We start from the raw sequence: 144,179 nt of genomic DNA on the forward strand, positions 1-144,179 counted from the left end.
TAAAAAATGGGCAGAACTAAACGGACATTTTTCCAAAGAGGGCATCAAAATGGCCAACAGGTACATGAAAAGATGCTCAATATGCCTAATCTTCAGGGATATGCAAATAAAAACCACAAGATACCACCTCATACCTGTTAGAATGACTGTCATCAAGAAGAGACATAACAGGTGTTGGTGAGGATGTGGTGAAAAGGGAACCCTTATACAGTTGACACTTAACACAGGTTATAACTGTGCAGGTCCACTTGGATTTTCTTCAATAAATAGGTACTACAGTACTACACAGTCTGAGGTTGGTTGAATCCGTGGATGCAGAAATGCTGTTGCTCAAGAGGCAACTGTACACTGTTGGTGGGAATGTAAACTGGTCTAATTACTATGGAAAACAATATGGAGGCTCATCAAAAAATTAAAAAATAGATCTAACATACTTCCAGGTAAATACTCAAAGGAAATAAAAATAGGACTTCAAAGAGAATATATGCCTTCCTATATTTACTGCAGCATTATTCACAATAGCCAAGATATGGAAACAACCTAAATGTCTGTCAATGGATGAATGGATGCAAATGATGTGGTACATATACACAACAGAATAGTATTCAGCCATGAGAAAGGAGGATATCCTGCCATTTGCAACAGCATGGAGGGAACTTGAGCACATTATGCTAAGTGAGAAAAATCAAAGACAAATACCGTATGATCTCATACATGGAATCTAAAAAAGTCAAACTCATAAAAAACAGTAAAATGGTGGTTACCAGGAGATGGAGCTTAGAGGGATAAGACTGGTTAAGGGTACAAACTTGCAACAAGTAGTAAATAAGCCATAGAGATAATGTACGATATAATTAATGTAGACAATATTGTACAACTATATAATGTGATAAGTGTCGCTACAGTGGCAATCATATAACAATATATAAATGTTTCAAAGTAACACATTGTACATCTTGAATTTATAGTGTTACATATCAAATTTGTTCAGTTAAAAAAACCCTTTAAAATAAAGATGTTTCTAACAAAGCTACTTGCAGGCTGTGTTCAGCAGTTTCTTCCGTGCACACAAGTGATACCTATTCTGTAATTCATGTAATGAAGTGTTAAAAAACACTTGTAATGAAGGTATTTCTAACAAAACTAAAAAACAAACCCCCCCCCCCCCCGATAATTCACTGGGGTGTGTGGAAGCTAAGGAGGGCAGTCTTAGTCTTAGCACTTTTTGTATATTTATCTATGTGAAACTTTGAGTGGAGAGTTCTGTTTTATAACTTTATTTATGAATATTGGTTGTGTAGGTGTACCTTGTTCTTTATGATCAGGGATATAAAATTTAGAGGCCTGTGTGGTTAAGTTGAAGCTCCTGAGCCTCCTCTCACCTGTCCACTTACCCTTGTATCCTCATCAGCATACCTCAACTTTTATGTACTAGTACTGCTCAACTTGTCCCAATTCTCCCATGTAAAGTGCAGATTCCTGGCTCCCTGCTTTAGTTCATTTTATCTTGTTGACCTGGACTGGTTCTCCCTTGGAGCTATTCCTGTTCTGTAGAGTTTAGGCATCATTTCCTCCTCCAGGAAATGATCCCTGTGTCATCACTCTCTTCTCTGCCATGCCCCACCTCCCTCTGTGCCACCACAGCACTGTGCACATGCCACCACTACACTGTACCGAAATGTGTAGTTCAGATGTCTACAGCCCGCCTGCAAGTGTACTTTTCTCACTAAGGAAGAAAATTTTACATGCAAACAAAAATGTACATACAATTTCAGGAGATTCACAAATACCCCCAAATATAAGGATACTTTAATTAATTCAGTAAAAAGCCTAACAAGCTTAGTGCCGAGGCAGCTACTACAATTCATGCTGGTTGTCCAGATGAAATTCTAGAACTCCATTTCAATCCCAGTTAGGCAAAAAGGAATCTCTTTAATATCCAGTTAACATGTTCATTAGTATTCTTAGGAGTATCTTATCATATACCATGAGATAATTCATTTTGTTGGGCCTAGTTTCCATGTAAGCATGAAAAAGGCAAGTAAATTATGTATTAAATAGCATATTCTTATTGTTTCTCATACTATGTTAATGTCCTATTTAAAAATATTATTTTGAGAGACTGCAACAAATAAAGCCTTTATTAATAGGCTGTTAAGGAAAATTTCAGTGTTTCCTTAAAAAAGCTGCTTTATTGATTTCAGTGCCAAATTTGTAAAAAGTTAACATCTTGATCTACTCAAAATTATGATTTACATTATTAACACAATGACAACTGCATGTGTAGAGTTAATACTGCACACCAATTAAATAGCCAAGGGGTTCTTCTAAGTTTTAAGATTAAAAACCATAATGCCTTGAAATGAATAGCATGATTACAAACAGGTATTATCTAAAAATACAAATTATATACTTTACAACACCTCCCATTCTTTCTTCATCTCAAAACCTAATTTACTTTCATTTACAATTTGTTTATAGTTTTAAAAATGCTTTTGTAATTTTCACAGTTAACTGATTTAAAATGAATGCTTCGGTCTTTAAAAAAATTTTAATGGTGGATTAACATCGATACAGGTGTAACTGATCAATGTTTGAAATGTCAAAAAGCAAAAGAAAACAATCCTCTTAAATATGTATAAATATTTAAATACAGAAAACCTCCATCAAGAGTCAAAGTGTATTTAATGGCTGTATTGAAAAGGAGAAGTGGGCGATTCACGCCAGGGAAGATTTAAAAATGAGACTTTTCAAACAAACGCTGCCTAAGGGACAGCCTCATACTTTGATAATTTAAACCTGATTTTACTTATATAGAACTATTTTAAAAAACCACACCCACAAGTAAAAAACTGGTAATTTGTTTACAAAGTGCAATATCTCAGTACAGCAAATTCATGTCAAACAAAGAAACAGAGTATGTGTAGCTTCTTGGCCTTTAAAACTCCCCTGGTTTCCATTTAGATGGTTTAACATTTAGTTGTGATACACAAAATACCCAAGAAGCCTGTGTAGTGAAGATTGGGCTCCTTAACACCTGCTATTAATTCCAACATAAGAGTATGAGACCTGGAAAATAAACTGTCCACATCTGATTGATGAGGTATGGATTATGTGAATAAAATTTATGACCTGGTACCAGTCAGTAATCCCAACACAAGCTATTGCTTTGTAATGAATTCTGTATGGTCTGCATGTCCTTCAATAACTGAAGATTTTTCCTGCTTTTTTCTCCAGGTCTCGGTTTGGCAAAGTCCTTCTTATTTGTGGTCCCTGTGGTTGCAGAAGAACGGCTGCTGCTGTTTCCTTCTTCATCAAGAGTCTTTTTGGTGGTTCTTAATTCCCTTTTCTGCTTCTCCATCTTCTGTTTCTCCAGCTATACCAAAAAACCAAGGCAGGGAAAAAAGGAAAAATTAATGAAAACATATTTTTCTGAAAATTGGTGTTTCTACCTCTCATACTAACTAAAATGCATATAATATATTCTGGGTTTATGTTTTTAACGCCTTCAAAAATCTATTGTACTAGTCATTTAACAGTGTTTAAAACATATAGTGACATAAAAACATGGAAACAAGTAAACACATCAATTCTGGTGCTGTATCAGAAGTTGAGACAGGGTTGCCAAAGTGCAGAACACGGTGAGTGAGAGACAAGGAGGTTTGGGGAAAGGTCTCGAGGAGGCAAAAAAATCTGACACAGGAAATGGAAGACAGGAAGGATTTTAATAAATGAAGGAGAAAGGCATTCTAGAAACTAGTCTGAGCTGACAAAGAAGCACATTCCAGATGGATGAAGGGATATAATGGTAACGTATTGATACTATGAAAAGGATTTTTAATTTTATTATTTCACTTTTTAGAATAACTTCATTAAATTTATTTATTTATTATTATTTATGTATTGGCTGTGTGGGTGCTGTTGCTGCACATGGCTTTCTCTAGTTGCAGAGAGCGGGGGCTACTCTTCATTGTGGTCCGTGGGCTTCTCATTGCAGTGTATTCTTTTGTTGTGGAGCACAGGCTCTAGGCATGTGGGCTTCAGTAGTTGTGGTACGTGGGCTCAGTAGCTGTGGCTCGTGAGCTCTAGAGCGCAGGTTCAGTAGTTGTGGCACATGGGCTTAGCTGCTCTGCAGCATGTGGGATCTTCCTGGACCAGGGCTCGAATCCATGTCCCCTGCACTGGCAGGCGGATTCTTAACCACTAGCGCCACCAGGGAAGTCCCTCGAATAATTTCAAATAGGGAGCTTTAATTTTGCTTTAGCTGCTGGCTAAAATGAAGTCAATGCTGGCAGATTGGTGTTCCATTAGATGAAGCTAAATCTCATGTACAGGAAACAAATTAGATCATTACTCCTATAGGAATCGTTTGCTTGTATTTATTCTTTTATTTTTAACGTGAAATTTAGGAAAAAAATGCTTTTAAAAAGTTCAGGCTTTGGAGTTGAAAGGACCCAAGTCTGCATCATACTTCTGCCATTTACCAGTGAGCCAGTATGTCCTTGGACAAGTTACATAATTTCATTTTAAGGTAAGCCTACCTCCCATGGACCTTGGCTCCAGTTTCCTCATCTATAAAAGGATATATAACTCACTTCACAATCCTTCCATGAAAATTAAATAAGACACACAGCACTAAGCCTGTCTATTATATAGTAACCAATTAATAAACCTCAGCCAAACCTATTCTGCTACCAGTCTTCTCCGTTTCAGTCAGCAGTACCACCGTCCTCTTCCTCCCCATGATATCCAGCAGCAAGTAGCCCTGATATTTCCAAGACTCACCTCAAATCTGTCTCCTTCTCCCCAAAGGTAGTCACCAATGACCTCTGATCAAGATAAGCTTAAATGGCTGAGTTGGTCTCTCAGCCTCTGTCCCGTCTCCATCCCCCTCCCAGCAGTCACAGTAATCTCTTAAATACATCAATCATTACATTTCTCTTTGGATGGAAACCCTGGAGTATGTAACATAAATGTAACTAAAGATTTTTTCACATATTTGCATCTGATTTATTCCTTTATAAATTAAGAATTTCTAGGTGCTCTTAAAAAGACTTGGGTACACTTAGAACCATTTAAACTCATCACAGAGGTAGTTTGTTCATGTAAGAATATTAAATATACTCAGTACTTGGAAGGTGTATTTTAGATGATAAAATCTACTCTAAGACTACAAGACAGTGTCTTCTTTCTTAGCCTGCTTTAACACCAATTCTTAATAACTAATGAACTGAACTAATAAGCATCTACAGTAAAAAATACTTCCTGTAGCTTTCTATCTGTGATACACTTACTAGGGCATCAATTAATATATCTGAAGAAAAGGGTTTTTTTTGGTTCTGTTTTTCTCTTGTTTTTTAATCATTAGAAAGGATTGAAGGAAAACAATTACCTGGGCTTGATATTTTTGAACTTTAGTTATTTGATTGGCTTTTGCCTCCATCCTTTCCACTAATGCCTCCAATTCGCACTCTAGGTTGTCCTTCAGTTCAACAGTTGGTGATTCTTGGATAAGTTTTGCAAGCTGCTGGTGATCACTACATACAAAACAGAAGGAGGGCTTGGTTAAGTTTCCTATGTTACCTGGTTAAGTCCACTACATCTCATTCACCATGGGACCACTGCTTTGCGCAATAAAAAATGACTCAATTTTGGGACTTCCATGGTGGTCCAGTGGTTAACACTTTGCCTTCCAGTGCAGGGGGTTGTGGGTTTGATCCCTGGTCGGGGAGCTAAGATCCCACATGCCTTGCCTTGTGGCCAAAAACCCAAAACATAAAAAAACAGAAGCAGTATTGTAACAAATTCAATAAAGAGTTTAAAATTGGTCAACATTAAAAAAATCTTAAAAAAATGCCAGAAACAAAAAACCTCAAGTTTTTAAATAGAGCAAAATTTTCCATATTATTAGTGATAGTGTAAAAGTTTAAAAAAGGCACTGGATGCAAATGCAAAAAGTTAATTTTAAAGATTTCAAAGTGCTAATTATATACCTATCTCCCCCACAAGATCATTACATATGTAGAAAAGGAAAGTCTCCAGAAGGATCCTGTTCTTCTTCAAACACTCACTTCCTAACTTAGCAGTTAAGTTTAGCCGAACTCAATGTATATCTAGCTCCCAAACAAGGAAATACAACTTAAATGTAAACCTTGGTCTCCAAAACATTTAACAGTAATAGAAAAAGGAGAGATTTCACTCAGAACAGTTGTATTTGTTAAAGTCCTAGTAACCTGTTCAGTGGTTGGTGCAAGGATTGTGTTCAATAAATATTTCTTGAAATACTGAAATATGAAAGATAAATTTAATAGTCACCAAGAAGTTAAAATGAAGTTTTAGAACTAAATGTAATTAAAAAAACCAAAAAACTGAAACTCACAAGCTCATTTGCCCAAATTCATCTTGTAAAGTCTGTAAGACTTCTGCCAGCTCTTCATTAATGCTGCTAGAGGGCGGCGTTGCTGACTTCTTGCTTTTCCCACTTCGTGAAGACACTTGCTTTGCCAAAGGAACACTGCTGACTACTCGATCATTGCACAAGACTTTACTGTGTTGCTTCATTAGATGCAAGACATGCTGAACATTGGCTACCACAGCATGGCTGGGGCTGGTGGACTGAAGAAAAATGAAGAGAAGTAATTGAAGCCACATCCTCTACAAAAATGTTTTCTTTTACCCCCTAACCTAGGTAAAAAGACCCTCTCTGCAGCCACAGAAAAGCCTATGATCAGACCTCCTAGTCTACAGTATATCTCTAATCTACCTCTTACTCTCCACCCTACTGCCATCCACTTGGCTTACACGTCCATCTCTATTAGCCATGGAAGAACATCCCAATTGTCCCCTGCTCCCAGCCTCTTCCATCTCTAACTCTATAGCGCTACCACTTATCCTCCTAAAATGTTATTATGATCATGTTCTTCTTCTATTTGACACCCTTTAATGTTAGTAACCCCGCTGACTCCAATGTCCAAACTCCTCAGCACAGAAATCAAGGCCCTGTAACACTAAGCTGCAACTTCTACACCTTGGCCTCATGTCCTACTATCTCCTACCTGCTCTCCATTATTTGAATAAACTGTATTTGCACATGCCATTTCTTTTGTGTGCCAATTTTTATACTATTTTTAAAAACCCAGTTAAAACATATAATTTGTAAAGACTTTCTTAAAATGTCCAGGTAATTAATTGGTCCATTCTCAGATTACCTATGGCATTTATCTCTATCACGACATTTATCACAATATACTGTAATTGTGTTTGCATGCCTATTTCACCTGTTAAATAGTGTAACTACTTCCAGGTGGTAGGGACTATTGCTATATTCATTTCTCTGTCCTCTAGTAGGAAGCACTAAGTTCATGTTTGTCACATAAACAGGAAAAACCTGGTAGCCCTCTCAAAATTTCTGTTTTTGTTTTGAACACTGAACAAGTCTCAATGTGCAATTTCAATTTATAAACAGATAGTTGGGCCAACTTGGCTCCATAAGCAAGTTTAAAATGCAGACTCCTAAGCAGCATGCCAGACTCAATCAGTGTGGGGTCAAGGCTTAGAAATGTATATTTAAAAGTGTGCCAGTTGATTCTAATCAGCCAGGTTTGCAAACCACTCTGCTAAGCTAAACAGATGCTCTTTTTAATTCTAATTTTTGTTGTAAGGTAGCAAACTGAATTTAGTAATATATACAAAGATGTATATACCACATCCAAATTTATTCCAGGAATGCAAGGCTAGTTCAATATTTGAAAATGGATCAATGTAATCCAGCGTATCGACAAGGTAAAGAAGAAAAATCACATAACCATACATATCATTTGAAGAAAAGCAATGAAAAAATCCAATACCCATTAAGGTTATAAACTTTCAGCCAAGTAGGAACAGAGACATTTCCTCAAGTTGACAAAGAGCACAGACAAAGAACCTACAGCTAATATCATACTTATTGGTGAAAAACTGAAGGCTTTCCCCTGAAGATCAGAAAAAAAGGCAAGGATGTCCACTCTCATCACTCTTACTTACAACATGATACAGGAAATCCTAGCCAAGAAAGGAAATAAAAGGCACACAAATTAAGAAGGAAGAAATAAACTATCCTTATTTACAGATGACATATTCTTTACATAGAAAAGCTTATGTAAATCCAAAAAATAATTCCTAGGACTAATATGTGAATTCAGCCAGGTCACAGAATATAAGATTAATATACAAAATCCAAATATACTAACAATGATCATGTAGAAACAGAAAGTAAAACAACACAATTTACAATTGCTCAAAAATTTGAATATAAATCTAATAAAATAGGTATGGACTAATATGAAAATCCTGATGAAAGAAATCAAAGATCCAAGTAAGTAAGACATATACCATTCTTATTCTCTTGGGCTGAAAGACTCAGCAAGGATGTCAATTCTCCCAACTTAATACAGTTCCTATCAAAAGAATTTTCACATGGAAAAGCAAAGCAACTAGAAGAGCTAAAAGAATTTTGAAATTTTTTCCTGTTATTTTTCTGACTTAAGGAAATTTTATGTCTTGAATCTCATAATTAAAAAAACTGGAAACTTTTGTCTTTTAAATTTTCATTTTTTCTAGTAATTCACCTTTATTGCATTTTACAAATGTATTGGTTTATGGGAATGTAAAAAATAAAAACTGGTCCTCCACAATAGATAGTTTAGGAAATACTCAGATGACAGTGCATTCTTAGCTGTTTGAATAATATTTCAAAAAAGGTACAAATTACAACTTTCAAAGAAGACCACAGGTTGAAAAGCCCTGTCTTTGAACCTGTTGTGTTCAATCTCTTTATTAATGACTTCAATGCAAATTACCAGAGACAGGCAAATTAAGTTTGGGGATAACACAAATATAATGGAAGACTGCACTAGATTCTAATCTAGTGTGGGATATAGGGTGAGTCAATTCCTATAGTGCTTCATTTGATTTAAGAAGTCTGTACAAAAGAATCAACTCCACTACAGGGGCTGATGCTAAGACTAAGTAGAAGACCTGTTACTTCAGTTGACTGTAGAATTAATGACTGAAAGGGATGCTGTGGCTTCCTCGTAACATTAATGTGATGCTAGGCTGAGTTAACAGACTATACAGAACATGACAAAGACTATTCTGTGCTAATCACGCCACAATCAGAGGGTTATATTCAATTTAGGAAGGGAATGCTGAGGTGGTTAAGGAACTCACAAAGCACATCTTATGATGAATAACTGAAGAAAAAGAATTATTTGTAACCTAGAATAAGGAGATAAGAATAAAGATAAAGCTATCGTCAAAAGTTTTAAAATTTTCCTATAGTTAAGGGTTCATTTGGTCTATGTGCATCCCTGAGAGATGAAAATATACCAGTGAGTAGGATTTATACTGACAGATTTTGTCTCCCTTAAGAACTTTCAAGCTGTCTAGAACTGTGAAGGGCTGTTTGATGTATAATGAGGTCTCATCAGTAGATATATTTGGACTGAGTACACGACCATTATTCTGGATATTTACATAATGAAAACATTGGACAGGGAATTGTACTAAGTGGGTTCCAAGTCTAAATGAACATTAAACTGAGACTGGGGAACAATTAAATATACTTTCTAGGCCCCACACCCAGAAAATTCTGACTTTGTAGAATTGTGGTGGGACTTTGTAATCTGCTTTTTCAAACGCATAGTCAGTGATCCTGATGCAGCTCGTCATCCACTGAAAAACTTTCCAACCCAACTCAATGATTCTATGGCAAAGTAGAAGAACCTTGGATAGGAGCACAGATAGAAGAAATAATGTAGGTCAAAAGATGGTCTGCAATCCAAGAAGAGGTTAAATTTAGGGTAAAGGACAGCCAATGGCAAACGTTTTAAAAGTGATTTGGCTACAAACATCTACAAATGGCAAGTGGAAAAGCTAGGAAATAGTTCATTTCCCAAGCTTTTACTGAGGATTTATTGTGAGGTTAAAATAAATAAACACATAAAATTAAAATTTACTCCTCAAGCCTCTCAAAATCACAATCTAGTTGGGTATTCAAGGCATCTATACATGAAACAACCAGCAACACAAACATTAATGAAAAAGTGGCATAAACTAACACAGTGTTAAGCACTTCTTATAAATCACCCAATGCTTGCTGGTATTTGACAAAATTATCATCTCCACATTTTCAAGCACTAAAGGAACTTAAGATTCAAGTCCACGTATGACTGCTTCTTGGAGAATCAATCTGTAAGTACTAAGCCTATGAGGACAAACAGGATGTGACTTCTTTTCATTTAAATATCTATCTATATCTAAATACAAATCAACAGGGCTGATACTAAAAATCCAGTGCTACAAATATACTGTTTGCTATTCCTTTCGTATCTGCAACCACACCTTCTCCAGACCAGGGTCTCTGCTTCTGTTCATAACTTCCTTCCGCATATAACTTTACCTGCTTTAAAGTGTCCCCCCAGTCTCCTCCCAGCCTCTCCAGTCCCATAAAACTTTCCGCTATCTCATTGTCCTATCCCCTTTTTTCCAATTGGTAAAAAAGCAGAAAAGTATTTCCACTATTTATAGGTATACAGGCAGATAAGTGGATTTAATTGAAAGATCTAAGTTGCACAAAAAAAAGCCAGAGTTTGACCAACTCACCTTTCCAGCTACAAATGGCATATCACCCAAACATAATCTATAATGTGGTTGTGCAGCAAGATAGTTCCTGGAACCTTTCTGCATGGAAAAGAAAACAGAAAAGCAATTTTACTCATGTGACGATACAAGCTGGCTATATAGGACCAACCGGAAACTTCAGCTTAACTGCTGAGCTACTACTTGTTTTATCTCTACTGGCATTATGGTCTGGCGCTCCTAATACTACTTGTCAACACGCATCCTAGCCTAGGCAATGCTAGGAAAGAAAAAATAGTACCTGACAAAACAGCAGTTACAGTCTCAGTAGAGAAACTGTGTGTGTGTGTATACATGTACGTGTGCACATGTGTGCATGTACATATGTATAGACACACAAACTTTTAAGAGTGAAAGGTAATTAATGCAATGCTGAATAATAACTAAAATTTGTGCAGTGCTATGTAGTTATAACACTTTCATGTATATTATCTCACTGTCAGGGTGAAAATTTAGAAGTAGGTATTACTTATCCCCATTTTCCCAATGAAGAAACTGAGAATGAAAGAGATTTACTCATCCAAGGTTGAAGTACCACATGGTTTATGAGTGTTTTCACGTAAACTGTGCCAAATAATAACAAGCACTTTGAATTCATGGTTCTTTTTTCATACCTTTTCTGGTGGTTTTGACTTCTTTTTTTTAATTCTTTTCGCATTGGGAACACATGAAGTTGCCTTATCTTCAAAGATAAGCCTATTTGTTTCTAGACCAGTCTGCAACTAGGAAAAATATGAGAGCCTAAAGTTAATACTGTAGAAATAAAACCTATGATTCAAACTTGAGATGTGCCATGTAAAGGCCTGTAAAAAACCTACAGCAGTATCGTATAGCATAGAGTGAAAAACACATCACAGCTGTACAGATATGTTTTGAATCAATCCGTCAACATTTGTCCAATATTTAAAATCAATACCACTCTCTCATTTTAATTACCTTTTGCCACTCTATAATTTGTCCTTTCACTTAGCCTGGAACCTTTTAGCTCCTTATTTGAGGTTGGTCCTTAAATTATATCTAATGAGTTAAAAGCAGTATTTCTAACTCCAAACCGACGTTTCAGTATTTTCTTCTTTTCACACACAGCATATGCAATAGTGCCAGACACACTTTGTTCACAGCTGGAGAACAAAGTACATTTCTTCCTCTTTTAAGAACTCATATACTTGAGGACTTCCTTGGTGGCACAGTGGTTAAGAATCTGCCCTCCAATGCAGGGGACATGGGTTTGATCCCTGGGCTTAGAAGATCCCACATGCTGTGGAGCAACTAAGCCTGCGAGCTGCAACTACTGAGCCTGCACTCTAGAGCCTGCGAGCCACAACTACTGAAGCCCCTGTGCCTAGAGCCTGTGCTCTGCAACAAGAGAAGCCACCGAAGTGAGAAACCCATGTGCCACAATGAATAGCCCGTGCTCTCCACAACTAGAGAAAGCCCATGTGCAGTAATGAAGACCCAACAGAGCCAAAAAATAAATAAATAAATAAATAAATAAATAATAAATTAAAAAAACCAAAAACTCATACACTTAATAATACAAGAAAAAGCAACTGGAAATCTATGTCCAAAAGAACTGGAAGGTATGTCAGAGAATGTTATCACGCCCCCTTCCCTAGAAGCTTAGTAACTACATTAATTTAACACGGTAGAAATTCCACAAGCAATTACTAAGGATTTCAAACAAGGACTGCTGTTTTCAGCTTTCCTTTAAAAATATAATTATATACATATAGATATGTATGTTTGTGTGGGTGTCTCTGTTCATGTGTATTTGTCTACAATAGTAGTTTTTAAACCTGCCTATATATCAAAATTGTCTAGAGTTTATGAGAAAAATTCAGATTGTCAGGTGCATCCCCAGATGTCATGATTTTAAACATTCCAGGTTGGGGAAATTTATATTTTAAAAAGTATTTTAAAGTTCTTCAGGAAACTATGATGTAGCTCAGTGAGAACCAATGGATTAGTTAAAAGAAATACTGGAAAAATGGGCAGAAGACCTAAATAGGCATTTCTCCAAAGATGACATATGGGTGGCCAAGAGACACATGAAAAGCTGCTCAACATCACTAATTATTAGAGAAATGCAAATCAAAACGACAATGAGGTATCACCTCACACCGGTAAGAATGGGCATCATCAGAAAATCTACAAACAGTAAATGCTGGAGAGGGTGTGGAGAAAAGGGAACGCTCTTGCACTGTTGGTGGGAATGCAAATTGATACAGCCACTATGGAGAACAGTATGGAGGTTCCCTGCAAAACTAAAAATAGAACTACCATATGACCCAGCAATCCCACTACTGGGCATACACCCAGAGAACACCATAATTCAAAAAGACACATGCACTCCAATGTTCACTGCAGCACTATTTACAATATCCAGGACATGGAAGCAACCTAAATGTCCATCAACAGATGAATGGATAAAGAAGATGTGGTACATATACACAATGGAATATTACTCAGCTGTAAAAAGCAATGAAACTGGGACATTTGTAGAGACATGGATGGACCTAGAGACTCATAGAGTAAAGTGAGTCAGAAAGAAAAAAACAAATATCGTATGTTAACACATGTATGTGGACTACAGAAAAATGGTACAAATCAACCGGTTTGCAAGGCAGAAATAGAGACACAGATGTAGAGAACAAACATATGGACACCAAGTGGGGAAAGCAGGGAGGGTTGAGGGGGGGGAAGAATTGGGAGATCAGGATACCAAATTGTACACTCTAAATATATGCAGTTTATTGTAAACAATAAACAATAAAAAAAAAATACTGAGATCATTACTAATGCTTCCCACAGTGACTGCATTCTTTGGGGACAGAATCTATTCAGTGACAAAGGAACACAGGGATTCCTACTCTCAGGAGCATCTACATTCCCACATATCTAACGATGTTTTATATGTAGTAAACTGAATGGATATAATTCCATGAACATGAAATTACTACTCTGGAAGACCTATGAAGTCAATGAGTTTGAGCAGTATACAAAACAAAAAAAATCTGAACTATTTTAACTTCCTAAGTTCTTCCCAGTAGTTGTCATATATTTGTGTGGCAGAGTTTTAACATTTTAAAGTGCTTTCATCTTCTTTTTTCTCTTTTGATCTCTCCAACATTTAGAAGATGTAAAATAAAGACAACTTTATCAATGGTAAAACCCAAGCTCTGAATGGTTAGCTATCTTGCCCAGGACAACACAAATTATGGTTATACTTGGAACCACATATCAACCCCGGCCCCTGTTCTACCACGACAACAGTGTTCACTATCAGAACTCAAGATCTTTACTGATACATTATCAGTAATAACTAATTTGGTCCCAACTTTTTGCCTGCTAAATACAAAACTACCATAAAATGATTTTTAAATTCATAAAATAATGTAATTATTGTTAATTCTGTATTTCATGTCTAACAGAACTCACCACCACAATGTACGAGGGAGAGTCAAAAACTACCTGCACTCTGGCTGTAGAATTTAATTAACTTTTAGAAAAGACAAATACATAAGTTTTTGACATAATCTCCTTGTTTTTCAATAGACTTTGTCCATCTATCAACAAGCTTTTGTATTCCCTCATTAAAAAATGTTTTAGGCTGAGCTGTGAGCCGCGAATGCACTGCTGTCTTCACTTCTTCATCAGAAGTGAATCTTTGTCCTTGTAGGGCTGCTTTCAGGGGGCCAAACAGGTGAAGGTCCAATGGAGAAAGATCAGGACTATACGGAGTATGCTTTAACACCTCAAAACAAAGTTTTTGCAGAGTGCCGACAGTGAGGGCAGAAGTGTGAGGACCTGCATTATTATGCAAGATCACAACACCCTTGGATAGCAGTCCTCTGCCTTTAATTCGAAGTGTAGCTTCAGCACAAACTTTTTGAAACCTAAGTCTGTCATGGATTATTTCATAGGCAGAGCCATGGCTGACTTGCAAATGATTTGCCACATAATCCGCTGTCACTCGTCTATTCAACAGAATCATTTCACGTGTATGCTCAATGTTGTCATCAGCCATGGACAGGCATCCCACGCCTTCTTGATGGAATATGTTAATATTCTCCTTTTCTGAGAATATGTTAAGTCAGTGAATTCTTGTGTGACCTTCCCTGAACTTCTCTATCCAGTCATACACACTTCTTCGTAACAAAACATTCTCTATACTGTGCATAAAGTCTTCGATCAATAACGGCACCAGGTACACCCTCAGACCACAAAAAACGAATCACTACATGCTGCTCTTCTTTCATGCAAATCATAAGTGGGGCATCCATTTTTGCTTGCACTGCAGTTACAAATGAACTGATGTAACACGTTCACACCTGCACAGCAGTGACTGGGGAGACAGTAGCCTTGAACAGGAAGCGCTAAGACAGTGCAGCAAAAAGAAGCTTTAGTATAACCAGAATGTAGATAATTTCTGACTCACTCTCGTATATAAAGCATAACCTTAAAGTTTGTATGTTATGAGTAAATGCAGATGCAGTATTACCTACCCTAAAGTGGAATGGGGAGAGAAACCAAGTAATTTCAAAATCTGTTGGTGGTCAAAAATAAAGCCACATTAACTATGTAACTCAGAAAGAGAGAGAGGTAAAAAATACATACAAATTACAAGGTAAATATTTAAGAAAGAAAATATATCGGGTTTAATAGAAAGAGAATATGTTAAGTTAGTGAATTCTGGGAGGCACTGGAAGAAACAGACAAGATAACAAGGATGAGACAATAGATGTTTATAGTCCTGCGAGCACATTTATGAGGTGAGCCCAGGACACTGTTGGCATCTGGCCATAGCCCGAACTGCAGAGCCTCCTCTCCTAATTGTTTTGGAATCAAGACCTGCTTCTTGTGTTAATATTTTGAGAAAAGACACATGTAAATGTTATAAAACTTAAAGACTTTGGAAGTGGTAGGGCAATAGATGAGAAGTACTTGAATTAATAAGCTCTTAGGGGGAGTTTTCAGTTATAAACAGAAGTATTTTATTTAGCCTGTAAGATGTGCTAGGAATAGAAATGTTGCTATATCTTCTAGAAATGCAGTTCTAGTTAGTATATATAAACTCAACGTTCCTGTGAATTCACACTGCCTCACCTATTCTATCTGGTGGCCACTGCATGGGATAAAAATCCAAGGCTAGGAGTGAGCAGAGCTCACTTTCCTTATACGGTGGCTTTTGTGAATTAGTTTCGGTCACTACCTGTCAGGCACCCCACTACCTCAAGTACTGTCCTGTTGTCTCGAGGCCACCAAAAAAAGGGAAGCACTTACAAGTAGGATATAGAATGAGGCTTTCAAACATTTCCAATAGTGACTAATGTGAAAAGTTTTACATGATTATATATTATATTATGTATACAGTCTCTGATATTTTTTAGTCCATTATTTAGAAAAAAAAAGAAAAGCTGATTGAAAGCCCATAATTTGAAAAACCCTAAAGAATTGCTCAGCTTTTACTTTCTGCCTATAAAAATGTGTTTATAATTTTCCATATTAAGCTAAGCCTGCAAATTTATATACTGGACCATTCCAAAATATAAATAATCAAAGCAGCCCACATCTACATCTATTTATATATAAAGTGAAGCATGAAGTATGAGGAGCCTACCTGCTCACATTTCAACTTACCTGGGCTGCCTTAGCTTGCATACGTTTCCTTTCCTGCTCTTCTTGATGGAGTTTTGCTTCTAACTCTTGCATTTTTTTCTAGTGATAAAAACATTAAAAGTGATAATACTGAAGAGTTTCAGTGTCTGTAAAACTTTTATCCATGACTCTTTATGATTTCACAGAATTATGGGTAAAATCCATGGCCGAAGAACACAGCCTCTGTATGAAGGCATATAGGCTACATGGAAGCTGAATCTGAAACGTTATAGTCTCAGTAGTATTAAACACCTCCCAAATGAATCAGTTAAAACTAAAATTAGTTCATAGAACAAAAACAAAGTGACACGAGCCTTAAGGATACTCAAAAACATTTCAGTTGTCAACATTTTCAAAAAGACCTCCTTCCTTATGTACACTAAGACTGTAAAATGTGAACTTTCTCTCCAAATTTACATTTCTTCCTTTAAAAAAATTCCTCCAAGTTTCTTTGCTACAAGGTCACTTTTCCCCCTAATATCCAGTATTATAAAGTGACTAACTTTACACAAGAACCAATATTACGCATTGATGAGTAAAAGAGATTTTCACTGACTTCTGCAAGGGCCTGCATTGTGGTAAGCTTGTTATATTCCTGTTCAAGAAGATCCAATTTTTCAAGTTGATTTTGAACATGCGTTTGATCATGTTGTCGTTCTCTTTCTAGGGAAACCTGGGAAACAATATTAAACACAGCATGATAATTTGACAAAAAACCAAAAAACTAACACTGAGAGTAATGTGCTGTATGCTACTTGTCTGGCTTTTCATAGAACTACTTAGATACTACAGAGAATTCCAGGAAAACAACATTAAGATGAAAGCACAGGAACATTAATAAATAAAACAAGTGAAATCTTATTCTTACTATATACTATTATAAGATTTGGTTCTATATAGTGACACTCGTTAATACTCTCTGAATGCAGGTATTTACTAGACATATAAGGCTACACACAAATACTTGTACTTAGTCTGGTTCTCTTAAATTAATCTCTTAATTAAGGTAATAATCATGGTTTTGGTATCATTTATAGATAGATACCTGAATCTATGCAAAATAGATTCCTCTGAATTCTATGCAAAATATCCACCATTTTTTTTTTTTTTAGGCTTAGGGTCAAGGACTTGAAAAGACTGTCAGATTTGAAGACTGACAGCCACAGGATAAACCACTGAATTAGGATAAGAAGTGGAAATATGCTAAACTGAGGTCTACTGGTAAAAAGCCAAAACACTAAGCATGTGAACTTGTAAACAGTGTATCTTCATATACAAGTTTGTAGCAACAGGTATCATACTAACAGAAATGTGAACATGACAAAAGTAATATAACGCAATAAATTTCTCAGGAATTTGTGTAGACTACTAATTCCCTCCTACCCACCTTAGTGGATAGTTACTGCCCTTAAAAGAATACATTAAATTAAAAATTGGCACAAATCACATTTTACTTCCAGTACTGGAACCATTCTTATTAAATAGGCCATTCAAAATTTAGTGATGAAGAGGGCTGGGGTGGGATGAATTGGGATTGCCATATATACATTCTTAATAAGAAAAAAAATATCAAATTGTACACTTGAAATACATGCAGTTTATTGTATGTCAATTACATCTCAATAAAAGTTCTTAAAAATTTTACTGATGAAAACATGGCTTAATTCAAAGACATATATGTATAAAATACATGTTACATATATATAATATATATATCTATATACTGACATAGATATATCATTAGTCAAGACATCTCACTATTGTCTTATAGATGGCTTTATAACCCAAGAACTGAACTACTCCAATGAAGAGAACTGCTATATTACTGCACATAATGTTTTGCCATTTCCAATCATGTGGCAGACTGAACTGACCATCCCCTTCCTGATCTCATCTATCACATAAAAGTGTTAGACAAAACAAAGAAATAATAATACTTGCATAGCCAAGTTTGAAGACAAGAAAAGGAATTCTCCAGATGCAAAAAAGATAAATCAAAAGCAGGTGAAGGAATACTGAAGCCAAATATTACATGAGGCAAGACTGTAGCCTTGCTGTATGAGATACACCAGGAACGTGACATAAATCTCAGGCAATGTACCATCTACACAATCCAAGAACCCAAAGCCAACAAACTATCATAACAGAACAGAACCAGGGAAACCCATGAAGCCCCAGCAAAGGCAAATCCACAACCACTTTATAAGGCTGCCTATACAACTCAGAAGTATGGAATTCCCAAGATAAACAACTCCAAAGAATGTGAGTTTGCCATTAAAAAAAAATACATACACATATACAGTTCTCGTAAGAAAAAAAAAATAGATGCTTTGAAAAAAACTGGGAATTTTTATAGTGTTCAAAGACACAAAATGAAGGAATAAACACCAAAGTTATGGTACATTAAAATAACAAAAATAGGTAGGTTGAAGAGAACCCAACTGGAAACAAAAATTATGGTCACAAATAAACTCAATGGCATAGTAAAGAGACCTATAAATACACATGAAAATTGCTGAAACAGCCTCTTAAATATTGTTGTGCAATCAAATATTTCTTTTAGATCTAATATCTCCAACTATGACCGAAAGCTGACTGAGGTGGAAAGCATTTAATTTCTTTCACACTGCAGAGTATCCAGCAAAATGTTAAGCATATAAACATTCAACTTTTGCATAATAAAGTTAAGATGCCCAGATACTGTGGTATTCATGATGAATTCAAATTCTAGATTCATAAAAGGTAAAGGACATACGTTTTAAAAATATATTTGAGACTAATGCTGCAGATGTCCTCACAGATGTATAGGTTACTTAAATAAAAATACCTCTGGTGTGACACAGTAACAAATTTTGTTAAAATAACAACTGTAAAGAGTTTTTCAAACCATAAAGAACCCTGAAATGTGCTACCTGACTTGAGTCTTTAAACAAAATTCAGGAGGTAGAGGTACATAATATGCTTACTTATACTTTTTATAATGTACACTCAAAGAAGTTAACATGACTTCTTTGAAAAGAAGACACAATTAAATGTATAGTATTTTTCTAATTTAAGTAAAATGCTACCAAATACAGCAATAACAATGAAGACCAATCAAATCTTCAGACACCATAACTGATCCCGAGTAATTTCAGTTCTGCGCTGTTATACTGCTCCAAAGCAGAAGCTATCAAAGCTGTGTGCGGCAGATACAGCAGTGTGTGTGAGGGCTGTCCAAAAAGGAAACTCCCTTTTATAGCTTTGCTGACAAAACAAACCACATTTTTCTCAAGGCTGCCACTAGCGGTTTTTCAAAATGAACTATTGATACTATTACCTTTTAAGATGGGAGGAGAATTCATTATTTGTAACAGCACCAATAGTCCTCACTGAGAAAAAAGGTCATCAACCTAATTTTCTCTACAACTTTTATTGAGAATGACTCTGTGAAGTAACATACCTGTTTCTCTAATACAGATGTCCTCTCCATTTCTGCATGCTTTATCATGTTACGCATGTATTCCAATTGTTTTTCTAAAAGATTACATTTATTTTCTGCAGCTAACAATTGAGATGTCAGTTCTAAAAAGAATACATAAGAAAAGCAGAAATTAGCTCACTCAAAAACAGTTTTAGTTTTAACAAGCTGTTTAACAGGCATCTACAGTATATATAATAAACATTTTCCAGTAGCTCTAGAAGCCTACTCAGATGACCTAAGTCATTCTCTTTCTCTCTGTTAGTCTAATCTGCCTTGAATTCAGATAGTAAATATAATATAGGACATCAGCACTTGTTTCTCAAAATGCACCCAAATATAATGTAATGTTGTAGTGCTTGAAGACACTAAGCAATAGAAAACAAAAATGTGGAATTCTTTTAGAGTAATTTTATAATACTTATTTTGATAGTTTCATTTCTTTCATAATTAAACAAACCTTGATTATGCTTTGATTCCTCATTTTTTGAATTCTCCCTTTCCTGTATCTGTTCATCCAATACTTTCTTATATTCAACTGTTTCTTTAGACAAGGTTTTCACACTTTCTTCTGCCTGAATCCTTTCAAGTTCTAAACGTCGAATTTTATCTTGAAGATTCTTCAGAGCAGAAAATATAGCTGCCAAATACAAACATGGATACTATAAGATAATATACAAGGAAAAAGTTCACTGAAAAAGAACAAACTCATCTAAATAAAAAATAAAATTGATGGAGGATCACTCTTTGGGAATTAATTATTACCACATGATAATTGTTCAAAAAATTCCTTAAAGAAATCTTTTGAGTCTCTGAAATGTGCTAGGTACTCAAGTAAAAAGCATACTGCCATGGTAAAAACATTTCAAAGATTTTATAAAATGGTAAAAATATTTAGCTAATTATACAGAATTCATAAACTGTCCCAAGGCACATTATTAACTATCAGTCTTTCCTGTTTTACTAATAGGACCACACGCAGAATTCAATTATAGAGCTAAAAATAGTTAAGCATAAAGAAGACTACTTTTTTGGCTCTCTAAAAAACCTAAGCACTCTGCGCCTCAAAAAACTTTTGATTCTAAGTAATACGTATTCATTGTAGAACGCACAGGAAAATACAGCAGAGAGAACAACTAATACCAAGGGACAATGATTATCAATTTTGGTTATTTCTTTCAATCTTTTCCTATATGTATAACATAAACTGAGATCAAAATTGATCTGTTTTGTTTTTCACTTAGCATTATAAAACCATGAGTATTCCCTCATGCAATCAGATAGACTTAAAAGATTATTTCCTTGTGACCAATTAGTAACTGAAAAACTAAGTTACTGGATCAAAGAATATTCATATTTTAAAGGCTCTTGAGCAGAGTAAAGTATCTTCAAAAAGGGTTTTATCAATTTATACTTTCATCAGAAGTACACGCCTTTGCCAAAACAGACCATTATTAATTACAATATCTCTGCCATTTTGATTAAGAAACCCTTGCTACTCTGGTTATTTTATTTTGCATTTCTATTAAAAGTTTAAATATTTTGGTATATATTGTTGGCCATCTTTTATGAATTTATGTGCCCATTTTTCAATAAGAAAAAGTATCCCCCTCCCATTTTATTGTCTTTAATTCCAGTTTTGATACAAAGATGTTTTGACTTTTCATAGCTATATCTAACAACCTTTCCCATCAAGTTCTTTAAGAAGTTCTGTCACCTGAAGATTAGAAAAACTGTACTTTCCTTTATTATAGTTTCATACACTTTTACATTTAATTCTTTAAGTCAAATAAAGGGTATTTTTGTATTGAAGAACTTTTTTTTTTCAGATTAACCTAATCACATTTTTATTTTTTTAAGTTCTTTATTGGAGTATAATTGCTTTACACTCTTGTACCAGTTTTTGAGGTACACCAAAGTGAATCAGCTGTATTTATACGTATATCCCCATATCCCCTCCCTCCCGTGACTCCCTCCCACCTTCCCTGTCCTGGCCCTCTAAGGCATCACCCATCATTGAGTTGATCTCCCTTTGTTATACAGCAACTTCCCACTAGCTAGCTATTTTACAGTTGGCAGTGTATATATGTCTATGCTACTCTCTCACTTCATCCCAGCTTCCCCTTCGCCTCCCTGCCGCCCCCAACCCTGTGTCCTCAAGTCCGTTCTCTACATCTGCATCTTTATTCTTGCCCTGTCACTGGGTACCATTGTTTTAGATTCCATATATATGAGTTAGCATACGGTATTTGTTTTTCTCTTTCTGGCTTACTTCGCTCTGTATGACAGTCTCTAGGTCTACCCACCTCATTACATATAGCTCCATTTCATTCCTTTTTATGGCTGAGTAATATTCCATTGTATATAAGTGCCACATCTTCTTTATCCATTCATCTGTTGATGGGCATTTAGGTTGCTTCCATGTCCTGGCTATTGTAAATAGTGCTGCAATGAACATTATGGTACATGTTTCTTTTTGGATTACGGTTTTCTCTGGGTATCTGCCCAGGAGTTGGATTACTGGGTCATACGGTAGTTCCATTTTTAGTTTTTTAAGGAACCTCCAAACTGTTTTCCATAGTGCCTGTACCAACTTACATTCCCACCAACAGTGCAGGAGAGTTCCCTTTTCTCCACACCCTCCCCAACATTTACTGTTTCTAGATCTTTTGATGATGGCCATTCTGACTGGTATGAGGTGATACTTCATTGTGGTTTTGACTTGCATTTCTCTAATGATTAGTGATATTGAGCACCTTGTATTTATTGAAAAACTTTAAATGACAACTTTATCACATACCAAGTTCACACATAAACCTATACATACAGATATAATTATTACTCACACATACCCAAGACAGTTTCAGGACTTTCTTTTACTCTGGTTTCATGACTGCTCTGCCAGTACTTTAATTATTAAAACTTTATCATATAAACATCAATACTGACAGTCTGCCACAGTGTGTAAATCTTTAAAACACTTCAGTATTATTCTTACCAATACTCAGAATCATTTTGTCTAAACAAAGATTTAAATAAAACTTCATGTAGAGTAGACAATAGGTAGAAAGTATTGCCATCTTTTAAAAATTGAGCCTTCTCACTCAAAACAAGGCACACATTCTCATTTATTAACATAATTCATTAATTCACCAAGTTTTCAGTGCCTATCAAATAGGAGAATGATACATTTCATAGTATAGCCAGCTTATTCTTGCTGGTATGCAGTAAGACTGCAATCTAATTAGAAAGAACACAGGTATGAAAACACAAATACACACACTCAGAAACCTGAAAAATCAACTGAAAAGACTATGAGAATAGGAAAAGAGCCCAGACATAAGATTGGTATTTAAGGGAACAATAATTCTTTGATATACCTGTAATAATCAGATAAAAAATGTAACAAAAAGAAAATTAATACATGCCATTTGAGTTTTGGTCTCTTTTGAACAACTGGGTATTTATTAAAACTTTGTAATAGTAAACATTTTCAATCCTTCATTAAACTGTATCTAATAGTAAATGATTTTTGCTAGTATTTTATTTTTGCATTTACAGTTATTATTGCAATTGGCTGGAACACTCTATTTTTGTTCCATATGTCAGCAAGTGTGATATTGCAGGGATATGCTGGATTAACAAAAAGACCCAAAAAATATATGCTTTCCTTCACTGCACTCTGGAATGGCTAACTTATCATGGAGATTGTTTAGACATTTCTCAAAACTTATCCCCTAAAACTACTTGGAGCTAGAATCTTACCGAGACTTTGACAACTTAAAACATTTTTTTCTAGTCATCCCCTCCCCCCTGATTTCTATGTTTAAAAATATTTTATTAAGACACTCAAATTTATAGAGAACTGAACTTAATGGTCCTACAGTCATCTACCATATTCTCATTACTTCTAACTCTGTGAGTAACAGATTTATGCTCTTTCCTTAAAATTTTAGCATTTCTTTAGAATCTTTCTTAGAAGTTCCTTGGAATCGTGGGCATTTTTATTTCAAAACAAAACAGAACAAAACACAAGTCAAACATTAATTCTTTCTCCCACTTTTCTTAGCCCTATTGGTTCTTTAATGAACTTGAATTAATGCTTAGTTATTTTTTTCGAGTTTCATTGACAAATACTTGACATACATCAATGGATAAATTTAAGGTGTACACCATGATGGGTTGATTTATATACACTGTGAAATTAACACAGTAGGTTTAGTTAACTTCTATATCTCATATACATACAATAAAAATAAAAAGAAATTTCTCCTTGTGATGAGAACTCTTAGGATCTACTGTCTTAACTTTCCTATATAATATCACACAGCAGTGTTAACTATAGCTACTTATTTTCATTCTTTTCTTACTCAATAATGAAAGTATTTAAGATTATATGAATTTCCTTCCAAGTACTGCAATCCATAAGTGTAAGTATGTCATGTTTCACCATTTTCTTTTGGAAAAAAAAAAAAAAATCCACTGAATAAATGCATGTTAAACAGGATTTAGGAAAAAACAGGAATGAAAAGGAAAAACATGACATTCATAACCTATCATCTCAGTATAATAATTATAAACATTTTCTTGAAATCCTTTTGAATTTTTCTATGCTTTTATAAGTTAGTGAAGTTATCTCTTTACTAGCTGATATCACACTTATTCAAATATGAGTATTTCTCCATGTGAATCTATAGATACATTTCTAGAATTCCATCCTTATACATACTTGTCTATGAGCTTTCTATTCTACTAATGTCTAGTTCCACACTTCCTATTTTTATATAGCTCTATAATCTGTTATTAGTTGACATGCTGAGGCCATCCTTTATAGGAGTGAAGCCTTCTATTAAAAGAAAAAATTCAGTTCTCAGACACTATTCTTTAAGTGATATTCACAATATTAAGAGTTGCCACTGAGGAACACTGCACAGCTCTATTTATTCAAGTCTTCAAGTATTCTCCCGGCAGAGCACACAGAACAGGCCTAGGCTGATTTCCCACAGGTGACTTTTCTACCACAGCCTCTTTCCCAGGCCAGAGGCCTGAGCTATTCCAGTTCCTTTTCTCCAATTAGACTTCCAAAGGAATCCACCTCACATGGGCCTAGAGCTTTCGTCTCCAGTTGCTACCTAGATTTAAAATCCCAACTTCTCCCCTACTGTACCCCAATAGCTAAGGCTTATATCTAATACCAAGACTCCTAACAGTGTCCCTGAGGCTTTCAGCCTATAACTTCATTTTACTTCTGGCACCTAGGTATTTTCCCTTCTTGATTCAAAGTGAGGTTTTAGTTATTGTTGTTTACTGCTATGTGAGACTGCTGACATCTGGCTATGGCATCACTGGGACAGGACATGCTGTCATCTGTTTTATGCGTTATGTTCCTAACGTGTCTTTGCCAACTTTTCACTTTTAATCTATGTCATTTTGTTTGGCTTAAAAAGCATATATTGACTCTTGAATTTTTCTTTTCTTTTAAACATATTTACGTTTATCTTCATATCTGATGTCACCCTATTTTTTTCATTGTATTTTATGCTTTCTAATTTTTTCCTTGATTTTTTAAATTATTATATTTTACTATATGAAATGTAATGTACATCTTTGGAACTGTTTGTCTGGCTTATATACCTCTTTTCCTGGTACTCTCCTCTTACCTCAACATGGCTATAACTACAACTGATGTGTTCCTTTAGTACCCTTTCACAAATCTGGCCACAGCTGACTGACGCACAGGGACACCCAACTGAAGCCCAGACAACGGCTTTGGGATTTTTGGACTCTAGCCCCAAAAGTTGAAGCCAGAATTAGTTCAACTTAAAACTCAAGCTGTTAGTAGTCATGTTTCCTGATATGTGGGAAAAGCTGCTCTGTGGCTACACAGAATGAAGCTAGCTAGAAGAACAATTTAAAAAATAGATGAGAGATAGTGTTGGTCATGTCTGAGTCCCTGGTTTCTAATATGCTTAAAGTCCACCTGTATATCTGCCTTTCTGTTCTTGGTTGTTCAATCCTCCCTTGCAAGTTTGTAAACCAAAAAGATTCCTCTTTGTCAAAGTTATTTCAGATTGGGAATTTCTATCACATAGCTAAGTCTTTAACCGCTCTTTGTTTTCTAAGTTTTTATTAAATAAATCTAGTACTATAAAGATACATAATGACTTTATTCTACCACTGGCAAATATATATATAAAAATATATAAACACATAAATACATATGCACACATCCTTAAATACATTTTCTATGTTAAAAATGAGATTTTGTATGAAAGGAAGTTCATGTAAGAAATATGGCAAACTTTTACTTCAACCACTTACTTTCTAGTTTTTCAGTTGGAGAGTTTTTTGATCCAGATGATTAAATAATTTACATTATATCTTCATTTTAAGAGTTACATTTGGCATAGTTTCCAATTTTATATTCAGTTTTCATACAAACATGCCTGCTTTGAGTTAAAAAACATTCTAGGTGACGAAATGATGGATCTTAATTTTCTTTCCCTTAGAAAAGTATGTGAGTGAGCTCTTGCTTTCTCCTCCCTTCTATTGCCTTCACATCTATGAGGTCATGCACCACTGCATTTATGTTCAAATAGCCACATTACCTTAGAAATTCCCTTGAGTGAAAGATATTCTATGTAAAAATGAACGATGAAAGATTCAGAGATTTTTTAACTTCATGTATTGGGAAGGAATACAGTGGGAAATATATTTCTAGAACAAGTAGCAAATTCAAATACTGAAAGATGGAAAAAAAGTGACATACTGAAACATAATACCATACATATTTGTTTTATTTTCACAAACAGAACTTTCATAGCAAACACTAGATTTAAAATTTTTATCCTTCGTACCCATAGTATCTCTGAACATCAACTACATTTTGGTTAGTTGAATAATGAAAGTGTAAAATGCCTCTGGAAAACTTAGCATCAAAGGCAGATACACAGTTTTCCTTAAACTTTAATCATTTCTGAAACATGAACTCTGTCGGGGGAAGAGACAACCTATTATTCATAATCGAAGCGCCAATGCTATGTACAAGGTGTGGCACATAGTTTGGTATGCAGATATTTCAATAAACACATCTAGGAAAGTCTCCATGATTATTAGTTTAAAATATCAATTAGAGGACAAATGGCAGCAATCTCTAATTCTTTACCTAACAAAATTAAAGCTCATCTTAGTAATTTATAATTTATAACTCATTTTTTCCCTAAGACAGTCAGTGATTCCCTACCTTTACTGCATTTTCCGTACTACTTGGTGAGCTTTAAAAAATCCTAATGCCCAGAACATACCTCATACAAACAAACAAAAACAAAACCCCCCAAAAAACCCACAAAAAAGCAAAAACCACCAAAGAATATTTGGAATGAAAGGCATGAATCCAAGAAGATCCTCAGGTGATTCTAATGTACAAAGTTTGAACTTTCTAGTAACATCTAGAAGCATTAAGAGAATGAAAGAAAGACTTTCTCCTCTTCTCAATTCCAGTTTGTCATTCATTCAGAATTTGGGGTACATTAAACCTAGCAGATCTCAGCATTACCTCATTAACAACAAGTTGAATCTATCTGTTATCTGGAATATTTCTATCACTAATTTATCAGCAAAAGTTAGCTGCAGATTAAGGGGGTGGTGTGTGGAGGGGACCCAACTCACTAGTACACATCTTCAACTTCCCCAGTATTTTTCTGCCTTGGTAGTTCTTTACCCTTCTGACTATTCCCACTTTTTTGCTAACTATTTAGATAGTGCTATTTTCCAAAACGCTTTCCCCCCTACTTTCTTTCCAGAGAAACCCCTCCACACACATATGGCTTCACTTACTACTATATCCCTGCTCATGCCATAGTTCATTAGTGCAGAGTTCTCTTTTACACTTCACTTTGATTTTCATTTGCTTACTGTCCATCTCCACCTAACTCACGGAGCCTCAGATTTGATACAGCCAAAATTACATTCATTATCTTCCCTTGAGATGTTCTAGTTTTCCTGAAATCTGTCTTAATCAAATCACCATTCATCCACAATAGAAACCTAGGACTCAAAGATTTCTCCACCGTGTTCACTGTCCACATCAAAATATGCATAAATCTCTCCTTAATCAGTCTCCTGTTCTCTATCCCAACTGGCACTGCTTCAGTTTAGACTAGTTTCTGAGCTAAATTTCAGTTCAACAAACATTTATAGAGCACATGTGATGTGTAAGGTGCTCTGCAAGATGAAGGAGAGAATATAAAAATAATTAAGACAGTCCTTGCTTTCAAGGAGCTATTGTCTAGTTTCTGGAAAGAGAAGCTACTACCTACTCTTCCTACACCTGGTGAAAAATATTTATGTAAACAAAACATTACCCTGTATGTACTCAGTCTTTATTACGTTGGTTCTCAAAGCATGGGGCATGGCCCCATGGGGAGGTGGGGCTCATCATCAGGGTCTGTGAGATCAACACTATTTTCATTATACTACTAAGATTTTATCTACTCTTTTCACTGTGTTGATATTTGCAAAGATGATGCAAAAGCAATGTTGGGTAAAACTGCTAACTTTAGCACAAATCAAAGCACTGGCACTAACCTATAATTTTGGTATTGTTTTCTTCACTGCCACATACTCCCAGTAAGAAAAAACAAAGCTACTTGTTTGTTGTCCTTGATGACGCAATAAAAATCATTAAATCTCAAGCCTTGAGTACACATCTACTTAATATTGTGCGACAAAATGGGAAGCACGCATCTGTAAAGTACGGAACAAAGGACAACGGTCTTGACATACAAATGTTTGACTTGTGAACTGAACAAAAACCATTTCCTTCGAAGGAACACCAATTTTATTTGAAAGAACTTTTGTTAGACTATGACTATTCAGACTTAAGGTATTTAAGTAGTTATTTCCTAATGAATTTGTCCTGAATTTCTTGAATGACATGGGCCTTCAAAGATCTGACAGTAATTGTTGCCAATGATAAAATTCAAGTGAAAGTTAAAATTCTAAAAAAAAGAAAAAGTTCTGTTCAGTGATATTAACAAATGTAATTTTTTGATATTGTATAATGAAATGTCAAGTTTTACAAGTGTGTAAGTCAGTACAATTAAAAAATCATCCATGGGTAAAAAAGCCAAAATTCAAAACAAACCAATGGATTTCAGTGGAATAGCACACACAAAAAAACCCCAAAACAAAAAAATGAAACAAAAAACGCACAGGGCTGAACCTTGACTAACTTCTGGGAATTGGCTTTTGGAATGTTCTCTATGTTACTAATTGATATGGTTGTTTTGTATGACTAGGGCACTGAATCCTGCTGCACAAGTCTGCTTAGACTGTCTAAACAATGTGTTTTATGGTGAATATCTTGACTGGCTGAGCAAGCACAAAGTGTTTGTGTGACCAACTCCAAATAAAAGCCCTTGTCTCTGAGCCTAGTGGTACAGTTTATTACTGGAGGAAGAAGTGTATTTTGTGTGATCACGAGAAAAAAACTCTGGAAGCCTGAATCTGGATTTCTCCAGATTCCAATGCAGTAAACCACAGTTGTAATTACAACCACTTCTGAATCTTAAATCCTTCTAGTTAATCTGCAACCATGTAGGTGGTCCTGAGGTCCCAGAGTATGAAAAACTCAGTAATGTTTTCATAATCCACACTGCAACTAGATTTTAAGAAACTATATTTGCCAAGTTGTGATGTAGTATCAAAGAAGAATAGCCACAATTTGCTGGAAAGGCTATTAAAAATTACTCCTTTTCCAACTGCATATCTGTGTAGGGCCATATTTTCTTTCCCACATACTTCAATCCAAACAATTTACTATCTCAAGTGGAATGCAAAAGTAGATATGGAGTTCAGCTGTCTTCTATTAAGCCAGAAATAAGAGATTTACACAGTAAAGTAAAACAATACTCTTTGTAGTATTTTTTTGAATTTGGAAAAATATTCATCAAAACACTTATGTACACACGTAATGCATTTCTTGGACCAAAAAAACTTGAGAACCAATGCTTTAGAAGAACAGATGGGCAGTAAACCATTATCCATACCTAACACAATAGCTATAACTTGACTCCTCTGCTCACTGGTCCCAATAACACTGAGTTTTCCAACACAAACTTGTAATAGATACAACAAGATGTTTTTTCCCTCAGCTCTCAGGGGGATCAAGAGTAGCTTGGGACAGTAAAAGACCCAAGATTAATTGCCATCAACCCCATCAGTTGATCTCAGTGTGCTGTACACATATTACCATTTTATCGTCCATATGTACTATGGTATGTGAAAGGCTGGAAAGCACTGGCCTAGTACAACTGCCTTGTAGCTACTTATCTTGCTTCAAACATTGAAGCCATTCTTCACATTACTATCATTTGAAATGAACTGGACAAATGACATGAGCTGCTGGTTATACTGAAAGTCTTTGTAATGATGTTACCATTTTTTTTAAAGGACTCTCAATAGTTGATACTCAATTTAATAATTAGAAACATTTCTGATACTGTATCTCAAAGTTGATGATTATAAAGAAAGTGCTAATTAATTTAATGGTTAATAAAACAATTGATAAAGTGCTACTCATTAGAATGCAGCAGTTAAAGACTGGCAATTTAGAAAAATAAAAGTTGTGGAACTTTCAAACAACATAGGTTAAAAAAGCAAACACAAATAACAGGCCCACAGTGGAGCAAAAAAAAAGTTAAATTTTAGTAGTAATTTCTTTAAAAAAAATAAGCACACAAAAATATGCAAGATTTCTAGCAGGAACATAGGTCAAGAATTAGATATTAATCCTGTCACGATATTACATCTAGTTCTGATGTTTACATCTATCTAAAGAAACTTTTTTAAGTTCAGAGAGAAGCAAATTACTAAAGAATCTAAGAATAAGAAAAACTAAATGGGGCAGATTTATTCACAGAGCAAAAGAGTTAGTAAGTATTTAACCTAGTGTGTTAACAATAAAGCTAAATTCTGCCTGTGAGTAATTAGTGGTTTTTCAGGAAAATGAGAGAAAGGGCAGAGAAAAGGAGAGGAAGAAAAGCAGTAAGAGAAAAAATAATGTGGAAGACAGTAAATAAGCTTCCTTTATTCCTTCAAAACATGGTGTTATGAAGCGTTCAGCAATGCCTCAAGATAATCATTATGATCCATTACACTTTTACAGTGTTTTTGGTATTAATCCAATGATACCTACTTTCAATACAGGATGGATAGACAAAGAGCTCCCCCTGCCCCACCCCCCAGACAAAAAAGTGAAGGCTATGAGGTATGACCAAAGGACCAAAAGAGTCCAGAAGAAACATCTGAGGACAGCAGAGAGAGGTATGTGTTGAAGAAGCTGGTAGAGAAGAAGACTTCTAAGAAGAAATAATATATAATACAGGCTTTGGAGAAAGTATAATTCTACAACAGAAAAATTTCATTAACAAACATGAGAAACACTTGTAAACTTGGCATGGCTGGTGTGGTAGGCAAAACAGACACCCAAAGATGTTTATGTCCTAATCTTAGAATCCCTGAATACCTGTTATATGGCAAAAAGGACTTTGTGGGATGTAATTAAAGATATGGACCTTACAAATAGGGAAATTATTTCTGATTATTTGCCTGGGCTCAACCTAACTAAAACACATGAGTCCTTAAAAGCTGACAATTTTCTCTGGCTGTAATTAGAAAGAAGCAGCAGGCAAAGTCAGAGAAATTTGAAGCCTGAGAGAGACTTGACCCACCATTTCTATAGAGGAACATCACAAAAGCACAAGAATGCAGACAGTTTCTAGGAGCAAAGACAGGTCTTGACTGAGTCAGCAAGACAATGCAACCTCAGTTCTATAACCACAGTGAACTGAATTTGGCCAAGAATCTGAAGGAGCTAGCAGCAGGTTCTTCCCTAGACTCTCCAGTAAGGAACACAGCCCAGTTAAGACTGGTATTTCAGAACCCTAAATAGAGTACCCTGCTGAGTCCTACATAAACTGTCAGGTAATACATTTTGGTTATTTAAAACTGATAAGTTTGTGCTAATTTGTTAAGGCAGCAAGAAAACTAATATAGATAGCAACTTTCAGGAACAAATATATTTCAAAGCAGCCAGAGCAAAGGATGTGTGGGGTAAGGAAGAACGGAAAAGCGGTCAGGGATGAAGCTGGTAAAGTACGTAGAGCCTGGGTTATAAAAAATGTAAGACATTGCTATTTAAGCCATGGAGAGATGCTGAAAGTGAGTGGGAGATGCTGAAAGAGAGTGGGAGATGCTGAAAGAGAGTGGGAGAGATGATGAGTTACAGCAAATGGCAGCAATGCTGTTAACTGGGGATGAGAGAGAGACCAAGGACAGGGAAATTGGTTAAGAGTGGATTACAATTATCTATGCAATAGATGATGAGAGCCTGAATCAAACCAACGAGAATGAAGAGACAGAACCAATAAGTTTTGGGGATATTTCCAAAGCAAAACATAAGTCACGGCTCCTGAGTGATGCTGGAAATTACAGAGCAATCCTAGATGACTCAAAGTAATTTAGCCTTGATGGTCAGGTGGGTGATGATGACTAATAACCAAGGAATAAAAGAAAGGCATTGTATTTTCATAAAGTTAAAAACAGGAAGGGGCAAGTATACTCTCCTCCGCTAATTTTAAGATAAACAGAAGACACAATTAAGAATTTTTAAGCAGTGAGTGAACACAAGAAATATCTATTTTGTTAGGCTCTATTACCTCTGCTGTTGCTTTCCGGATAGGCATATGTAGGCTTATTTGGGGAGCGTCGTAGATCACTATTAAGGAAAGGCTTATCAGGTGGATATACTACATATGGAGATGAGGAACGGTGAACCATACTTCCAACAGACTTTGATGGTTCTGCTAAGATGTTCTGAAAAATAAAAACACAGAAATTATCTTTCAAAAATTTAAACCACAAATAGCATACACACACACTCCACTGATAGAGATAAAAGAAAAAATAAAGTCCATTGACCACACACAACAGAATTCAATCATTACTTGAAAATAATAAAACTTTTAAAGCGTTTCATATATCTAAATGTAGCCATATGCCAAATATGATAAAAAGGAAATAACGTTCACACAACTTGAATACAAATGCTGCAGATATTTAAATATAGTACTCACAATGAACTTAATATAGTTTCACTTTTAAAATATGTACTGTAAGATATATATTCAGAAAAGTAAATACTGTCTTTCTATAGTATCACGAACTGCTACAAAATGACTAATCTATCCCCAACCAACTACGTAATTCCTGAGAATCTATCAGATGTCCAAAACTCTGGGGTACACAGAAAGAAAATAAGGCACAGTTTTGTCTCAAAAATTTTACATATAGTTAGGGGAAAAAAAGGGAGAAGCCATTAGAAAACATTAAAGCTTATCAAACACCTAAATATAAAACTTTATTTCCACACATACACACACCACTCTGTCATCTGTCATACCATTCAATTTGGGATTACGTTCCACATGATAATTTTCAGTGCAAGGGATGCTAACTGTTGAGTTTTGCTTTTTGTAGGTGAGTTCCTATTGGTAGAAAGACCTAGAATGAGAAAAGCTCAGGTGGAAGATATGACTGCTAGCTGCTCAAAACTCTCAGACATCCATTTTTCTTATTCAAATAGCCGCAGTAAAGTAGGTTTTCAACTCTTACCTTTGGGGAACTATGACTATAAAGTACCAGAATAACCTATGTCCAGAAAAGTAAAAAGGAACAATGAATATTTATTACATAGTAAACTGTCTCCTGGAATAAACAAAGGCCATCAAAATAACCATATTGTATCTAAATCTTATTAAAAATTGAAGACTGTATTTCCATTTTAAAAACCATGCAATTTTCCAGTTGATTTAAGAAAGCAAATACAAAACACACACTAGGGCTGTGAAAACTAAGAGAGGGCAAAGAGCTTGGAAAGGGTAGTAGGAGGTAAGTCTCAAAAGTGGTACTTAAATCAATGCTACTCTACTGTGAAAAGTGTGTTCACATGCAACAAGGACTAATATTGGGTTGGCCAAAAAGTTCCTTCGGTTTTTAAGTAAAAATAAGACACATTTTCACCAAGAATTACTGAACAACGTATTCATCGTTTTGTTCTACTACCTTCTGCCATTTTTTAGGCAACTTCATAATTCCATCTTCCCAAAACTTATCTTTTTGAGCAAAGAAGTGTTCCAGGTGCCATTTATAGTCTTCCAGGGAATTAAATTTTTTTCCATTAAGAGAGTTTTGTAAAGACCGAAATAAATGGAAATCAAAGGTGCAATGTCTGGTGAATATGCCAGATGAATCACAACTTCCCAGCCAAGCTGTAACAGTTTTTGCCTGGTCATCAAAGAAACGTGTGGTCTTGCATTATCCTGATGGAAGACTGTGTGTTTTCTATTGACTAATTCCGGCCACTTTTCACTGAGTGCTGCTTTCAGTTGGTCTAACTGGGAGCAGTACCTGTTGGAATTAATAGTTTGGTTTTCCAGAAGAAGCTCATAATAGAGGACTCCCTTCCAATCCTACCATATACACAACATCACCTTCTTTGGATGAAGATCTGCCTTTGGTGTGGTTGGTGGTGGTTTATTTTGCTTGCACCAGGATATCTTCCATTCCACATTATTGTACAGTATCCACTTTTCATCACTCGTCACAATTTGTTTTAAAAACAGAACGTTTTTGTTACATTTAAGTAGCGAACTGCATGCAGAAATACAGTCAAGGCTTTTTTCGCTTACCTTATGTGGAACCCAAATATCAAAACTATTAACATAACCAAGCTCGTGCAAATGATTTTCAACACTTGATTTGGATATTTTGAGTATGTCTGCTGTCTCTCGAGTGGTATAACGTTGATTATTCTCAATTAATGTCTCGATTTGATCGCTATCAACTTCAACTGGTCTACCCAACCCTGGAGCATCGTCCAGCGAGAAATCTCCAGCACGAAACTTCGCAAACCACTTTTGACACGTTCAGTCAGTCACAAAACCTTCTCCATACACTGCACAAATTTTTGATAAGTTTTTTTAAAAAAATGCATGCTGACATGACAGCTGTCACAATACAATCTAACAAAACTGTTTCGAATGAAGTGAAAGACAACTAAGCACTACTATGGAAAAACACTGAACGAACTTTTTTCAAACTTTTGGGCAAACTGATATCAAGTTTTGGAGGTGGCTGGAAAATAGGGTGCTTTTCAATTCTTAAAATATATAATGCTGCCAAAGCTCTTGCAAAACACCATGAATAATCACGTAGCTTAACTTTATTATTCTTCACAGAGAACCTCATGTCTCCACACAACTTACTAGAATCCTATCATTTAACAACTACCATTCAAAGAACAACGGTTAGGAAGTACCTAACATATCTATGAACATAAACCATGAGCAAACTCACTTATGATGTTCAAAACAAACTGTATTAGTATTACTAAACAGGGCACAGATATTAACAGAGGACTATGCATAAATAATTTACCAAACCCAAAACAAAACAAAAATACTCAAATCAAAAAAATGAGAACAAACTATTTTTGCTAAATTCACTGACTGCTAGCTCTTGTAAAATGAACAGTTCAAGATTTGTCTTTCAACAGAATCTGTTACATATATATCATCAAAATACTTCTTGAGTTGGGTTAGTTGACAAGTTAGGAAAGTCTTTTAATATAAAAATACAAGTTATAATGAGGTTTCTTTTTTAATAGTAATTCTAAATACATTCCATTTTCTAAGTCAGTCACGTTTTGAATGTCAGGGTTTAAGCAATCATTGTTAACTATGAAAGTTTCAGATCAGTGTCCTCATTTGCAGCCAGAAGTCTGAAGCAAAGAATAGGAAGAATACATAAATCAACACAAAGCAAAAGGAAGACAGAAAACAAAACGGCTTTATAAAAATTATTTATGAGAACTATTTTGAATAAAATTAAACCAAGAAGTAAGAAACTGATAACTCAATTACACAAAATGCCTATTAAAAATTGTAAGGGATAAAATGTAGTACCTACATATGACATTATTCAGCCTTTAAAAAGGAGGGAAATCTCATCACGTGCTACATAATGGATGAACCTTGAGGATATTATGCCAAGTGAAATAAGCCTGACACAAAAAGACAAATATTTTATGACTCCACTTACATGAGGAAAGTAGTTAAATTCACAGCAACAAAGTAGAAATGGTGGTTACCAGGGGCTATGGGGAGGTTGCAAAGGGGAGTTTAATAGATAGTTTCCGTTTTGCAAGATAAAAAAGTTCTGGGGATCAGTTTAACAACAATGTGAATATATTTAATACTACTGTTCGAACTATACATTTAAAAATGACTAAGATGATAAAGTATCAGGTAAACACCTAAAGATAATAAGAAAATCGTGGGTTGTCACCCCAACCTGACCTCCAGTAGAATCAGGGCAATCACATTCTATGAGATTAACTGAAAACTTTACCAGTTTTCAAAAGAGAACCCACAAACCTACCTGCCTCTGTTCTCACACATCCTGAAACAGGGAATGAGCTTTGTATAACAGACCTATCTCCACTTACTTACTCCAAGTCTTGGTTCCCCTTTCCCTCCAGATGCCCTGCACACTGCCATTAGGAAGAAAAGGAAGGGAGGAAATGAAAGAAAGGGAGAGAAAGAGGGAGGAAGGAAGGGAGAAAGGAAGAAGGAAAGGAGGAAGGGAAGGAAGAGATGGAAGGGAGTGGAGGGAGGGGAGGAAAGAAGTAGAGACAGAATTTCCTGAACTTTAGGACTCCTCCCCAGCTCCTGTCTCATTTCTGAGCTTTTATAACAAAGTCCCTCAAAATACTTGTTTGTAATTGCTGCCACCTCTTAATCACCTTCCCTTTTAATCCCCTCCAATCAGACTTGAGTCCTCACCAATTTAAAGAAACAGCTCTTCAAGCTCACCAGTGGCTTTTACAGTGCTGACCTCAATGACCTCCCAGACGCTGTGATATAGCAGATCGATTCATCTCAACACTTTCTTCAGTGGATGGAACACCACAATCTGGTTTTCCTTCTAACACACAGATGTCTCCCTCAGAATCTCCTGGGCTCTCTCTCCTTCCTCTTTCTAAATGCTGGAGTTCCTGAAAGCTTAGTCTTTAATCTACACGGATACCTTTGATGATCTCATCAAGTCTCAGGGCTTTCAAAAAGCCTGTTGATAACTTTCAAGTTTAAATATGGAATACATAGCTCTCCCTCTTGAAAATCTACATTCAAATAAAACTTCCTACTCGCTATCTCCACTTGGATGTCAATATCAGTATCCCAAACTTAATATGTCTATAACCAAATTCTTAAGTCTACTTCCCAAACCAACTGCTCTCCTAAGCATACCACAATAATTGGTACCACCGCCTACTCAGCTGCTCAGGCCAAAACCCCTGAATGAGTCATTTCTCATACACATCTCACATCCAATCTTTCAGTAAATCTTATTGGGTCTCTGTCTCCACAATACATTCAGAAACTCTTCAACTTCTTATCAATCCCACTAATTACCTGGTTGACACTGTGATCTTTTTGTCTGGACTACCATAATAGCCCCCTAACCACTCTTGTCCACTGTCCCCCAACTCTGTTCTTCAAATAGCAGTCATTATGATTCTCTAAGAAAATAACTCAAGTAATACCCCTAACCAAACCACCCTCCCAATGGCTTTCCATCCCAGAATAAAATCCAAAATTCTTACCATGGCCCCACATTAACTGACCCCAGACTAACCCTGACCTCATTTCTTACCATTTTCTGTCTGTACCACCTACACACCCCCCTCCCATATTTTCCAGGCATACTGACCAACTTTTGGGTTTCCAAAATGCACAGTATACTCCGTATTCATTTGCTACATTTATTCTGCCGGGAAAGCTCCATTCCTCACACTACTCAGTTATCTACTCAAAAGTCTGTCAGTGAGGTTTTCCCTGACTACCCTATCTAAAATAGCACCTTTTGTCACTCTATCTTCTTACCCTTAAAACAACAACAAAAACCACTTATTCCCACCCAATAGATTTATTATCTCTATGCCTTGTGGAAAAATTAAAAAAAAAACTTTTTGTCCCAAAAGGAGATTTAAAAACTCAGAATTTTTAAGTGATATGAGTGTTTTTGTTATGGTAATAGTGGGGCCCCTGGATAGCTTTAGGATGAGGGCAGATAGCCAGAAAAACTACCTGGTGATTAGAGGGTTAGAAATTTCAGCCCCACCCCCTGCCCTCAAGAGAAGGAAGAGGGGCCAGAGATTGAGTTCAATCACCAATGGCTAAGGATTTGATCAATCATACCCACGTAATGAAACCTCCATAAAAAACTTGAACAATGAGGTCCCAGGAATGTCCAGAATGGTCATGGAAGTCCCTTTACATCTTACCCTATGGGTCTCTTCCATTTGGCTGTTCCGGAGTTGTATCCTTTATAAACAAAAGTTTTAATTGTAAGTGTAGTGTTTTCCTGAGTTCTGTGAATCATTCTAGCAAATTATTGAACGTAATGGGGGAAGAGTCAGGAGAACTCCTTAATCTGCAGTTGGCTGGGCAGAAGTACAGGTTCCGTGGGGACATCTGGGACTTGCAGGAGGCAACTGAAATGGGGGCAGTCTTGTGGGACCTAGTGTCTTAACCTGTGGTGTGTGCACTATCTCCAGGTAGTGTCAGAACTGAATTGAAGGACATCCAGTTGGCACAGAAAAATTGGATGCTGGAAAAATATAGTCACACCATTAAGAGTTTAATTAAGAGTGTCCAAAAAGACAATAAATGTTTAATAAATCTGTTGAATTAATTATATAAATATTCTGCAAAACAGGAAAACTGCATAATGTTTACAAAACAGAATTATCCTGTTCAATAAAGTTACTATAATCCCTTGGAAGACAATCAAAAGCTTTTTTTGGTTTTCTTTACATCAAATAATAGCACAAATGTCATAGGCTGTGTAGAAAGAGTTAACATAGCAGCAGACTCGAGGTCAGCCTGCAAGGTTAGCTCTTGGCTGGTATTTCAGAACTTGAATTTTGGGAAGGTTCCAAATACTGTCACCATTAGAGTCAAGGGTCCCTAAGACCCGCCCCAGGTTCAACGATTTACTTGAAGAACTGATAGAACTCAGCATGGAGTTATACTTATGGCTACGATTTATTACAACAAAAGGATACAAAGCAAAATCAGAAAAGGGAAAAGCTATAAGAGATCAGGCGTAAGCTTTCAAAATTCCTCTGCAGGTGGAGTCATACAGGATGTGCTTAATTCCTCAAGCAACTAATAGTGACAGATGTGTCAAGTGGTGTCTACTAAGGAAGCGCATTAGACTCGGTGGCCAAGGTTTTTATTGGAGGCTGGTCATATTTCTCACTCTCAGAAGGAAAATAGGTGTTCAACATTGTATAAACAGTTTAAGCACAGTAAGCACTCTTTTTTCATTTAGGTTAAAGTTCTATATCAGTGTAGGAAACTGTTTACCACTCAAGTTCACAGGTGCCAATCAAAAGCTAACCTTGCCAACAGCCCTTTCTAAAAATAACAAGTCATCTGGAATTATGGAAGATTTCAAGAGAACTCTTCTTTTTGCCTTCAATGCCATATACCATCCAATCATTGCACCTGAGAACTATGGAAGGGCTAAGGATCCTTTAGGCATACTGTTAATGCTATCTTCTCTCATATTAATACTAAAAACAACAACCCATAAACCTCAAACTCACCTTGTGCTTTACAATCTACACTTCCACTATCTGGGTTGATTCTCACAACAATCCTGACAAGTAAGAAAGTATCTCCACTCTATAGTTCAGGAAAATATACTTGGATTTATTTCCAGAACAATGAACATGGTATCTTAGATTTGTTAGCATATTGTTTTTTCAAAGCACACTCATATTCTCCTTTAATGATCACAAGAACCCTATGAAGCAAGCACAGCAAATATTATTGTCCCCATTTTGTAGGTTAAAAAAAGAGGCTAAGAAAACATAAACCATTTGCTTAAGGTTTCATAGCTTACTAAGGAGCCCAAGTCAAGCTCCTAATCCAGTTCTCTTTTCATGATCCCAAGCATTTAATAAATATTTTTCCAACTAAAACGGTATGATTCTACGAGATATTTTCAGGATTAAAAGCAAAATGTTTAACCTGACCACTTTCTTTCTTAGTAGCTTTAGTTGTTAGGGCAAACATCCTACTTTGGAACACTTAGGACTCAAATATTTATTAACATCTCTGTGTATGACACTGTGTTAAGTGTGAAGGATGAGAATAAATGTATTATTATTTGCCTTCTTTTCAAATGTTATGTACAACATGCTGAGAAGAAATAAAAATCAGGTACATAAAAATTTAAATACCATTTAGCAGACCATACACAACTATATAGAAAAGATAAGGCAGTATGATCAAGGTGGGATTATTCTAGGAACCTAAAATGGGGTGAACATTAGTACATCTTTTGATACAATCCATCCCATTAAAGTGAAAATCCATATGATCGACAAAGGCAAAAGAGCATTTAATAAAATTTAATATCTAGACATTATTAAATAACTTTTTCTTATGGTAATTAAAAAAATTACCCAAAAAATAGCAACATATTTAATTGTGCAAAATTTAAAACATCTCTTTTAAATTCAGGAACATGGCAAAGATTATCTACAAGACAACTTCTAGTTAATGTCGTGTTACGTTTCCTAGCCTGCACATTCAGATAATGAAAGGAGGGACTTCCCTGGTGGCGCAGTGGCTGGGAGTCCGCCTGCCTGTGCAGGGGATACAGGTTCGAGCCATGGTTCAGGAAGGTCCCACATGCCAACTAACTCTGAGTGCCACAATTACTGAAGCCTGTGCACCTAGAACCTGTGCTCTGCGACAAGAGAAGCCACTGCAAAGAGAAGCCTGCACACCGCAACAAAGAGTAGCCCCCATTTGCTGTTAACTAGAGAAAGCTTGTGAGCACCAATGAAGACCCGACGCAGCCAAAAATAAATTTTAAAAAAAGGATAATGAAAAGAAATAACAGGATGTTAAAACTGTAAATGAAGGACCTAAACTTCACTGATTATGACTGTCTCAATAAAAAATACCAAAGAATCCTCAATTATTAGAACTGGAGTTTTGGAAAGTTGCTGAGTAAAATTAATAAGCAATAATCAATAATTGTATATACTAGTTAAAAAATGCAACTTACGAAAACATATAAAAAATAAAGTAACTAGAAATAAAAAATATATTTATAAAACCTGAAACTACAAAAATTTACTGCAAAATGTTAAAGTTCCAAAACACTGGAGTAGTAAAGTTCCAAAAAACTGGTAACTGATAGCCTAAAGACATCAGTTATTCCCAAAATGAACTAGAAATTCAATGCAATTTCAATTAAAATTCCAATAGCAGATTCTAGAATTTCTTCTGAAGAATAGCAAAGGACCAAGAATAGCTAACATTTCTCTTGAGGAATAAGAATGATAGTTGCCCTCTCAGACAAAACCAAGAAAACAAACCGAAAAAACCAAAAAAAAGGAAAATCATCAAGACAGTGAGTACAGACATAGGGAGAGACAAATACAACAAGGGAACGAAGAGCCCAGTAACACATCCCTACACATATGGAAATTAATATACTGACAGCTGGAACTGTAAACCACTGGGGAAAGGATGAGTTTCAACAAGCAATGCTGAAATAATTGCCTATCTTAAATAAAACATGAAACTGGATCCCTACCTCATAGCACACAAATTAAGCAAATAAAAGACAATAGGCCCCAACTTTAAAATTTACAGAGAAAAAATATAGAAGAATATCATTAAGGCCTTGGCTATAATATAAGAAGAATTTAACAAAAAAGCGATAATCATAAAAGAATTTTATTACATTAAAATAAAGAACTTATGTTAATCAAAACATATCATAAAAAGACAAGCCAAAGAACATTAGAATACTCCTAATAGTTGATTAACATCCAGAATAAAGAATGACTATAAATCAGTAAAAAGAAGACAAACCAATCAAAAACAGGCAAAAAGTACTAAGAGGCATTTCACAGAACAACAGCAAAACCCACAAAAGACTGGAAAAATTATGAAAAAAAATGTGTATCTTCATCCATGATCTGGGAACACAACTAAAATTAATAACAGGATACCACTTCACACTCATCTCTCAGGGGAAAAAAAAAATTGACATAACATCACCTGTCAAAGAGGATATAGATTAAAGGGGACTGGTGATGGGAATGTACACTGGTACAATCATTTTGGGAAAGAATTCAGCATTACCATATAAAGCCAAAGATGCACATACTCTATGACCAAGCATTTCACTGAACTATTTTCTCTCTTAAAAAAAAAAAAAAAAGTGTCCTAAGTTTCTAAACATACGCTACAACCCATTACTGAGTTATAACCCACAGCCCAAACCTGCATTTGAAAAATTGCTGCTCCTCAAACTTTTTGGTCTTGGGATGCCCTTACACTCTTAAAAGTTACTGAAGACCCCATAAAGCTTTTGCTTATGTGGGTTATGTCAATTGCTATTTATCACATGAAAAATTAAAACTGAGGAAATGTAAAGATATTTACTAATTTAAAAATAATAAACCCATGATGTTATAAACACAACTTTTGAATGAAAAACAATTAACCTCTAAAAAATTTAATGCAAAGAGTGGCACTTTTACATTTTTGCAAATGTCTTTAATTCTTAAAAGAAGGCTGCTAGTAGAGGAGTGGGACAGGGAGGGTGGGGGGGACTCAAGGGAGGGTGGGGGGGAGTCAAGGGAGGGAATGAATACGGGGATATGTGTATAAAAACAGATGATTGAACTTGGTGTACCCCCCAAAAAATAATAAATAAAAAAAAAAAAGAAGGCTGCTAGATTTTGCTTCTGTATTCACTGTTTTCGGTTGATGTATGTGACGAACATGGTCTCCCACAGTGGTTGGGTAAGGAAGGACATCGTATACCTGCAAAGGTCTTCAGACCACTCTGAGAACTGCCACTTTAGAGAAAATTTTGTACATGTGGAACATGTAATGATGATCACAAAGGGGCTATTTATAACAGCTGGCAAACAAATGAACAAACCCTAAAAACCCCAAAGCCCATCAAGATACTACAGTCTACAGAAATATAAGAGGCTCTGCCATTTACTTACCAGTTGTGTAACCTTGACTTAACCTCTCTGTGCCTCATTTTGCTCATTTGAAAATGGAAAATACTAATGCCAATCTCATAAGATTACTGTGATGACTAAATCAATTAATATGTGAAATGTATTTCAAATGCCTGCCGGATAGTACTATACAAGCATTATATATTATCATAATCTCAAAACGTGTGTGTGTGAAAGTGACATAAAGGAGAGAAGCAGAAAGATACACACAGGGGCATGACGGTATTCATTTTATTATTCTCAAAAACAAATCTTTTATATATTTAATGTTATGAAATCTACGATATATTCATAAATCACTTTGAAGAGAAACACAGAGCAGGTTTGTTAATGGGCCTGGCTAAAAATCCAGGGAGATGAATTAGGAGATTAGTTTATTAAATCCAAAGTGACATAAGAGTGTTGACCATGGTTATTGGGAAAATTTAAAACAAAAACAGGAACGATATTCTGTTTCAACACTATGCTGCCTGTCCTTTCATACCATTATTCCTGATATCACACTTATTTTCCTGAGGCTCTCCACCAGTGAATTGATACATAGCAATCATTCAATAAATGTTAGCTGCTAGTTGTTACTCTTCCAGCTGTTGCTGCAGTAAAAGAATGATTAGAAGAACAATTCAAATCTATCACCTACTGCCATGTTATTCACATGGGAGATTTACATTGTAGCTGCTTCCTACAGACTATCTGTGAATCTACCTGATAAAAAACCCTTGCCTGCTAAAATCATTTCCATTTACTATATCCATGCTGGGTTTATAGATGTTAAATACATAGAAATTGTTACTGTTCACAACCTTGAAATCTCATTATGAGTAGCCTTCTGAGTTCATGTTGTAGTTTTTCTTTTGTTGCCTATTTTATGATCAGCTATCTGTCAAGCTAAAGTGCTTTTTAAACTCTGCTGGAAATGTCAGCCTTATTTCTGACAGGACAGTTAAAGTCTCTAAGCAGAACCATTTCTTATTCACTGATAAATTTAGTCATTTTTGTTTTGAGACATACTGATTTCCAAACCAGACATTTTGATTTAGCTGGTCAAGTTAAGAAAGTGATACTTTGATTTGTAAAGGGTCCTTAATATATTCTCAGTGTACTCTGGATATTCAGTATCCACTTAAAGCTGAACTTAGTATATAAAAATACACATGCTCTCCTATTAAATACTCTATAGGCTTTTTGTCCAGGTTACCTTAAACACTAAGGGTTGGCCACACCCCAGTAACCACTCTCAGCTAGGTGGCCTTGGCAGAGTTCAGCTCAAGTCAGCATTTACAGTTTTCCTTGCTCAGTCTCCAAGTGCTGTTTTGAGAGTGGTGAAAAGCCCTCCTCTCCCAATTATGTTTAATTATTTATTTTTCTCCCAATTAAATTTAATCACAATTCCTATATAATCTCATCCATCTACTTACTGACACTTCTCAATAGTCTAATAGCTTGTCTTATGTCTTCTCTTTTACTGATCTAATTTCTGGATAACTCCAATTGTTTCCTTCCTTGCTTCCTCTTAATCTTCCCCGACCTCTCCACAAACTTGCTACCCTCCTTGTGCTGAAATCCTGAAGATCACTTCTGGCCTCATCAACACAAATTTTAACAACAGTCACCAAAAGCTGAAACTGAGGAAAAGTGTTTTCGCCAAGGTGACTCTGCTTTTAATGTCCCCCTAAACTTTTCCCTGTTAACTTCTATGGTAACATTACCCTGATATTCTCCTGTTTTCTCCCCTCACTATCCCTCTTTTTTCATATTTCAAACTATTTTTACAATTCATCTAACCTAACTCTACCTTCACACTACCTCTGCTCATTTCAAATTATTTCAAGTTTTCTGAAAGCACTTGTCTTCGCATATCGTCCAAAATGCCTGTGGTGCCTTTTTATCCTTTCTTCTCTGTTCCTGGGGCAAGAATTTCCGATTCCTTCATCACCCAGCTAGCTCCATCTTCTCTACCCAAGCACCACTACCCACTCTCACCTAGGTTATTCTAGCAGGGTAGCATTTATTGAACTGTATTGTGTAATAACCTAATTACATGTAGTTTCTATTCAGCGCTTTGCTCCTTCAGAGCAGGGGTTCTCCCCTATTCATCTGTGTAATCCTAGAACCTAAGAGCCAGACACTCAGCATTTGCTAGATGAAGAGATAATGGCTTCCACTTGAGCTTCTTCACAGTCACATTTATAGTCTATCTATTCCCAAGACGACAGGTCCCACTCCAATTCAACAAAATACTAGTGACTGAACAGGTTGGTGGCTCCCGTACAGGCCAATACAATACTGAAGATCAGCTCCCCTTATCGCTTCTCTAAAAGGGCATTTGCACACTGAAGCCTTCCTAATGTGGTGGGAGGTGGAAAGCGCGCGATCGGGGTAGGATGAGCACCGATCTAAGTCACCGCGAGAATGGAACGGGCCACTGCCGGCAAAGGAATCAGGAGAAGCACTCGAAACTGCGTACAACGCAACAGCTGCCAATTAAGCCGACTGGAGCGCCCACCTGGTCTCGGGGAGTTTCCCAGAGGGGCCGTGACACCCCCGTGACCCAGGAGCACTGTTCCCGCAGGCCAGGGTGTAGGCAGTCACCCCAGGCAACATTCTGCACCCTGGGCGGCTAGGTCGAAAGAAGAGAGACGCAAACAGGAGAGACTGGCCCGGCCTGTCTCCACGGAAGGGGGCAGCCTCTGCAGAAGAGCTGTGGGCGCCGAGGTAGCAAGGGGGCGATCTAGGCGACCCCAGCCGCGTCCCAAGATGGGGCGAGAACCGCGGGACCGAGAGCGCTCTGAAGAGTGAGAAAAAGCAGAGGGGCGCCAGGACCGACCCAGGGCCCATTTGAACGTCAGCCGCTTCTTACCGAGAACTGAGAAGCCGAAGTCTCAGAGACCGACGCTGCCGCCATCTTCCCGCCTGCCCAGCAGACCTCCGCAGCCCCGGGACGGTCCGGGTTCGCGTGCTGTTCAAGATTCGCGAGCCGCCCGCCAGGGGCGACCCTAAGCCGAACCCCTGATGGAAGGGGCTGGGGTGCTGGTGCCGGGTCTGGAAACCCCTGCCACACACCCCCCAACAGGGACGCCCACCCTCGGAGTGCACACCGAAAGGGCCACACGTCCTAACGGACGTCCTGACTAGCCAATCAACAAAGCGGACGTCTTCCGGTGGTAGGAGAAGCCGCCTCTTCCCGCGGCGACGTCACAAGGTAGCGCGTCGCGGGGACGGAGCGGGTCGATAACGCCGGGGGCTACCGGGTGGCTCTTGAGGGGTTGCTGCACAGGGGCGGGGCTTCTCGAGGGGGAAGCGTGGGTGAGGGGTTGTACGGTCTCCAGTGGCGATTGAATCGAATGATTGAAATAAAAGGGAATGCGAAGCTCAAAGCACTCCATGACTTCCGTCGGGTTAAACGCCGGAGAGAGCGTGAGTTTGACTCGGGGACGCCTCTCCAGGTGAGGTACTTACCTTTCGGCCAATAACAAATAGAATGAGGAGGGTCTTAAAGATTTGGTCCAATGGCAGCCAAAGGGAAAAAAGAGCAGGGAGAGAGAGTAAACCTTCGTAAACAACTGCCCAATTGGATCGGGAAGCTCCCACCCAAACCTGGGACTGGCTACTAGAAACAGCCGCGACCGGGACCTTTGGGCGGGGTGAGTTTAAAGCAGATTTCGCGCGCTGACAGCGTCGAGCTGTTATTGGCCAGCGACTTCCTCCCTTTGTGGGAGCGCCCTGCATAGCGGGGGTTAAGGGTTGGGCGGAGCGACCAAGTGACGCAGTAGCCTCCCCAGCCAATCAGGGTGGGGAAGGCAGGCCGAGGAGGAAGCGGATCCGCTGCCGCGCAGCTAAACCGCAGCGAACTATCCGCTTCGTCTCCCTCCGCCGCTCTCGGGGCCTAAGCGGGAGCGGCTGGGACGGCGTCACTGGGTGGGCTGGGGCGGAAGTAGAGGCGGAGGGAGACGGCTGCGGCCGCAGGGCCTTGGGCTCTCGCGGCGAGGCTCGGGTGGGCGCGAGGCAGGGGGAGGGGGAGGAGGAGGAGCCCGCGGCCCGGGCGGCGGCGGCGGCGGCGGCGGCATCCGAGTTCCCCGTAGGGCCCCGCCTCGGAGCGGGCGGCAGCGGAGGAGGAGACTGAGGAGCAGGATGGCGGCCTCGGCCCTGTACGCCTGCACCAAGTGCACCCAGCGCTATCCCTTCGAGGAGCTCTCCCAGGGCCAGCAGCTCTGCAAGGTCCGTGGGCGCTGGGTGGCGGGCGGGCGGGGTTTCCTCGGCCGTAGCCCGAGGGAGCTGGGTGCCCGCTGCACTGCAGCCCCTCTCACTTCGCTGGCGCCTTGGGGGTTTGGAGCCCGCGCCTCCTCACCCAAAGACCCCCTTATCCGAAGACCTGGTCATCAGCTGGGAAAGCCCCTGAGAGGAGGACAGAATCCTGCCCTCTTCCAGGCAGCCCAGGAGGGGGCCGGGCCCCAGCAACGTTGAAGGGTCTCAGGGGTGGGGCTGCGTGAGGCAGCCACCTGTCTATGCCGCAGAGACCCCGGGATGGAGATGTTTTCATCTCGGTTTTCTGTCTGGTCTGTCCTCTCCTTCCACCGGGAGGCAGAGGACGGTGTTTGCACTTTCTTGCTAGGAACCTGAAGCCGCAAAGCTGATGGCATCCTTCTTCCCTGTCCAGGAAAGCGAAGCGTCTGGCTTGGGAACAGAATGCTCTGATTTGGAGCTCCTCCCATACCATTAAAGCCGGGATGCTGTCTGTGAGCAACGGTGCAAAATAATAAGTAGTTTCACATTTAACCAATCCTTGGAATCGGCCCTGACAGCTATTTTTAATTTATCTCTTGCGTACCCCCCACATCTAATAAAGACAAAGACACCTAAACCTTCCCTAAGGAATTATGCTGTAATTTGCCACTTGTTTGGTAAATCACTCAATTGTCTACATTGGGGGACAGATTTTATTAATGTTTTAGGCATTCGAATAGGTTGGGTAATAATTTTCCACCAGAAAAGTGAAATTTGGAATTTGAGATGGATACTGACTAATATATTGTCTTATTACAGGAATGTCGGATTGCGCATCCTATTGTAAAATGTACTTACTGCAGATCAGAATTTCAGCAAGAGAGGTTTGTATATTGAACAGTTTTTGATTGTTAAAGACAAAGTATTGTCTGTAAGAAATACTTGAGGGTTGTAATCCCATGTTTATATTGAAGGCTTTTTTAATAAAATGGTTTGGTTTCTCAAATTTTAAGTTGTAAGCCCTTTCTACATGGTAGGAGAGAGAATGTTGACCAAAAATTAATGGGTGTTTTACAGCTAGACTTTATACATGAGGAAGTAAGAAATTATTGCATGGAAAATGTACAGCCTTGCTAACGAAAAGTGCAAATATAAACTGTTACTGTTAAGCTATTAAAAAAAATGGCAGAACATTAGTGCTGACATGGACCTGAGGAGAGGTCTGTAGTGTTAGCAACTATCTTCCAAGGGTGAAATCTAGTAACCTGTTCCCAGTGGAAGAACACCTATTTTTTAATGGAGTGGTTCCTGTTAGAGCCTCAGTACAGGCACAAAAGCTTGAGAGAAGAGCAAATAATTTCTTCACAAGTAGGTGTGAGCCTCATGCTAGTGGACAGCAGCCAGTGGAAGGTGAGATAGGCACTGATGCTGTGCGTAAATAGTGGCAAGTGTGAGGATTTTGGAACTAGATAGGAAATAATAGGATTTTTAAATTTTGTTTCCATTTAACATACACAGCAAAAATGTGTGAAAACATTTAAGTTAATTAAGAGGAGTAAATTTGGATAGTATAGAACCCTAAAAAGATTCTTATGTTTGTATTTTTAAAAAATTTTTGCTCTGTGTTAGAGTAAGCTTTAAGTACCACTAAAGCAAATGGTACACTTTTACTGATAGTGCATTTTGACTACTTGCTTTAGTTCAGCATTGTGCTGCATAAGTTTCATCATCTATATACGATTTCTTTTTCAGCAAAACTAATACAATTTGTAAGAAGTGTGCTCAAAATGTGAAGCAGTTTGGCACTGTAAGTATACCTTATGTTTTCATCTCATTTTGCTACTGGTCAGTTAATGTTTTCACAAAGATGAACCTTTTAAAAAATATGCATTGCTCTGTTCTTAAATATTTCAAAGTACCAAAATATTTCAGGAAAGAAACTTTCTGTAGAGAGTCTAATGGGAAGATAACATTTTAAAAGTCATATTATGTGCATGTTTACATATATTGAATTTCAGTGTGAAATTTATGATTTTATTATTTAAAGAGTCAAATATAGCAAACTCCTGGTTATAGAGAACCTACTTATTTATAAAGTTTACATAATTGTACTTTCCCCCTTCCCCAGAACCTCTGACAGTTTTTGTATAGCGGCACAGTTAAGGTATTTAGTCAGAAAAGTCAAGAAGTTATCCTAGTACAAACTCTTGTATGTGTATTACAGTCATTATTGGTATATTGCAGTCATGATTAGTCAAATTGCTGGCCTTAGGGCTTTCTAAAATCTTGAATTGTCTTCTGAATATCAAAGAAAATCAAGGTATGTTTGTTATAGTTATGTTGAATATGCTTGTGCCAATTTATTTTTAGTGAAAACTTACCTGTTCCTTGCATCATCTGAACCTATATATGACGAAAAGTTGTTAAATGTGTTTTGAATAAATGGGATAGTAATTAAGCTAACAGGGTATTGTTAGTAGAAGTGCATTCCCCCAAATGTTGGATACATGAAACTTTTCTATCAGTGTGTACCTTTGTTTTCATTCTTTGAAACTTTTTTTACATGTAGCTTTTGTATTGTATATGTACTATGCAAATCATAAATACATTTCTCATGATTTTATTTAAGTATTCACTAGAGTAGCAAAAAGTTTAGTGAGTCTAGCAATAAATGTTAGTAAATGCATAGAGACATAGTAAACGTCTTTGACTATGATAGGGTAACATACTTGACAGAAAATTTTTTGCCTATTAGTTTCCTTAATTAGTTCCCAAAATATGTCCTGTACACTGGGTATATTTTGTGCAGCAAAATTTTAATATTTTAAAATGTCTCAATTGAAGAAAATATATATCTGTTTTTCAGCCTAAGCCTTGTCAGTACTGTAACATAATTGCAGCATTTATTGGTACAAAGTGTCAGCGTTGCACAAATTCAGAAAAAAAATATGGACCACCTCAGACTTGTGAACAGTGCAAACAACAATGTGCTTTTGATCGGAAGGAGGAAGGAAGAAGAAAGGTATGTTTTATTTATGTTATGACATCTTCTGGAAATTAAGTAAGACGTAAACAAGTTGGAATTTATTATGGTTAATACATTACTGAAGCTTGATGTATTCTTTAGGTCCCTGAAAGCAGGTGGTTAGATGAAAGTGCAGGAACAGTATGTTTTCTCCTTGTTGGCATCACATGTGGATTCACGTTGGTCAGTTGAGATTACTGTACTTTAAAAAATATTGGTGGTGGCTATTCTGTACTATTTGGTTATCCAACATTTGGTGTGGGAGAATTACTACCTTTAAATCTTTTCAGCTCCTTACCCTTTTGCTGGTTACTTGAAGTCGCTGATGTGAAAAAATACCTGATGGCACTTTTACACGTAGAATTCAAAGTTAGTCATGTGCCTTTTGATTTGGGGCTCCTAGTTTATACCACTGTTTGTTTTTCTCTACCTACAGTGACTTGAAATTATGTGTATGTGTGTGACATTCCTCTGCTGAGCATTCACACAGGCCTCGTGCTGTCAGTTTCAATTGATTTGGAGGATGACTGTCTCTTTGAGGGGCTCCGCCAGGTTCCCCCACAGCAATATATGTACCCTAGCACTTCTCATGTGATCAAATAGAAGATAGAAACTCAGTTTTAGGCTTAATAATTTTGGGAAGAAGTCTCTTTTGCTCCCCGTTGACACGCAAACACTGGCCTCCTCTTGTTTGTGATAGTTATGTTCTGTAAAGTTGCTGTGGTAACAGTTAGTGAACACTGAACTGCTGGTCCTACGGGCAGTACAGGATTAGGTTCCTGCCTCTGATCACAACCTGGTAAATCAGTCGATCAGTACCTAATCTTGTTTTGTGTATGTTTCTGTTTAAAGACACCTTACTTAATATATATTGTTGATAGAGTAAATTGAACTCATAGCAAACAGCACTATATGCCTGAATGAATCTTACCTAGCAGGTGTTTTCCACATAAAGAACATCACAGCCCCCTTATGCTTAGGAACCCTGTACATCACTTTAGCACTACACTTGGGGACCATTTTAACAGTGAAGTCACGAATAATAAGCACAAATGTGAAAAGCATGGTACTAAGTAGACTGTGGCGAGGATACTTGTTTACAGTATGAGAGCTGAAGAAAGGCAGTGGAGCATCACCTTGTTCAACCTCAGCTGGGAACATTTGCGGTCCCTACACAAATTTTTTTGCTATTCTGTGCATGTGGGTGAGTGATCGCAAAAATACTACAAGTTGATTTAGGGGCGGCAGGTAAATTTTAGCTGGTAGGTGGTGAATTTGCAAATACGAAGTCTGCAAATGAGAATCGATTCTGTATGTCATTCAGTCTCTCATTTTTTCTATAAATTAATAGTTTTGCTGTCATGGGAAGTACTTTGTCATTTTAGTAATTACACAGTAATTTAAGAACTTAAGGCTAGTGCTTAGATAACGTTTCTTTGAAGTATACCATCAATTTATGCTTATTTTCTAGTAATAAGAAAACAGGTTTCTCTCTCCAAATTTAAAAATGCCTCAAAACTAATAGAAGTCCATGTATCATCCTTTCTAATTTTATGATCCTCTAAATAAGCATTTTCCCAAGTTTCAGAAAGATCTACTTTTACTTCCATTTTGCAACAGTCTGTGTGTGTGTGGGAGAGAGAGAGTGCGTGCATGCACACCAGCAGTTGAGCAGTTTATCTTACCTGGTTTCACTTATAGCCAGTTACAGATACATTTAATCTAATGTAAATATTTCCTTTTAAAAGGTTGATGGGAAGTTATTATGCTGGCTCTGTACTTTATCATACAAGAGAGTTTTACAGAAGACAAAAGAACAAAGGAAGAGCTTAGGATCCTCACATTCAAATTCATCTTCTTCATCTCTTACTGAGAAAGACCAGCATCATTCAAAACATCATCACCACCATCATCACCATCACCATCGTCACAGCAGTAGCCATCACAAGTAAGTACTTTGAAATCATGTTTTCCAAAGTCCTCCCTGGCATTTTAATGCCAGATTTTGGTGTTTAACTTTTTAAATGCTAGCTATGTGCTTGTCCGGTTTCCATGGTACACGGTAAGCTTCTTGAGTGTCTAGGGCTGCTTCCCCACTTTATTCAGTGTGCAGAATTACATGAGTGTGTTTAACTGTTTACCATAAAGATAGGACATTTAGGGAACTACAATATAAAGTTGTGACCATATAATGAAGTCAGAATACAAGTACATCAGAGTTAATTAATACTTCATTGATTCATGTTATCAAAAGCCTCAATATTCTCTTTTTGTTCAAAGAATTGTTGGGATTTTACTTGTAAAAATTTATTTACCTCAGTTACTATTAACTTGTTGTAGTTAAAACAAATTTAAACCAGTGACTAGGAAATGTATTTTCTATTTTTTGGAGAAAAGATTGTTACACCATCATTTGTGACCATGATGGAAGCATTCTAAACCTTGAAGCTTCCCAAAGTGAAAGAAATCTTTTTGACCAGCAGGACTTAGCTTTTTTAAAAAACAGACAGGAATTCTATTCAAAAATAAACAACTACTTGATTTTTAAATTGCTTTAGGGAGAAAAGTTATATACTAGTAATATCAACCCTTTATGTGTGTAAATTTTTTTTTTTTAAAGTGTGGTTTTAGTCTTCATGGACAAATCAAGAATATTGAAATGCAAATTAGACACAAAAATTAAAAGGAGAAGAAAGGGACATACACACTGATTTTCAGGAGAATTTATTATTATTTCCCAGAGATTTTTTAAAGTTCTAGATAGTTAGAAAATAGTTTCATTTACGGAAAACTGATATCTGCCACAGTTAGGAACACATCATGATATTTGTGGGGTATAATGTAGTTCTGTCTAATTAACAACATTTGATTCTAAATTATAGGCAAGCACATATTAGATTAGATCATGGGCTGTTATTGAGGCACTGAGATTGTTTGCGTCTTTAGCAGTTTTTCCATTTGCCTCACTGTGTTGTGGTGCTTTCTGGATATAGCAGTGGTAGACTGCATAATGACTTCTAATTTGGCTACTCTGAAGAAATCTTGTGGTCTCTATATCACTGTATCCCAAGGATCAAAGGAACATAAATCTTCCTTGTTTTTGCTTCTCGCTTTAGGAAAAAATATGAAAAAGTAACTACCATAATGATAACTGTCAGACCTACTCCTAAGATTCAACTGAAATGTCCCTTTCCCTTGTCCTCTGCAGATAAATTTGTTTTAGCATGATGTGAAAGGACACACTCAGATTATGTTTATAAGGGTCAAGTTTTGTGACAGTAACTTAATCTTTAGAAAGAATGAGAGGTTTCAAAAGTAAAGGGAAAGAGAATGGATTGATTTTTATTTTCCTTTTGGTTATTTAAGAAATACAAATACTATTTTGTATTTGGTGATTAGGCCACCAGTTTGTAGAGGTCTATCTTAAGTTCAGTGGATGAGGATGATTATGAAGAGCTCACATGTGATATATAGTGGTGGGGTGGGAGAGAAAGAAACTCAGGTTAATATGGATGTGAGAATAGCCACCTGAGAAAGCTGAGATTCCAGGTGTTTCTCTTAAGCCATTATTAATGTGATTTTTCTCATTTTGAGGTCTGAATAGTGCTATTAATTCATGTATGATTGTATGCCTTGCTAAGGCTTTTAATGAAATTTGTAAAAGAAACAAAATGGCAACTGAATTCCTCAATAGGGTTGCTGTTCATTGCCACAAGTAGAGAATAACTAAGATTGATAGAATTTATAGCTGCTGTTTCCCCGGCCTGTTATTTATTTATAGCTGATTCTTAAGAACATGGTTAAAAAACTTCTACAGCTAAAACAATAGTAAATTTTATACACACAGGCACACAAACGTACACGTTTCTGTTGTATGTATGCTAGCATGGTACTAAGTGTTTTTACATACATAACTCATTTAATCCTAATATTCCCTATAAGGTATGTGTTATACCCATTTTACAGATGAGGTAACTGAAGCTCAGGGATTTTAAGAACTTGCAAAAGGTCACACAGCCCAGGTTTTAACATCTCTTATATTGTATATACAGTAGACCCTTGAACAACAACAGGTTTGAACTGCATAGGTCCACTTATATACTCAGATTTTTTTTTTCTTACTAAATATTTACCACACTTCTACATGATCTATGGTTCATTGAATCTGTGGATGTGGCACCTCCTATATGGAGGGCTGACTGTAAAATTATGTGCAGATTTTCAACTGCATGGAGGATCAGTGCCCCCAAACCCCCATGTTGTTCAAAGGTCAGCAGTTTGCTTTGTGTCTGGTACACAGGATATACTCCTGCACATGTTGAATGAATAAGCTAGAGGTAAATGAAGGCCAGTGCAAAAGTATAGGAGAAAAGTATGGACAATTCATAGTGAATTATAAAGTGGTTATTAGTATTGTGGCATAATGAAAAAAAAGTAGTACTGTAGTAGTAATTACAACTAAAAGTAAAATCAGTTGTTACTATGAGATTTCCCAGTATTTTCAGCATGACTGCTCTAGAGTACAGCCTTATGAAAGACTGGAGACTTTGGAGAGGATTCTTGGGAAAACTAGGAAAGAAAGAAATTCAGATATTTCCTGGTTCAACTTGACACACTGTTCTGAGCAACTTGAGTTACTGCAAAGGAATCTCCATGTAGGATTATTAGGAAGGCCTTCACTTTAAGATAAAACATCTTCTGTCTAAAATAGTAAGGGTAGCCTAAGAATGATGATTTTCAGACTTTATCATTATAGAACCCTGTTGTGGTTTTCGTGCTCATATACCCTAACCCTTAGTATGATATTAAATTGAATTATGAAAGCCCTGATTAAAAAGAAAATTCAGTACCTGTCATCGTACTTTTCTTAAGATGGTTAGTAGTCATTTGATTAGAATTTAACTTATTAGAATGTGATTTATTCAGCATATGTTAGTTAATTGTGAAAACTTAGTTGATTATGCCTTTCTCAGAACAAAAGAATATAAACATAGATCATTTGATTCCATTGGGGAGAATGCTGTTAAAATGTTGATGTGTTAAATAAATGTTGTTATTAGATGTCATTTGTGTATTTTTCAGAATCAGCAATCTGAGTCCAGAACAAGAGCAGGGACTGTGGAAACAGAGGTAAATATGTTAACATATTTTCTGAACTATTTTGACATGTATTTTTAAAAATGTGATATTCATTTAACTTTGTTACTTTAGGCTTTAAAAAAATTGATGTTCAGTAAAACTTTAGGGGAAGAAGAGTAACTTCATTTGATACCTCTGCCCTTTTTACTCTAATTATTTTTATTAATGTTTGGTTTCAGCCATAAATCCTCTGCAGCAATTCAGAATGAAACTCCAAAGAAAAAGCCCAAATTGGAATCTAAGCCATCTAATGGAGATAGGTAAAAATGAATTCCTTTAGTGCTGTGAAAATTCAACCTAGTTGAGCAGTTATGGCTGATTGCCAGTTATTACTAGGTAAAAGAATAGAAACATGTATCTTCTACATTGACTTCTTTGAGTCACCTAGAAGAGTAAACATAATCAGTTAAAATTTTTAACTTAATTTTGGCAATAAGAAAGTGGCACTGAACGATGTTCTAATTGGGGCATAAATTTGGGTTTCAAAAAAAAATCTGATAGAGAGCATTCTCTTTATCTTAATTGTTCTTCAGTGAAACACAAAACTAATTGTGATAATTGAAATTGACCTGCTTGGAAAATGTTTTTAGATTTTAAAGTATTATGAGAGTGACTTTGTTTTAGTTCATTAGCCAAAAGTTTGCTGATGTTACTGTACAAATTGGCTGCCTATTGCTTTACACTAGAAGTATTGACCCCCTAAAAGCTAATACTGAATTATATTTCTGCAGGTGTATGTAATGTGTGCCATTAGTAAGGTAATTTGCCAGTTGCATCCATTTCTGTCAGGTACATATTTTTTTGCATTAGCCTTAAGGATGTTTGTGGAATTGTCTAATTTATGCAATTTGAACACCTGCTAATTTTCTTTCTACTTCATTTAACTGTGTTTTACTTTTTTCTTTTTAGTAGCTCTATAAATCAGTCAGCAGATAGTGGGGGAACAGACAATTTTGTCCTTATAAGTCAACTGAAAGAAGAAGTGATGTCACTTAAACGTCTCTTACAACAGAGAGACCAGACCATTTTAGAAAAAGATAAAAAGGTATGTGCATGGTTCACTGAAGCCTGTTAAGATTTACATCTTGACTCTTGCTTGATAATTGCAAGTTTTGTTAGACTTTCTTTAGTAACTTGTTAATGTGTGTGGTTCATGATTCTTTTAAGACACAGAAGCCCAAATTGGAACCTAAGCCATCTAATGCTGATATGAAAAAATATTTCACAATTTTAATTCTAAGAATTGAGAGCTAATTAGAATTCTAATAATATCTGAACATCAGTGTTCAGTAAGTCTGTAATCTAAAATTAGGTCTGATGTCTTAACTTGAAAATGAGATGTAAATGGAATGTCAGTTCTTTTGATATAAGAAAGTAATTGAATGTAGTCTTTGATATACCAATTATGTATTTATTTCAATCAAGATCAAATAAATGGTGAAAATTAATGCCGTGGAAATTTCCTATGTGCTAGTGATTAACAAAAGGTATCTAAAATAGGAAGTAAGTGTACTTATTGGGACTTTATCAGTTAGATAAAGAGGTATATCAAATATGTTATCTGTTTAGTGAAAAGTTCTAATGCTTTCTGTGTGTACTTGAGCAGAATTTTACCTCTTTGGGCCTCAATTTTCTCATTTTAAAAATGAGAGTATTAATACCATCTCATGGGATGATGGTTATGATTAAATGAAAATGTAAAGTGCTTTCTTATAGCTTCTGGCACATGTAAGTGCTCATAGCTGCTGTTGCTGGGGTTTGGTCATCTTTGAGGGTAGAACCTGCTTCTGTACTTGTCTTATGGTCCTAGACTCTCTGGTTTGACCTATTTCAAACATATCATTGCAATAGGAGAACATTTAAAACATTCTTTTTAAAGTTATAAACATGACGTGATTATGAATATGTAGTATGTACCTATCTCTGAGTATCCATAGTAGTGCTTGATTCTGAGTTGGCTTTTACTTCTGGCATTCATATAAAAAAATGTAAATTTTACGTTACATTTCCCCACCTTGATGGTTAATGGATTTAAATTTATCTTAATACATTTGTACCTTATCTTTAGCAAATTCAAGATATGAAATTTAGGATTGACATAAGATAAAAATAGGATAGTTATGAGTGCCTTATTTTTTTATGATTCTTTTTGCTTAACAACAGAATATTTAAATTAGCTTTAACGGACATTTATTTTACACACAAAATTTTAGAAACGTTTCTATTACACAAAGAGAGGTCTATCTATACTAACCTAGATAAAAGTTGAATAAAATGGTAGGTTTACTATAAAATAGCAATGATTCCAAAACCAAGTGGTAATGAATTGTGGATTTCACAAAATAGAAATTCTAGATAAGTTACAAAACTCAGGAAACTATTGTTAACATTCTCCACTTTTATAATGAATTGTAAGTTTATTGTGAAAAATATTTAAAATGATGTGTATTTGTGTATATATACATATATACACACATATATACATATCTGTGTATATTTTTTAATCTTTCAGTTAACTGAACTTAAGGCAGACTTTCAGTACCAAGAGTCAAACTTGAGAACAAAGATGAACAGTATGGAAAAAGCTCACAAAGAAACCGTGGAGCAACTCCAGGTAAATGAGATTATGTAAACTGTTAGGCAAGGAGGCTAAACTTGGTTAATAGTATTCTTTCTCTTAGACTGGTATTGGTATCCCTACTTTATGCATATCTAGAGCATTTTCAGCTTTGATTTTGACTTTTTAATACCTTTTAATCCTGCTCCCATTAAAAGTTACTGCTTGAAATCACTTGATAGGGGATTCAGTAGATTAATTCTGAAAACTTTTGCCTAAAATTCAAATGGGGTTTTCAGAAGAGGATATCACTGAAATATGTTCAATTGATTGTCAGGTGAAAAGCAAAAAATTAAAAATAAGATTCATGAAACTAAGGTGAAACTAACATCTTCAGTATGTTGTGCAATTATTGTTCCTGTTTCCTCCCAGACAGTGGGAGGGGAGGTGGGAGTACAAAACCAATTTACAGGACCTTGAGTGGAGGAAATTAATGCTATGTGCAGAGATGCAAGGCCAAAGAGTGCACTTTAACCTTTGTGCTATGATTTTTAAAGTGCCACATAGGGTTCTGCTGTATCCACAGCAGGGAGCCTCTAAGGACGTAGGGGAGCCTCTAAGGACGTAGGTCAGCCTCAGAGTTCTGCAGAGTATACTCAGTAGGGTTTCCGTATGCAGAACAACTGAATGGTGATGCCAAGAGTCACCGCAATGACCAAGAGGGTGGTTTGTGAGGTTTGGCACGCAGAGATGGGAAGCGTCCAACAGAGATACAGGTCATTCCCTTATTAAAGCTTTTTTTCACCTAGGTTTCATAAATTTAGAAATCAGACCATACTAAGTTAATTACGTTCTATTGATTTATACATTCTGACATTTGTAGAATTAAGTCTTAAAAGCATAGAAGATGGCAGCACACAGACTTCAGGTTCTTGATGGAAGAGTGCAGCTTGGGAAGGGAGGAATTAATATTGCCTCCCCCCCCCCCTTTTTTTCACATTGTAACATTGTAACATCAAGGGATATTTGTTATTCCTGTCTCTTGGTTTTGTGTTCTTCATACTTTGAAAATAGCTTAAATTGAGTAAGATTGTAAAGTGGATTTAGGGACCTGTTGAAATTCTAGGTCCAAGTTGCCTACTCCTAATGTTGATCTTACTGTTACAAAGAGAAACTTTCATAGAACCTGACACATAGTAGGCATTCAAATAATTTGTTGAATGAGTGATGATTTATGGAACTGTTCTGAGAGATTGCCCATTTTATATACTCGGCTTCTTGTACATTATTTTTTCTCATCCACCAGCGAGTAGTAGTTCCCATTTTACTCATTCAGTTATTAGTGCTGAATGATTACTGAAAACAAAATCTTCTGCATGATGATCTCTGGTTTAATGTAATGTAGTCAAAACATGAATAAATCTAGAATGACATGACAGAAAACCTGTGAGCAGTACTTAAATATGATAAAACTTAGTACTTCTCACTGTTCAAAAGAGCAATTTGTTGTTTCATTTTGTAGTAGTAAGCACAGGGGAACCTCTCTTTGACATCTCAGCCTGATTGCTATCTTAAGCCCACCTCTTCTTGGTTGGTAGCTGAGGTTTCATATAATAGAATAGTAACTAATAATTATGTAGAAGTATGCATTTTCAACATAATTTTACATAGGCTGTCTTATGTGCTCCTTCAGTAACTTTGAGTTATGTGGTATCCTCATTTTACAGATGAAACTGTGGTCACGTAGTCAGTCAGAAGTGACATAGAAACTGTATCTTCTGACTCAGGTTTAACTATACTTTCTTCTGTTCTACACTGGCTCCCACCTCAGGTTCCTCAGGTTTTGTACTTCATCCTCCGTGTCAGACCACTTCCCTTTATCATTTGTATTATTACTGGTGACATTCTGTCACAGTTAACTTTTAACCCTGCTCCCTTTTGCAACCATGTACTAGTAAGGTTCTCTACCTAAGTGCGTAAACATAGTGAACTGTTTTTCTTATCTTTTTGTGATAAGAAAGTGAACACTGACGCAGAAAATTTACCTTGTTCTGATTGCTCTCAAAACATTTGAAACTACCAATCCTGAAAAATAAGCAGTAAGCATCACAAGAAAAACATTGTCCAAAAGACCAAAAAACAACAACGACAACAACAAAAAAACCCACAACAAAACCCAGCCAACCAAACAAAAAAACCAAATTGTCTAAAATATCAAGAATACCAAAAAAATATATACCTTCGTTTAGGAGATAAATTGAAAAGAGGGAAAGGGAACTAACATTTTAGTGCCTGCTATATACCAGCCACTGTATTAGGCTAAGTGTTTTGTATATTTGATTAGTTCTTTCAACTCCTGTTGAGGTAGACAGTGAAGTTTCTGTTTTACATATGAGAAAATAGACTCTGAGTTACATAAAGAGAAGTGGCAGAGCCAGAATTCAAAGCATGATCTGTGATTCTTAATATACATATTCTTTTCTTTAGGCCAGCATTTCTTTCCCTTCCTTCCTTCCTTCCTTCCTTCCTTCCTTCCTTCCTTCCTTCCTTTCTCTTTCCTCTCTTTCTTTCTTCTCTCTCTTTCTTTCTTTCTTTCTTTCTTTCTTTCTTTCTTTCTTTCTTTCTTTCTTTCTTTCTTTCTCTCTCTCTCTCTCTCTCTCTCTCTCTCTATTTCTTTTTCTTCCTCTCTTTCTAATATTTATTTACCTATTTTTTGGCTGCATCAGGTCTTAGTTGTGGTATGTGGGATCTTTTGTTGCAGTGCACAGGCTTTTCATTGCGGTGCGCTGGCTTCTCTCTAGCTGTGACTCGTGGGCTCCAGAGTGCACGGGCTCATTAGTTGCAGCTCAGGCTCTCTAGTTGTGGTGTGTGGGCTCAGTAGTTGCAGTGCATGGGCTTAATTGCCTCACAGCATGTGTCATCTTAGTTTCCCAACCAGGGATCGAATGGGTGTTCCCTGCATTGTAAGATGGATTCTTAACCACTGGACCACCAGAGAAGTCCCTAGGCCAGCATTTCCAAACATTTTTAACTTAACTTGCTTAAGAGTTCTTAAATAATTGATTTTTGCATGATGCATAATAAAGAAGTAATATTGGGATAAAAATTTTTAATGCATATATATTAAATATTACTATAAAATATATTTTAAAGGTACTGAAATAAGAATGAGACAGATTTGGACTTGTCTCCATTTAACAACTGATTTACTGTTTATTTTTCTTAAAGGCTTTTTTCTTACATAAATTATCAGCACATAAATTTACTAGTGACCTGATTAGGAGACTGAATATATACATGCAGATTGAAAATTAGCTGCTAAAGAATTAAAAGGAAAAACTTCTTTCAATACCTAAGGTTTGAGTTCTTGTATTTCATACTTAGAATATGAAAATTATAAACTTGTTAATTTTTTTGTTTACTTCTTGATGAATGAGGAAAGATAGTTTGAAAATTAACTTTTTAATGATTTGCTATGTCAGTGTAAACACTTGTATAACTTACAGATCTGACAGAGATCACTTTGAGGCAAGTTTGCAGACATTTCCCTTTTTTCCCTTCATTAATTTGTATTTTAAAATTTCTGTTTCCCAAGATTCCTTTTTTTAAGCTAGTGAGTCTATAATAGTTATAAATTAAATAATATATACAAACAGTGAAAAGAAAACAACTTATAACTACCGTGTTTACGAGGACTGGTCAGCTGAGTGATACACCAGTTGACAATGAGTGTGCGCACTGACTGCCATTAGCTGCCAGGCATTCTCATTGATTTGTCCGCTGAGTTTCTCAAACTATTTAGTTTTAAAGGGAAAATAAAAATCCTTTTAAATTCTTGATGGTTTTCCAAATTTGAAATAGAATTTGAAATTAAAGCTTTTAATTACCACCTTAATTATTTAATAATCGTGGAATGGAGAAATGCTATTAATCATGCAGTTGAACATTAAAAAATGATTTGACTTGCAAATGTAAGATAACTAGGATATTTGCATTTTGGAGGTCATGGGTATTAATTAGAGAGCATTTGGTTGGAGAAAGGTGGGGGAGTGGAAATACAAAGGCTGGGAAAAGTTTATATGCCATGAAACTGCTTTAAGATGGTGCACTGAGAAGGCAGAGTGCCATAAAAAGGCTAAAATTAGAGTAGAAGATAAAGTACTGAGATTAAAAAAGTCTAAATAATAAAAAAATCTTGAGACCTGTGAAGGAAAATGGTTTTCAAGCATAAACCAGAGGATATCTTCTGAAATTTTATTTTTAGGGCAGTGCTCAAGTTCCAAAGTGTTGTCAACATTCTCCCTATTTGGGATCAAAAACTCGAAAAGCATTTGTGCATTAATGTATTTGTGTATATGGAGGGTCCTTTATTATTAACATTTCCACAGTTAAGAGATTACATAGGGAGATAGATGTAATCAAAATTTTGAAAATATTCACTGAATGCCCCCATTTATACCTTCCACCTCACTAAACACTACCGTCATAGCACATTGGCTTGAGGACAGTGTCTTTGTCAGTGGTGGATGGAACATTTGAATGATGTGCAAATTCAGTTCAGATTGATGGCAAAATGAAATCTTGAATCTTTGAATTTTCAGCCTTTCGTGAAACTGAAAACAGTGATGATGTGTAACTGCTCAAGTTACATCAAAGCCAATACCAAATAACTGTGTGCCAATTACAGGAACAACAACAAAAAAAGTTCAGAAAGGGTGGTTCTGATGGGTGCTTCAAAAAAAGTTTTTTTAATATCGTTAAGAGAGTAGTCCCTTTAACACCAAGTGGAGAAAGTGGGTTGGAGGAGAGGGATGAATTGGGAGATTAGGATTGCCATATATACATTACTAATAAGAAAAAAAAATCAAATTGTACACTTTAAATATATGTAGTTTATTGTATGTCAGTTGCATCTCAATAAAAGTTCTTAAAGAAAAGAAAAAAGAATAAAAAAAGAGAGTAGTCCCTTTGGCAAAGTGATAAAGTCTGAATACTTTTTCAAAAAGGATCTCTTATGCTTTTTCTATAAATAGGTAGACATCAAAATGAAAGACTTTGTACAGTTTGTCTGGAAACAGTCCTCTCAAATTATCGCTTGAGTTAAAAAACAATGCTTATATTCATAGTTTTTGGGTTTTTTTTTTTCTTTTTAAAGGATTCTAAGCTGAACATTTTTCAGCTTTTTTAAAAAAAATTAATTCATTTATTGGCTGTGTTGGGTCTTCGTTGCTGCACACGGGCTTTCTCTAATTGTGGTGAGTGGGGGCTGTGCTTCGTTGTGGTGTTCAGGCTCTTCATTGCCATGGCTTCTCTTGTTGTGGAGCACAGGCTCCAGGTACACAGACTTCAGTAGTTGCAGCACACAGGCTCAATGATTGTGGCTCATGGGCTCTAGAGCACAGGCTCAGTAGTTGTGGCGCATGGGCTTAGTTGCTCCGAGGCCTGTGGGATCTTCCTGGAGCAGGGATCAAACCAATGTCCCCTGCATTGGCAGGTGGATTCTTAACCACTGTGCCCCCTAGGAAGTCCCTCTATGGTTTTTGTTTTATGTAAAAAGTATTTTTCCCTATTTAAAATTTTGACCCTCTTTTAAATGGATTCACTTTAAGTTGCCTTTTTTGTAACCAGTTATATCTTTGGACAACAATTACATTAACATTGACATTCACAAAGGGGTCTAATAAACCAATCTAGAATTTTTCTTCTACATATCCAACATTAAAGAGATGAATGTAAATATATTACCTCTTTCATTTATTCTGTTAGTGTTTCAATGAAAAATTTTAAGTAGTAATCTTCAGCATGACTTAATATTTGAAACATTTTTAATCATAAATGTTTTTGTCTCCCACAGGCCAAAAACAGAGAACTACTCAAACAGGTTGCAGCATTGTCAAAGGGTAAAAAGTTTGACAAAAGTGGAAGCATATTAACATCCCCTTGAGAAAGTGGTTATTCATTAGTTTCTGCTGAAAATGTAAAATTTGAAAAAAAATTCTGTGAAGCCCTTAAATTCTGTGTAGTGGAAAAATATTTTTGCACACCAAATGAATTGGCGTGTTTCCTATTCACTTTTGTAACTGATATACAGCATTTTTTTAAGTTGTAAAACATTCAAATTAAACTTCAACTGGTTTGAAGTAACTTTTTAATTGTTTGATATCCAGGAGATTTTTTGCCAGCAATAGTATTAAACAGTTGTAAAGGAGTGCATGAGTAGTGCTCTTTATAAAATGCAACATGCAATAATAGAGTAGGTATGGTTTTCAGAAGTCAGAGCAGCAGGGCTTTTTGTTTTGTTTTTTTGTTTTACACTATGCTGATTTCATATAAACAGTTTTCAATTTAGAAATACAAAAACTTTTAAACAAGAAAAATTGTGAACACTGGTTTTTTGGTAATTGTGTTTTTACTTTTCATCAACATGAATTTAGGAGCGAATCATGGTGCTTTTATTAAATGGACTTCAGAGTATATGTAAATATGTTTTTAAAAGTTACATTGTTAACATTAGTTAGTAAACTAGTATTTTCATTATTGGTATAGGAATTAATGTTTATTGTACAGTATCCAAGGTAAATGTGTTTGTTTTGTAAAAACTACTGTAGATTTTTACTTACAAGTGCCTTTTTGCCACCTAATGTTTTTATTTATAGGAATGCTGATGTTTTGTACATAGTTTGTTTTAAAATCATGTTTAATAAATGTTTGTATATGAATGCATATGTACAGAAGCCTATTTCAAAAGGAAATCAAAGTTGCTAGTAAAATGTTTGAGGTTGCATTAAGAACTGATAATCCACCTAGACTTTAGATGATTTTATGATTTCTGTGTGATATGGGAAACTGTTGGTCATTGAATTCACTGAATTATTATGTCAAAATACTTCTCAAAAGATTTAATTTTAAATTACTTCTGTTAGAATAATTTTATTTTTTATGTCATATGGCTTCATGTTCATATTATGTGTTACATGTTTTATTTTTCTTTTATTAAAATTTTTAAAAATTAATAATTTTTCTGCAGTGGTCCATATATTTGCTTTCCCTATATTATGTGGTTATCTAAGTTAATATTTATATACACCATACTTAATTTGTAAGTTTAAAGCAAATCTGGAAAAAATTAAGTATCTTTTAAATCAATCTGTGATTATCTGAATAAATTGGAATCTACTGTAAGATTCAGGCACTATTTATAAGAAAATTATATCAGAGTCTTTAAAATTGTCTATGAAAGGTTAAGGTAGGGTGGGATAGATTAGGAGAAGTTATTGACTTATTATGTTCTCATCCAGTGGTTTTCAGCCTGTAATAGAATTGATCTTCTACTTAGTAAATGCCAGTTCAGACTTTCAGTTCAGTTTTAAAGCATCAAGCATTGCTAGATACATACTGTATAGAGTAGAAGACTTCTCTTAGGAATTTATGGGCAAGGGTAAATTTGTTTCAACTAAACTTTTAAAATTTTATCAGTTTTGAAGATTTGTTGTTAAACAAGCATTGATTATGAATGTCCTATCAAAGATCCTCTTTCCTTGGAACACAGGATGATTGTAATAATTTTTAGCATTATTCATGTTTCAGTAGATTATTCCTGTAGTGATTCATTATAAACAGATATCAAATAATTCTTTGTCCAGTTCAAAAACATAATGTAGGATAATTTTCAAGCGATAGTAAAATACTGAATCAGCCAGACTTGGAAAAGTTAAACCAGTGTATTTTTATGAAATCTTCATATAATAATCTTCCTAAATTTAGTATTCTCAACAAGAACAGTTAATGCCTTCTTAACACAGATTTTAGTGTTTTCAGGATTTGCTAAATTCATAATACAGTCATTACCTTTCTTTGAAATTTATAATGTTTGTATTCTGATTTCATAGCCATTTATCAATCCACAGTGGTCATTATGGTTTTAAACTGTGTAATAGTTCTTATACCTTGTTGGAGCTGCTACAAAAGAAAGGTGCCCCTTCCCCGTTTTTTTAGGTAAAAGATTAAAAATTGAAATCAGTCTAAGTAATTAAGCTTTGTAAATTCGGAGGCTAAAACCTTTTAGGGGCTTCACAGTATTTAGTCCTAATTAAATGCCCTCTCTTTATTCCATGACCTGGTTTTATAACTTATATTGCAATTGTATAAACTAGTAATTGAGTCCCAGTCCTGAATCTGTAGTGTATTGACATAATGACCTGATACCCTCTCAACGTGGACCTGTAAGGAGATACTATGGTGTGCTGTATTGTGCTTCTTAGCCTGTTTTCAGCTATTGATTAGCATTTACCAGTGAGGATCATTTTGGCTCCAGTTATTTATGTATTAATAGCCTGTGAATATTGCAGTCCTTTTTAGATTGTATTGGTCTAAATATGCATTCTGCAGTGAACCTGTTAAGCCGTTCACATGTATAGACTATTGAAATACTGTACCTGTACACATTTGACTGTTGACATTTTGTACTTTTTTCTAAATCCAATATTTCACAATAAAAACTTGTCAAAAGTTTTGTATTGGTTTCCTATTGCTGCTGTAACAACTTACCATAAATTTAGTGGCTTAAAACAGCACAGATCAGTTCTCTTACAGTACTGGAGGCCAGAAGTCCAGAATCAGTGTCACTGGGCTCAAGTCAAGGTGCTGGAAAGTCTGGTTCCTTCTGGAGGCTCTAAGGGAGTAACTGTCTTCTTGCCTTTTCCACCTTCTGGAGCTGCATTCCTTGCATTCTGTGGTTCTTTGCCCCTTGCTCCATCTTCAGAGCCAAAAGTATAGCATCTTCCAGTGTCTGCCTCTGTCGTCATATGGTCTCTCTGGTCATAGTGTCTCCCTCTGTTCCCGTTTATAGGGACATTGTCGGGAGCACCGGGATAATCAGGATAGTCTCCCTGTCTCAAGTCCTTGATTACATCTACATACCCCCTTTTGTCACATAAGGTAACATAGCATTTATATGTTTATATGTTCCAGGGATTAGGACTTAGACATCTCGGGGGACTATTACAGAGCCTACCATAAGCTTCACCTTCATTTTCCCAGTACAAGACTCTAAAACAATAGATTTGAAAGAATTGACTCAGGACAAACAAATATAATTTTCCTATCTGTTAAGACTGCCTTCAAAAAGTAGTTATTTTCCTGAAAAAAAATTATATAAATTTTCATTGTACTATTTCAAAGCAACAATAGGTAAATCAAGCTATATGTAGTTAAGACGTTTTTGCAAATGTTTGAGCCATTCTAGACTGATAGGATAAGAGTTGAAGACATGACTTTAATTTATAGCCTCGGGAAGACAATATACATGAAAAAATATCTGGAACTTAACTCTAGTATTATTAAATGCAATGAAAGCTTATAGCTCTTAGCAAGGGCATTCCCAGAATTGTGGGAAATGTTAGTCTGTATCATTGTTTTCTCAAACTTGAGCCTGAGTCAGTGAGGGGCAGGGTGGGGAGGCTTGTTAAGCATGTGTTGCTGGGCCTCAGCCCCAGTTTCTTGAGTCCATAGCTCTGGGGTGGGGCCCTAAAATATGCATTTAAAACTCACAGGTAATGCTGATACTTCTGGCTCAAGTAGTAAATCAAGCTATATGTAGTTAAGAAATTAAAGAAAAAGAAAAGCATGAGGTTTGAGGGACAATGAGTGGAAGACATTAGGAGAAGAATGGGAGAATAAACTTGGAAAAGTTTTTGGAGATGCATTTTAAAAGCACTTTTGGTAGTCTCCGCTAGAGTTTTGAAAAGGAAGTGATGTAAGACCAGATTTTCACACTTTAAGAATAACTGTAGGAATCATTTTCTCCAACTGCTTTATTTCATAGCCAAAGAAATGGAGTAGGAGAGGGCAAACGACTTAAGTATTGACTTTTATTAACGTTCTGACATTTCCTAAAAATAATTTATGGTAGCTTGATTTAAGTGACTTGTACCTAGCCAGTTTGCCACACAAATGAAGGTTTAAGGAGGAATGTGTGTGGTCATATCAGACATAGCTAAGAAGTTGAGGATAGTGAGAAAAGTCAGTTGGGTGCAACAAGCTTATGCCTTGACATATATGGCACAGAATTAGTTTTTTTAATTGACAAGGACATGGTAGATGTTTCAAGCCCAGTGCTTTCTCTCTCATCTTTAATGTGATATGATTGCCTTTGACATATGTAGTGCTACTCACTACTTTTCAAGCAACACATAGTCTGAAAAGTTGTATGATCTGAGGGTTGAAAACTGTATCTTGACTAAAATGACTTATTTCCAAAATAGAGAAGAAAAGACCAACAATCCTATAGAAAACTAGGTCAGAGAAATGAGTAGACCATTCATAGGAAAAATGCACATGGTTCTTAACCATGTGAAAAGATGCTCAACCTCACTCGTAATAAAAAAATGAAAATTAAAAGTATATGGAGTTACAATTTCTCACCTATAGGTTTGCAATATTCCAAATCTGACAACATACTTTGTTGACAAAGTTGTGGGGAAACACTCTCCTACATTCCTGTTGGTCATTGCAAAACAGTCTCTATGGAGGTAAAGTTTAATAACTAGCAAAATTACATGTGCAGTTATGCTTTGACCTAGCAGTCCAATTTCAAAAATCTACCCCCAAAACACACAAAAATGAACATGTGTGTGTGTGTGTGTGTGTGTGTATTTTTTTTTTTTGCCCCCAAAGGATTGGTTAAAAAGCTGCTATGTCCATATAATGGATATACTGTAGCTATAAAAATAACTCTGTTACTTCTCTAGGATTCATTGTTAATTGAGAGAAGCAAATTAGAGGAAAGTGTTATAGCATATTACTATTTAAGAAGCATAGGGCTGTACAGCACCCCTCCCACACACACAAGTATCTGCTTATATTTTTAAAAAATCAAAGGTTTAACCACAATTTTAAAAAAATGGTTACCAATAAGGGACAGGGGAAAGAATACATTGGAAGGGACAATGTTGGAAGCTAGAATTCTTTGAATAGTCCATGTTTTGTTGATATAACTTTGGAGTCATTTATATATTTTTACAAAGTTATAAAATAAAACAATAAAAGAGAAAAAACTGAAATTAAATGTACCTAAATATATAGCCAGTTGGTACCACAACCACATAGATAACTATGCTAGTTGCTATAAAATGCAATAATTTGTACCTCCCTGGTGGGATATATGCTAAAGTAAAAAAAGAACTGCAAAATCATCCTACACTGCTGACAATCATATTGTTGGTGACTGTCAGCATTCTGAGATTACTGTGTGGGACAAAACATTGTGGAATAAGGCAAGTGAATAATAATGTGATTTTCTAATTCTGTCATTCCATTCATTGTTTAGGACTAGGATTCTTGGCTAACGAGAAAGGAGGTATAAATATAAGCTTAGTGAAATCTGTATAGCCCTGTTTTTAATTAGAATTATCAGCATAAACTCAAGTTACTTTAAGAAGAAATAGACATATTTAGTAGGAAAAGTATATAATGAGCCTGCAAATCTTGTCAGGTCAGGTAGCAAGGAAGATATAGTATGCTCTCAAAAGACTCATGGACCAGTTGGAAGATAGCACAATTTGAATCATCAATATAGAAAATAATATCTATAGTGGGTGGAAACATTGAATGTGTTTAAATACATGAGTTCAAAATGATCCTAAATAAAGAGACAAACACACTATACAAAAACCAAAGCACTAATTGCTCATCATTGGAGGATGCTAGCGAGCTGACTCATTATTCTGAAAACTGGTAAACAGAATTCAATATTTCCTACAGTTCCCATGCAAATTCTGGGTAGGCAATTAGTAAATAAGGGACACTTTTTCTTAAAAAAAAAAAAAAAAAGAAAGAAATTCCATTTAATGAGTGAAAAGGAATGATGGAATTACAATATCATCATTTTGAAACTTCCAATGAATTAATGGAGATAATAAGCATTAGTCATGCTATTGGTCAGCTGCAAAAAATACACAAAGAGACTCATTCTTAGCATCACATCGTTTCTGAGGGAGAAGCACACTACTACCCATAGGGTAGTTTTGCCAAAAAGAATCAAACCTAAATCTGATAAAGCATCTACCAATTTACTGGAACGAGAACATCATATTATGTTGAATGACACCGAAGGGATGCAATTGACACAATTGTTTCTTAAATAATTTGCAAGGAGAAAAATGTAAGGGAGTTGGAGGGAAATACACAAGGTGAGAGGTACTTAGAAGATGTCAACCAATCACAGTATGTGGACCTGATTTGGATCTTGAATCAAATAAACTTAAAAACTGAAAAAATTTTTTTTAACATTTATGACACAACTGGAAATTTGAATACTGACTAGTTATTTAATAATAGTAAGGAAATACTGTTAACTTTTTAGGTGTGATTAATGGCTTTATTGCAGCTATGTTTAAGACATCTACTAAAATACTTACTATGAAATGACATGCTGTTTGGTATTTGATTCAGAATAATAGAGGGAGGGAGGTGAGTGGAAATATAAATGAAACAGGATTGAATGTAGCTGTTAATTATTGGAACTGAGTAATTGGTATATGGCAGTTTATTATACTCTTCAGGTCAACTTTAGTGTAAGTTGTTTTCTTTTCATAATAAACAATACCACCACCACTACCACCACTATAAACCCCACTGAATTATGGCTCACCTTAAACAATACATCTTCATTGAAAAAATTAGGCACAATTACCAAAAAAGAGTAGAAATAAGGAAAAAAAGACCACCCACAATTCTACCACCTGGGACATTCATGTTTCTGTTTTGTACATTTTCTTCTAGCATTATCTGTGTGTAAGGGCTATGATCATGTTACAATGTAATTTTGATTCCTGTTTTCATCCTTCTTTTCTCCCCTTACCTCCATGACAAAAGTAACTCCTATATTATAAAAAACCATTTGTAGTAATCTCATAGCCATACATGTAAGGCAGTAGAGACTAGTATTTAAGACCACTATTTTTGGAGTTAAATCTGGTTTCAAAGGCAGCTCTGCCATTTATTAACTGGAAGTTTTGGGGGTATATTTATGAACATCCCTGAGTCTCAGTTTCCTCATTTGTCATTAACAATTTATAGGGTTGTTACTGACAGTTAAGTAAGATAAAGTATTAATATACAAAGCACATTACATAATCTCTGGCACACAGTCAACATACCATGTGACTAGGCAATTGTTTACTTACTCAACTAAAGTTTTTTAAAGATAACAGGCTAACTGTGCCTTTTCAGTTTTCCAGCATGTCTTTTGATGTATCTGATGACAACAGACTATTAGGGTTGATTAATGGTTTCATAGTTTTTAACCATGGAACTAATTTTCTTTTATCAAGTAAAATCTTATCAGGAGTCCCAATATGTAAAACAAATAAAAGCTAAGACACTTTGGTTGAAGTCAAGGCAAGGATGGAGCCCCTTTCATTGTAGGATCCAGTACAGCAGATGTTGATGGCTGCACATCCTAGATGATGCCACACAATCTAAATATCTTAGTCATTTGCATTATGTCTGAGTTACTGCTGATTTCGAATTAACTGAAAATCTCAATGACTGTCACCTTATTGTACAGGTATTTTCACTTCAGAGGAGTGAATTTCTTATTAACTTATAAACATCTATTATGTACTATTGAAACAGAGCAGGACACTATGGTCCTTGCCCCCCAAGCCCCCTGTCCTCAGCCAGCCTTTCGTCTGTGGAAAAGTTTTAGCCAAAGAGTAAGTTTAATCAGAGAAGTGAGAAAATGCAGAAGCAAAGGAAAACAGTCAAGGGAGACCAAATAATAATAGTTTAGTCATGAAGCATAGTCAAGGACCTTTGGTTCCTTCTCAAGCGCTATAGACAATATTCTGAGCCATATCCTTTGAGCTGTTTTATAGACACTGAAACTTCCACCAGGTGGAAGAAGTTAACTACATGGTGACCAGGCTGTAGCCATGATGTAAGCTGCTACAATTCCGAGAATTGGCCTCAAAGAAATGGAAACAAATCTACCCTGGAACTGCAGATTAACTGTACCTAAAACAATCAAGATGACGCTGGTCAGACCACCAATGACAAATTTCAAGATGACTGTCAGAACTGACTGTATTGTTTCTGATGTAGCCCCCTCCCTCTGTCTGTAAAAGCTCTTGCCCCCTGATTGTTGAGGGGGGGGCTTTGGACAGACATCCGCCCCCCCCCCTCCCCCGCCCTGGGGGTTGCCAGCATCCAAAATAAAGCAAACTTTCACTTCCACCAACCTGGCCTCTTTATCGGCTTTTGAGCAGCAATCAGTCGGACCCCACTTTCGGTTACACTATGTGCCAGTGACCGTGCCAGTTGCTACAAAGATGCAAAGCTAGATCTACATTCTCAGGAGCTCACAATCTAGAAGAAACAGCCAGGTAATTAAGTTCTTGCAGAAAGTATGATATATATTACAGATATTCATGAATGATAACATTAAGAAGGGGAGTTACTAAGATAAAACCATTTTCTTAAAGAAAAAACTACATGCAAAACACATGACTTCCAGAACATCACACTTGCCTGTTTAACCTTTCTTGCTGCTTCTCAGTTTCTTTTGCTGGTTCCTTCTTCCTTTCTTCTTCTTCCTCTTTTTTTTGTTATTATTATTTATTTGGTTGCACCTGGTCTTATTTGCAGTAGGCAGGCTCCTTAGTTGTAGCTCACTAACTCCTTAGTTGTAGTATGTGAACTCTCAGTTGCAGCATGCATGTGGGATCTAGTTCCCTGACCAGGAATTGAACCCCGGGCCCACTGCACTGGGAGTATGGAGTCTTAGTTACTGCACCACTAGGGAAGTCCCTGCTAGTTCCATCATATACCCTTACATCGAATGGTTAGAGTTGCTCAGGGCCCAGTCCTTGTATCCTTCTATGTATATACTTTTTCATAAATATATTACTTATACTTTTTTCATTTCTTAAATAAGCTCATTAAATATCATATATAATATTATCTGTAAGCTGATGACTTCCAAACTTATAGCAACAGTCTGGACCTCTCTCCTAACTTCCAGACAGTCTGTCATCTCCTTTTGGGTGTCTAAAATGCCTCTCAGACCTAACATCCACAGTGATGTGCTCCTGATCTGGACCCTCAAGTCCAAACAACTCCAGGGCTAGCTCCTCTTGCTGTTTTCCCATCTCAGTTAATGGCAACTCAATTCTAGTTGTTCAGGCCAAAATTTTTGGTGTCAGCCTTGACTCTTTTTCCCCCTCACTCTATATCTGTCCTTTCAAAATTTCTGTCAGCTTTAACTTCAAAATACATCCAGGATTTGACCACTTTTCACCATCAACCCTCCTAATGGGTCTCTCTGTTGCTTGCTGGCTATTCTCAACAAGAATCAGAGAGTGATCTTATTAAATGATATCATATCATGTCATCCCTCTACTCCAGTGGTTCTCAGCTGGGGGGGCACTTATAGCACCTCCGGGGATTTGGGGCAATGTGCGTGTGTGTGCACGCGTGCAGGTGCACGCATGCCCAAGTGTTCGTGTGGCGTAGCGCTACTCACAGCAACTTGTTAGAGGCCAGGGATGCTGCTGAACATCCTACACTGCACAGTACAGCCCTGCACAGTAAAAGAACTGTCAAGCCCTAAATGTCAGTAGTGCCAAAACTGAGAGACCCTGCCCCAACCCCTAAAATGGCTTTACACCTCAACCCTTACGATGGCCTAAAAGCCTTGACTTTAACATAAGTATTAAACCATACCACATCTTTTATGACTCGCCAGTGAAGCAGCTGTCCCCTTTTCATTTTTAAGTCTATGATTTAAACATTAAAGAGGAACGAAAGGTATTTGAAAGTTTCGACTGATTTTAAATTCCTACTTATGTCCACCAGGGGGTGGGCTTCACTGCTAAATAATACTGCATGCGCTTCATTTGCTGTGCAGCTGTAGGAGTCACCTTGGTAAGAGCAAGCATTCTCACAGCTACTCTTTGTAACAAAGTTTTGTCATATATATTAGGATATATATTGTTATAAGTGGGATAACCCATTTGCAGAAGCAAATTTCAGAAGAATTGGTTTTACACATTTCCAGAATATAACTTTTCAATTCACTCAACCAATTAGCTCACAAAAATGAGTTGTAAAATGTTCGTCTTGGACAAATTGTTTTTGAATTCAGACGTGCTATTTTAAAAAGAGTTGCTTTAAAGATTTCTGTCATGACATTTTGTGCACATGTCTTTCTCTAAAGCCAGTCCTGCTGATGCACTAGGGACATTTGTTTGGCCTTTCTCCTCCTGCCTGTGAGGGAGCCCCTGCAATCAAGACACTTAGGGGTGACATAAGTCAGGGAATCAGCAGTCCTAAGTCAGAGGCCCTCCATCCCCAACTAAACTTGTGTCTCCCAGAAAGAGCTGACACGGTCACTGCATTGTTGAGCTGGTCTATGTCAAAAGTACCCCTGGAGGACTTCCCTGGTGGCTCAGTGGTTAAGAATCCGCCTGCCAATTCAGGGGACATGGGTTCAAGCCCTAGTCTGGGAAGATCCCATGTGCCTCAGAGCAACTAAGCCCCCGAGCACCACAACTGCTGAGCCTGCACTCTAGAGCCCATAAGCCACAACTACTGAAGCCCATACACCTAGAGCCCGTGCTCCACAATAAGAGAAGCCACCACAATGAAGAGTAGCCCCTGCTTGCCACAACTAGAGAAAGCCCGTGCACAGCAATGAAGACCCAATGCAGTCAATAAATAAATAAATAAATTAATCAAAAAAAAAAAAGTACCCCTGGAATCCTGGGTTGTATGACACACAGCCTGTGTAGCTATGAACAGTGGCCTGCAACTGGGCATACTGGGGGGCTGGAACGCTATGCTTTGAGTCAAGCTATGAATGTATTGGACAGCTCTTAAATAACATTTCTTTGTAGAGTTTTGCTCATTTTTGCACATTTCATGTGACATGGATTTTTCTCTGAGAGGGTTATTAGGACTCCCTCATTCCTTAGCAATGGGATAGGTCTGCCTTAGCAATGGGATATGGACCGGGCCATTCAGCTTCTATTGAAAGCCTCTGTTTTTAATAATCTTAATTGTCAATGCAGCTAGAAAAATCGTTTCTCCCTTGCCCGTATAACAACCAACCATACAGCTTCCAACAAGGGCTTGCAAATTTTCTTAGTGGGATAAAAATCACTTTTTCTTTTTTGAGGCTGTAGGCCAATATATTACATACATTAGCATTCTGAATAATAACCCTGGCATGTGGCCAGTTATTTCAGGCTACAGTTTTAGAGATTCCCTGAAAATGAGTGGACCTGGAAATAATGATGGGCTAGAACAGGTGTGTGGGGGTAATCTGAGAAGCCTAGAGTGTAGCTGGAAGGAAAGTGGAGCATTAGGAAAAGCAGAGTTCAGGTAGAAATCAACAAACACCATAGGCCAGCATAATTATTGCATCAAATTTGTTTATGTTAAAATGACTTTATACGAATCTGACTTAGTCTGAGGTTATGGCGTAACCATCCTAACAGCTGGGTGTCTTTATTGTCAAACTAAAAGTCAAAACTAACAATTGGTTTAAGAGGAATGTATATAAATATTTTTTTTGTATAAAATAAAAAATAGATTTATTTGAATCTGAATTATCACTTTACATCATTTTCAAATTGTCAAGTTCTTTTCTACTATACATTTTATTAATGCAAGTTGAAGGTTTAAAAATGGCTGCAGGGATTCAGATACTTCTTTTACAAATCATTCCCAAGTGCCTCTCAAAAGGAATTAAAGGCTTTTTATATAATGTTTTCCTTACATCACCTTGTGATTTCCTTCAACATAGAAGCACTAAGCAAACAGAAGCCACGATGCAGGCTTCTGACATCATTGGCTGCCTGCTCCTATGGTTACCAAGATGGGCCAATTCCTGATCATCTATGTCACTGAAGTGGCCTAGTTCCCAGATTATGAGTATCTGTGTAGTTGTACACGTAGACGGAGAAAAGGGAGTTTGTCAGTATTTAGTCTCTCCTTTGGGTAAAGAAATTTGAGGATGTTGTGATATAAATTATTTTTGAAATATAAAGCACTACAGATTCTCTGTGTTCTCTAAATAACTGTTCTCAATCCACTTGTCTCAAGGTACTACTGAAGGAAGAAAAGCTTTTGGGAACATTTGAAAGGAAGTGCAAAATGAACACTTGAATTAGGAATCAGGCTATGAATTCAGCTTGAGCATACAGATCATTTGCATTAGGATGTGAGATTAAAAGTCACGACTGAGATGCCAAGAAACAATTGATAGTAGATACCAAAGTGAGATGGGCCACCCTTGGGAACTCGGGAAAAGGAGGGAACTGAAAACCCGGACACGATTTTTTTTTTAATTGAAGTATAGTTGATTTACAATGTTGTGTTAATTTCTGCTGTACAGCAAATTGATTCAGTTATACATATATATACATTCTTTTCCATGTTCTTTTCCATTATGGCTTTTCATAGGATATTAAATATTGTTCCCTGTGTTATACAGTAGGACCTTGTTGTTTATTCATTCTATATTTAATAGTTTGCACCTGCTGCTCCTAAACTCCCAATCCATCCCTCCTCTACCCACTGCCCCCATGGCAACCACAAGTCTGTTCTCTATGCAGGACACAATTTTTAAACCCCTCTGACACTGAGGGTCTAAAAGGTTGAGAGCATCACTTAGAGAAGATTCATTTGCAGAGAGCAGAGCTAATAAGCCCTTCTCTACACACAAGGAGGTAGGGTTGGTGTGTGAACTCCATGAAAAGAGAGGGTCTTCAGTGAATTTACTTGAAGGGCTTGAAATGTTCCCTGCCACTGAGGAGATAAAATGGACTTATCCCTGGAAAACCTAAAGTCTGGGAGAGCTGGCTGGCTTGGTTAGCCAGCTCCTCTGATGGAGCCAACTAAGGACACATTCCTGCATCGAGACAGATTTCCATTCTCAGAAATTATTGCGTCAAAGGTATGTGAGTAGTGTTTCCAATTGTGGAAATGTAATTTAGTCAACTTGGAGTTGGTCTGAGTTTTGCCCAAGAGGACTGCTTTGGGTAAGTAGGAGATGGGCAAAGAAGGGATCCCAGCAAAGGGTCTTCATTGAAGAGCTTTAACGGGCCCAGTGAGCCACAGGAAAGTATCTTGTCCGCTGTGGAAAGCACGATACAAAGTTTCCCATGGCCTGGAGGGAGATCTCAGAAGAACTCATGAAACACCAACTCTGCCACAGCCACCATCCCGTCGCAAGAGAAGAGATCAGTTGTAAACATTTGCCAAATTCAAAGAGCAAAGCCATCTTAAAAAAACATCATTAAAGGAAAAACACCCACTCCGTTTACTGTTCTTGTATCTCCTTGCTTTGATACAGGCTGGGTCAGAGACGCGGGCAAGCTGGCGGGAGAGAACGAACGCTAGGTGGTGTGGAGAAGGCTTGGGACCTCTCTCCCCACTGAAATGGCTGGTCTACAGCAGTCCTCAGCTGGAGAGGAGAAGACATCTGAAGCTTATAATTTTAAAGTTTTAATTAAAACATGAATGTGGTTGCTGTTTCCCAAAATTAGCCCCATGAATCACACCTTCCAATATTCACACCCTGGTGCAGTCCCCTCCTCCAATGATTCTGGCATGGCCCTGTGTCTCCCTTTAACCAACATAATGCAAAGGAAGTGATGTTGTGCCACTTCTGGACCTCAGCCTTTAAGAAGGTCTGGCAACTTCCAGTTTCATGCTTTTGGGGTCATTCATCTAAGAAAGCCAGCTCTCCTGCTAAAGAGACCACATGGAAAGGCCATGGAGAGGAAAAGTCCAAGACTAGAGAGAGAGGAAAAAAGCCGTCCCACTCTCCCCTGATCCTCCCAAAGCAAATTCTAATCATCGCATAATTTCACCCATAAATATTTTAATGTGTATCTCTTGCTGAAAAAGATTCTTTCTAAAAACCTAACCTTTAATTCTATTATCTCATTTGAAAGTTATTGTTTCTTAAAATTATCAATGGTCAGTGTCCACATTTTCCTAATATCAATAGATCAAAATAGGATCTGTATAGGATTAAAATTAAGATCTATGTAAGGTCCTTACATTGCACTGATTATGTCTCTTACATCTCTCTTCATTTCGAACTTCTGTTTCCCCTCCCACACTCCACACCTCAGGGATGAGAATCTTTTTTTTCTTATTTTTAACTATTTTATATTGGAGTATAGGTGATTAACAATGTTGTGTTAGTTTCAGGTGTACAACAAAGTGACTCAGTTATACATATACATGTATCTATTCTTTTTCAAATTCTTTTCTCAATTGGGTTGTTGCATAATATTGAGCAGAGTTCCCTCTGCTATACAATAGGTCCGTGTTGCTTATCCATTTTACATACAGCAGTGTGTACATGTCAATCCCAAACTCCCTAACTCTCCCTGCCCCCCACCCTTCTCTTGGGGATGAGAATCTTAAACCAGTGGATTCTGAGAGGATTCAGTGATCCAGCCGCTGCTTAGGGGTCCCCAACAACACAACTGAGCTCCTGGGAGCTAAAAGAGGCCTTGCTCTCAGTGAGCGGGGCCCAGCATTTATACAGGGAAGATCAGCCAGAACAAATAACACGTCACAATGAACTAGTGCTGCACATGGGGACAGACAAACGTTTGAACAGAAAAATAATGAAATGCACTTGAAGAACAGCCAGCATGTGGAGGGAAAGAGACTTCCTCCACCTACAAAAGAGGATTTCCCAACCAAACGTTTGCTAAGATTGGACCAGTGCCCTGGAAGAATAATGACAAGAAATATATCCAAAATGCACAATAGAAATGGTGAGAAAAGATCATTTTTTGGTTAGATAGATTTAGGAGTCCTGACATGCTAAGTAGTAATAATTTTAAAAGGAGTTATAGAAGAAAAAACTTACAAGAAACAGAAGCAGTAGAACATTTATTAAGTTATAGTAGAAAACACCCCGGAACTATGAAAGACTTGAGTCTGCATATTGGAAGGAATCAATGAGTTTCTGGTAGTATTGATTTTTTTTCAAAGACATGTCTTGGTAAAATTTCTGAATTCTAAAGCTAAAGAGAAAAATCTTACAAACTTCCAGACAGAAAAAAAAAAAACAAAACAAAATAAGTTCCCTGCAAAGGAGAAGGAATCAGACTTCTCATCTGTAACGCTAGAAGCAACAGTGAACTAACAACCCACAAATTACTTACAAAAAAAAAAAAAAAGCCTGAAACCTAGGAATCCTACACTAACCAAGGATCATTCTGTCAAGATGAAAGAAATTTAACTGTGGTTGTGCTAGTAATCAGAGACTCTATCATCTGTGTTCTCCATATGAGGAGACTATTCTAGAAAAGACACCAAAGGAACGAAAAAAAAATTCAGTATGGAGACGTCAAGGAGAGGAAACAGTGGGGAACAACAAAGCTTGCAAGATATATTTATTTTAAATCTAAATAGGTAATATTATCCTAGGATGTTTTAATATTAGGGAGTGATAAATATGAACTCTTGCAAAGAAAAGACTGCCAATGATTTTAACTATCTCAGCAAACTCTAAAATTTGGAGACAGGAAAAAGGACTAAATAATTCCATTCCCAGAGTTCCGTGGTGAGCAAGGCAGGCAGTTGAGGACAGCAAGAGAAGGCCCAATGAGCATATTTTAAAGGTTTGATTTCATTAGGGTCAGGAGAAAATGGAAAACTAGAACTCCTGGGGTAGAAGAGAAACCGATGGTATCTTTTCTTCAAATAAAATAAGAAAACATGAGCTTGATTGTGAGCACAGGAAAGGGAAGGCAGCCATTAATGAAATGAAAGGGAGGCAGAACTTGCAACACATCAGGGGAAAACTAGACTGCAAACAGCATGATCACACCAGTAAAAACAACGAAAAGGCAAAAAGGAAACATCATTAAAAACATAACCACAGGGAGGCAGAATTGACAAGAAACGTGGAGTGATTCGAAAGAAGAGGAAGCCACAAAGACAAGGACTGTGCCATGAGAATCTGGCGTGAATATAATCACATTTATCCATTTATTCATATATAAACGATGAGGTGGGTGTGTATTTTTTAAAGTGAACTGCTGCTCATGAGATGTTTTATTTTTAGAAAAAAATCCTTCTGCTTTATGTAAATAAAGATAATAGTGCCATCAAAGTAATAATAATAAAGATAAACTTTAGCAAGGATATACAAAGTAAAAGTGGAATAACAACTCATGTGTCCTGAACTGCAAGGCAAAATGTAATTCAGGAAAGTAATTTCTCCTGACCACTAAAGTTTAATTCAGTCAAAAAGTATAAACTAGATTTCGATCTTTCCCCGCATGCCTCCCCCACTCCCCCAGGCCAATATACATATATATGTATATGTATATAAAACACTTCCTGGCATTCTTAGGTGGTGTTTGCTGGAAAGAATTTACCTTTTCCTTAACTCAAGACAAGACACCTCATGTGAGACTTATCAACACACAGGCCACAAGCTATGATGGTTAAGAACCGAGGCTTTGCCACTATGGAGGACAGTATGGAGGTTCCTTAAAAAATTAAAAATACAACTACCATATGACCCAGCAATCTCACTGCTAGGCATATATCTTGAGAAAACTATAATTCAAAAAGATACATGTACCACAGTGTTCATTGCAGCATTTTTTACAATAGCCAGGACATGGAAGCAACCTAAATGCCCATCAACAGATGAATGGATAAAGAAGATGTGGCACATACATAAAATGGAATATTACTCAGCCATAAAAAGGAATGAAATTGAGTTATTTGTAGTGAGGTGAATGGACCTAGCATCTGTCATACAGAGTGAAGTAAGCCAGAAAGAGAAAAACAAATACTATATGCTAACACATATACAGATAATCTAAACAAACAAACAAACAAACAAACAAACAAACAAAACAAAAACGGTACTGATGAACCTAGTGGCAGGACTAGGATAAAGATGCAGACATAGAAGATGGTCTTGAGAACACAGAAGGGAAAGCTGGGACTAAGTGAAAGAATAGCATTGCCGTATATACACTACCAAATGTAAAATAGATAGCTAGTGGGAAGCTGATGTATAACACAGGGAGATCAATTCAATGCTTGGTAATGACCTAGAGGGGTAGAATAGGGAGAGGGGAGGGAGTTTTAAGAGGGAGGGGACATGGAGATATATGTGTAAATACAGCTGATTCACTTTGTTGTACATCAGAAACTGTACAACATTGTAAAGCAATTATACTCCAATAAAAATACGAGGAAAAAAAATAAAGTTGTCAGTTTAAAAGAAAAAGAATTTCCTAATTTAGTAGAGTATATAGCTGAGCAAATAGTAATACCACTGCATGACTGCAGGATAAGGGCTCTGCTACAGGGTGTGCTAGGTACTGAGATTCAGGGGTAACAGGACAGAATAACACATTTAGCATGGAGGGGCTGAGAGAATGCTTCCTGGAGGAGCTACCCATTTTTTTAAGTTGAGCTGTGATGCGAGGGACATTTTCTAGTAGGAAACAGGTAGAAAGACAAAGCAGGCAGAAGGAACAAGATGTGCAAAAATGGAAAAATGTGTGAAATGGATACAGCATGTACACAGAACAAAAATGTGGAGCATAGCTGAAGAGCAAAGCCTACTGGTTCTGGGACTTCCCTGGCAGTCCAGTGGTTAGGACTCCTCGCTTCCACTGTAGGGGGCATGGGTTTGAGCCCTGGTTGGGGAACTAAGATCCTGCATAACACGCAATGTGGCAAAAAAAAAAAAAAAAAACCAACCAACCAACCAAATAAACCTCTACTGTATAGCACAGGGATCTGTACTCTCAATACTCTAATGGCCTATATGGGAAAAGAATCTAAACTAAGAGTGGATATAGGTATATGTATAACTGATTCACCTTGCTGTACACCTGAAACTAACACAACATTGTAAGTCAACTATAACAAAAATTTTTTTTAAAAAAGTTGAAAAAAAAAAAAAGGACCAAGGCTTTAGAGTTAGACCCTGGTTCAAACTCAGACTCTGTCATTGTCTGGCTGTGAAATACTGGGTGAGTTACTTAACCTCTCCGAGCCGCAGTTTTGTCATTAAAATGAAGGTCAATCACATGGTTGTTGTCAAGTTTAAATAAAGCGTCTAAGATGCTGATTCCATTAAGTGATCAGTAAATGGGCTGTTATTATTCCTTACAAAAGCAAATGTAGGACTGAATAGGATAAGACACTGGAATTTGCTCACTTGAAAAAGTCTTTGATAGCCACATGCTTTTTAATTATTTGTCTCTTCCGAATAAAGAGAAGTGACATGTCTGCCACAGCATAACTTCCAGAGCTGAGTTTCTATTCAATTACTTGTTGAATCAAAGTCTGTTGTGATGTATAGAAAGAAATGTGAGATGGGGAGTCAGAAGACCTTGAGAAAATAACCTTTTCTTTTTTTCCATATTAGTTTCCTCACTTCTAAAGTGTTGCAATAATACTGCTGTACCTGTCAATTCCCAGGGCCATGAGCATCAAATAAGATCATGATTATGAAAATTCCTATAAATTCCATAAACTGCCATAAATGTTGTTATTATTATAGATCAAGTAGGAAATGCTCCTCTGGTAGCTGAACTGAGCTGAGCCCACTGGAGTACCTTACATTTGGCCCAGGCTGAATTCTGCTGTGCTCTATGGAGCTGTAGAGGTTGACAAGTTAGATGCCCTTTCACTGAATGTCCCTCTAGACCACAATTTCTCAGTAAGGTCCAGAGATATCTGTTTTCTGTGCTCGCCATTTTTTGCTACTCTCTGACTCATCTTTGGTCTTTCGATTTTCTCCCTCTTTTCTTTCTCCCTAGTATGTTCTGTTTTGTTATTTTTGCTTGCTTACTGTTTTGTTTTGTTTTAATTTTGCTACTGTAGTGAGTTGCCTGACTTTCCTGGCCATCAAAGACCAAGGAAAGTGCTTTTTGCACTTTTAATATCCCACCCAGCCAGCCAACAGATCCAACTTAATAAATGGAGGGTTGCGACAAGATGATCAAGAGTATGACTGAAAATCTCAGATTTAGGAAGATCCACTGTGTACTAAATTATTTTGTTGAGGCCACAAATGGCACGACACCCTGTGGTGAGGAAAGCATTTCCCCTGAAGGGAGTGGACATTCCCACTGTTTGGGACCCAGGGTAAGCGAAGACCACAAGTATGGGAGGGAGGGCTTTGACTCCTCTCTGGGGCTCCGTGTCAGTTTGTTACTGAAAGTAAGGTCCAGCTGCTCAAAAGCCAATACTCGAGAGGCAAGTTTGGTGGAAAGGAAAGTTTGCTTTATTTTGGAGGCCGGCAACCAAAGGCCTATTCCCCACTGACAATCAGTGGGCAAGAGCTTCGAAGGGAGAGTTCCAGGGGTGTATAGGCAGAAGGAGGGGGCCCCACGCAGAGCAGCACTGTCAGCCCTAACAGTCATCTCGAAATTGGTCATTGGTGGTCTGACCAGCGTCATCTTGATTGTTTTAAGTACAGTTAATCTTCAGTTCCAAGGTCAGTTTGTTCCCATTTCTTTGAGGCCAGTTCTCGGAATTGTGGCAGCTTATGTCCTGGCTTCAGTCTAGTCATCCTGTAGTTAACTTCTTCATCCTGGTGGGGGTTTCAGTATCTACAAAACAGCTCAGAGGATACGGCTCAGAATATTATCTACAGCCCTTGAGGAGGAACTAAAGGTCCTTTATTTAATGACTAAACTATTATACTTTGGTCTTGTTTGATTGCTTCCTTTTCTGCCTTTTCTCACTGCTCTGATTAAACTTATCCTGTGGCTGAAGTTTTTCTACAGACAAAAGGCAGGCAGAGGACATGGGATGGGGTCTGTCCTAGAACGGCCCCATAGGGTCTTGCTCTGTTTCAAGTTGGGCCTGGTCTCTGAGGAGTGGGGGACCTGGAGCAGAATGAGCTGTACCAGCATCAAGAACAACAGGTAAGGAGAGACCAGCACAAACAGATAACTGCTTTCCCACGGCAGAGGCAGGAAGAGCAGCAACAATAAAAGCAGAGGCCACAGCCTCAGGGCAGCAGGGAGGGCCTTTGAATCTCCAGGGCTCCTGTTTGAGTTCCACTGGGCCCAAAGCAACAAGAGATAGCCCAATAGATACAAGAATGCATCTTCAACAAGACTAGATTTATTACTAACCTGATTGAGAGACAGCTTGGTTTTTAACATCTTGCCAATGGTGTGATGTTTGCACTTCCAACTGGCCAAACTCTTCATTCCGGCTGCAGATTGTTCAGCAGCTTTAGACGAGAGGTTTCCATGCTGTGCAGGCCATGGAAGTTGCAGGAGTTGCAAACATAGGAAAAGTTCATTTAAGACATTTTGAATACTTCAAAAACATAAAAAGTAAAAAGCACACTCATGGGCTGATGCTAAATTTTAACCATGATACTAAGTTTTAATCCTATAAATTAGGATTATGATTTAAAATAATAGAAACCAACCCTAACTAGCTCAAGCCACAATGGAGTATTTTATTTGAAGGACTCCGAACTTTGTCATAGACCAAGGTCTGGAAGGCAGCCACTTCTCAGGAAGGAATCTAAACCAGGTACCAAAGGTCAACAGGGCTCTATTTCTCATCTCTGTGTGTTTCTTCATTCTTTTGTCTCAAGACCTGCCTCTTGTGCTCCTCAGGCCTTGTGGCCAAAAATATCACCACTACACACCCTCTGTGTCTGTGTGTCTGCAGACAGTGACTCAACTTTCAGTACCAATTCCAAATGCTTAGGAGGATCCAGCGGGCTAACTTGACGCAGGTATCAACTGCAGAGCCAATCAACCGTGGCCAAGGGCACAGAATCACGCAGTATACATACAGCTGCCTCTTCCTGTGTGTGCAGGCCCTAGGACACCTCTGTGATGTCTACCACAGGGGCCACAAATGAGACGTTGCTACCTAGTTTAACTTGCTTTTCTGCAAACTTTGGAATAAGATTTTTTCGGCAGGTTTTGTACCTGTACTTTAAAATATGTGTTCTATAGGAAATCTGTCATCCTGCCCACTCTTTTTCTGAATTCAGCTTGCTATATGTGCCCCCTCACAAAGTTGTATAGGAAAGTACATAATAACGACCCATGTATGCTGTGCTCCGTTAAATCTTAGGCAACGCTTAAATGCTTCCATTGGATGCATGGCACTTTCATGGAGAAATAGCCAGTTTTAAAAGATATGCGAATGGGTAACGTGATCCAATTATATGACAGTTTTAGCATTTGTGAGTTTGTGTTTTGCAAAGTGAATCAGTTATACATATACATATATCCAATCTTTTTTTTTTTTAGATTCTTTTCCCACGTAGGACATTACAGAGTATTGAGTAGAGTTCCCTGTGTTATACAGCAGGTTCTTGTTGTATCTATTTTATATATAGTAGTGTGTATATGTCAATCCCAATCACCCAATTTATCCCTCTCCCTCTCATCCCCTGGTAAACATAAGCTTTGACTCTACTTCTGTTTTGTAAATAAGTTCATTTGTACCTTCCTTCTTTTTTTTAAGATTACGCATATAAACAATATCATATGACATTTGTCTTTCTGTGTCTAACTTACTTCACTCATTGTGACAATCTCTAGGTCCACCCATGTTGCTGCAAATGGCATTATTTTATTCTTTTTTTATGGCCGAGTAATATTCCATTGTGCATATGTACCACATCTTCTTTATCCATTCCTCTGTTGATGGACATTCAGGTTGCTTCCACGTCCTGGCTATTGTAAATAGTGCTGCAGTGAATATTGGGGTGCAGGTATCTTTTTGAATTATGGTTTTCTTCAGATATATTCCCAGGAGTGGGATTGGTGGGTCATATGATAGTTTCACTTTTAGTTTTTTAAGGAACCTATATACTGTTCTCCATAGTGGTTGTACCAATTTACATTCCCGCCAACAGAGTAAGAGGGTTCCCTTTTCTCCACACCCTCTCCAGCATTTATTATTTGCATATAAAAGATATCTTGCAGCTCCTCTTTCAAGCTTTTGGTTCAGTTGTATTGAGTATCAGGAGACTTCTGGGCAATCTGTTACAAACATTATTGTTTGCAACTAGTTTTCTCTATGGAATAGAAGTTTCTCAATATTCTACAACCCAATAAAAAGAAAGAAGTACATTAGACAGTGAGGATGATATAAAATAGTAACTACTATATGATTTCTGATTTTTATTTTAGCAAACCTTGATTTATTCATTGGTGACTTTCTAAGTAAATATTGACAATTTTCAATTTATTAAACTTAGTATATTGACCACATAGGTCTATATTCTCTTCCTTCTAAGACCTAAAGAAATTTAAAAGCTATAGACCCAGGAAGAAAATGGTACTTCAGGGGGGATTGATACATTTTTGAGAGACAAAAAGTGGACAAAGAAGTGATGTGTGACATAGTCACATCTGAAAAAGGGGAAACTTACCAGTGGTGAGCTTGTCCACTCCACAGAGACCATACAAGGCTCAGAACTTGAAGGAGTCAGGTACAGTGGAAATTGGGAAAGAGGCACAGGGCTGAGAATAAGAAGATTGAGAGTCTGCAACACACAGAAGAAAGCTTGAGCTTAGAACTCAGTAATATCAGGCATTGTGTTTGGATAGGGTGAAAGGCAGACTGGAAAGCAGGGACTGAGTGAGAGTCCACATCCAAAAACAAGGCCAGCCCTCCAGCCCCTTTCCCTCATCTGCTTCCAGGAGATCAGAAGCTGAGGATGAATAAAACAAGGTACAAGTCCACAAGGAAAGAGAAAAGGGAGTGGGAAACCACAGCAGATATGATATGCCAGCAAGTACTGTAGAAGAGAGGAAGCTGGGCGAGTGAAAACAGCTGAAATGTAAGTGCCTCCACAGAAGATGCCATCAGTGAAGCTTGACTCTGCAGGAAAGACTGAGAGATTGGAGGCAGGGTGAAGATGGGCTTAATGCAGGGAAATTGATTGAAATTCAGACTAAACCCTTCTCACACTCCCCAAAGCCAGGCATCTGGATATTTATTCTTCAGAAAAATGGGACCAAGACACTCTGGACTTAGTGATGACAGATACAGCCTGGAGTCAGAGTGAGTCACTTCACTGTAAATGGGGATTACATTAAATTCTGCAGAGTGAATGTAAGATCTCTCAGTCCATTTCTTTAGCTGGTCTCCCAAATTATGGCCGTTCAGTGGATTGAACTGAGGTAGAAGTTTGGGGGAATTTAGTGCTCAAAAGGAAATAGGCATGCAAGAACTAGAGTGGTTATTAGCGTTGTATGTAACAAATTACCACAAAATTTAGTGGCAAAAAACATAAGCCATTTTATTATACTGAATCCATTATTCTGTGGGTAAGGATTTCAGACGGAGCACTCTCTAATAAAAATAAAGTGGCAATGGCTTGTCTCTGCTTTATAATACCTCTAGCCTCAGCTGGAAAGACTCAGACATCTGGAATGACTCAAATGATAATGGACCGGAATCAGTTAGAAACTTCTTCAACCATAGGTATGGTGCCTGGTGGGGTGGTGTAAAGACTGGATTCAATTGGGATTCTCGACTGGAAGGCCCACATATGATCTTTCCACGTGGCTTGTGGTTCCTCACAGTGTGGCGGACGGGTGCAGCAAAAGAGACAGGAGCTCCCTGGCCATTTATGACCCAGCCTTGTAAGTCACATCATTTCACTTCTGCTGTACTCTGTTGATCAAAGCAGTCAAAACTCATCCCAATTCAACGGGGGCATAGACATCATTTCTCAATAGAAGGGTGTAAAAGAATTTGTAACCAGATTTTAAAACCATGAGTGCAGTAGTCAAATGGTCAGAAACTTATCAGGGAAATAAAGCAGAAGCACAAAGGAAAACCAGGCTTAACTATAGTTGACAAGGGCTATGGCAAGAAAAATACTTTCCCCATCCACCTGCTGGTGGTTAACACTGCTGCTATAAACCTAGCCCGATCACCTTGGGCTCAGGAGCTGCAAGGGAAGGGCATTGAGGGCCCTGGCTAGGAGGGTTTGGACAGATCAGTATGGAGTGAACTTCTGGAGGCCTCTCAACCCAAAGGCTCAAGGTGGACTCTGGACTCTTACTCAGGGAAATTTGTACACTGATGACACAGAGGATTTGCTATAATTTTGGGGGTATAATAATGACATTGTTGTCATGTTAAAAATGGTAATATCATTTTGTTTTTTTAAAAAGAATCCTTGTTTTTAAAGAAACTTGTTAAAGTGCATACAGATAAAATATGATATATTGTATTTACCTTAAAATAGTCCAGGGCAAGGAGGGGCTATAGATGAAACAAGATTGACTATATGTTGATAATTCTGGAAACTAGTACATGGGCAGTTGCTATACTATTTTCTCTCCTTTTGTGTTACTTTCCCTTGTATCCCTTAAAATGTATCCAGTTCAAAACTGTCTCAATTCTGAGACATTCAGATATATTGACCTGAAATGGTCAAATGACTACTGAAATGGTACCCCCCCTAGGTAGTTCTTCCTAGGCGTGGAGAATTAATTATTCCTTCTTCTGTGCTCCTGTAGCTCTCTGAGCATGTCTCCATAAGATGACTTCACTATCTTATAATGATCCAGTTACACATCTTGCTCCTTTAGGAGACTGTGAAAATCTTGGGAACAGCCACCAGCTCCAGCCACCACTAGGGAATGGCTAGGACAAGGCATGACACAGTAAAAGTGAAATAAATGTTTCTGTATTAATAAATAAATAAAAATACCATTTAAAAATTACTTAAAATAGTAAAAACAAAGTAACAACAAAAGTCCAGACTGTAAATACTTGCCAGGTTTAACCGTATCATCCCTTGGAGGTCAATTAAGTAGGAATTGTTTTGAATGCTTCCTTCTACTGCTTTTCTGGAGACTGGAAGGAGAGAAATAAATTTTTGTTAAAAGTCATGGAAAGTTCTCTTGTTTTATTAACTGTGTACCTGGAGACCTTTACATACCTGATCTAATTAAAATGTTTACTTCCAATGACTGGCCAAGAGGCCCTTGTTCTTCCTAGATTGATTAGATGTACTCTTTTGGGTTAAACAACAAAGGCAGAACTGTTCCTCTAGAAGGTGACTGCTGATAATAACAGATGTTACCTTGGTCAAAGGCAATAAAATGTGAGTTAGTCTCCCACCAACACTGAAGTGTGGCCCACGTATATGGTCCCTGTATGGGGAGTTGGACTCTGAACAGATGGATCATTAGGCAGGGAATTCTGCTGAGAGACATTTTAAAAAATGTGGGGAGCATGGGGTACTACATGGGTAATGCAGAACTGAGAGTCCAGATGAAGAAAAGTGGGGAGGCTGAGGCTTGCTGCTAAATGAAGAGGGTACAAATTTTCCTCATGGAAATCCTGACAACATAACCATTTCAGGATTTCTTTGACCATTTGTTCTTTGCTGTTCCTCAAATCTTTTCGATGATGAAAAGGGATTACTGAGATCTTTGAAGGGGAAGGTTAAGCCTTTTGTAGATTAATGTGAATTTTACTTAAATCAGAAAACCATTTCGCCTAAAGTATAACAGCAATCAAAACAGAGCATTTGACTTCTACTTTCAGATAAGATGACGTGACTGAGACTGGACTTGCTCTCCCACCAATAACACTAGAAAATTAGACAAAAATACATTAAATGACTGTCTTCAGACTTTGGATAAAGGCAGTGCAGGGCTGTGATCCTGAAGAGATGGTAAAAAAAAAAAAGCAATGTGGAGTCATTGAAAGAATGAGGGAGAGGGGTCACTGAAAGCTCAGAGAGGAAGAACCTAAGCGGAATGCAGGTCCTATTGCATTGAGGACAGAGAAACCGGTGGCTGAGAAGGCTGACGTAGCTGCAGTTTGTAGGTCAGGGAATTGGACAGTTGGGGACCATATGAGCACCAGAAACCTGCATAGAGGTCCACTTGAGTCTGTTGATGAATTGTAAGATATGCATGCAGAGGATGAAAACTCCTCAAAGCCAATCAAGGAACCACTAAGGGAGGTGTAAAATAAGCAATTTCCAGACATCATACTTGACTGGAAGCTACTTGAGTTCCAACTAGCCAAAGTTAGAGTTCCAACTAACCATTAAATATGGACCTCAGAAGGTTCACACTTCAGTAATAGGTCTAGAGTAAACCTAGAGTAAAGGCTACTCTAGACATTCCTAAAAACTTGAAAGGAAATCTCAAAAAAGATCAAGCTAATCCCAAAATAATTTAATTACCTGTCAAAACAAACAAACACACTTTAATGGAAAACAACAAAATCTAGGCATTCGAAGTGTAAAAATCACAAGTCCAAGCATCCAATAAAAATTACTCGTTGTGTAAAGAAGCAGGAAAACGTGACCCAAAACCAGGAAAAAGACAGTAAGCCTAGAAATGACAAAGAAGATGGAATTAACATATAACAGCTTTAAAATTGCTGCGACAAATATGTTCAAGGATATAAAGAGAAACATAAAGTTAGTGAGGAGAGAAGTAAAACATATTTTAAAAGAAGCAAATGGAACTTCTAGGAATAAAAAAAATCGATATCTAACATAAACATGTTATAGGATGAACCTAATAGAAGATTAGATTGTGAAGAACACATCAGTGAAGTCAAAGATGTAGGAATAGAAACTATCCAAATGGAAGTAGAGAAAGAAAAAAGACTAAGATAAATGAATAGCACCTCAGCAATCTTTGCAAGAATTTCAAGTACTCTACTTACATATAATTGGAATCCAAGGAGAAAGGAAAGGGGTAGGAAAAGTGTTTGGTGAAATAAAGAAAAAAAAAATCCAAATTTGATATAAACTATAAAATTTTACACTCAAGAAACTCAACAAACCCCAACCAAAATGAACAATCACATAAACAAACAAACAAACAAACAAAAAGCCCATCAAGGCATATCTTAAATTGCTGAAAATCAATGATAAAGAGAAGATCTTAAAACATCCAGAGGATATGAGAATATCATATTATATAAAAGAGAACAAAGATAAGAATAATGTCAGACTTCTTGTCAGGAAAAATACAAGCCAATACATAATGGAAAAACAGATTTAAAGTGCTAAAAAAGTTTGAAAAAAAAACCTTTTTAACCTAGAATTCTAAATTAAGCAAAGATATCCTTCAGAAATAAAGGTGAGAAAAAGATTTATTCAGACAAACAAACAGCACATGGCAAGATTATGGATTTAAACCCAACTATATCAATAATTCATGAAATGTAAATGGACTAAAGGCCCTAAATAAAAGACCAAGATTGCCAATTTGGACAAAAAAAAGCGATACTCAACTCTATGGTACTTGCAAGAAACCTATTTTTAAATATCAAAACCTAGGTTAAAAATAAAAGAAGGAAAAAATACTAAGGAAAAACTAATCAAAAGAAAAGAGTGGCTGTATTAATGGTACATAAAGTAGACTCAGAAGAAGCAATATTATTAGTATAAAGAAGGACATTATGATCTAGGCTTCCACCTAAGAAGATGCATATTGTACACTATAGAGGAAATGAAATCCAAAATAAGCAGAAGGAAGGAAATAATAAAGATAAGAACAAAAGTAATTAAATAGAAAGTGGGATAACCGAGAAAATAAATAAAACCAAATGCTGATTCTTTGAAAAAAATCAATAAAATAGATTTCTTTAGCCAGGCTGATCAGGAAAAAACAAACAAAACTACAACTTACAAATATCAAGAATAAAAAGATTTATCACTATAGATCCTGCAGCATTAAAAGGAAAATAAGCAAATATTATGAACATCTTTAATGCCAAAAAATTGACAACTTAGATGAAGTAAACATTTCTTGAAAAGCACAAATTATCAAAACCATTATTGGTATTAATAAAAATAGAATATCTATATAGCCCTATATCTATAGATGATATTGCATTCAAAATGAGTAGATTTCCTACAAAGAAAACTACAGATTTGCTAGATTTGCTAGATGGCTTCATTGGTGAATGCCATCAATCATTTATGGAAGAAATAACAAATTCTACACAAATTTTTTGAAAAACAGTGGAAGAAGAAATACATCTTAACTTGTTTTATGAGGTCAGCCTTACTCTGAAACAAAACCAGACTGAGACGTTACAATAAAACTGTCGACTCATGTCCCTCATGAATATTGAAACAAAATTACCCTACAAATTATCAGCAAATAGAATCCAGCAATATGTGAAAGAAATAATACAAAATTAACAAACAAGATTCATCTCCGGAATGCAAAGTTGGTTTATATTTAAAAAAAATCAGTATCAATCACCATGTCAATAAAGAAGAAAAACAAAATAAACATCAATAGATGCAGAAAAAGCAGTGGACAAAATTCAACACATATTCATGGTAAAATATCTCAGCAAATGAGGAATAGAAGGAAACTTTCCAATCTGATAAAGAACATCTACAAAAAACAAAAAAATTGCAGCTAACATCATACTTAATGGTGAAACACTCAGTGTAAAATTGGGAGGATAACAAGGAGGTCTGTTTTTATCATTTCTATTCAACAATGCATTGGTCCTAGTACATGATCCCAGTCTCTGCAATAAAGCCAGAAAACTTAAAAAGCAAACAATTTAGAATGGAAGAAATAAAGCTGCCTTTATTCCATATGGCATGATCCTATATGTACAAAAGCCCTAAGGAATCTACAAGAAAGCTACTAGAATTAACGAGTTGATTTAGGATAAAATGTAGCATGCAAGAAACAATTGTATTTTTATATACTAGCAATGAACCACTGGAGCAGTCAACAGAAAAGTGATTCCATTTAGAATAGCATAAAATGCATAAAATAATAAAGGGTAAATTTACAAGAGATATTAAAACTGTACACTATGAGAGCTGAAAACTACAAAACCTTGCTGAGAGAAATGAAAGAACACTTAAATAAATGGTAAGATATAGCATGTTCATGAATTGGGAGAGTCCACATTGTTACGATATCAATTCTCCTTGACATAGAATTTTACCTCAATCATAACATGACTTTTTTTGGGGGGTGGGGGGGAGAAATTATCAAGTTGATTCTACAATTTATATGGAAATATAAGGAACCAAGAAGGTCAAAATAATTTTGAAGAACAAGAGTGGAGAACTTATACTACCTGCTTTCAAGATTAGCAAAAGCTACAATAATCAAGATAGCATGGTACTGATGTAAGGATAGACACACTGATCAGTAGAACAGAAGTCTCTGTGTGTGTGTGTGTGTGTGTGTGTGTGTGTGTGTGTGTACTGAGTTGACTTTGCAGCAAGTCTTTTCACAAATGATGCTGGAACAACTGGGTGTCTAAGAAAAAAATGAATATTGTATTTTACTTCATATCATTCTCATGTAATACTTTGAAATGGTTCATAGACCTAAATGTAAACGCCCAAACCGTGAAATTTTTAAGGGAAAAATATAAGAAAATCTTTGCGAACTTGTGTTGGCATAGATTTCTTAGGCACACAAAAGGCGTAAAATATGAAGAAAAAATGGAAAAATTTAACTTTATCACAATCAAAATTTTCTGCTCTTCATGAGACACTGTTAAGAAAGTGAAAAGGCAAGCATAGGAAAAAGTATTTTCAAAATACATATCTGGCAAAACACTTGTATCCTGAACTTATTTTTTTTTGACAGGTAATAAACTGCATATATTTAAAGTGTACAATTTGATATTTTTTTTCTTATTAGTAATGTATATATGACAATCCCAATCTCCCAATTCATTCCCCCCCAACCCTCCCCCCAGGTTTCCCCACTCAGTGTCCATGTATTTGTTCTCTACATCTGTGTCTCTATTTCTGCCTTGCAAACTGGTTGATTTGTACCATTTTTCTATAGTCTGCATATGTGTTAATATATGATATTTGTTTCTTTCTGATTCATTTCACTCTGTATGACAGTCTCTAGGTCCATCCGTGTCTCTACAAAAGTCCCAATTTCATTCCTTCTTACAGCTGAGTAATATTCCATTGTATATATGTACCACATCTTTTTTATCCAGTCATCTGTTGATGGACATTTAGGTTGCTTCCATGTCCTGGCTATTGTAAATAGTGCTGCAATGAACATTGAGGTGCATGTGTCTTTTTGAATTATGGTGTTCTCTGGGTATATGCCCAGCAGTGGGATTGCTGGGTCATATGGTAACTATATCTTTAGTTTCGCAAGGAACATCCATACTGTTCTCCATAGTGGCTGTATCAATTTACCTTCCCACCAACAGTGCAAGAGCGTTCCCTTTTCTCCACATCCTCTCCAGCGTTTCCTGTTTGTAGATTTTCTGATGATGCCCATTCTAACCAGTGTGAGGTGATATCTCATTGTCGTTTTGATTTGCATTTCTCTAATAATTAGTGATGCTGAGCTGCTTTTCACGTGCCTCTTGGCCACCCGTATGTCTTCTTTGGAGAAATGCCTATTTAGGTCTTCTGCCCACTTTTTGATTGGGTTGTTTGGTTTTTTGATATTGGGCTGTGTAAACTGTTTATATATTTTGGAGATTAATCCTTTGTCTGTTGATTCGTTTGCAAATATTTTCTCCCATTCTGAGGGTTGTCTTTCCATCTTGCTTATAGTTTCCTTTGCTGTGCAGAAGCTTTGAAGTTTCATTAGGTCCCACTTATTTATTTTTATTTCCATTACTCTAGGAGGTGGATCAAAAAAGATCTTGCTGTGATTTATGTCAAAGAGTGTTCTTCCTATGTTTTCCTCCAGGAGTTTTATAGTGTCTGGCTTTACATTTAGGCCTTTCATCCATTTCGAGTTTATTTTTGTGTATGGTATTAGGGAGTGTTCTAATTTCATTCTTTTACATGTAGCTGTCCAGTTTTCCCAGCACCACTTACTGAAGAGGCTGCCTTTTCTCCATTGTATATCCTTGCCTCCTTTGTCATAGATTAGTTGACCATAGTTTATCTCTGGGCTTTCTATCCTGTTCCATTGATCTATATTTCTGGTTTTGTGCCAGTACCATATTGTCTTGATTACTGTAGCTTTGTAGTATAGCAGGGAAGTCAGGGAAATCAGGGAGTCTGATTCCTCCAGCTCCATTTTTTCCCCTCAAGATTGCTTTGGCTATTCAGGGTCTTTTGTGTCTCCATACAAATTTTAGGATTTTTTTGTTCTAATTCTGTAAAATATGCTGTTGGTAATTTGATAGGGATTGCATTGAATCCGTAGATTGTTTTGGGTAGTATAGTCATTTTCACAACGTTGATTCTTCCAATCCAAGAACATGGTATATCTCTCCATCTGTTTGTGTCATCTTTGATTTCTTTCATCAGTGTCTTATAGTTTTCTGAGTACAGGTCTTTTGCCTCCTTAGTTAGGTTTATTCCTAGGTATTTTATTCTTTTTGTTGCAATGGTGAATGGGATTGTTTCCTTAATTTCTCTTTCTGATCTTGCATTGTTAGTGTATAGAAATGCAAGAGATTTCTGTGTGTTCATTTTGTATCCTGCAACCTTACCAAATTAATTGATTAGTTGAAGTAGTTTTCTGGTGGCATCTTTAGGATTTTCTATGCAGAGTATCATGTCATCTGCGAACAGTGACAGTTTTACTTCTTCTTTTCCAATTTGGATTCCTTTGATTTCTTTTTCTTCTCTGATTGCTGTGGCAAGGACTTCCAAAACTATGTTGAATGGTAGTGGCGAGAGTGGACATCCTTGTCTTGTTTCTGATCTTAGAGGGAATGCTTTCAGTTTTTCACCATTGAGAATGATGTTTGCTGTGGATTTGTCATATATGACCTTTATTATGTTGAGGTAGGTTCCCTCTATGTCCACCTTCTGAAGGGTTTTTTATCATAAATGGGTGTTGAGGTTTGTCAAAAGCTTTTTCTGCATGTATTGAGATGATCATGTGGTTTTTATCCTTCAGTTTGTTAATATGGTGTATCACATTGATTGATTTGCATACATTGAAGAATCCTTGCATTCCAGGGATAAACCCCACTTGATCATGGTGTATGATCCTTTTAATGTGCTGTTGGATTCTGTTTGCTAGGATTTTGTTGAGGATTTTTGCATTCAAATTTATCAGTGATATTGGTCTGTAATTTTGTTTTTTTGTAAAGTTTTTGTCTGGTTTTGATATCACGGTGATGGTGGCCTCATAGAATGAGTTTTGTATCCTGAACTTATAAAGGACTCTTAGGGCCTCCTAGGTGGTGCAGTGGTTGAGAACCCGCCTGTCAATGCAGGGGACACGGGTTCCATCCCTGCTCCAGAAAGATCCCACATGCCGCAGAGCAACTAAGCCCGTGCACCACAACTATTGATCCCATGTGCTGCAACCACTGAAGCACACACACCTAGAGCCCATGCTCCGCAACAAGAGAACCCATGACAATGAGGAGCCCTCTCACCACAACGAAGAGTAGCCCCCACTCACCACAACTAAAAGAAAGCCCGCGCACAGCAAAAAAGACCCAACACAGCCAATAAAATAAATAAATAAATAAATAAATAAATAAATAAATAAATAAATAAATAAATTTAAAAAAAGGACTCTTAGAATTCAATTATAAGAAGACAAAAGAAACCCAAGTAGAAAATGTGCAAAAGAGCTGAACAGATACTCTACCAAACAAGTTATGCAAATGGCCAGTAAGCACATGCAAAGATGCTCAACATCACTAGTCATTAGGGAATGAAAATTAAAACACAGTAAGATACAATCACATGTCTACTGGAATGACTAAAATTAAAAGGTTGATAATATCAAGAATTGACAAGAATGTGGAATAACTGAAACTCTCGTAAATTACTTATGGGAACATAAAATGGTAAAAGACTTTGAAAAACAATCTGGCAGATTCTTATAAAGTTAAACACGCAATTACCATAGGACCAGCAATCACGCAATCATGCCTAGGAATCTACCCAAGAGAAATAAAAGCATATGTCACACCAAAAATTTTACATAAATGTTCATAAAAGCTTTATTCATAACAGCCAAAAACTGTAAATAATTCAAATGTCCATCAATAGGTGAATAAAACAAATTATAATATATCCATACACTGGAAAAATAAAAAGAAGCAAACTACTGAAATACGTACCAACGTGAATAACTCTCAAAAACATGTTGAATGAAAGAAAATACACAAAAGTGAATTTATATGAAATTCTAGGAAAGGCAAAACTGATCAGTAGTGGTAAATGAGTGATTGCTTGAGAATTGGTGTGGGGATAATTGACTACCAAGGGGCACAAGGGAAATTTGGGGGAGGAGAAGAAATGTATTGATGATGGTAGTAATTACACAGGTGTATACATTTGTCAAATCTCATTAAGCTCAACACTTAAAATGGGAGCATTTTATTACATATAATTTATATATCAATTAAGTTGATTTTTAAAAAATCACTTTTCATTGAGGAAAAGGAAGGTCACTATGAAGCATGAGTCCCTGAGATGACCACTGTTCAGCCAGCAACAGTCATGCTACTGGCTGTATAAATTCATATTACACTGACTCAATATCCAAGCTAGGATGTGAATATTGCTTTCCTGGTGAGGCTGTGGGGGTTTCAGATTGCTAGAATTTATCATGGTCTCCAGGGGTAAATGAGAGACCCCCAGGATAGAGAAAAAAGAAGGCCACAGGGCACCAGTTTACCACGTGGTAAATAGTGTCCTTCATTAGATGCCACTTCTACTAGGTCTCAGAGAGATCTGAGTAGAAGGCAAGGCCAGACAAATATATATATGCTGTTCCTTGCTAGGCTCTTGGCCCCTGATGCTACCTCCACATTGTGAGAAGTGAATTCTTCTTAAATTTTTTTTAATTTTTAAATTTTTTAAAATTTATTTTATCTTTATTGGAGTATAATTGCTTTACAGTATTGTGTTAGTTTCTACTGTACAACAAAGCGAATCAGCTATATGTATACATATATTCCCATATCTCCTCCCTCTTGAGCCTCCCTCCCAACCTCCCTATCCTACCCCTTTAGGTCTTCACAAAGCATCAATCTGATCTCCCTGTGCTCTGTAGCAGCTTCCCACTAGCCATCTATTTTACATTTGGTAGTGTGTATATGTCAATGCTCCTCTCTCACTATGTCCCAGCTTCCTCTCCCCACCTCCCCCTGGAGTCCTCAAGTCCATTCTCTACATCTGCATCTCTATTTCTGCCCTACTGCTAGGTTCATCAGTACCATTTTTCTAGATTCCATATGTATGTGTTAGCATATGGTATTTGTTTTTCTCTTTCTGATTTACTTCACTCTGTATGACAGACTCTAGGTCCATCCACCTCACTACAAATAACTCAATTTCATTCCTTTTTATGGCTGAGTAATATTCCATTGTATGTATGTGCCACATCTTTATCCATTCATCTGTTGATGGGCATTTGGGTTGCTTCCATGACCTGGCTATTGTAAATAGTGCTGCAGTGACAATTGTGGTACATATATCTTTTTGAATTATGGTTTTCTCAGGGTATGTGCCCAGTAGTGGGATTGCGGGGTCATAAGGTAGTTCTATTTTTAGTTTTTTAAGGAACCTCCATACTGTTTTCCATACTGGCTGTATCAATTAAGAGATGCAGAAAAGAGAACAGCACATTAAGAAAGAGCGATTGACATGGGAACAAGGGTTCATAAACTCATTATTGCTCTACTCCTAGTCCTTCAGGCTTACATAGTGTTTACCATGTACTAGACATTCTACATATATAGATAGATAGATATAGATATACAGATTAATAGATATAAACATTGTATAAACTATGTTTCTTCCTCATGCTAACCCTCATTATCATCCCTATCTGAGAGTTTAGAAACTAAGACACAGAGAGGCTAAATAACTCGCCTAAGGTCACACAGCTACTAAGAGACATCCCCAAATTTTAACCCGTGTAGTACGGTGCAGAGTCCATTTCAATTGTTACATTATTCCACCAGTTTTACTCTGAAGTTGTTAGCACTTCATAATTTCAGATTCACGGGTAGAATCAAGCAAAGAGAGACTTCACCTCTGCCTTCAGACTGAGAAGTGTATATAAAACAATGTCATTCTCTCTTCCCCTACTTTCTTTTCCCTTCCTTCCTTCCTTCCTTCCTTCCTTCCTTCCTTCCTTCCCTCCCTCCCTCCCTCCCTCCCTCCCTCCCTCTTTCTTTCTTTCTTTCTTTCTTTCTTTCTTTCTTTCTTTCTTTCTTTCTTTCTTTCTTTCTTTCTCTCTCTCTCTCTCTCTCTCTCTCTCTCTCTCTCTCTCTCTTTCTTTCTTTCTCTTTCTTTCTTTCTTTCTTTCTTTCTTTCTTTCTTTCTTTCTTTCTTTCTTTCTTTCTTTCTTTCTTTCTTTCTTTCTTTCTTTCTTTCTTTTTCTTTCGCCTTCCTGCCTGCCTTCCTGCCTTCTTTTCTCTCTTTCTTTCTTTAAAAAAAAAATTCTTTATTTGTCTGCATTGGGTCTTAGTTGTGGCACATGGGATCTTTGTTGCAGCATGTGGGATCTTTTGTTGTGGTGCGTGGGCTCTCCCTTGCAGTGTGAGAGCTCTCTAGTTGTGGTGCCTGGGCTTAGTTGCCCTGTAGCATGTGGGATCTTAGTTCCCCAACCAGGGATCGAACCCATATCCCCTGCATTGGAAGGTGAATTCTTAACCACTGGACCACCAGGGAAGTCCCTTCCCTTCCTTCCTTCCTTCCTTCCTTCCTTCCTTCCTTCCTTCCTTCCTTCCCTTTCTTCTTTCTCTCCCCTCCTCTTTCCTAAGGGTAAATGCCTGTCACTTATTTGATTTTTCATTTAACAAATGTGTTTCGTCTGACCTCTATGTACCTGATATTATGCCCACCACTTGGGATTTCAGAAATAAATAAGATGTAATCCTTGCTTTCAAAGGACTGGACATTCCTCCAAGATGACTTGGTGAACGACATATAGTGCAAATGAGAGTTTGGAACACCTGCCACCCTAGTGTAAACCAGGTATCAAGGCAGCACAACTTGCATCCATGTTATCAGGAGGCTGTCTGCACTTAACTAACTGAAGGTCACACCTGGGCCTCCCTGGGGGGTCCTCTCAGCTTTACCATTAAGCAATCTGAAGTCATAAAATGATTAGGGTTGGCATGCTTTTAGAGGATTAATGTTCTAACAAATTGGGTGATTTTGCTCAGCGTGGCTATTGAGGATAACATATTGTGACTTTACTGAGCTCATCTGTGACCAGATTCCTCTGCAGGGTAATTGAAAGTGAATGGAAATGGCTATTTATGTATGCTCAGCCATTAGATGTTGCTTTCATCTCTGATTTCATCGGATGATGAGTCAAAATAGACACTGAGATTGTTGCCTGCGGGCGGCACTTTGTGTGTTCAATTAATGAAGGCCTGTGCATAGCACGGGTCATGAAAAGGCAGATGGTGGGGGAAGCTGCACTGTTAGACTTCAGAGATGCCTCACTAGCCCAATGGGGGTGTGTATCTGAATTTTTCTAGGATTTGATGGCCACTAGGGGTGTTGGTGGCCCTTAGCTATAGTCACAATCCTATGGCAGTGTTGTGTAACGTTTTTCATGGATGTGAAGAAAAAAAATTTAAACCCACAAGATAAGAGTTCATGATGCAATACACTTAGTAAGTCAATGCGTATTTCAGGGTATTTCAGAACCTGAGTATACTTCCGCTTATTGTGAATCTCTAAGAGAGGGAGGTAATAAAGTTATCAAATGTATACAAGGAAGTCAGCATTTGCTGAGCACCTATGTGCCATTTACCACGTTGAATGCTTTACATAGGTTACCTAATTTAATCCATATAACTATTTTATGACGTAGCTTTGTTTTTTGGAATGATGGTCTTGAGGCCTGGAATGCTTCAACAGCTTTGCCAAGGGCATTATGAGCAACTGGCTTTGCTGGGATATGAACCCAAACAGTTTGGCGGCAGAACTCATGCTCTTGACCACAACACTATTTTCTTCCTTTTTTAATTTTTCCAGAGAGTGTCTTGCTCGAGCAGAATCCCACAGAACACACTTTTAGAAGGGCATCCCCAGGATAAAGACATCAGGTATTCCTGGGACCTGCCCCAGCTCAGGCTCAAGACATTAATGATATAATGATACAATAACAAGGAAACACAGAGCCAAGGTTAGACATTTTTCACCTCACCCTAGCCTGCTCCTTTTCCTCTCCGTACCAAATAAATGAATGAGTCCTGGACGTTGGAATCAGAGCTGACCCCCCATTTTCCTGAGCATTGGAGTTTGCCTTGTGCTTATCTAGCTCATTCTTCACGTTTCTAGTCAAGCATCACAAAGACTCTTACAATAGTATTTCATTAAACTCTCTCATTTTTGAGTGCATATGATGAGTCAGGCCCGGTGTCAGCTGTGGCATTCAGAGGGTTCAGGCACAGTTGCAGGAATTTAACAGGGATAAAAAACTGACTTTGTTGGTCAGGCTGATTAGAGACCGTGGCTTAGAAATGGCATTCCTAATGGGCCACCGAAGACTTAACTCCAGGATTAGACCGACTTACTCACCCAGGCCTGGAAGAACCGTACAACCCTGTCACTCTCCAGCCTACTCCGTGTACTTACCACACAGATGTGAGCAGCCTGGACAGGAGTAAGGGAGGGCTGGGAGAGACATTAGAAGTTCCTCCTGTGCTTTTCTCTTCGGAGAAGGAAGATAGACGTTCCTGCTCCCCTCTGGCTAAAAACAAGTAGTGGGGAAAGCTGTTGCTGGATGGAGATAAAACAGCTAAACACAGAGTCTCTCAAGGAGCTCAGAGTCCGGTGGAAGAGACAGGCAGACAGACAAATGAAACATTATGAAATAAAAGTATGCAGGAGTAGGGGATAAGGCAGATTACAGGAGAGGTGGTTCGCATTTCAACCACTTAAACAAAATTTCCATTGTTTCCTTCCCTCTGACAGGATTACATTTTCATGTATTAGTGTTACTCATTCATTCATTCATCCATCAAGCATACACTGAGTACTAACATGAATTGAGCCCTGGAGATACAAGGCTGAATAAGATGAGGCCTGAAACCCCTCCCCCCTTTAAAACATTTTTATTTTACTTGGATTAAGTAACCGTGAGTTAACTGATCACCAACCGCTGGTATACAGGTTACATGGAAAGTCCTCAAGGAAGCGCCACACAGGGTTGGTAAGCTTGGGAAGGGAGGAGACATGTAGTACAGGGTGGGGCCACCATCAGAGTATTATGGTTTGGCAGGGATGGGGAGAAGGAAAGTACAGTAATAAATGGGAGAAGAGCCTCCGAAGTGAGCTGTGGAGGATCTCCCTTCCAGTTTTCACTTGCTCCACAATTTTGGAACGTAATAAAAGCGCATCTCTTATGAAGATGGGCTTGTACCCATGGAAGTTCAAATGAGGTCCCGGGAAAGTCTTCGAATTGGTTCGGTAAAACACTGACTGATTGGAGTATTCTGACGTCAAAGGACGTGAACTGGTAATTATTCTATTTGTGAAGGGAAGATGGAAAGATTGAGGACCTGGAGATGGAGAAGCTAAATTAGCCCTAATGAAATATAATGGATGTAGAAACTAGGGTATCCTAATACGTCGTTCCATAAAATCAGATCTGGAAATTAAAAGAGTGCAGACGACGATGTAAAATTTCCATTACTTGCTTGAACTTAAAGGGAACAAAGCCATTACTTGCCAGTATGAAAAGTTGTTCCAGAGGAAAGGCTGTGTTTTTGCAGAACCTTCACTCTTTAAATGCTCACAGTTGAGAGGACAGGGGAGAACTTTCTGCCCCTCCCCCCACACCCAGCTCAGCAGTTTTGATCCTGCTGACTGCTCTACTGTTTATAACACTTATCACCTAACACATTGTATAGCTTACTTCTTTATTATATTTCTGATTTATTGTCTGTCTCCACCACTAGAATATAGGCTCCACAAGGGCATGGATGGACCTTTGTATATTTCTTAACGTATCCCAAGAGCCTAGATGAGCTCATGGCAACTATAGGTTTTTAACTGTTGCATGATGAATTCTTTGCCAAATTCCTCCAAAGGACTAAACTGGAAGTCATTTTATGAAAAAAAGAAAAATTACTTTTAAGAGAAAAAAAGGATCCTTTGAAAAGAAGAGTGAGTGGGTTGTAACAGATCATTCTCAGGGTCTGAGTTAGAGAGGAAGACAAAGCAATGAAGTGGAAACTGATTTGGTGATTTGGTTAGACAAACTGCTTCCCAGGAGGTATTTAAATAAGAAAACTGCTGCAAGAAACTTGGACTTACAAAACAAAAATTTTCCTACCCCTGTCAATTGTTTTAAGACAAGGATGTCCAGGTGACCTTCATTGCTTCTGCTTATTTAGTCCACAGTTTCGTGGGAAATCATTGGTTAACTTGTTTCATTGCTTACCAGACCCAGGTGAGCCCTACGCATCTGGACTATTTAGGGCTGTAAAGATTCAGTAAAATAGATAGGGGCCATCAGTGAGCTTGAAGGTCTTCATTCAGCTGCTGCAGTGGAGAAGGCATAGAAAATTGTCTGTTTTTCCTTCTCTAATCCTGTAATTGTTTTCTCTTCTGGAGACTGGGTTAATTATATAGTGGCTATTTTAGGTTGCTTCTGACTACATAATGTTTGTGTTCCGTGTTTTTTTCATGTGAAAAAAGGAAGGCTCATTCTTGGGTCCCTGAAATAAAAAGGAAAACAACAATAGCCAAGATTTGTGCAATAATGGTCAGCAGCTTTATTTCTTTAAAACATCACCATGACCCTAAGTAGTGCCATGACTGTACTATTACTTGCAATGACCTGAGGCTCAGAGTTGTCAAGTTTTTTGTCTAAAAATACACAGCTAGGAAGGTACTCCAGGTGACACTTGGACCCATCTGTTGGAACTCAAATCCCTGGGTACTCTCTACTGCTCTGAAGTTATCATAGTCTTTATGCAGTAATGGCCTGATTGTTAGTCTTGTCTTAACGTTCTGCCTGGCAAATTATGGACTATGAATCCTTGAACTTTACAGCACAATCTTTTCTCAGACTAATTTTTCTTAATCGTTGAAATAACTTTACAATATCAAGAAGAAAAAAAGAAACTTTATCCTCCAATTTTATTTACTAGTTTCACTTCTCTAAAAGTATACAAACCTTTGAGGTTAATATCAAGATAAGATCCGAACCATTACTGGCTTTTTTTTTTTTTTCCTATGCTGCAACTGGAGTAGCCAGAAATAACATGGAAACTTCTAACTTTTTTCACCTCACTACTACCAATCTCTTATGCTATAAAGACCAAGAGGATAGAATTATTGTGTGATGAAATCCAACAAGAACCCCCCTTTTTAAGTTTTGCTTGAGTATTTATCTATTCTAATAATGTTTTACCATTAGGTAGTTTTTCTTTCTTTCCTTTCTTTCTTTTCTCTTTTCCTTCTTTCCTTCCTTCCTTTCTTCTTTTTTCTTTTCTTCCTTCCTTCCTTCCTTTCTTTCTTTCTTTCTTTCTTTCTTTCTTTCTTTCTTTCTTTCTTTCTTTCTTTCTTTCTTTCTTTCTCTCTCTCTCTCTCTCTCTCTCTCTCTCTCCCTCTCTCTCTCAGGGAGCATAAGCCATTTACTCTTCCTTATGTTAAAACATGCATTTTGAAATGTTCTGAAATACCATCTACTCTGTTAGAAATACTGCACATTTTTCAAATGCTGCTGTATGTGTTTATTCTAGCTTTGGTGCAGTGCTGACTGCTGCCCTCAGATCTAATCCTTGTCCTGCCCCAGCTTGAGTGGGCTGATCCCTGCAGGCTCTTTCCCAGGTTCATGTGTCAGCTGGCTTTTGGCTCAGTGTGCTAGATGAGAAGCCCTACAGGAGATGGGAAGGTGAGAGAAGTGGAGATGTCAGAGTGTAATAGGGAAGAACAAATCTGACTCCACATTAGATGTGTTCCTTTCACTTTTATCTTCGTGCTCTGTTGCCTGTGCATAGTCATACTGGCTCTGTACCATTTTGTAAAAGATATATATATATATCTTTTATATATATATACAGGATAGCCCATTCTCAAGGCTCTGACCTTTAAGAATCCATTTACAAAGGGATAAAAAGTTGCAGAACTGAGAATAACACTTGTTTTGTTGGAGGTCTACAGGAACATCATGACCTGTCCTTGGCGGACAGCTGCAAGAACGAAGGATTCTGATACCAAGAAGTTTGTAACAACCAACCTTGCCCCTCCCTCACCTTGCCTTTAAAGGTGCTTTGCTGAGACCCTTCCAGGTCTTTTGGGCATGAGCTAGTATTCTTGCATGGACCTGCAATAAACCTTTCTCTGCTCCAAACGCCAACATTTCTTTTTGGCCTCTTTGTTCGTGTGTCAGGCATGTGAACTTGCATTTGGTAACAACTGTATTTCTTTTTATTTCGTTTTTTTTAAAGATTTGTTTAGGCTGTGCCGGGTCTTAGTTGTGGCACACGGGATCTTTGTTGAAGCATGTGGGATCTTTAGCTGCGGCATTCGGACTTCTTAGTTGGAGCATGTGGACTTCTTAGTTGCAGCATGCATGCGGGATCTAGTTCCCTGACCAGGGATTAAACCCAGGCCCCCTGCACTGGGAGCTTGGAGTCTTATCCACTGGACCACCAGGGAAGTCCCAAGATTTCATTTTGTTCCTCTCTTTCTGGTGTCTCAGGCAGGGCTATACATTTTTCATGGTACTAGCTCCTGTCTGCCAGTCTTGCCGTGAAAGCAGCCTCTGCTGAGTGACCCTGGCACCTGGGCTCTGGTAACTTTACTTCCTCCCTTTATCTTTCCAGCCTAGGGAGAACAGTGTTTGCCTGATGTTGCTAATATCTGGATTCCCTCTCACCGTTTCATTTGGCTTCTAGGTTTTTTCATTATCTGTGTAACCAACTTTCAACATTATGTACCCTCTGTTGTAAATACTTTAAGTGAATTGTGTTTTTCGGAACAAAATAGGCATTGATAATCACATTAAGTTACTGAGACAAGCAACTTTGTTATATTGTAATATTAATAAATAATAAAAATAAATAAAATAAAAGCAATTAATGAATAGTAATATTAATAAACATTGAGGGAATTTGCTTAAGTTCTGAATGAGTTCACATTCACTTTTCTGGACTAATAGGAAAATGAACGGGCAAATGATTTTTACATAAATCCACTGTTATTTGTAAGGCAGAGCTATCATTTCTTTTTTTTAAATTAATAAAAGTTTTTTGAGAAGTTTTAGGTTCACAGCCAAGTTGGGCAGAGAGTACAGTGAGTTCCCGTAACCTTCATCCCCACCCATGCCCATAACTTCATTTTTATTGTCTCAAATGAAGATGATGTAATAAATGATTAGCAATACTAGTCCTGTTGTTCTGTTTGCGAGGGCTGATATTGAGAAGGCGAAACAAATGTAGCTTTCTAGAATTTTCCACCAGGTAATGTAGCAAATAATATCTCCTTGTATGTATGAATGTTCTGAAGAGAAATACAAGCCAGGAGTCCCTTCAGCTGAAAGAATTCTGGACGTGGAGTGTATGAGTGCCTTCTGGCTTGGGGGAAATGGAGGAGGGGGTGGGGCTGAGCTTGGGTGCCGCTTATGGGAGAGGGGAAGGAAGTCGGAGATGCCCCTCACAATCAGGTGGTGTATTCTGGGGATGGGGGTTGAGGAGGGAGACTGTAGAGACACATCAGGACACACTAAAGGGGAAGCCAAGCAGGTTAACTATGGATGAGTGAAACATTTTAGCAACTCCATCTCAAGATGTAGAGGCTTTTTGCATAAGAGAACATCTGGCAGGTGCTGAAGAGAAAGATTGGGAAGTCCATGAATAGTGCAGATGGGACAGAGTCCCAAGACTGAAATTCCCTGGGAACAATGGGGCACTGCATCAACAGCTTGAGAGACCTGGGAAGTCACATAGAATAGGGATGACTTGGTATTTTGAGAGACACCTTAGACGTTGTCCTCTTGTTTCTGACATCTCCCTCTCTCCCTCCCTTCCTCCCCTCCTTCCTTCCTTCCTTCCATTTCACAATTATTTATGAGTGTCTACTTAAGTGTTAGGCATTGTTTGAGGCCGTGGTGATACATTAATAATTAAAATAGACAACACCCCCACGCCCCACCTTCAAAAGAAAACAGTCAATAAATATAACAAATAAGTCATTTAAAAAAATTCATTCAACATTTACAATGTGCAATTCAGAAGCATACTTCTATGTTATTATTTTTTATGGAGGTAAAATTGGTCTATGACATGATATAAGTTTCAGGTGTACAACATTATAATTTGGCATCTGTGTACACTACAAAGTTACCACCACCAAAAGTCTAGTTACCATCAGTCACCATAAAAGTGATCCCTTTACACATTTTGCTCACCTCATCCCCTCCCCCTCTGGTAACCACGTATCTGTTCTTGGTATCTATGAGTTTGTTTGTTTTATTTTATTTGTTCATTTACTTTGTCTATTTTTTATTATTATTACTTTTTAAAAAGATTCCACATATGAGTGAAATCATATGGTATTGTCCTTCTCTGTGTGACTTATTTCAGTTAGCATAACACCCTCAAGGTCCATCCATGTTGTCACAAGTGGCAAGATTGCATTCTTATATAGCGCTGAGTAGTCTTCCATTGCGTATATATCTATACCATATCTTTTTTCTTTTAATTGAAGTATAGTTGATTTACAATATTGTGTTAGTTTCAGGTGTACAGCAAAGTGATTCAGATATATATATTCTCAATCAGATTATTCTGATTTTATAATTTCAGATTATTTTCCATTATAGTCATTAGAAGATATTTGAATACAGTTCCCTGTGCTATATGGTAAATGCTTGTTGCTTATCTGTTTTATGTATAGTAATTTGTATCTATTAATCCCATACTCCTAATTTATCCTTCCCTTCCTTCCTTTTTCTTTTGCAACCACAAGTTTATTTCTATGTCTGTGAGTCTGTTTCTGTTTTGTATATAGATTCATTTATATCATTTTTTAGATTCCACATGTAAGTGATACCATATAATATTTGTCTTTGTCTGACTTACCTCACTTAGTGTGATGTTCTTTATGCCCATCCATGCTGCTGCAGATGGCAATATCTTATTTTTTTATGGCTGAGTAATAATCCATTGTATATGTATACAACATATTCTTTATCCATTCATCTGTTGATCAGTACTTGGGATGATTCCATGTCCTGGATATTGTAAACAGTGCTGCTATGAACACTGGGGTGCATGTATCTTTGCGAATTAGAGTTTTCATCTTTTCCAGATACCATATCTTCTTTATTCATTCATCCATTTTGTTAAAAAAAGAAAATGGTGCCTGAAGTGTTTGTTGGGGACAAACAGGTATGGAGTGAATGAGGAGGAGTGTGGTTGCATGTGAGTCCAAAGGTATAATAGGGGATGAAGTGAATCATGTAAGGCCTGGTAGGCTTTTATACTGGGTCATGTAAGGCCTCTGGCTTTTATGCTGGATGAAATAAGAACTGTTTGCAAGATTTTGAGCATAGGTGTGAAATGATATATGTTTTAAAAAAAAATTTATTGACGTATAGTTGATTTATAGTGTGTTTATTTCTGCTATACAGCAAAGTGACTCAGTTATATATATATGTAATGTATTATATTATATATATATTCTTTTTCATATTCTTTTCCTTTATGGTTTATCAGAGGATATTAAATATAGTTCCCTGTGCTATACAGTAGGACCTTGTTGTTTATCCATCTTATATATATATATATCCATCCTATATAGTCTGCATCTGCTAATCCCAAACTCCCAATCCTTCCCTCCCCACCCGCCTCCCCCTTGGCAACCACAAATCTGTTCTCTATGTCTGTGAGTCTGTTTTTGTTTCATAGATGTGTTCATTTGTGTCATATTTCAGATTCCACATATAAGTGATATGATCCAATATATGGTTTAAATGGATCACTCTGGTTGCTGTGTAAGAAAGACTGTGGAAAGCAATGCACATCTATTAGAATTCAGTTGCAATAATTGGGTGAGAGCTAATGATGATTGGGATGAGGATGGCTGCAGGGGAAGTGGTAAGAAGAGTTTGGATTCTGGATGTAATTTTAAAGGAGAGATAATGGAATTTGTGGAAAGATTGAATGTGGCATAACAGAAAAAGAAAGGAATAAAAGTGACTCCAAAGTTTGGCTTGAGCAACTGGAAAGATGGAGTTGCTGTGAGCTGAGATGAGGAGATGGCAGGTGGAGCAGGATCTGTGGGCATGCCCAATTTGAGATGCCAAGTAGAACATTCAAGTAGAGACAAGGATCAGGCAGCTAGATGTTGGGAGTTTTTAGTGTATAGCAGCTATTAAAAGCTACCAAACTGGGTGAGATCACCAATGAAGCAATTGTGAATAGATAAAAGAAGTCCAAGGGTATTTGAACGTCAGCCATACCGAATGGATTGCTGACTGCCCATGTAAGGCAGGAAAGGAGAAACCACCAACAGGAAGAAGGTAGAAACCTCATGATGAGCAGGATCAGAATAGGAGCCTTGGTGTCTTGTCCCTTTCCTCCCTCCCTGCCTCAGCATCAGAGGAGGACAGGCAACAGGAAGAGGAGGGTCGAAAAGGGAGGAAGTCAACCAATGTGCTCCTCACCCTCCTCCAAGTTTCTAGAGTCGTGAGTTTAGTCTGTGCCAGGGCAGAGAGAAAGAGGACCTAGGATCAAATTTGAGACTGAAGTCAAATGAGCAGCACTGTCAGTTGTAAAGATCCAAAATGTGACAGTTTTAGTAACTGAAAGTGGCTACAAAGATATGGAGCCAGAATGAGATACCTGAAGGGAGCCTGCTTCCCAGGCTGGAAAACAGTGTGGGATTATGACCAAACCAAACTGGTGTCTGCTTGCCTGCCCGCATTAAAGCTGATCTACTGACACTGGGTTGTGGTGAAGGAAAGTGCAGCATTTATTGCAGAGCACAAAGCAAGGAGTCCAGGTAGCTAGTGCTTAAAAGGCCTGAACCCTCTGAAGGCTTTCAGGGAAAGGTTTTTAAAGACAGGGTGAGGGAGGGGGGTTGTGGGGTGTGTGATCGTCTCATGGACAGTCTTCTGATTGGTTGGTGGTGAGCTAATTGGGAATCAACATCACCAACCTTCTGGTTCCAACCAGTCTGGGGTCCATATACTTGTGGGCAACATGCAATTAACTTCTTCCACCTGGTGGGGGTTTCAGGATCTGCAAAATAGCTTGAAGGACATGGCTCAGAATATAATCTATAGCCCTTGAGGAGGAACTAAAGGTACTTGACTTTGTTTAATGGCTAAACTATTATAATATTGTCTTGCTCGACAGTTTTCCTTTCTTTCTGCATTTTCTCTCTTCTCTGGTTAAATTTACTCTTTGGAACTCAGGGAAGGCCTAGGAGGGTAAAATTTTCCACAGACAAGAGGCAGTTGGAGGACATTGGGAGGGGGTCTTTTTCAGGAAGGCCGCATGGGGTCCTGCTCAGTTACAGGGTGAGAACAGAGCTAGTGTACACTTATTAGGGAAAAAACCTTTTAATGTTCACAACCTGTGAAGGACTACTCACAAAACTGGGGCATGTCAGTGTCTGATGCTAAGAGATCTACAAGAGAGACGGTGATGGGCTTTAATTCACTCACCTATAAAAGAGGTAGGTTGGACAATGAGATAATCTCCAAGGTCATTTCCAAATCTCAAATTCTATCATTTTATTTGAAGCACCTGAGATCAGTGGTAGCACAGTGGCTGGTGTGAAACCAATATTTTGTTAAACAGTGATTTTTTTTTTCTTTGAAATTACACTGTGATAACATGATTTTACCACTAGAGTAAGAATGAAACTAAAGAGCTTTTTAAATCCAGTTACTAAAATACTTTTAAGATTCTGCTTTTACGGCAAGCATTACCAATAATAAGGAGCAATGTAATTTCTTCCAATATGCATAGCAAGCACGTCAATGAAATTTCAGTTTATGCAGACACCTGCTTTATTGGTTTAATGAGAATCTAAAAATAAGAACTAATGTCCTATGTGGAGATGAACACACTGACAGATTTGTTTGACACAGAGTTCCCAAAATTGAGGAACATATTCTTCCAACTCATGTTTTGGCCTCTTTAAGCCCACAAACAGCTATCTTCTAGCATACTTAATGACAGATGTGCTCCAGAAATGATTCCTGTAATTCTTCCACATTAGTGTAGGAATCAGCTAAGGTCACAGAATGCAAATCAGTGATTTTACCACACAAAATTTATTCTAATTTTCCTCTTGGGAAAAACTTGTAATTGAAACACATTGGTTTTGGGGAATATTTGAGGCCCATTTTGCAACTGCAAATATACAAATATTGAAACTTAAACAGCAACTAATGGTCATGGTATGTGAGTGACTATGTTATAAAACATATCAAACATGGCATCCGGGTGACTATGTTATAAAAGAAAAGCCATCTGAAATTGACTCGAAATTCATTGCTTTTTTGAGCAGACTTTTTCCTAAAATTTAGAGGATATATGAAATTACCAAAAGTAAGATTTTGGGAAAGTGTATCATTTCAGAGGAAAAAAATGTGCTTAAGTAATATCTGATCTGATATGCTCAGTACAGTCCTGTGTCCTTCGCAGGTATGGACTGATCACTTGATTGGGATTTTCATAGAGATGGAGGGATCCAACATAGGAAAAGTGCATCTCAATCATTTATAGTTTTCATTTCATAGGAATTGAGGTGAAATTTTCAACTTTATCTAAGTAGTAATAAAATAGTAGGCTAAGATGTTAATTTCAGTAAAATTAGAAATGGTCAAAAAGTATACATTTAATAGTTTCTATCCAGAATATTGAGGCTTTGTGATGGTTTGCCTGTCTTGCACAGTTTTTAAACTTTTATTTTTGTATATATACTTTAAAAATTCTAGAAATGCTATTTTCTTTTGAAACAAAAGGGTGGATATTATATATGTATAGATATATTATATATGTATATATATTATGTATATAAATCTATCATCTATCTATCTATCTATCTATCTATCTATCTATCTATCTATCTATCATCTATCTATCTACCAATCATCTGTCTATCTATCTATCTAGCTAGCTAGCTAGCTACAGAAATATAAAACACACCACATATAACTAGATGAGCATCTACTATGTACGAGTTCCTTACATGGTTCCTCACAGTAAGTTCTGAGATTAGTAATAGCTTTACTTACAGGTGAGAAAACCGATGCTCAATAAATCTTAAAAACTTGTTTAAGGTCATGCAGCTAGTTAACGGCAGATAAAGACTGATTTTCAGTCTATTTGATTTTAATCCCACGCTCTTTTCACTCTCCTGTGCCTTTCTGCAAACCTACTAAGGAGGCAAGACAGATCTACAAAAGAAATGAATGTGAGATGATTATTTCCTTTACAAATAAATTCACTCTAGATTTTTTTTCAGTGATTGGTGTTTAAAATACCATTTGCTTTTATATGCAATTCATTGCATAGAGTTTTCAGGAATGTAAGTATTACATAACATGAGACATGTCCTTTAAAATGAATGTAATAGATATGGTCTGGGTTTCAAAAGATCTTTGTTGTTATGTTCCATATGTATTACTTCCTGGCATCTTGACTAATGTCATGGTAGAATCCTTTTCAGAGAGTAGAAATGACACTGAAAGGAGCCCGTATACGTGAGGCATCAGGATTGTCACAAACTGCAAAGGTTTATTAAGTCTCTATAGTGTGTCAGATAGTGTTCAGGCAAGACAAACGTACAAAACAACTTTTCTACCATCAAGTCCCATGACAGAGTATGGTTCCAAGGTAATAATCAAAGATTTCTATAGACACAGGGCAACATAGTCACATATTTCTAGTGACATATTAAACACCATGTTTCCCAAGCCACGCTAGGTAAGAGGTGAAAATAAGCGCAGAATAACAGTACATTATTTCTTTGGCTCTGCTTCATTCATTCGACAACTATAAAACTGTTACTGATTGCTTTTGAGTTGTCCTTAGTGTTTCACCATAAAGGACAAGCTCAAACACCATCATTTTACTTTTTACCAGCCACAGCTTTGCTGCCAAGTTTCCCAGTGCCAAAGAGCAGATGCTACTGCCCAGGGCGCTTGCCTTGGCTCCCTCCTACTTCCTGCCCCTAGCTTTTCTCAGTACTAAAACTATTTCATTGTGCCAAAGCCACTGCTGGGGACAGCTTTGGTGCAGAAATCTCATGTTGTGTTCTCCACTGGTCTGTGAAGAATCCCCCTCTCCCTCTTTTGTATCACATTCCTAGTATATGTGCAACTCATGTCTTCAGGCTTCTCCTCTGTGGATAGAAATAAAGCTACATTAGCATAATGTCCAGAATGTGTTCACTCTTTTGCTCTCATTTGTTAAACTTCAGTAACTTACGAGTCCACACCCTTGCCTGAGTCTCTTCACTCAAGTGTGGGAATCCGAGAGCGTCTCTGTTCATGAAGAAACGAGTCTGTTCAGGTTTTTCTACCCACTGAGTCCACTGTAGACTTGCTCTTCTCTACTCCAGTTTCTTCCCTCCATGCAGAGAATGCTTAAAAATAGAGCCTTTGGAGTCATGAGCCCCAGACACATGATCTTGGATTCTGAGGCAGCACTGTGTCCTTATAGTAAAAATGTCTGTGTTTTGCTTAAGCAGAACTAAGTTAGTGTCTCTTACTTTCAACAAGAAGAGTCTCGACAGAAACAAGTGTGGAAGGAAGGAGTGGTCTGTTTGTCTCTGGACATGGTTACTTTTTCTGTTCTGAATCCTTCCAGGTCTTCAGAACTCCCAAGATTGTCCCCAGACTCTCCATTGCTAGTTATTTTCTACAAAGTGAGGCTCTCTCAAATTAATGTTGAGGGCTTAACTCATTTTTTCTGATGTGATTTGTTGTCAGCATCAATCAATAGGACAGATTGTTAGGTAATTTTATTTTCCTCTGATATTACAAAGTTTAACATTCTCCATTTCATTAATATATTTGTGTTTGACAAAGAGTTACATTGAAAAATGTTCTTTTGATAAACAACTCTCAGTGCAGCTGTATTGCAAATAGTATAGACTTATGAAGGTATTGTAAAGTCCTGGCTTTAAGCTGGGAGAACTGTAATTTGGTCCTGGGTCCATCATGCATTTGCTGTATGCCTTTAATTCAGGCATTTAGTATTCCTGAAATTATTTCATCACCTTTAAAACAGACAGATAACAGATGTTATGAAAAGGGCACTGTTACGAAAAGGCAAAGCGTAGGGTTTTAATAATAGAATTAGTAAACAAAAGACATTGAGAGTAGTATCCCAGTTTCTCTGTAGAAGATGTGTACACTTTTTCTTGCTTGAATGTTTTTCATAATACTTTTGGAAGTGCTATAAGAAAAATATTTCAAATAGTATTCAAGCTAAAATCGGTAGAGAAATAATGATGGTGTATTTGAATGAATAAATATTTTGGTAGTATACAATGTATATTTATGAATTTATTGGAATGAGGTAAAAATATGTATCTCTGTCAGAATCTTCTTTGTAGTCTTTTTAGTGTTTGATACGGGTGATGTCTCCTTCTCTAGGTTTATAATAATCAACCTACCTAAACAGATCCTAACTCAATCAGATTTGAGGATGGAGAGAGAGGAGGTAGGGATAAAGTTTAACCCTGTGTTTGCTTCAGGGCTGATGAAGATATTAATACACCCACTTCTTCAGTAGGTGCTGGACATCATCCCCTGAATTAGATGAAAAGTTAAGCTTCACCAGGCAATGGATTTGGGACTTCTGATGATTGTTCACCCAAGAGCATTCTCTTATTTGAAGTTCCAACTATTGCTTTCTCCTTTCACTCCCATCCTAACAACACCCTTTTCAGCATTATTTGACACACGGCTATTGTATTTGTTGAGCCCTTAAGTTCAGTTTCAGCATCCTTGGAATTACTAACACAATACAACATCACATGTCCGGAATGATTGTGACTAAATTATCTAATACATTAAAAATGACTAAAAAAGTATGCTCCTTTAATATAATTTAACATGGGTTTGTTTATATCAAGCCAATTAATTAAATAGAATATACTACGAGACATATTGCACTGTAGCTGCTAGCCTTTATTTTTATTCAGTAGAAACACATGGATTCTTCTAATTATTAATAATTCTGAATTAGTGGCATACAAATGAATAACTTCACCTAGATTTTAAGTGCAATTGTATTCTCTAGTTTTTTCTCTTTCTCTGTCACATATTCCTTGCTTCTAGAAATAAATTGGATGAAGCTTCCTTTCACCCTCTGCAAGATAAATTGAATTTTCTTGTGTGAAAGCAAAGCAACTAGAAAAATAATTTTTTTTTTTCCATTTTGGGCAGCTCTGTTGAGTTATAGTGTCATTGCACAGCAGGCTTTTATAGATAAAGAAATCAAGTGTGGAGAAACAAGAGTTCCCAAGGAGAAAGAGGCATATTTGGGGAGAAAGGGAAAAACATACCTAGCAAGCCTGTGGTTTGTGATCTACTTGAGAAAAGGGAAGATAGCACGTTGGGACAGGACTTGGTCTGGACTAAGGGAACAGACCTGTGTGAGGTTTTAGCTGACCCACTGAAGGTAGACATTAATTGTGCTTGGTAGCTTATACAATCACATTTAATCTTCATACCAACTGTGAAGAGTCGGTATTATTATCTAAATTGTACTGGTGAAGAAATTGTAGCTCAGGGAATTGAAATGACTAGTAAGGGACAAGATGAGGAATTTGATTCCAGGTCTTCTGATTCTAATAGATCCCTTCCTATCCTGCCTACCCCCACTTTCCATAGAGTCTTCTTTGTCATCAACAGAATGTTCTTGATGGCTGGGTTAAAAGTCAGCTTGTGGTTGTGAGGCCGGAGTAAAGGATGTGATGCTTCTACTTCGGGGTCAGTCTCAGAACATCTTTATAGACTTGTAGTTGTTAGATTTTATAAAATCCTTGCAGCATAGTCTCTCTCTCTCTCTCACTTTGAGTTTTTGCTGAACATCATTGCTTCAAATTAGACCATAACTTCTTGAGGGCAAGGAGCAAGGTTGTTTTGCTCACTGCTTTATAGGCAGTGTAGCCCAGTACAATGCAGGAGCATAGCAACATTTGGATAACTTTAAAATGATCCAATTATGGATAATTTTTAAAATAAACTTTCTTTTTAGAACAGTTTTAGATGTACAGAATTATTGTGAAGACAGTACAGTCTTCCCATGTACCCCCATTCAGTTTTCCCTATTATTAATGTCTTACATTATTGTAGAATATTTGTCACAATTGGTGAACCAATACCGATACCTTATTATTCACTAAACTCCATACTTACACAGATATCCTGTGACCTCTTTAGTTTTTTATCTAATGTCCTTTTTCATTTCCAGAATCCCATCTAGGATACAACATTACACTTAGTAGTTATGTCTCTTTTTGGCTGTGACAGTTTCTCAGATGTCTCGATTTTCAGGACTTGAGAGTTTTGTGAAGCACTCGCCATATGTTTTGTAGAATGTCTGTCAGTTGCGACGTCTGATTTTTTCCTCATGATTGGATTGGGTAACGTGTTTTGGGGAGGATGACCACAGAGGTAGAGTGTCATTCTCACTACATCATATCATACTATCCATGTGACTTATCACTTTTGATGTTAACTTTGATCACCTGGCTTGAGGTAGTGTTTGTCAGCTTTCTCCACTATGAAGTTACTCTTTTCTTCTCCCCCTCCATTGTACTCTTTGGAAGAAAGTCACTGTGTGCAGCCCACACTTAAGTAGTGGGGATTATGCTCCATCTTTTTCAGGGTGGAGGATCTACATGAATTATTTGGAATTTTTCTGCACAGGAAATTTGTTTCTTTTTCTCCATTTATTTATTTATTCAGTCATTTACATCAGTGTGAACTTATGGATATTTACTTTATGCTTTGGGTTAGAATCCAATGCTATATTATTTTGTTTTATATAATTATTTCAAATTTTGCCATTGGGAGCTCTTTCAGTTGGTTCGTGATGCCTCCCCCATCAGTGTAAGCGTTTTGTTTTGAGCACTTTCTTATTTTCTGGCACTGCAAGATGCTCCAAGCTCATTTGGTATATTTTATGTCCAAGTCCTAGAATCAGCTATTTCTCCAAGGAGTTCTAGTTCCTTTTATTGGAGAATGGTATTAGAAACCAAGATCTTGGCACTAGATGTGCTCATTGCTACTGGGGTGTCATTGCTTCCAAGTCCTCTCAGATGACAAAGCAAGGAGATATATGTGTATTTATACACATATCTATAAACATTTCTATATACAACCATCTGTATCTATATTAAGCTAAACATTAGTTTATACTGATGCTTCCAACTCTAACTCATTACCACATGGATCATTCTAGACTCTTCCCATTGCTTATCTGTAACCTCCCACTCCAGTAGTGAGAAACCTGGCTTCCACCATCTGCTGTCTATTTACTTACTAGTTGAATTCCAACATGCATTAGTAGTTTTTGAATTGTTAACCCATACTTCATGGGAAACAACTTTATCAGCTAAAGAACATGTAGAGTCCCTTTTGCCTTTAGACTTACAGACTCCACTGATTTCCAGTTATTATGGTTAGCACTGTAATTCCCTACCCCATTCATTGAGACTTTTCATACATCTGTAATATACTTAGATTCCTTTGTCACATTCTGAATTTAATCCTGGGATCCTCTGACTTCCAAAATGATTTTCTAAATATTTGCATACATATAAGGTTGCACTTTGTGTCGTAATGTTCTGTGGGCTTTGACAAACGTGTAGTGTCATGTATCTGCTATTACAGTATCACACAGAATAGTTTCATCACCCTAAAATTTCCTGCACTTCACCTATTCCACCCTACCCACTCACCTCCCACCTGAACATCTGATAACCACCGATCTGTTTACCATCTCCATAGTTTTGCCTTTTCCAGAATGTCACATAATTGGAAGTATAGAGTAATTTTTTAAAACCACTGAATGATATTTCCTTGTGTGAATGTAGCAAGGTTTGTTTATACATTGGCCTATTGAAGTGCATTTTGTTTGCTTCCAGTTTTTGCCAGTTATGAATAGAGCTGCTATAAACATTTGTGTGCAGGTTTTTGTGTGAACATGTTATCATATCAGTTGGGTAAACACCTAGGAGCACAACTGCTGGTAAGACTATTAGTTTTCTAAGCAACTGTCTTCCAAAGTGGATATACCATTTTGCATTCCCACCAACAATGAATGAGAGCTCCTGTTGCTTCACATAGTTATCTGCACTTAGTATTGTCAGTGTGTTGGATTTTAGCCATTTGAATAGTTGTGTAGTGGTATCTCTTTGTTGTTAAATTGATGACTTTTTCACAGGAAAAGGTACCATTCACTCATGTTTCCTGTAAATGTACAATTTAAAGATTATCTTTTGGACCAAACTCTTGTTTTACAACTCAGCAAATTGAGGACCAATTACTTAGCAAGGTCCCAGTGGCATTTGGTAGAACAGAAATCACACCAAGGCCATTAGTGAGACCATTTTCAAAAACAAACATTCCCCCCCCCCAAAAAAAAAACCCCACAAAGAAACAAACAAAAAAAAAACCCAAAAAACACCTTTGCTCTTTTTTATTTATTTTTTGGTAGTTAGACTTCATCAGGCATATTTATTTCTTTTGTCTGCTTGAATACTCCCTGTTACCTTACATAAATAAACATTCTATACATAAAATCCCTTTCTATGACAATTCAATAGGTAAAGTGAAACCTGAAGAGAAAGAAAAATAAACATTCAATAAAAATATGCTGTAAGGGTAGCTCAGTCCCAAAGGTGCTTAAAGTAAAAACAAACAAACTAGCAAACAAAAATCACCTAAATTTACAACTATAGTAACTCAGTTTAAAATATATGTTTTTGTAGTAGCAAACATCATAGAAGAAGGTTGCTTTTCTTAATTTCTTAATACTAAGCAAAGGAATTTTAGATGAAAAAATGTAGAGATATGGATTGAACTTCTGAAGGAGTCTCTTAGTAGTTAGTCAAAAATGATTTATGAACTTATGACTTTACATGTGCCTTCAATTTTTTTAATTTCTAAGATTTAGGTATAAATCCAGCAACCTTGAGAATGTGTTGACCCATTTGCACAGAACTAAAAAAGCACACACACACACTGTGAAAATATCAAGTGTAAATCTACTGTTTAAAAAGAGCCCCAAATAAACTGAATTAACCCTGAACTCCTCTTTATTACTGATGGTCACTTGGCATGAATATTGTATTACTCTACAGCTGTAACTAACGCAATATATCTCTGTTCTTTGATGAGAAAGCAGGGGATCCTTAAACACAAACACATTACACACATACCTTGAATTAAGAATCAGAAGACACTAGTTTTAGTCCTATTTCTGTCATTTACCTAGTCTGAGACCTTTGTCAAAGGAAAAATCAACAAAAACAAAAAAACCTAAGAAACAAACGAAACAATCTGGATCTTAATTGTCTCATTTGTATAGAGTTACGAGGTCAAGTTAATAGCGTACTAAGATCTTTTTTTAAAAAATTCGTTTCTGATTCAAAATCTATGATCATAATAGAGATATAACAAATATTCACTTAATATATTCCATGGTCAATTATTGTAATCCCCTCTTTGAATAAACCTTATAGCACTTTAGTTTGTCATGTGAAGTACTAGTGTACTGACAGAAACAGACTCCCACTCATATGGTTCAAGATTTTCCATGGAGGGAATATTTACAGAGGTGTCAGCAGTAATAAGGGGACCAGCTGTGGAGGTGATAAGGCAGGAGATAGATGGGCTCCAGGTTAGACATTTACAACTAGCCTCCTATTTACATTTCAAAAACACCATTGCTCTTTTGTAATAACAGAGCTAGGTTGTTGGGTAGAATTTGAAGGAGTCACAATGGCAAGAGATATTTTTAAGGAAGCTATGAGACTTCAGAAACAGAGACAGGAATTGTGAGCGTGAGGAGATGCTGGTGCCAGGCATTATGGGAGCTCAGATGAGATGGGGCCATGTTTCTGAGGCTGAGGTGGAAAGTCATTAAATGTGTAATCCTGTTAGCTTTGTACTAAGAACAATTCTACTTCCTGATTCTGAGACTGCATCTTTTTAAAAACCTACACGGATTAGAGCAAATCTATGGGACACTGGAAGGGGAAACATACCCTGCTATCCCTTATATTTGCTGTTTGTGAAATAAAAAGATGGAATAGGAACATCTGCTGCTTACCTAGAATTTTTGTCTGGATATGGGAATCTTGACTGCAAAATTCAGTGAAGTTTCATTCCAGTCCAGAAATATTGATATAACAATATTTGAATAAATTCTTTATCTTAATTTTATCAAGAAAATAAAAGAATTAATGTATGATTAGTGTGTCTATATTATGAAATGAAAATTATATGAACTTTACTATACAGTTAATATGAGCAAAATAATAGTATATAATAAACTAAAAATCCTGATCTGGTAGTAATTCTGATTCCTTCATCCCAAGGAACTGGTGAAACCCTCTGCCAGACATGACCAAAGAAAATATTTCTGTTTTAGTTCTTCATCCAGGGCCTACTTTGCCGTTCTGCTGTGCCTCACACTCTTATATCCCAGACACTATGTGCAGATAGATTACTTTCTTAATGGGTTTTACATCTAATTGCATAGAATTTTCTGTGTTTCTATTTGCAGTTGCCCAAAGTTCAGATGCAGTGTTTTGAGTGCAAAGGTTTTTATTATCTCTAGCCATCTTTTTCATGTAATTGCTTAGCTACAATTGAAGCTCTGCAACACACTGGATGCAGCTCTCCGAATTGCTCTGCACGTGCATGTTTGGATCTATGCTGTCGGGATGACCAGGGTACGGATTTTTGCTTTGTGGAGGGAAAGAGAGCTGCTGCTTAAGTAGGGATGACCTGAAAATGTTTCCCAAAGTCAGAGAATTTGTGGATTCTTTAGATTGACCAAGTGGACATTAGTAATTTCCTGGTGTGGCAGTTAGAATGGGGGCTCCCAGTGTCATTTCTCCCTACCCAGAACTGGCTGGGGGTGGCCCTGTGTGCCAGCCTCCTCCTAAGGGCAACACTTCATAGAGGCAAAGTATGCCAACTCTGTTGAATCACTTTGGGGTATGTAATTTCTGTGTACTTGTCTGACCTGAAGACATGAGATGGATCTCAGAAGCTTGGCTACAAGATTTTCTGATTTTATTTTATTCTTTTCCTATGGATGGAGGGTTGGAGGGGTAGCAGCCTTAAGAGGCTTTCCTCCAAAGACCTCACTCTGCTTCAAGATTCTCAGGTCCTTTTTCTTCAGCTTCCTTTTCTCTTTTCTCTTCCTAAAGATCTTCAGACCCAGGCAATTTAGAATCACATTGATATTGCTACACACCAGCAGTGGTGTGAGAGCTGAAGTAGTAGGATTGGTAGAGAGTGCCAAGAAGAAAGTTCCTGAAGGAGGAGGAAGTGCTTACTTATAAGGTGTGGTTTAAGAGGCTCTAAAAACCCTTTGTGACTCCTTTACTCAAGCATTTCCCTTTCTGATTCTGCCAAAGTCCTTGGAATTTCCCCAAATCATCTAATCCCCTGGGTTTGGGTGCTAGAGTCTTTTGTAAAGTACAGGTGCCGTACTGGTGCAGGAACCATGAAAAATTTAACTCAATTTCACTTATCAGTTAAGCCATAGTAATTTAGCAAGGGAACAGGATATTCCTGAGGGAAGAGGATGTGAGACAGGTGAGATTTGATGGGAAGGGCAGTGATTCTCACTGCTAATAGGTTTGTTTGTGGTTGAAGATTAAAAATCATTAGCTGCAAGTCCAGGTTCTAAAGCCAGAATAGAGGTTAAATTTGGACAAAACGAGGCTCTACTGCGCACACAAAGCTAACTCCTGATTTGGAGCATTTGTTGTTTCAGGTGGTTGAGGAAAGCAGAGCAGCTGGGAAGGGAATGGGAACGGAAGGGGATGAGAACAAGGCAGAGAGAGAGCTGGAGAGGACTGTGTTAAAGCCCTTCTGCTGACCTTCGATTTTTCTTTGGACCAGTCCCAGCTGGAGACATTTCTCCTTTGTAAAATTCCCTTTGCTCCCTCCTCTCTTTGCTCCTCCCCCGTCTCCTCTCTTTCTCCATATGCCCAGCATTCTCCCCTGGCCTCTTAGCACTCAGCAAGTGAGGCTCAAAGGAAGTTCCCAGTTGAATAAAGGAAAAGCATCAAGCAGCCTTATCACTACTTCCCTGATTCCTCTGGGTTTTGTTATTAATTTTCTTATGCAGTGTTTCTGTGAGACAGCTGTGTTTTCAGCTGGAGAAAGAAAACTTGTGACCTTAAGGACAGAAAAAAAAGTCATTAAGAAAGGGAGTAGAGAATTTTAAAAGTCAGGATTTCTTTAAATAGCATCAACTGTAGCCAGTTTCCATCTTTTCTACAAAATCTTGCCTGGCTGAATAGAAAGTAGATGGCCATTCTCTTTGGTCTGATGATTTCCAATTTCTTTTCCGGCACAGGGTCATGAACAACAAACTTTCTTAGTAACTGGTGAGACCATTCATTTATTCACTCTTTAAGCAAGTCCATAAATCTGTTAGTTGGGAAGTTAATAAGTGATTTAGGAGCCCTGGCCATTGCAAAAGCTATAATCTCTCTATTGACATGTAAAGGCACAGGTCTACTTCTGACCCTATTTCCTCATTTGATAGGAGATAAAAGGATCCCATACAATTTAATTTATTGCTTGTTTATTGTCCAGATTAGATGAGACATGAAATGTCAGTCATAACTTAGCACCTGCAAACAGCTTGGTACGTGTTAGTTTCACCTTCCTTCTCTGGATGAATATTCCCACACTCCACAAATTTCTATTCCCATTAGAACCTAGAGCCCATTACTCAGAACCCTGATAGATGGCAGGAAACAATAGGACACGTGTATTCTTGCTAAAGCCACTTCTAATGTTATACACGAAAGGGCGGCCATGGCTGGCTTTGATATCCATTATGATAGATTTCTACACCTTTAAATTATATTTCTCAATTTAGAATTCTACTGGTTTTATGGAGATATATCCCCATTTGATCAAGATAGAAAATTTATGAGATCCTTTGCCATGTATGTAATCAGCAAACTAAAGGATTTTGTAGTTAAATGGCTGGTTTTTAACATTTCTTTCTCAAATGTAATTATGCTGACAGGCGAGTTCCATGAGGACAAGGTTTTTGTTTCTTTTCTTCTTTTCATTGTAGGATCCCACTCACTCAGTTCAGTGCCTGACACATAGTATGAACTCGGAATATTTGTTGAGAAAATGAATGAATGAATGATCTTGTGTAAGCGGCCTAATGAAAGAGTCAATCCAGGCTCTGCCTCTCTGGAATTTCTGCGGTTATCTGAAGATATTCTCAGGAGCGCCGAGAAAAAATGGTTTCGAGCATCTACTGTGTGTCCGGCATTGTGTTGGGTCCTTGGGATTTTATGGTTAATAAGGCAGTCATGCCCCCTGCCATAAAATGAGCATATAGTGTAGCAGAGAAGAGATATTGTATTAAAAAGTGAATACTAGCGGGCTGTTTTTTGTAAAAAGGAAGGTACAGAGTGTTATGGAAGCACTGCAGGGGGTCACAGAACGTGAACAAAGGCTAAGTTTCTAAAGCAAGTGTTAGAGCACATGAAAACATCTTGAAAACTTAAAAAAGTATTTCAAATGAAAGGTACTATTATCCAAGTCCTTGTGATTAACTAGCTGGCTCTTTCCGGGTGCTCTGACTCCTTCTTGGGATACAGAGGGAGGAGCATAATTGTTCCGATATATATATATATATATATATATGTGACCCTGAGATGCAGCTAAAGAACCAAGCCTGAATAGAACCACAAGCCACTTGTTCTAAAATTCTTCTTTTGAGGAAGCATCTGTCTCTATTTCAGGATGCCAACCACCACACGGGCCTTCCAGCATTAGCATCTTTCCCAGCCATCTGTAATGTTTGCCTCCCACACACACAGGCTTCATCACCACACACAAACACACACCTTTGCCCAAACTTCAGTACCAGGCTTTTCTTTGAAAGACTGCAGAATCTCTTTGAAACTATCTTAAATCTTCATAGCCCATGCATCTTTTCCCAAGGGCATTGCACAACTACTTTAGTTGCAATGTATTTATCACTTTTCAGCTCATGTGAACACAAGGGAAAATACAGGAGAAAGACACTATTGTCTGTAGATGTTTTTGTTTTCCTTTAGAGAGTCAGAGGATGGAAGAAAGCCTGAGATGTCATTTGGCTTCATTTCCTATTAGGCAATCACGTAGGCCCACTTCTAAATGAAACCTCTCACTTTTAAGTCACTTAAAGAGAATGAAATTCTGTAGGTTCTTCTGGTAAATTATTCCAGAGTAAATAAAGCTTGCTTTTTAAAACGTCTTTTATATTTAGCTCAAGTATCTCCTGTTGCTTCTGAGGATTAGCGTTAAATTTCAGTGGTATCGTAGCTTGTGATGCAGTTAAGAGCTAAGGTCTTGGGATCAGGTGAATCTTGGTTCAAATATGACCTCTGCTTCAGATGAATTGTGTGATTTGAAGCAATTACATTACCATTTTTTTATCCTCATTTTCCCATCTGCAAACTGAAGAAAATAACACTCAGATCAAGAGGATGGTGTCTGTGACCCTGACGTTGACCTAGTTTCTCTCACATGAGTATTTGATAAATTGTGGTTCTCACTTTGCTCTGCATCAGGTATCTAATTATAATATATTTGGGAGCAGGAACCGTGACTTGTTTGGGTTTGTATTCTGCACAGCTCTTAGACAGCATTGTGGATATAAGAGGTACCCAAGAATTGTGTATAAATGATTAACAAAAAAGTAAGATGGTAAGCATAGGAAACAACTTGCTCTCCTATGAACTAGGTCCATGAGAGGGCAAATCATTTGCACTTCCTTAATTTTAGTTTCTTCATTTGTTAAATGGTTACTTTATAACTGACCCTTTGCAATTGAATATTTATGACAAATATTTATTTTGCGTTATCAGAATTCCAGAGAAGGAAGTTGTTTAGGCAAAATTTCTTGGCCTAAGAATGATTTTTAAATTAATAATCTGATTAAAAAAACTCTCATATATTTTATTTAGTTACATTTTAAAACATCTTTCAGGGGAAGTGTTAGAAACTTGGTCATATTTTCTCGATTAGATTTAAGTTGAAAGGAGGTAAATGTTGAGTTGCTGTTCCCTTCAGCATTATTTCATCAACAGTGTAGAACCAGTATTTAATACTGGTTACCAAAGTGAAAGTGGAGGTGGGGGAAGGAGGTGAAGGAGCAAACTCTAGAACAATCCACTTTATTTGTTGTTCTGGTGACTAATGGTTTCAGCTTTCTCCCTGGAGTGTTTCCAAAGCTCTTTGCTAGATGTTCACTTTGACTCTGCGCAATATTCTCAACCTCAGCTAAATGAAACCGCAGTTCATGATGGCATAGAAGCTGCAGAAATGCAGCTGGTAAAGCCTGGGCATGATTCTACTTAGAAAGACAATAATAAACTCACACTTATATTCATTTAACTCTATTAATTTCTCAGAATTTTAGATGGATTGAGGATAGGGATATGTGATGGGGAGGAAGGCGAAAATTCCTCCCTGTCACTTCTTAAATACTCTTTGGAGTCTCTTTTCTGGGATGCTTAAGATTCCAACATGAATATTAAGTACATCACGAAATTCTAAGAAAATGAATTATCTTGTCAGTTTCACCAGGAACCCTTATGGATTCCCAAAGAGCATACTAACCTTCAGTGAGGTGAGTAAACCATTAGGTGGAGAAAGGAGCATGTCAGTCTTAGTATAATCCTCTCATCTGATCCACCAAACTGCAAATCTTATGGAGTTCCCAGCATATACACCAATGTTGACTGAGATACATATTAGTAACACATAAATAGTAGTGATATATAAACAAAAAGAGGTAAATAAGACTTTCTGTGTAGACTTACAGTTATGTGGTGGTATTCTACAATGGAATTATGTCATATTTATTTCCTTATTTCAATAGGTAGGTGGCATTCGTTAGACTTTGGATAGACTAACTTGTAATCTGGGAAAATTATCTGTCCAACTTCACATTGATTGATAATACTGATAAGAATAAAATTTAGGTTAGTTGATAGAGTTTAACAGCTTTGTTCCATAAACACTAGATTCATATCTTTATATTCATCAGTTTCACTTTGTGCCAATGATATCAACCAAAAGAAATCCAAACTTAAGGAAATTTCCATGTTGAATCAAATAATTGTAAACAAGTTATTTTTTCTTAACTTTCTAAATACTATGCCAGTGATTTCATCGGATATAGAGCAAAGAGTCTTTCCTTTAAGAACTTCCTTTCCCACAAACTGATTAAAAATATACAATCCAGGAAATCCTTTTAGTACAAACTGGGGAAAATTGATATAAATGAAAATAAGGTAAAATGAAAACAGTAGTTAGAAAAATGTAGACATTATTTGTATAAGTGTAGAAAAATATGACATTTATTTGATTAAAATATCATAGATAGTTATGAATGGCACAATATAATTCAGAGTCCACTAATGTTTATTTAATATCGTTACTGCATATAGTACCTTATTTAATGTTTACATGAAACTGGTAAGGTAGCTTTTACTATCCCCCAATGCCCTTTTTTGAAGACAAGGAAGTGGATGCAGGGAGAAGTTAAATAATAGCCCCAAACAAGTTATTTAGTACGTGGTGGGAACCCAAGTTCAATTCTTGTTCTATCTGTCTCTAGACCAGTGGTTTTCCTTATTTTGCTGATGACTCCCAACCTTTTCTCAGTCACCAAACCTGATGATGCCTGTCCATCAATAGCAGTTTTCCTCTATGGGCGGGGAAAGTAGGAGTTTTCCCTTGAGATCCCATCAGAATCCATGTGTGGGTAGATGTGTGTAGTTTGGAAAATTACGCCAGAGATAATATTACTTACCTATTGCACACCTTGATTGACACTCTCTGTGTTATCTCATGCTCTATACCATAATGGTTTGATTTTAGTCTATTGACTTTAGAATAGAACTTCTTCCAGACCTCTTGTTTAATAACTCTGTATTAATTTTTCTTTGCACAGATTTGCCAGGCAATAAGTTTCATGGAATATTTCTGGGTTAACATAGTTCCTTCTCCCAGAAGTAAATCTTGGAATATATTGGGCAAGAAACTCTTACCAATTATATTGAGGTTTAATTAGGGGAAAGAACATCAATTCAGAGGTTATTATATGAAACTAGAAGTCTCTGCTTTGCCACATCTTTATATTTCTCATCTAGTGAGAGTCTTTGACCTTGCCTATGATGCCTTAATGTAATAGGAATCATTCCGTCTAAGCGTACTCTGCTACTCACGGCTCAAATGCTCTCTAGCATGCTTCTAGGATTGGGGTTTAATTCCTTTCACTATCCCCCTCCCCACAGGGCCCTTTCTTTCCTGGCCACAGTCATCTCTAGTCTCCCTTGAGGCTCTCCACCCCAGTCATGCACTGTATCCCCCAAATCCCCACCCTTCCTTTATGGTATTCTGCTATGATGGTCAAGTTACATCCATACTTAATATTCTGTTGTATTTTTTACTGGTCACCTTGGGCTTCCTTCACACTTTCCTCCAGACATTAATTTTTTTCAATTTATTAGCAAAATGAAGTGGGGAGTTTTGTGATGTTGAACTGGGCATAGGGACAATACAACGTTAGAGGGTTAGGGCCATGGAACTCATTGAATTTAGGTGTCCTGAGCCCTCTGGAAATGATGTCAAATAGGTTGAATTCTATAGCTTTATCTTCAGCCTTTATGACTCATACTGTCTGTCTGCTAAAAAACATTTCTACTTTCTCTCTGTGTTGGTGGTTTCAGTATCAAAATGATATTCTTTCAAAATCTTTGGCCAATTTGGATTTCACAGAGAGCGCAGCCATTTCAGGTTTTACCTGAGGGAAAGGAGCTGTTACTTTTCATAAAAAGCTGCTGTCTGTCAGGAGCTCAACCAGGAGAGGATTTTTCACAGCTGGTCTTGATTGTTCCAAAACTCTTTTTGGAGCAGCTGTGAGCCAATGGCTCTGCTTCTAACCTCAGAAATCAAAGGAAAGAAGAGAGCCTTGTGTTTTACATATTCATCTCTTTTTATTGCTTACTGCCTGCTCTGTCTAGGCTCTAACGTTAGTGGACAATGGAGCGACTGAGCTCACAAATGATGTAATTTCAGGAACAGATGTAATTTTCAACCTTTGTCAAGATATCTGAAATCTTACGCTGAGAGAATCATTCTTTTGGGACTCTTTTCAAGAGTTTCATATAAAGGTGTAAATACCATTGGGAGGGATTGTAATTTAAGCCTTCTACTTTTTTTGCACTTAAAACGCCTTAAGGCAATGTCAATCTACACCTGAGGGATACTCATTGACAACTAGCTGAAAGCAAAATAACAGGAAAAACAGTGAATATCACAAACAGCTTGCCAGGAAATGGTGCTAAAACAAACCAAGGACAAAGTTTGTCAAGTTCACACGTTTTTGGTCCTCCATATGGGTTTAATAATCATCCTACTGCAAGAGGTTTTGCCACATCACGTTTGTAGGACATATTTATAGGTTATTGCAAAAATTAACAATGGTCAGCACTAGTCTCTAACAATGGACAGGCTCATGTACAATGATAAAGTGTGGAATAAGTTACTTTCCTGCAGTCAAAAGATGATCAAAAAATGGAGAGTGTATTCATCTTTCAAGTAGATGACTGATATTTTTGCTTTTGTTAGTTCCTCATTTGGATAATTGTGGCCGGTCTACAGACCCAGGCTGCTTAACTGGGTCTAAGAGCACATGGGTCAGATTACAGGGGGATGCCCCACTGGGTCATGTGCACAGAAGGGGCCAGAAGTAGAAACTGGGAGGAGAGTTCAGAGATTCAGAGAAGACAAGAGCAGAAAGAGAAGAAGACTGTAATAAATGAACTGCTTGAACAAGCTCAAGCTGATGATGGGGCCAAGGGTGGATCTTTATGGATTTGTGCTACCCGGTGCTTGATCAGGCTGGATCTGTTCATAGGGTCTGGGATAGGATGGACCTATTCTTCTCTATTTTATTTTACTTTAAGGAGTGTGTGTGTGTGTGTGTGTGTGTGTTGTTGAGTACTTCCTGTGGGCCAGGCTCCTGCTAGACTTTGTGAGTACAAATGCCACACCGATAACACTTACTATGAGGCACTGCAATAAGTGGTTTATGCATATCGATCAATTAATTCTCATAAAAATCCCATTAGGTGAATGTTATCTTCTTTTACATATGGGGGAGCAAGTTCAATGATATCAGGAAATATGTCCAAGGTTACATGGGATACAATTTGATAGAGTTGGAAACTGAACTCAGTTTATTCTCTTTTTCTACAATTTATGATCTTAGCTACTATGTTTTATATCAGGCTATGTGCATTAACCTGTTTCTAAATATTAATGAAAACAAGAAATTTAAGAATTTCTATAGCATAGATGGGTAATTAAAATTAAGCTTATTGGCATATTGGGTCATGAGGAATCCCTAGAAGCAAAGGAATAATTATTCATTCTTCAGCTTTGCTGGTACTTCTTTCCACTTTTGCCTGTCTTCACCCCATCCTCTTGTCCACTGTGTTGTGAAGATGAGAATACAAGGTACATGGATGACAACTGAATTCAGAGCTCTTTCACAAAGATAAGCTCCTATAAGAAATTATGCAGAGCACAATAAAAGAAATTCTGAAGAAGAAATGATGAGATCAAAAACAAGTGCCTGTCATGTCCAAGGTCCTGTTCTGGGTGCTGTGTTGTGAATTAATATATCACGTCACTGCTGCCCTCCAGGAGCTTAAAAATCTGTTGGGATGTTACCCTAAAGCACATGACCACCTAAGGAACCAGGCAAGAAGTAAATAATAAAACCTCCAAGAGATGTCACTATACAGTTTAATTAATAAATAATTTCTCTTGACTGTGTGTGGTATGAAGACTCATGAAGACTGGAAAGAAAGTTTGCATAAAGTGAATAAAAAATTTCGTAGCTAATAATTGAAAGAGATGCGGTTTTGACTCAGTGGTCAAGCTGAGGCAACGGGAAAGGAATGAACAAAATCAGGAGAAACAATATAGGAGATGGTGAGGAGTCTAGTTTGGTGCAGACTTGGATCAAGGGACTGGTGGCAGATAAGTCTGAGAAAGTGCACTCGTGTAGAGCGGGTCAGACCAGGTGCCTGGGTAGTACTAAGAAATCTAAAATCCTCTTTCCAAAGCTCCAATGTACTTCTCTTTCCAAGCTTCAGAGCGGGCCCTTCCTCACTCTTTCTTTATCCCACAGTCCAAGATACATATGTCCAATTGATGCTTATAAATATTAGCCTCAGCCTTGGGTTTTCAGAGCCTTGGGATATGTGGAGCTGACCAAGGGACTTTGTGAGAAGCGCAGTGGGGCAGATACACTAGGTGGCGCTCTCCAACCAAGGCAGGAAGAGCCCACGCTGACTAGGCAAAGTCTGACTGAGGCTCTACCCTCCCCTAAATCTGAAGGGTCGCTTTCCTCCTTAGGAAAGGAATTACCATTACTTGCTAAGTGTATCCCGCATCACTTTAATTTTAACTATTTAGCTCTTTCACGATATTTTGAGGTGTGGGGGCTGGGAAAGAAAAGTCTCTTTCTGCTTGAGATAAACCTTGGGAATATTTAGAATAGAAAGCTCAATATAAGTGGGGCAAGAGGTGTTTTCACTGGCATGTCGCTGTGGGAACATGCACTCTACTGCCTGGTCATTGGCCCAGTGGAAGGAGAGCTGGGATCAGCGCTTGGCATAGAGGAGGGACTTGGGAAACAGTGAACGAGCACCCACTCTATCCACATTTTATGTCCAAGAAAGTAGGATATCTTATCTTTGTTCGTGTTTCTTTTACTTCTTCTTTCCTTGAAGACTACAACAAAAATTGTGAGGGTTAGGTGGGAACGTTAGGGCCATCCGGGGCAGTCTTGTGACGTTTCGTGTTTCAGAAGCAGCTGATTCCCACTCCTTTCCTATCTTCCCATTCCTCTTGTGAATGCTGTGATGCTCTCTGGCACAGATGGCCCCACGCGCTTCCCCTCCACCTGAGTCTGCTAGCCTGTCCTTCTCTCCCTCAATTAAAATCACCCTGTTTCATGTCTGTGATAACTTAATAGCTCAGTCCTTCTAGTACTGTTGTGATTTCAAGCATTTTTAAAGTTTGTAATTACATTTTTACTCTCTCAACCACTGGGCCCAGTTTTAGATTTGTAAAATCTTTTCACTGTATTCGAGACTCTTTGCTAGTTAATCTGAAGAAATGGGCTTAATAATGCCTGAATAGAAGCTAAGCGTGTCAACCACCCCTTTCCCTCAACTGCATGCTAATCGCATGCTTGCTTTAACAAAGGGAGCGAAGAATTTCAGGCACATGTCAGGTTGATGAAGGCGATGGTTTGGGGGTAGGCAGGTCATTAAGTTCTATCAAATCAGACCTTCTATGAGGAGAGTTATATATCACACCAAATTCACTTGGGACCCTTCTTGTATAGCCTTGTGCCCTGCCAATATGTGGTATCGCATATCCAGGCAGGAAGAATCCTGCTGGAGCAACATTCTGGAAGTGTTGTTGCTAATGTTTTCTTACTCTAATCACCAGAATCTAATTATAATTGTCCATTGGGCACATCCAGTCCAGCTAATTATTCATGATAATATTTGCTGGGGAGTTTCATATTGGGTCTTATACTTACAGGAGGATAATTAAACCCATACTCAAGAAAGTACTAGGTCCAATTTACTAAGTAGTTAACAAGCAAATATACATACACACACACGTGCACGTGAGACTACCAGTCTCATACATTCAAGCAATCACAAGATTTCTCATCTTAACTCATTAGAGAACTGGTAAAAGATTTGGTCAGGAATGCCTAAGGGAAATGTCTGTGCCCGGTCCATGTATAGATCTTCACCTCCCCTCCCCGTTTTCATCTAATTCTAGGATATGATTTTATTATCTTCTATGTGCCATGCTATTCCTTATCCCTCATAAGGCTGTGTTGGAATGATTACTTCTTGAATCAGAGCTCTTACATTACTTTAGAATTCTCAGGCTGTCTATCTGCAACTGCTTAGAAGTCACACTTTAAGATGAATTTCTATCAGCTGTGTTTCTTTAGCTCTAATGACTCCTCTTCCAAAGTAGTACTGCCTAGGTCTGTGTAATGCTGGAACTTCTAGAAATTTTCCTTTTTTTCCATCAGCATACAATGCTAGTCACCTACTAGCATGACTTAACACTCTACTATGCCTTACTTCAATTTTTTTCCCCAGCCTCCTCATTTGGTGGAGACAGTGTGAGTAGTTGTAGAAATAACTGGCTGTTAATTGAAAAGAGAACAACTTCCAAGCCAACAACTACCTAAAAGTCTTGACCATTATAAAAGTGTCATTAACTTTAGGCTACTTCCCCCATCAATCTGGTACATGTGGAAGTCTTTAACCATTTTTTCACAGATTAAGTTATGAAAACCTAGAAAGGGTCTTTTTTGATACTTAGGTTCTCATCCTCTTCCTTGTCTTGAGGCCAAGACAGCAAACAGCAGCCTGTGGCATACTCCACTGAATGTCTGCAGCCTTCTTCCACAGGGAAACCGATGCAAGAAAACAGGCACCTTTCAGTAACCAAGCTGTACCCGGTTTTCCTGCATTCTCTCTCTCAAGACAGTGGCAGAAACCTAAGTGGTTGGTACTGTGTTGGTTTGGAGGTTAAATTCTGGACTGAACTGGGGATCACAGAGACTTTTTCATATTCTTTTCCATTATGGTTTATCACAGGATATTGAATATAGTTCCCTGTGCTATGCAGTAGGACATTGTTGTTTATCCACTCTATATATAATAGTTTGCATCTGCTAATCCCAAACTGCCCAATCTATGTGGCAACCACATAGGTGTTCTCTATGGAAAGACTTTAAGTTTTTGTTGAACTATATATAAAGCACATTTATAATTTGAGCACCATTGTTTAGAAAATGCCATGATTCAAGCTGATGTGAAAATTGTGTGTGTGTGTGTGTGTGTGTGTGTTTGTGTGTGTGTGTGTATGTATTCACCTGGCTCCTTTCCCAGCTCTTAAAGCCTTACCGTGACTCACTGCTTTCTTTCCCCCAACAAATAATCATCATTATGGACTGAATTAACTGGAAATGACAGATAGCAGTGTTTGATTTTATGATTACTATAAATCAGTAGTACCAGAAACATGTTGGCTTGATAGGTTTGGACTCTTTAGTCTGAGTTCCCTGAAAGTCAGAGGTTCTTCAACATCAGAAGGGCATGGACCCTGAGTCCTCAAATTGCTTTTCTGTTGGGAGCAGGACAGACAAGGGAGAACACTTTTGAAAGCCTCTTATAAAAATGCTTCTCCTGGTTACTGCCTGAATGAGTGGCTTAAACATTTGGATTCTTTTTATGGGGAAGTATTTCTTTATTGGAGTGAAGGAAGTTAACATGCTTTGAGAACTGAGGTTGCTTTATGCAGCTTTTAACACAGTAGTAAGGAGGTACTCAGGATGCATTTGTTGATTAAGTGATTGCAAAGTCAACTCTAATCTGCTGCTCGACTCCTCTCTCTATTAATGAAAACAAATGTAATCCTGGCACATGAACTGTAATCTGGAAATGGCTTTTAGAAATCCACTCTACTGACTGAATGGGCCATTAGACCCCATCATTATCAAGGTTAAGAAGGTACATTAGACTAGATGGAGGTGGGAGCTGAAGAGGGTAGGGAGGTATATTTAACTATTTCAAGATATTGGTAGAGAAAAAAAAGTTAGCATCTACATTTTTACCTGCTTTCTATTCTTACCTACAGCCTAAAATATCATGTCTGGAAATTATTATGAACTATAAAGGGTTGAGGTTTTACCCTACCTGTAGTTTAATCCACTAACCTGCTACAGTTTCATAGATACTGGCAGAAAACACAAGACTCCTGGGTCAGAGACAAAAGACTTTATTACTCAGAGACATAGCAGTAGACAGAATACCAGAACTTTCTTTTTCTCTTTTTTAAAATTAATTAATGAATTTATTTATTGGCTGTGTTCGGTCTGTGTTGCTGCACATAGGCTTTCTCTAGTTGTGGCAAGCAGGGGCTACTCTTCATTGTGGTGTGTGGGCTCCTTATTTTGGTGGCTTCTCTTGCTGCGGAGCACGAGCTCTAGGTGTGTGCGAGCTTCAGTATTTGCAGCACACGGGCTCAGTAGTTGTGGCTCACGGGCTCTAGAGTGTAGGCTCAGTAGTTGTGGCACATGGGCTTAGTTGCTCCGTGGCATGTGAGTCGTCCTGGAGCAGGGATCGAACCCGTGTCCCCTGCATTGGCAGGCAGATTCTTAACCACTGCGCCACCTAGGAAGTCCCTGAATTTTCTTGTGGAAGCTCCTTGAGGCCCAATTCACACAGGGTGATGCAAAGAGGTCCAGGTGACAGGAGCACATGCAGTGGGTTGCATGACAGGAGAGCAACCCTGAGCTTGGGGAACCCAAATCCATTACAGTGGCCAATGAGTATGCCCACCCTTTACTCTGGAGAGAAATGCTATATCTTCCAAGGCTGCTTTCTATACAAACATCCTTGAAAAGCTACCCCGAAACAAAGGAAGTCAGTGGCTCTGTTCATGAGATGTGCAGAAAAATGAGCATTCCATGGAGAAACTATCTTGAAAGAATGCAGTACCTATGCCCATTGTGGGCTCTCCATCCCTTTCCCACTGCTCTCTTTAGGCCACTCTCTTACTGGAAATGTCGTGGTTCTCACTGCCTCTAGTTTCTGCTCTCAAACGGGGTTTGGAATTATGCTGGGTGTTTTTATTTTCCCTGATTATGAACACTTGAGGTTTCTCGGGATCTTTGCAATCAAGAAAGATGACAAATCAGCTAGGTCTCTGGCAGGAGGAAGTAACTTTTTCTGGGGCCAATGCTGATACCTGCTTGGCCTAGGCATGCAGAAGGAGGAGAAAATGAATAGAGGAGAAGAAAATACAGTGTGAGGGTGAATGGGGAAATGAAAATAAGAGAGGAAGAGGGGGACTAAAGACTCCCCTACCCCAGCCCAATAAAAGGACTATGAATTTTGGGGAATGAGAAATGAAGGGAGCAGAATTATCTGACAGAGACTGATAACCACTATGTATGACAAGCAGGCTGGTGAGCAGAAAATACAAGAGTAAGAGAAGGAGAGAAAAGAGGAGAGAGGGGAAGAAATCTATTGCATAGTTCAAATCTAACTGCATCAGTTAATCTTTTTCCTTGAGTATTTTTATCTGCCATTTCCAATAGAATCAGGGACAGTGTTTAGCATCTATTTATGAAAAGTAAAGCAGTGAGTCATAGAATGATGGTAAGGCTAAGGCCCCAGAGGAAACTGTGTGGGTAGCAAAGAAATCAAGCTTTCATATATTGAACTTGCTGTGAAAGATAAAGATACTTTTAAAAAAGTCCCTCTATTTGGTAGAGTGAAAAATTTAAGGGGAACTTGAAGAAAACATGTTATGTAAGTAAAAGGTGAATGTTTGATGGTTATAACTTACAGAGAAACTTAAATTAATCTAGAGTTCTCTAAAGGTGGGAATGTGGACTCTACTAGCGCCAACAGACTTTGATTGTGAAGGGTGCCAACGCCTGTAAGGTACCATCTTGATCGAGCTTCTTAATCTCAACAGCCACTGCATGGCTTTGCTAAATCTCTTTAACAGCGGAAGAAACACTGACACAAAGGTTAAACAACTTGCCCATCAGTGGACCAAAACATGAACTGAGTCACCTGACTCTAAGTCCAGATTTTGACCTACAATGTTAAACTGTAATGGAAACTAATAAAGTAGAAAAGCAGGGCGAAAACATGTCATTTCTTTCTGTTTCTTTTTGCTTAAAGTTGATCCTATTTTCTAAAAGAGTGGAGACAGCATGGCAGGGAGCTGTTTGCCCACCGACCCACAGAACTGCTCTACGCAAGAAAGAGCAGCAGAGGCAAAGATGTCTGAGTGAAGGGGATGTGCTGGTTCACAGGGCAGAGACGAGCAGCCGACTCTCGGGACCTTTCACGCAGAAGGATCTCAGTTTGTAAAAGGCAGAGAAGGAGAACTTGCCAAAGACGCTGCCCTCAACAGCAATGTTTTTGGGTTCTTACGTTTGGGTTCTTACGTTTGGGTTCTAATTTTTTTAGAAAGTAGCTGAGTTTCCCCATGAAATACTGTGGTCTTTCTCACCATCATTAAAGTGACTCAACCTGCTGGGCTGGACATTTGTTGAGTTTGAGGCCCAGCTTCCTTTGGAAGAGCTGGTCTTGCACAAGTCCTGGAATCCATGGGGAGGAGGAGATAATGGGTACAAAGCGTTAAGTCCTAGATGAAGTGAAAATAATAATTATTATCTAAGCAGCATCCAAATCCATCTTCCTTCCCTGAGGAGATGATGACTTACATTAGCCTTATCCAGAAAAGAAATTCTAGCCAGTTTTCTTTTTCTACCTCCCCACCAGGTTCCTACCTGGTCTTCTCTAGCTCATTGCCCTTCCTCTTCCCTTATTCCCTCCTGTAGAGCATATATACTGCTTTTAATCTTATATAGGTATTGTTCAATGGTTATTACTTTATTGTGTGTGTTCTCTATGTATTGATCCTATAAACATTGGCTGTCATAGAGTGGCAATGTCTCGAGGGCATGGAATCTGTCTATAAAAGTGACAAACAAATAGGAGTTGAATAATAGTTTGCTTTAACTTGAAGACAAACTTGATGATGGTAATGATGACAAACTTCTTCACAGTTTACTAAAAGTAAGAGAAGTGGTAACTTTATTCCCAAAAGCCTTCAGAAAAAGAGCCTCAGATGCACTCAAAATCATGGAAAGTGAACGAAAATAGGAAAAAGAAGTAGAAGAATAAGGAGGAGGAGGAGGGGGAGGAGGAGGAGACAAAGAAGAAAAGAAAAGAAAAGGACGTATGCCCTAGTCTTGCCCTTTTAAGTCTATGGAGAGCATCTCCACTTACACATTCCATCATGATGTGATATTCAACAGGCCTTAACCCAAACTCTCTGTCTTCCCTCTCAAAGCAGCCCTCCTGATTAGCGTCTCCATTTCAGACGTCTTCTCATAGCTTCCTAAGCTCAAAACCCCTGAGTCATTTATTATTGCTGCCTCTCTCATACACTCATATCCAATCAGTAATCAAGTCCTGTTGTTTCTGCCTTCAAAATATAATTTCCATATCGTTCCCTTTCTGTTACCATGGATACCATCGAATCTCCCTTTTCGCTTCATGCCTGGACAACTACAGTAACTTCCTGAGTCTCTTGGCTCCAATCTACCCTGCATACAGCTGCTGTGGAATAATTTTTTTTTTTTTTCATATCACACTGCTGTCCAAAAACCTTCAGTGTCTCCTCACTGTTCTTCCTTAAAGTCCTTAAAGTAGCTTGCACAGTCTTCCATAATCTGACTGTATTTAAGGATCCCTGCTCATTTACACGATGCCTTTGTGCAAAATTAAGAAGGCACCTGGAGGCATAGAAAGCCTGGTGGGATAGGCTTACAGAGACAAGTAAGCCGCTGTGTGAATATCTGCTTAAGGGCAGTTGTATCCTCAGGGAGTGTGCCTTCTGCCGTAGGGTACACAGTTGCCTTGGAGAGCAGGGCACACGCTGTTTTGCAACCCCTGACCTCTCCAAGGTCCTTGCAGGTCACAAGCTCCACAACCATTGACAGAGCTGCCCCGCAGCCTACCTGTTCAACCTGATTTCTCTTTGCTCTTGAGCTCACACAACTTTGCTTTTCTTTAACATGCTTTAGTTAATTTGACCAGAGTACCCTGATTCATGTTTTTTGCATTTCCTGAAATACACTTCTGCTTCCTCATAGCTGGGTAATTCCTGCTTGCCCTTTAAAATTTACCTTAAATGTTACTCTTCTGGGAAGCTTTTTCTAATTCCATAGTCTGAAAAAACTGAATTCCTAGGCTCCCATAGCATGATGCATACTCAGTCATAGCACAGAGGGGTCGAGAGTGATAACCCACTATTCAGATGGGCCAAAGTGTATACTTTTCAATTTTGTGGTGACTGAATTTATCTTGCTCCGGAGTTCTCATTTCTGGAACGTTGGAAAACTTTAAACTTGCTCATTGCAAAGTAATTCTGTCTCTTTTGGATAATCAGACACTGCAAATGTTCTAACCCCCTCTCAAGGGAGTTGGAGTCTGAGCAGGGGAATGTTTGCACGGACTAATGTGTCCAGGAAGAGGGGAATGATTTCTGTGTTGTCCTCCTTTGCTTCCTCCTGATTCTCTGTTAAGCTCATCTCACCTGGTGTTTGGGAGGCAGCCTCCATGTACGTTAAAGCTGCTACTGAGCATCTGACTGAACTCAGGGTCTGTTCTTCTGAGATGGGGGATGCATGGTGATTGCTCCCAAAGAGCTCAGCCATCACCTTCTGCTGATCAGGTACCACATGGTGCTTCATATGCCCAGTGACTCCATCTCATATCCTGCTTGGTCTATCTTTGCCTCTAGCAAGTTCACAGCCAGCATGCATGGTTCACATTCCATGAGGCATCCAAGAGCTTCTGGATTCCTTCCACATCCTATAAGCACCAAGGGAGAGTCAGGTACACCATACCAGGCCCATCTCTGCAGACACCTCCTCCACTCTTTGTTTCTTTGCTGCTCCAAGGCCAGCTTGGACAGCCTGGGAAAACAGACCACTAGCATGGATACTCTTAATTTCTCCCTCAACATGTCTGGGGTTTTCGTGGCAAACTCTCTTGCCACAAAATCCTCCTGTCTCCCTGTTGTGAGGATATACTCAGGGACCCACCATCATCCTCTCTGTCCTCTGACCTCCTTTAGGTCTCCCTGTCTGACCTCTGTCCCTCAAGTCAGGAGTTCTTTCTCTTCCCTACTCCTTAGGTGGATGGGAACTTCCCATAAGTTATAACCCTAAATTTATCTTTATCTAGAGCTTATAATAAAACTGTGTTTAACACTTCCAATTTTTTGCTCCTGATATAAAAAGGCAAGCTATTAAACTTTAGAGATACCTTTATTTTTCAGCAAGCTCTGGCTTATATTACTACAATTTTGCCATGGGCTTCAAGATTCTCTCTTGCTAATCAAAAGCTGAACAGTGGCTCTTTCTTTGCCTTCTAGTTATATATAAAACAATCCTCCGACAGGTAACAATGCATCTTGTTTCATAGAGGAGAGTCTCATGCAAGGGAGAGTGAAAAAGAAAACCATTAGTATATTACAGAAATATTATCTACTGCTACACAAACACCTATGTTGTACTGTAATCACAGGTTCCCTGGTCTATCTTTCCTTTGATACTAAAAGTCTGCCATGGGGATATATTTTATTCAACTTTGCATTCTAATATAAATAAAACAAAAGCAAGGTTTAGGACCACTTTCCAGCCATCCCTGGTCCACTGGGGAAGATAAGGGAGAATCTCAAAGGAGAAGGAATGATTACAATTTCACACCCCCAAGCAAGGAATATCACACATATGGTGGAGATGAATGAGCATCATTCTGGAAGCTTCTGAGTTCTGAAGCAACTGGATCCTACATTGATTGGTTGGCCAGGTGAGAATTTGCAATCTTGTCAATGGGTCTTCATAAGGGAAAAAACTAGGTATATGCTGTCTTGTTTTAGGCTTCCTTGAAGAGAAAACCATAGTGTCCTTATTTTTATGGACCTAGCCAAGATTAGTGCTGGCCCTTATGGGAAATGATGGGGTATTTAAAGATTGAGATACTCAAGTTCAAGTAATAAGGATAGTAAAACAGTGATCAATTATTGAGTTCATACTATATACCAGCCTCTTTGGGGAGCTTTACATATATTAACTCACTTACTCCTTACCACATCTTATAAGGAAGCTTATATTATTAACTTCGTTTTACAGATAAGAAAATGGGTGTGCAGGGAAGTTAAGTGATTTGTCTGAGGTCATGTAACTAGAAAGTAGCAGAACTAGGATGTGAACCCTGGGAGTGTAACTGAGAATTACACCTGAGACTCTTATTGGTACAATTCAAACATAACATTTGTGCCTAAATTCAAACTGTTGTATTACAATCAAACTGAATGAGTCTATTTTATATTTCAGGCTTCTAGTAGAGGAGAATCTGTTGACCTAAAGGAGGAATATATGTTTCAAGTAGAAGATGTGCAAACAGCATCCAAAAAGAAATTCCCCAAAAGGAAAATTTTCTGGGGAAATTCACTAACCACAGAGTCATAGAAAATTTACTTTCACAATCTAAATGTTTTTTAAACTTAAAGTAAAACTTTTTTTCCAAATAAAGTCTTACAAGTCTCATAAGTAAGATAAATGAAAGTGAAGCTACAAAATCTTCATTGAGATCTCAGAGTCTTAAATGCTCAGCAATCTTCAGCATCCCTCCCAACCCCTCTCCTTTCACCTGCATCCCATCACTGAGGAGCATATGGAGCTCTGTAGAGCATTTGACAAATTCATCATACTCCTTCTATGTACCAGGAGCTTTGTTACATTCAGCTACGAAATTTTATAAGTCCAAATGTGATTAAAAGAAAGGACGACTTTTCAAAATACGTATTGTCATTCTGAAACTTGCTGTGTGGTGGGTTATTTGAACACATACATGTGTTAGAATAGCCAAGAGGATAGCTATTTGCTTACTTGACCAGGTATGCCCATCAACTTTTGCTGGGGAAAAGACTATGTATTTCTTTTCATTGACTACATTTTTTATTATGGCTTCATTTTCATATATTAACCGTATACAGATACAGTGACTGAATTTTCTGAAGTAAAATTTGTGTTTGGTACATTGTCTGACAATGGCAAAGAGTATTTCAAAATCTAGGCCATCTATACAGCTCACTAATGGTTGGCAGTTGAGTGCAGTAGGGTCAGAAAGGTCTGGTTTTGAATCCTGATTTCATATATTTTGGACAAATTACTTGAATTCCCTATGCCTCCATTTCCTCACCTAAAATATGGATAACTATGATATTTACATCTCTTAAAGATGTTCTAAGTACAAATGAAATCACAAAGATAAAGTGGCATAGTACCCTGCATATAGTAAATGTTAGCTATTATTATTATTACCAGGCTGGCAAAAATATTTTTGTGTTGGTATAATTTTTCAAATGTGGTCAGCTCTTAATAAGCAATGAATAAAGGACAATTTATTCATGTATACATGCATATGTTAAAATATACTTGTGGTACTGATCAGTGCCAGACACTGTGGTAGATACTAGCTGTACCAGGTCCTTAAGGGCCATCCTCCATCCTCAAGGAGTGGAGCCAGAGAAGACAGATGACCACTCTCAGTAGGAGTTGTGGAATAGCTAGTATTATCAATTTACACAGGGTGTGAAGTTAGTAGATAAAAGGAAGACACCTAAATGCAAGTGTGGCATTAGAACAGGTTTTCAAGAGGGTTGGAAGTGAGCTAAGGTTTGAAGAATGAGTTGGTTTAATTTTGGACAAAAGGAAAAACATGTCCAACAGGAATGGAGATGAGAAATAGCTTGACATATTACCGAATTTGTAGTAATTGAGTATGTCCCAAGGAAAAGGTACATAAAGAGAGAATGAGGTGGGGAGTTGAGCTAGGCAGGTGCTAGATCTTGTAGGGTGTTGCATGCTAAGAAAAGGAATTTGAGCTTTATCATGACAAAATGAAGAGCTACTAAAGAGTGTAATCAAGGGAAAGAAAATCAGATTTGCACTTTAAGAAGATCACTCTGGAGTGGAGAATGAATTGTAGTGGGACAGACTGAAAATAGGGTGACCAGTTAGGAAATAGGAAAACAATTAGGAAGCTATTGTTGTAATCAAGTGTCAAGTGACTAGAGTACCAACTAAGGAAGGATAGTAGGTATTGAAAAATGTATGTGGGGGGCAGATTCAAGAGGTATTTAGGAGGTTGAATCTACTAGGACTGGGTAAGTGTTTAGATTGTGGCAGTGTTGGTAAGGGAAGAAAGAAAGTATAGACAACACCTATTTTATTCTACTTTGGGTGATTTTTATCTAGATGGCAACTGTAAGAAAAGGCACAGAATTGTTAGAGAAAGAATGATTGCACATAATGAATTTGAAGACCTTTGGGGTTTCTAAGGATAGCTGTTCCATGAGCAGTTGGGTATGCATATCTCAAGTTTAAACAAGAGGTACAAGCCAGAGAAATACGTTTGGAGTCAGTGATACATACATAAGTAGGAGGTGATATTCTCAAGGCGAGTACATACAGTAGAAGCTGTAGGGTAATAATAGAGCCCCAGGGGACAATAAATATAAGACTTACTTAGAGACAGTAGATTCTACGAAGGAGAGTGGAAAGAAGCAATAAGAGAGAAACCAGGCGAGAACTGGGTTATAGAATTCATAGGAGGAAATGGTTTCATAAAAGAAAAAGTAGTCAGAAGCATCAAACACCACAAAGGTCAAGTAAGAGAAAACTTTTGGAATGTCCATTGAAACTGGGAACTAAGGAAGTCACTGGTATTTGGGGGGAAAGTAGAGTCAATAGAAAAGCGGAAGTAGACACAATGTCAAATCATACGGCTGTAAAGGAAAGAAGAGATGGGGTGGGAGCTTATGGAAAGGGAGGGCTTGAGTTTAAAAAGTAATTTTTTTTTTTTTTTTGCAGCTTAAACCAGTCAGTCACTATCTCCCAGATTTGTATATGAGAAGTCTGACATGACTCAATAGGGTTCTCTGGGGTCTCCAAAGACTGAAATCAAAGTGTCAGTTAGGCTGGTTTATAAGGAGGATCTGGGGAAAAATTCACTTTCAACTTCTTTCAAGTTGTTGGCAGAATTCAGTTCCTTATGGTTATAGGACTTAGGTGCCTATTTTCTGGCTGAGGCCATCCTCTAGAAGCTGCCTGAATTTCTCATTATGTGGTCTCCTCCACCTTCAAAGTCACAGTGAGTTGAATCCTTTTCATGCTTCAAGTCTCTTTTTTTACTGCTAGCTTAAATTTTTAAAAATTCTTAATCATGGCAAAATATACATAATATAAAATTTACCATTGTAATCATTTTTAAGTGTACAATTCAGTAATGTTAAGTATATTCACATTGTGCAACCAATCTCCAGAACTTTTTCATCTTGCAAAATTGAAACTATACCAATTAAACAGAAACTCTCCATTTCCCCCTCTCCTCAGCCCCTGGAAACCACCATTCTACTTTCTGTTTCTATGAATTTGACTATTCTAGATAGCTCATATAAGTGGAATCATACAGTATTTGTCTTTTTGTGGCTGGTTTATTTCATTTAGCATAATGTCCTCAAAGTTCACCCATGTTTTGGCATGTGTCAGAGTTTCATAGAGAAGGAAATTTTTAAGATGGAAAATATGAGGGAAAAAATGGATAGAACAGGCCATAGAAAAGGAATCAACCCATGTATTAAGATTGGAGCCATCCTGCCTGAATTCCTACCACCTGAGAATATTTATTTGTTCAAGATCTTTTGTTCTTTCAATCTCATAGGTAAAAAGCAAATATACCTGAGTAAGTAAGCCATTAAACAACCTATGATGGATTAGTTGGCAGTTGGTTGAAATCTAAACTCCACAAAGAATGAGAAGATGATAGTGTCCAAAGACTAGACTGGTGATCAGAAGCCATCCATCCTAAGAACCCTAAAAAGTCATCTTGATTGTCTTGGAGTGAAAGTTATGGCTCTACTGGAGAAGATTTGCAATTTCATTTAGTTTGGTTTAGGTGGGCATTAATTCTGTTTGCTTATATTTCAAGAAGACACTGTTGACAAAGGAACAGAGCCCAGAAAGGCTTCAATGAGTAGGAAATCAGACTGAAACTAGATATTTCCACAGAGAATTGTTTTTCGGAGCAAGTCAGTTGTACGCAGAGAACTGGGAATGGCTGGGTTCAGCCCTCAGGGGCTTTAGGAAACACTTTATATCTCCAGCTATGACCCCCTCCTCTGACCTCATGTATACTCACTACCTACTTGACATCTCTAACTAGATGACTAAAAGGAATCTCAAAGGTAACATGTCCAATACTGCACCCTGGATTTCCTATCTCTCCCTCAAATCTATGCCTCTCCTACTCTTCCCCAGTTCAGAAAATGTCTTCAGTATCAATCCAGTTGTTTAG

General features: G+C 37.5%; 2 protein-coding genes across 4 annotated transcripts; one reads left to right on the forward strand and one right to left on the reverse strand.

Annotated features, from left to right (window-relative positions):
• Nucleotides 1-2,172: 2,172 nt before the first annotated feature.
• Nucleotides 2,173-46,363, reverse strand: CEP57 (centrosomal protein 57). Its single transcript, XM_057748449.1, has 11 exons — nucleotides 45,850-46,363; nucleotides 32,515-32,671; nucleotides 20,256-20,435; nucleotides 19,778-19,899; nucleotides 16,892-17,008; nucleotides 16,318-16,395; nucleotides 11,292-11,399; nucleotides 10,642-10,719; nucleotides 6,380-6,615; nucleotides 5,393-5,537; nucleotides 2,173-3,376 (listed from the first exon to the last, which is right to left on the reverse strand). Exons 1-11 carry the CDS (start codon nucleotides 45,892-45,894, stop codon nucleotides 3,143-3,145), a joined length of 1,500 nt encoding a protein of 499 aa, XP_057604432.1. The 5' UTR covers nucleotides 45,895-46,363; the 3' UTR covers nucleotides 2,173-3,142.
• Nucleotides 46,364-46,476: 113 nt separating this feature from the next.
• Nucleotides 46,477-66,430, forward strand: FAM76B (family with sequence similarity 76 member B). Of its 3 annotated transcripts, XM_057748452.1 has the most exons (11): nucleotides 46,477-47,207; nucleotides 48,033-48,097; nucleotides 48,966-49,020; nucleotides 50,080-50,235; nucleotides 51,987-52,186; nucleotides 55,321-55,368; nucleotides 55,557-55,637; nucleotides 56,287-56,422; nucleotides 57,890-57,991; nucleotides 61,163-61,291; nucleotides 63,789-66,430. In XM_057748452.1, the coding sequence occupies exons 1-10, from the start codon at nucleotides 47,121-47,123 to the stop codon at nucleotides 61,247-61,249; spliced, it is 1,017 nt and encodes a 338-aa protein (XP_057604435.1). In that variant the 5' UTR covers nucleotides 46,477-47,120; the 3' UTR covers nucleotides 61,250-61,291; nucleotides 63,789-66,430. The 3 variants fall into 3 exon arrangements, with proteins under 3 accessions (XP_057604435.1, XP_057604434.1, XP_057604433.1); XM_057748451.1 differs by lacking the exon at nucleotides 61,163-61,291 and having other exon boundaries at nucleotides 46,481-47,207; nucleotides 56,290-56,422; XM_057748450.1 differs by lacking the exon at nucleotides 61,163-61,291 and having other exon boundaries at nucleotides 46,554-47,207.
• The last annotated feature ends 77,749 nt before the right edge of the window (nucleotides 66,431-144,179 follow it).

Source organism: Hippopotamus amphibius, chromosome 9, assembly GCF_030028045.1.
Source record: "Hippopotamus amphibius kiboko isolate mHipAmp2 chromosome 9, mHipAmp2.hap2, whole genome shotgun sequence".
Lineage (NCBI taxonomy): Eukaryota > Metazoa > Chordata > Mammalia > Artiodactyla > Hippopotamidae > Hippopotamus > Hippopotamus amphibius.

What these genes read in the sequence shown, in the direction of transcription:
- CEP57 (XM_057748449.1), bottom strand. Translation starts at nt 45,894, where the DNA reads ATGGCGGCAGCGTCGGTCTCTGAGACTTCGGCTTCTCAGTTCTCG. An exon ending in AGTCAAAACCACCAGAAAAG is followed by an intron (nt 10,720 to 11,291) that starts GTATGAAAAAAG and finishes TTTTCCATGCAG; the next exon opens with AAAGGTTCCAGGAACTATCT. An exon ending in GAATTTGGGCAAATGAGCTT is followed by an intron (nt 5,538 to 6,379) that starts GTGAGTTTCAGT and finishes TTTTGTATGTAG; the next exon opens with TGATCACCAGCAGCTTGCAA.
- FAM76B (XM_057748450.1), top strand. Translation starts at nt 47,121, where the DNA reads ATGGCGGCCTCGGCCCTGTACGCCTGCACCAAGTGCACCCAGCGCTAT. An exon ending in CAGGGACTGTGGAAACAGAG is followed by an intron (nt 55,369 to 55,556) that starts GTAAATATGTTA and finishes GTTTGGTTTCAG; the next exon opens with CCATAAATCCTCTGCAGCAA. An exon ending in TTTTAGAAAAAGATAAAAAG is followed by an intron (nt 56,423 to 57,889) that starts GTATGTGCATGG and finishes TTAATCTTTCAG; the next exon opens with TTAACTGAACTTAAGGCAGA.